This window comes from Aquila chrysaetos, chromosome 15 (genome assembly GCF_900496995.4).
Source record: "Aquila chrysaetos chrysaetos chromosome 15, bAquChr1.4, whole genome shotgun sequence".
In the NCBI taxonomy this organism is placed as follows: domain Eukaryota; kingdom Metazoa; phylum Chordata; class Aves; order Accipitriformes; family Accipitridae; genus Aquila; species Aquila chrysaetos.
In genome coordinates this window covers 26,622,366-26,766,544 of record NC_044018.1, presented here as the reverse complement: position 1 = coordinate 26,766,544, position 144,179 = coordinate 26,622,366, and the positions used below count along the sequence as shown (strand labels likewise).

The 144,179-nt window shown below is 39.4% G+C and overlaps 1 protein-coding gene across 2 annotated transcripts; it reads right to left on the bottom strand.

Annotated features, from left to right (window-relative positions):
- Nucleotides 1-31,848: 31,848 nt before the first annotated feature.
- On the bottom strand, nt 31,849-88,622 carry FAM83B (family with sequence similarity 83 member B). Of its 2 annotated transcripts, XR_003926773.1 has the most exons (6): nt 88,460-88,622; nt 83,155-83,658; nt 50,773-50,937; nt 42,546-42,670; nt 37,155-40,391; nt 31,849-35,337 (listed from the first exon to the last, which is right to left on the bottom strand). XR_003926773.1 is itself a non-coding variant. In XM_030037970.1 (5 exons), exons 2-5 carry the CDS (start codon nt 83,596-83,598, stop codon nt 38,033-38,035), a joined length of 3,093 nt encoding a protein of 1,030 aa, XP_029893830.1. In that variant the 5' UTR covers nt 83,599-83,658; nt 88,460-88,622; the 3' UTR covers nt 35,382-38,032. The 2 variants fall into 2 exon arrangements, 1 of the variants encoding a protein (XP_029893830.1); XM_030037970.1 differs by lacking the exon at nt 31,849-35,337 and having other exon boundaries at nt 35,382-40,391.
- Between the last annotated feature and the right edge of the window lie 55,557 nt (nt 88,623-144,179).

Here is a 144,179-nt window from a genome sequence, read left to right as displayed (position 1 = left end):
TTTGTCTTCCATTCTGTGAGTGCTTGTATACTAATATAACATCATAAAATATATGAGAAATAGCTTAAGAGCCTAATTGGTAAAAGAGTATGCTAATACACCACTTTTTGATAGTAGATGAAGCCCAGAAACAAGAAAAAGAAGCAGAAGGCTGAGCAGGGATTTCATAAGAATAGAATCCATGCTGCCATATCAAAACCAAGAAGTGAAATATGATTTCAGTTCAGTTGCTTTATAAATAAAATAATTGTTGGGATACTGGAGATCTGGGATGTCCAAGTAATTGCATGCCTAAATGAGCAGAAAAAGGGTAGAAGGAATCAGCCAAAATAACGTGTAAGCAGACTCCAGACAAGGAGATGTGGGAGTCTTGCCACCAGCTGGCCAGTTCTGAAGGAGAAGTGATGCCTTTCACAGACCACGCATGTGAGGAGATAAACTGCAGTTGTCTGGAAAATATGAGTAAAACATGCCTGCCCAGAAATCCAAGCATCAGAAGCCCTTGGGGTATTTGGATGCATGGCTAGTGACAAAGTCAGACAAGCATTTTACCCAGTCTGCCCCGGAAATTATCAAAAGAAGTGATGACTACATCATTTCTGCTTATTATTTGACAATCTACTCTGATGAAATGAAAGAAATGACCAAAGATGTCAAATTCAAACGTATAGTGCTTCAAGGCTATTTTTCATTTGTACAAGCCCCCCCCCCCCCCCCAATAGCTTTCTTAAGTGCAGAGGAGATGCAATGGAAGGGTTTTGACAGCTCTAACTAGCTTAAACTGTCACTAGAAAAAGAGTGGGCCTCATTGTTTGACTCCAGACCACTGCTGAAGTGCAGAAATTACCTGTAAAGTTTGCAATGCAGCAAAAGGAATTCAAATGTACATCAATATAAACATATTTTCTCAAAATCCCCCAACTCCCCAGCTTTTAAATTCCCTTTTAATCATTCTAAACTCACTACAAGAAACTAATTTCCTGTAGATCAGAAATCACAAAATAAAACCAGAACATACTAACATGTCTCTGCAGTTGTTTCTGTCTACCTTCCCCAAAGACTAATCAGCCTATGAGTACTACACACGTTCATCCCAGACAAAGATACACTTCATCAATTATGATAAAGATGAAATTCAGTCTGAGATGAAGATATCTAAATTAATAGGTGTCTATAGGCACATCAAGTGTCTCATTTCAGTCAATGGAGGTATTGTCATTGGTGCAGGGAAAGCAATGCAGCTCATTCTTCAGCAGAGACCTACAATGAAATTCAGCTGCCTAGACATTGATGTCAAGCATCATTTCAGTTGGTATAATACCTGGTTTCCAGTTGTCTTTCCAGAAGGATGCAAGTCTCCTGTATAATCCGGGTCCCTCAGTAGGTATCTCGCACATCCCAGTGTGTCTGAACTGGCACTAGGGGACTGCGTAGAGGCAGCTGAATCCTGCCCACAGTACTTGGTCAGCTAACTCACTCCATTGGCTGTAATAGAAACTTCACACACAGCACACCTAGATATCTAAATGGAAGTCCTGAACTGAATCCTGCCTCCAAAAACTGTTATGGAAGCTGCGTAGGTGATAAGAAGCACGTGCTGTACACCAGACTCTTTGCTATTAGTTGACATGGTAGATGAAGTATACAGTTCCATGATTTCAGCAGAAAAATTAAGACTAAGTGCGATGCAATTGTACAAATAAATATGTCTTAGTTGGGATATATCCCATGTTTTATTTTAGGTGTTAGAGGGCTTCAGAAGCTTATAGAATGAATAGAGCTGACGGAGTAGAACAAAGCAGAATAACTCAGGTTGGAGAGATCTCAGGAGTCTGTAGTCTCATCTCCTGCAGGGTCAGCTATGAGGTCTGACCAGGTTGCTCAAGGCCTCATTCCAGTCAGGTCTTGAAAATCTCCAGGGATGGAGACTGCATGACCTCTTTTGGCAATCTGTTCCAAATGAAACAGAACTCCAAATAGAACTCACATACTTTGTGTGCACCTTTGATAATGTTATTTAGAGATTAATTTTCAGAAACATGTAGGCATTGCATATGGTCCTGAAGACACTGAATAGGAGGAAGGAAAGGATTTAATCAGATATCCACAGACAATGGTAAATCACAAGGAGTTTTGCAATAGGTGTTTTTAATAAGATCAGCCTGGATAATACATTTCTGTTTCAGGACAAGAGGTGAGAAAAACCTCACAACAGGTCATGTACAGTGAGCAGTACATGAGGCCTGACTCCCATCTTTACCCTACAGTTAAGACTGCACGGTGTCCCATTCAGCTGCTTTCAAGGAATCAGATGGCAGATACAGAAAAGTAATGTGGGATTAGAAGAATGAAAGAGAGAGGAAACTAAAAACAAAGCAAAAGCTCTTACCAACAATATTTAAAACAAACTGAGTCTTGGACTCTCTCCAGAGCCAACTAAAGCAATACATTTAGCAAAAAAGGAACTATACTATAATTGGGGACCATATGTGGGCTTATAGTGATGTCCACTATAGTGGGAATGTTTATTCTGTCATTACTATATTATATAGTCATTTCTATTCTTATTCAAGGAAAAGAACCTCCAATTTTAGGAAGAAAAACTACTCAGAAAATCAGAACTCCAGATTTACATCTTTTATTTGTCTACCAGTACTTTCATGATGAATATTTAGTCATCTGCAGGTGTATAAGGTCTTTTCTATTCGCAGTGGGTTTTATGAGAGATGTTTGAGATGTGTTTTCAACAAGGACAGTGACACTCAACCACTACCAAAAGGCTTTCTGATAGAGGACCAGGTAGTTCCTATCTCACCATATAGGTGTCATGTTTAAATTTGCTCATTTATAAGGTCAGAGAAGTATATTGAAAAAAGCCCCTAGTACCAAGAAATTATAGTCAGATACATCAGAGAAAACAGTATATCCAGATAATGAATTGTGGAGGCGGGTTCATGACCGAATAACCAGGAACTTTAGAAGTAATTCAGTCAGTTTGAGAAACAAATTGGTTTTGGCACTTTACACCATTATATAATGGAAAATTTAATTAAAAATTAAGAAACTTGTCCAACCTTTGTATTGCCTGGCCCTAATTTAGCTAGGTCTGTTATAAAACCTTTCTTTTATGAGGGCAAATTACATTCTGTCTGTGAACTATGGAAACATTTCATTCCCAGTTCAGTTGTGGAGACAGAAGCACGGTCACCGTCACCTCTGCTTCACTAATGGCTGTGTGCCAAAGGAACATGGAAAACATAAAAAAACTCCAGGCCACGTTCTTTTCTCCTCTGCTATGACACCTTTAAAAATAAAGGAATTCTTTATTTGAAAAAATGGGGAATCTTTTGCATAGAGCATGGAAAATGTCAACATTCATAAGAAATACATTTCTTCTCAGACCCTTAAAATTATTCACAAGATTTTCAGTTCATTAAATCTGATGTTACCACATATGTTCAGATCAGTGTGGAATCAGCAGCAATTAGTTCTTAGAGTAGTAATTAACATTCATACTAGAATCCCCACCAGGAAGAATATTGTTGCTGTTTGCCATTTGGGATCAGTGGATTTTAAGTTAATTTTTACATGAAGTGATACAGTACTTTGCTGCAGGCAATACTGATTCAGTATACCGGAGTTTCTTTAAAACTGTCAATTTTCAGAGCACAGAAAACATACAGCTAATTGAGATACAAGCAAGCATTGATTTTGGAGATTAGTTCTTGACTTCATAGTTTGTTAGCTGAAGTAAATGAGGAAGAGTAAAGAGAAAAGGGGGATAAGAGCTAGGCATATTAATAATACAATACTATCTTTTGAAGTTAAGTTGACTGTTATTATATAAAAACAGCAGCTGGCAAATACAATCAGACCACAGCACAGAATGAGTGTGGAATGGGAAACTGTTCCTCCAAAAGTCACAGCATCTGTTTTCGTTATCATCCGTCCTCAACGACCAGCTGGAGCAGAGAGGTGTTGCAGCTTGCTTCCTATCCCTTTAACTCTTCTGGCATTATAAAAGTGTGCGTACCCCTACAACTCCAGCAACGGGTACCTTCTCATCGCTGCTGCGCTTGCATTTGTCTCCTTCAGGCCGCTTTTTAGCTCACCCTGACCAGGCCTTAGGATCCAACAGAGATGACTGGGAGGAAGGGGGATTAGATTGAAGAACCTGACTCACAGGAGAGATTAAAAAAATAAAGCAATAAAAAATGCTCACCATGTCTTCCAACAAAAGATTAAGAGCTATCGAATAAAACTAGAGGGTGGCTGCCTCCCGCGCCCCCCAAGAAGGTAGCTCTTACCAGTGCAGGTGTAAGCTGTGAAAGTCCCTGTGCGAAAGTGATGAAAACATGCGAATGCTAAATTTCATATAGCTCAAAAAAAGTTATTAGATATGTCCAAGGAAGAAAGATTCAGTGAAGGTTTATTAAACACATATCCACCTCTTAATAAAGAAACTCTTGAGCTGCAGAGTGCTGAAAGTTCAAAGAGTATCCTGATGTCCTTGTACCCCGGGCATCTCCTGACAGCCATCGGGAATGACGTGATGGAGAGCCAAATGGTCTGGTGCAGTCACCCTTTCTGTTCTCCCTCTCTGTATTCCCCTTATGTTTAAAATTGCTAACAGGCTTCAGACTCCCTCTTTAATGCTCAGATAGCTGATCCCTAATAAGTGGCAGAAGATGAAGAGCAAATACACCTCCTGCTTCTAATTTTCCACTGTAGCTGCTGCAGAGGAGGCAGAATATTGCCCAGCATTTCTCCAGTAAGAATAAGGAAATGAACACTTTGACCAGATATGTTCTCCTGCAAGCAGTTCCCTTCAGTGCTTGCATGAGTACTAATGAACACTGAAATGAGTTTCAGCTGCCTTTTCCTGTGGAAAACATCCTGGGCTCTTGTATGGGAATGAAAACAAAGAGATCATGGAAATCATGACTGCATGCAACTAAGTGAAAAACATTGAATTTTGGGAAAGATTAGCTACATAAACATCTGCATAGCACCCTCAAAACCTCTTTGAATGAAATCTGTTTCTTCAAATATTTTGCTGAACATTTTCAGTAAACATTTCAGAGTCATATGATGGAGACAGCTAAACCTTAGCACACACTGTATCAAACAATGATTGAAATGTATTTTGTAAACTCATTTAAGTCTAACAAATGCAAAAAAACCTAGATAGAAAAATATATATGTATGCAAATGTTCCAAAATAAGAAGATTTTGCATAAATGTAACAGATATAAGTATGGTTTTAAATTACTGTAGCCCATTGAAGAAATCTTTATACTTGGTAATTCTGTTCCAGTAAACTGGATCATTTTGAGCATATAGATAGTTAGATGTGAGATCCTACTGTATGAATTTAAAGGTCATGGCATCATCGGAAAAGTGATTTCCCAGCAATGTGTCCTGTGCCCTTGGCTTTATTATGATTTGTCCATTCTTAATCTCTCTGTTTACCAGTTTGGTATCCTTGCTGGCTACATCATGCATTTTTAGGGCAAACATTACAAGTCAAAAGATGATTCTTTAGAAATGGAAATCTGAAAGTTTGAAAGATTTCCCACCTAAGAAAAAAAATCACTAAATATCAGTTGAAAAAGTGAGCTGGCTTTTACTATTTAAATGTGTCTGCACATATTTAACTGTAGGATTAATCCAGCTAGAATTTTTCATTTGGTCTTGACTAATTTTCTGTAACTCTCTCCTTTGTAGAAAAGTATGAGAGCTGTATTGATATAGATAGGTCTAATCTCCTAAACAAACAAGTAAAATGGCAATTTTGAGGAAGAAAAAAAGTGGCTATCTACTCAAAATATAAGAGCATCTTAGTCTTTTGTGTACCTGTCTTTTTAAGGGCACGGATATTAAAAGTGCATAATGTAACTTGTAAAAATGTCAACCTCTGTAGCATGTAAGTCAAAAACCAACAAAAACTTATAATATTTGTACCAGTATTGGAGAAAAAAGCAAATGAGGGAAGACAACGAAGTTATACAGTCATATTTTTAATAACAAGCCATTTTTATTCTCCAGATACTGGTGCACAAAAAATTTTAAAGCGAGGCCCCTACTTACTGGTTTTTGTGAAGAAATCAAATATTTGACATATAAACCAAGAGAGCTAGTTAAATCCCTCCTGCTCCTTTTCTAATTGCAAATTTTGTAATAAATAGCGTACCAGAGCAGTACTTGAACTTTCGTTATAAATTGCTGTGAAGAGGTCTTGTGCAAACACTGATACAAACTTTAATGGTTACAATGAGAAGACATTTAATTATGTGGTTATATGGTGGTGTCTTCACGTTTGTGATTGAAAACAAAACTTAACTGTAGATTTTAGCTGGGTGCTTTCATTCTGCAAAGATGTAGGGTTCTTGTTAAAAAATAATGATAATAAGATGCCTTTGTATATGTTTTAGTAATGAGGAGTTTAACCTGCAGACAACAAATAGGTTGAATAAGTTGCATGCAGAGAGTTTAGAACAGAGGTTTGATCTAAACCCTACAGGATCTTTAAACCTTCATACTCCACATAAATGTAGTGATTAGAGTCCTCTGAAATGTTTCTAAACACACTCACTTTGGCTGCTGCAAAGAACTGAGGCCTGAGGAATCCATGTGCAGTTTATTTAGGCAGTGTATAGGCACTATCAGCCATGTCCTACATATATTGCATTCAAAGCAACAACAGTCTCTAGAATGTAAACTTCTATATTTACAATCATTGTTCCCTAGATGCATACTGTTTAATCTTCTTTTATCTTCTGAAATCTACAAAGAAGAATAATATTAAAAGTCCATTATCCAATGCACTTTTGCTCCCCCAGTGGTATTTATGGTTGTACTGTTAACTCAGCTGTGTCACTGTAAAATCTGGAAGAGCTTCAAGGAAATCAGTGCAATTAGTCCAGATTATTGTTGTTATCACTTATATCCAAATGTTGCTTTTAGTCATGTAAGACGTTTAACTTCCTTGCATGTTCTCATTTCTACATAGTGGTGAAAAGAAGCCGTTATCAAAATAAAGTAATGGCCTGGAGCCTTGGAATGGTTATGAGACAGAGAAGAGATCAGAAATTGAGAGTTCAGTTCTGGTGACCCTGACATCTTTGCTAGTCATAAGTAGCTCCATCAAATTCAGTGAGGTAATTGGTAGCAGAGTAAAGCTATTTAGTGAGAGTATCAAGTGTAGTGGAAGTACTCTGCAGTTGCATGCTCTAACAAACCAAAGTTCAGCAAAGTTTCTTCAGAGCTTCCAAAACATTGTGACTTCAGGGCAGCAGGATGCTTAGAGTATAACTGTAACCATAAGAAAAGGAAAAGCAAGGAGACCATATCAGTTCTTAAAATTAGACAGGTCCTTAAATCCTTTTTTAATTTGGGAATTACATTTTGACTGTGTGTGTATACAGAAGGCATGATATGAAGAATGACAATAAATTAGGTAGGCTTAACTGAACTGCTACACAAAATGCACTAGGCAGCAGGTGGTAACATTCCTATTTCTGCCTCTGTCTGAGTTTAAGGTCAGAAGTCGTGTATTACATTTTATTAAGACATTGGAAAACTGCAGACATGCTCCCAGGCTTGCAGAAAAACATTCTGTAATTTGGATTAGCTCGCCGATATGTGAAAGGAACTGGAGATGCTCTGTGGTCTTTTTTAAAGCTCTGAAAAAAAAGTGCAAAATGAAGGCTTTGCTAAGCAGAAAAATGAATGAAAGATGAAGAATATGTTGTATAAGGAGCAGACAGTATTTGTAGGTAAAAACTGCATATGAAGAAGGGAGCAGGAAGACTACCATAGAAGTGGGAGATCAACAACCATGACTTCATGATACACTGACGAGATCGATAAACTGTCTTGCAAAGAATGAAAACAGGATGTTGATGGTCAGAAAACATTTACATTCCAACAAAACCACTACAACAGGCAGGTAAAAACCTACCATTCCTTTGTACAATAGCAATTCAGCATTGGTCTGGTACAAATGTCAGAATAGAAGTGTGCTGGGCTCTGTGTGTGTGTGTGTTGGGAACCTGACACTACAGAGCTGAAATAAACTTAATAAAAATGGAAAATATAATCTCTTTGTAGGATAGAATTTGCTCTAGGTTTCTCTTCACCCCAGCCTTTGGCATGACAGATTCCTATTAACTGGGAAGGAACGGATTGCCTGCTGGGTAAAGTGGGAGAAGGTGTTTTAGGGGCTGACTCCATCTCTATAGCTGACTTTCTGTGCGGCCTTGAATGAGCCATTCAGGGCCAAATTTACTTCTTATGCTTTACTGACAGTTTCCATTAAATGGGTCTTTCCCCTTCCAATAATGCAATTAGAATTAATTTCCCCCTTTTCAGGGATGAATCCATTTGGTCTGAATAATGTTTCATTTTCTATTAGCTCCATTCATCTTAACTGAGCTATTTACAGTGTAAAGTTAGCTGCTGCTATGCTGGGCAAAATCACGCTCTTTGCATTGCAGAATTTCATGCACAAAAATGATGGTAGAAATGGCAGTGTGACTCAGGCAGATACAGCAAGACTAATTCATTACAGCCTTTAAAATGCAGCTTATAAACGAGAAAAACCTGTGGAATTTGGGTTTAGGTAGATGCAGTAATAGTCTTTTTGCCTCCTAGATGGAGCTAAAGCACTTGTCTGCTCTATCTTGGCTTGTGGGTTGGGGGAAAGCAACGTGACAAAAAATATTGCCTTCTCTTGCATTTCATGATTAGTATTACCTGCAATTTTATCTGTTCTTAAGAACACATTTTACAGAATAATAATGAAAAAAGTTTGGTCTCCATTCTGCAAGGACAATCTTTTCTGAGTGTAAATCAGTCTACAATTTACAGAGCCTTTTTTTACCTCTCTGCAGCCAGGCAGTGCTGCTCACGAGATCGAAGCTTCAGCAAGCACTGCCAGGTATCCAGTTCAGCTTCCTGCAAGATTGATGTTCAGTTTTCTTCCCCCTAGTCCTCATAAAGGATAGCTAAAGGACTTCTGGCCCCAGGATAGAGACTGAACATATAGTCTAGATGAGACCTCTTCAGGTTTGTAGAGGAAGAGATGCCACAACGTTGAAAGCAAGGAATTTGAAAATGAAACCTACAAAACAAGAGACTATCGTGAGCTGAGTGTAGACACAAAAGCAAAGCAAACCTTGCAGCTTTATTTACTTGTGAACAAACTCAATCTAACAAAACCTAGCAAAAAACCTGCAAGAATGAATACAACAATGCCATTCACACATATATATATATTCCCTTTCTGGGAAGGTCGTACAGTGTTAGGAAAAGGATATTCCTCTTTCAGAGCTCTGATGAAACTTCAATTAAGTCATAAGCACATACATAAGTCTGGATCTTTTTATGCAGTTCAGTACCAATCACTATACTAATTCATTTAATTTTCACAACCTCGTAGGTGGTGAACATCAGTATTCAGTGCACTCCGCATGCCCACAGTTTGGGATGAATAGACCAAATGAAGGAATGGAGGAGACCTATCAAAACAACCACAGGGTCAAAGTGGAAAGGAAAGAGCCAAAAGCTCTTCACATTGTACGGAAAGACAAAAGACTTAAACCAGATGTGACCAGAGTCTACGAACATTAAAAAAAATATTAACACCATACCTAAAGGAGGATTTTTCACAGTTTAAGAAGAGAAAGAGGATAAAGAGGTGGCTGATGGCCAGTGCACCAGCTGCAGGTCAGTGTCAACTAGCATCTGGGCAAAAGATGCTGGCTATCTGGAAGATGAAGTAGTAAGTGACACTGCTATAGCAAGTCAGCAAAGTAGAGTCACTGCAGAAGAGAAGGTCAGATCCTTTCCTTTGGGTTACTGGCCTTCTGTCTGTGCTTTTGGACTCATGAAACAAACAGATCTGAAGTGCAGCCAAACAGGTGCTGCTGGATCCTTGTGTCTGGCATCTGGCCTGTCTGCATTGCTTGTGATTTTAATGGCATTAATTTATTGCAATATCATGCGATGGTTTTTAATTATTTAATTTGCTGCTTGAGATGGTTTTTAATTATTTAATTCATGTTTGTTCCCTTATGTTGCTGCATATAATAATCTATGACACTGATCCTACAATGACTTCCTTATTGGTGTGCCTGATTTCCACTGTGGATCTGCATAAAGGGTCTGTGCATATGGTGTGGACTTGCCTCATTTCTTTGAATTAAGCAATAATTATCTGTAAAAACTATGCACTGAAATATATTTTAGTTCAAGTCTATAGGGTTTTTTAACTCTCTCATAGGAATAACCTGCAATATACTTGAACTAATCTACAGAGATCAGTTTAATGCAGCAGAACAGAGTGGAAATTTATTAATGTGAATAGGCAAATGTAGTATATTCACTTGGTAATGAGTAGACCATGTTGGACAAGTCATCTATAAATGAATATGTAGACAAATCTGTGTAGCCAGCAATTCTACCTCCTTGTAGGACTGCAAAAACAATCTTTTTTTTTTTATTATCTTTAAAGCCAATGGTCTTTATTTACTCCATCCTTCTTCCCCCCAGGGTTTTTTTCTCTTATCTCTAACAGAGTCCATGTGTCTCAGAGGAATGAAAACTTTTAAATCACTACTTGATATTGAAAATCAGTTATTTATGTTGTGATGCTAATCATATGCTTTGGAAACGGAAGTATCTGGAAATCAAGCTTCATCTTTAAAAATGGACATATGTGGTCATGTTTTTACTACTTACAGGCTTATACCAAGTTCTCACAAGACAAAATCTTTTGAACAGGTTTGAAATTCTAAAATCTTGGACTGCCATGAATTTTATTCTGTATCATACTCTGAATCTGGAAACCAATGAAAAATAGGTTATTTTAATGTTTTTTGAGCCCTGACTATCATTAGAATCTGGTCCGTACCTTCATATAGGAATTAAATAAGATTTTTAGCTCAGGGCATAATCCCTCCTTGAATTTCCTCATGTGAAGTTGGAGTGACCGTGTGATACTTTGTTTTGATGTCTTACAGCTTGGTTTATAGGCATACATGCATTGACCCTGCTCATTTGGAGTAATGTACTCTACACAGTATGTTTCATAAGCTAATTTTTTTAATCCAGATCAGGTCGGTATCTGGAACCTGAGGCCACAAACCAGAGAATTGCCCTGTAAGAGTCATACCTCAACTCCAGACCTCCTAGTTGAGTGGTATTATGCCACAAAACAGGATCATGTGAAATTCAGGGTCCCTCTCACTATTTCAATTTATTTCCTCCTCCAGGCATGCCTAAATATTGCAAATACACAATCCTGATTAACAGCCAAATTCCATAACAACTCTCTAGTTTATACACTGTGGAGTCCTCTGAAAAATTACTCATCAAAGTTGGAAATATCCCATGCCCTATAAAACATGTTAGTGTTTTGTAACTGTGTCATCTATGTTTTGGCATGGGACACAGTATAAAGCAGACTAAAATAAGAAGCATTACATAAGCCTTTAAAGAATATCTACGTAGGCCATATCTTGTCGTCCTCCTCTGGCAAAATCACTATTAAAGTCTTGGCCAGATTCTCAAACACAGCAAATGCAGTTCATACCATCTTGTAGACCTGGTGACACAGCTGAGAAAACCTCTTCTAAGCTGTACCCTAATGTTTACATCTGTTGTCCTTCAAAAGATCTGTGCTTATGTATGCCCAGATGTTTTCTTTGTTACTTTAATTTAAATGTAATTTAAGTATGTTTTCAGAAAAACATGTGCCCAAAGGATTAGAATTGCATTAGTGCATTGCATTTACTGGAGTTCAAACAATTTACATAAAGAGAGACTTTGTCCCTGCGCTTTGACAGAGCTGCCATGGAACCAGGTTGCACTCAGAAGAGGGAGTGTCAAGGCAGGTTGAAGGTTTAGCGAAGAAACCAAGCCCATAGTCTAATCTATAGCTGAGCACAGCTGAAAATGAATGTTAATTAAACTGCAATTACTTTATGACACGATTTGCATGTCAATTGATGATAGAAGGGAACAAACACAGAACTGATGTCTGGGATTGTTGGATTACCCAGCCATAATGGCCTGTGGATACAGAGCTGACTGGCTTTGGAATAACTGCAGCCTCTATGAACTGGAATGCCGCAGCAAATCCAACGGAGGGAAAAGTAAGAAGGTGTTCAGAGGCTTTTCTTCATGACCATTACTTGAACTGAAGCTGTAGCAAATTGACACTTAAATAAAATACCTGTTTTCATAGGAAAAGGGATTCCTCCTGTGCTATTGACCAGCTGTTAGGCACCAGTCAGTATAGCAAGACCTGCAAAGGAGGAAGAAAGAAAGAAAGTGTGATCCATGGGGAAGCCAGACAGGTATGAGAAGCAGAGCAAATAGACAGCATGCCGGGACTGAGACCACTGGGAATGCTGGTTTTGCAGATTAAAATGCTGCACAATTTTATGAGCTAGAAATCACTTTGGAACACAGATATGCCCACGGAAGAGAGAGATCAGAAAATTAAGTTATGAAAAAGTCAATAATAGCTTTACAGTCTTAAGAATGATGCTCAGAATGCTGTAACAGTGCTAAAAAATGTTTGATGAGAGACTGCAGAGAGATAATTGTGTGGATGTTTTGACTTATCTTTTAAAACTAAAACCAAGAATCAGGGAAGACAGTAGATATGCTGCGAATTTGGGCAATCTGGTATCCACATTAAAAATCAAGGATTAAAAACTTGATAATAAGAGGCTTTGTTATTTTGTGAGGTACATTAGTCCAGTTTCTAGGAGAGTCTGTTGAGAGAAAGTGAGTTTTGCTTCCAAATGTTAAAAAGAATTGGTAGGGAAAGCTCAAAACCATGGTCAAAACTATGATGCTGATAAAATGCAGAAAAAAATTAATAAGGTCGAAAGTGAAAAAAAATCCAGGACTAGGAGACAACAAAACTATATCATATCCAATGAAAAAAATAATAAATGTTTTAGGTCAACCTGAAAATATTTTTTAAATTTTTTTGGCCCCTCCAATTTTTTTTATTTTTTTTTAGTTAAAGAGGGATTTTCTAGCTGTGACAGGCACAGAGTAGAGTTATGCTCTGACAGAAGAAGTGCTTATGACTCTGCTTTTTGGAATAAGACAGTTCCACCAGTTCACAAGGAAGACAGACAACTTCATCGCAAACTACTAAAGGAGAAAAGGAGAAATCTTAAATAACATTTGCTGAATACAAGGAAGTGAATATGAGGCCTACTTCAATACATTATAAGACACTGTGAAAGACATTAATTAATACACTGCATTATATTTTCATCTCTGATGAGCAGTTCCAGGCAACCCAACAAAGATGGGGTACTACAAACAGTAAAATAGTTCAAACTCTAGGGTTGGCTGGAACCTAAGGTGTAAGTATCACATGATGTTACTTTCTTTTACAAGCAAAGTGGTGCACTGTGGATGGACAAGTCCATCTTTAAGAGGATACAGACAGTAATACTAGCAGATTTAAGAGGTGACAAAATTTAATGGATGCATATTTCTTGCCTAGAGACAACATTAGGACTGAAAGGAAACAGACAACCATCTTGTATTTTGTCATGAACATACAGAGAAAAATGCAAAGTCTGTGAACAATACTTTGGTCACCCATAGAAGGAAACTTTTCAGACTTGAAAATTCTATTTTTTAGAAAAGGTTGTGACAGACCTCTGCTGTTTGTAGGTCAAGAACTACATGGTTACAATTACCAGCCTCTAAGAGCTAAATCACGCCAGCAAGAATTGTGATACGGTATTAACAGCAGGTTTTACAAGATGTAGCATGCTGAAGTTTAGCATATGAACTAATGGGTCACAGTACATGCCAGCATATTCGAATGGATTTAGTACCAAATAGTAATCACAAAACAACTTATGACCCCCCTAGGCTCCCTAGCAGCATCAGTAGTCCAAGTCATGCTGTAGATCAGTGTACTGAAAGGTATATGAAGCTTAATGGCTTCTTTCAGGTGCCCATGGTGTGACTAATTCTAGTTAGGTTTGACCCCAGGAAGTAAGAAAATGATGCAGACTGCAATCAAATAAAGGATGGAAAAGATGTAGAAAGACTGGATCCTGGAGGGAGGTACACAGATTGCAGGAAGGAAGAGGCTGGAAGTGCCACTGTGACACCACTTTGTGTGCACAGGGCTGATGGGAACCTACCTGCAGCCACACCGCCTTAATTTAGTTTTATAAGCACTGACTTCTCTGATGTTATTATTCCCTATGCAGCACACAAAACAGGAACCACGCTGCCCACATACAGACAGAGAGAAACCACAAGGAAGTCCAAATAGGATACAAAGATCTGAGACCTGACCCCGATATGGGAACAGAGAACTGCATGTGGACAAAAGCTCTTCTTCTTCATTGTGATGGAAGACAACAGCTTCAGAGGCACAAATATGAGATAAACCAATGGCTAAACAATAAATACAGTGGGGGTCCAGCTCAAATGGTAACGTTTTCATAAGTGCCTAAGTGAATATAATATATAAAAAAATCCCAGATTAGCTCTATGTGTTTTCTATATCAATACTACGCATGTAGGGCAGCAGGGATGTACCAATTATGTCTCAAAAACTACTGTAGCTGCATTTGCTCTACACTGCACCACAGCTAGTAAATATGTTTCAGTAAGGCTGGTGCATATTGCTTTCATGCATCTGTCATTATTCCAGTCCTGGATCTGGCTCAGTCATTGCTAGCTTGAACACTCCAATGTGCTGCACAAGCAGGCACCTAACTCGCTTTCAGGACAAAATTTGCATTTTCAAAATGGTTGTATTTTTTCCTCTAAGAATTACTGGGACAGACTTTCTCATACCTATGTCACATAGGAAACTTCAAAAAATTGTATTTGAGTGAACTAGTAAATGTATCTATTTTTTTCACAAGAAAATTGTATTCTATTATCATGAAAGATGATACGTCAGTCTCCCATGTAGATCCATTATTGAGAAAGAATCTTATTCCTACGTATTGTGCAATGTAGCCATTAGATTTTGGAACATATTTAATGGAAAATATAATAGTAGACTACAGTGATCACAATGATTACGATCTTAGAAAAGGATTTACAAGCTATCTCCAATCTCTAGGCCACAAACAGCCAACCTAACATGAGACTAATTGAGCAAAACCTTTAGAGGTCAACAACAACATCCAAAGCTCTTCATTGCTAGGCAATTTGTAGGACAGGGCAGTGTTACACCATAGAAGTAGTACACTGTATGCACATTCCAACAACAGACCCAAATGACTTATGTTGTAACCAAACGCTGATTGTTAAGTAAGATACCATAAGACAGATAACAAGAAGTAGTCACATGCTAGATGGATTGAACACCTTGATACTTTTAAAGAGACACTATTTTTTATTCTGTCCTACAATTTTCCTCTGGTATAGCAGAGGAATTAAAGTAGTTTTTGATGAATTTCACTGATGAGTATTGACTTACAGGGCTTTTCTCATTACTGCATTCACAGTGAGAGAAAATAGGTAAATAACTTAAGTAAGAGCCACTCACCACATTGGTACATGTGTCTTTTCTGCATCAGTGAGCACCTGACTTTGCAAAATGCAGATATTCAGACTCTTCAGTCTTTGTGGAAACTGGCACATGAATCCAAATTACTAGTTTGAAGAAAATTCACATATCTTTTGTGGCAATGAAGCTGGTGTAAGGAAGGCATGAAATGTCCTTCAAACTCATCAGGTGACTGTTAGATACTTCTGCATTGTTCTTGTACTGAAAACTGGTCTCTAAACTAGAGTAAAAAGAGCACTTGTTCTTTCAATGCATCTTCTAATTTTTTTCTTAAGTTTCTGTTAAGAATCAGTGTTTCCTTTCTGCCCACTCTACACATAGTAGCGCATATATATATATATATGCATATACATTTGCTTTAACTTTGGAAAACAGAGGTTCACAATAAAACCACCTACAGGGCACCTCAATTAATTTATTTTCATGTACCGGAAAAAGCCATATATTATAATCTACAACACTGTCTAAAATCATCATATGGCAGGAGCTTTTCCTTAGGAAAATTATGGCAACAGTCAAATGGAAATAATTAAAATTAAGTCATTAGTACTTCATATCTGAAAACTTTTAATTGATATTTTTCCTCTCCTTTTCTGTATGATTAATTGTGACTTTTAATGACTGTTTTTAGAATAAGAGAATAATAGTTTAGCAACTGTTAATGCTGTTGCTATGAGCAAAGATTTGGCTCCTGAGGATATTGATCTGTGACTCTAAACACTGACTTGAGATCCAGGATTATCAACTTTACTGCAAGTACAAATGCTACAATCTCTAGATGCTTGTTAAGTTGTACTTTTTTATTTTTCCTAAAATGTTCTTCAGGAGGAGGAAGAAGGAACTATTTCTGATGTGTCTGAAAGTACTGCTTGTGCAAAGATGTGGACTTGAGGGTACTGAAGGACAGAAGTCCAGATAAAGGCAAGTGTTTGGTACGTGTCTCCCTGCCCATGGCAGGGAGATTGAACTAGATGATCTTTAAAAGGTCCCTTCCAACCCAAACCATTCTATAGTTCTATGAATCAATGACGTGTGAGAAAAGATCTTTCCAGTGCTGCAGAGTTCATTTCCCAAATTTGCCTTGGCCTCTGAGTCCATGTTAAGATTGAATGTGCACTCAGTTCCTTCAACTGTTGTATTTTAGGATGAGAAAGGCATCCTTTTTCACAGTAGTCTTTGCAGTTTGCCATTTTGGTTATGATGATATACTATGCAAAAGGTGCACTCATTCTTCATTAAGCACCCTAAGCTGAGAATTAGCTTCTGTCTCAAAGTATGCCTCCTAGAACCAGCAACTCCTTTATTCTATCTACAAAAATCTGAACAATATCTAATACAAACAGCTATTAAAAGCATCTCTTGCTTTTACCTAGAACTTTCCTAAAGTTGATGATGGCATGCTATTTGAATGCATCTGTTAGCATATTATGTTATAGAAAGGACCTTGTTTGAGGTGGTAATCAAATTAAACTCTAGCTATTTTTTATTGAAAGGGCATTTCGATTCATCTTGTAGCTACCTTTCTGGAAGAAAGGAAGTATTCAAGAATGGGCAAAGAAGCAGCTTATCTGAGACAAGTATAGTATAACAAAACAAGTAAAGGGGTTTAGGACTTCAGTCTGCTGTAAAAGACTTTCAGTTATCTCTTTTGACTGTGCTAGTATCTGGGGAGTCAGAGTTACACCATAGACATAAAGAGGCACACAGAGATAAAGGATATGTCTGAACACCCAGATAAGCCAGAATTCAACCATTTTCCACTTAGTATCTCCTGACCTCCCACAGTTTTTTGCACACAAATTCATAGGTAGGTACAGAGATTGACTCAAATCCAGAGGTCTCTGGAAAGTGAGAAGCTGAGAACACTTGGCACCCCACCACATAACTAATATGCCCCTCTGTAAATACATGGATCAAGCACAGGCAAGGTCAGCAGCTTTTCTGCCAGCAGCTACTCAAAATCAGCTCTTCACAGGCATAATGGTGGTTCTCTAGCACCAGAAGAGCAGAGGCAGTATTTGCATTCAAAGACTTAAGAAGGATAAAGAAGGAGAAGATACGTGAAGCTGAAAATGCATGCTCACATATGAGTGGCAGGACTACTACTACACAGTGCACATCTCTTTCCAACCCTCCCTTGTTGACCCCCACAACTTCTATAACTGGACAAAGTGGATTTTCTTACAGGGAAATAACATTAAGATTTTTTTTCATGTTAGCTTGCTCATTGTTTAAATTATCTGACAAATGAACAAGTTGTGTAATGGTAAGTAGTCTTCATTATCCTACAGTATTCACCATTTCAGAGATTTTACTTTAAAAGTCACACTTGATTCCATTATCAGTAAGACAAAAAAATGTTACGGCGGCTCTCTTTGTGTTGCCCTCATGACACACCTTGGCTTGAGTTTTATGGGCCTATGGCAATAAATAAAAATGAAGACCTGTTCACTCTCTAGCTGTGTTATTTCAGAAGTCTTGCTGTTGTATGCTCTCTATCTTTCCTTTCTGTTGGCAGAGCTGGAATGAGCTATCATACCAGATGATAGGCAAACCTGTCTCAGATTTTATTTACTACTTAGAGTACAACTTGTGTGAATAACACAGTTTGGGAACTATTTAATTCTAATTAAGGATGATATTTACACTTTCCTTTCTGAGGTAGAACTCAGGATGAACGCACTCAAGAAAACAGTGTCTGCTAAGTCCAAGAAGACCTTTAGTAGGAATGAAACTTTTAATATTCATGAAGGAATATGTGTTTTCCTGTGACATCAGAAAATAAACTCCCTTCTTTAGCAGAGCAGGCCTGCAGGTAGGGGGAGATACAAGTATGCCAAGGAATGATACTTCCTCCATCTGCCATAGAGATGGCATCATGCCCGAGAAGTACTGCAAAGAGGTAACTTAGGTCAGATTTCATACCTCATGACTTAATTGAAGGCCTGTTCTTCATTCTACCCTAATCTTACATCTGTTTCCATGGAGATGCAGGTTTTGAATGCATTCATCCCTGAATGACTTCCACTCCTTTGTTATTAGGCAGGTGTGCAGCATGCAAGACAACCACCCCAGAGAAATTCTGCGTGCTCACATTGCTCCAATGAATATGAGCCTTTCTTGATATTTTGTAAGCTGCACTTTCAGGTGAGTCAACAGGGAGTATCCTTAAATGGATAGCCATGCCCATAAACAAGAGCCTTGACTTACAGACTTCATAGTCCATATGGGGTGCCATCTCTGAGGACAGTCTAAGAAAGTTCAGAAGAGATGAATAAAAAATGTAATTCTAGTGAAAACGCTTTTTAATGTTTTTTGTTGTTGTTCTGCGGGCAAACCTTCGCTGCAACTGTGCCACTGTCATTAATATAGACTTGTTCTTGATTTTTCCCCTCCTTAGAGCTCAATATTTTACACTAAGGAGAGCTCCAGGTCCCACTTTCTGACATGAATATAGAAATCTCCTTGGTCATTTCAGGATAAATTCAGAGAAAAAATTTTAGAGAAGAATTGATCAATTCCACTTTGATATAGTTCGCATTCCCTTAATGGTTTATCTTGCAGATTAGTTATTGATGAGACTTTACTGGCACTTGTAGTTGAGACCTGAACCAGGTGTTTTTAAGAGCAATACTGTGATTCAATATAAATCAGTGCAGCACTTCTTTATAAAAAGATCAAAGCTGAAAATTTAACAGCATGTACTGAATCTGCATTCAGAAACATGAAGATGGCATTACAGAGCACACAAAATTTCCGAAACAGAAGTGATAAAATGAAGACTCCCAGCACACGAGTCATATTTTCTCTAGGGTTGAGATATTCACAACTGAGAAGAAAGCAAGAGGGTAACTAGGTTAGCTATAATTCAAAGAGGATCACGTGAACTAACAGCTGGATCAGAGGAGCTCTGGTCTCTGCTCCCTCCCCAAACATCTGTACTGGAAGGTGATCAAATTGAAACAGAAGCAGGTACCGCTGCAAGTGGAAGGTACACAGAGGCATTCCTCATTTCACCATTTGTAGCCAATTACCTGGACAAAACAGATGTCTAAGGCCTGAAATTTACCCATTTGGCCCTATTGAGTCCTTTGAGGTGGTGGTCAGAGTCACCAGCTGATAGCTCTAAGGCTTCTCAGCTTTAGTCCTATAAAACCATCTCACTAACATACATTTGACAGCTATACCTAGAAAATACTGAGTAGAATTTTAACCGTGGATATTAAATGATTACAACTTCACACAAAATTACAACATTAACAGCAATAAAAGAATATTTATGGATTATGGCTGTGAGTAATGACTTCAGTGTGGGTGATCCTGGCTTACAGAGTGCTATGGCAAATAGGTGACAAACACACATGAGCCTTCTGTCTGATCTCATATCACTGAAATGCAGGAATATCACTGTGAAGGCCAGGGGATTTGTTCATATGTAAAACCAGTGGAAGAAGAAGCAGTTTCCTCCAGATACTGTGATCATCATTAATATGCAATATTCCTAAACACTTAATGCCTAGCAAACTTTGTACAATAGCTGCCCATTTAAGTATAATAAAATACTTTGTGTTCACTATTTGTCTTCTTTCCTGCATGTGGTTTGTGACAGGTTATGAAGGGTTAACTACAGTTAGGAGGCAAGGACATGCTGGGAAACGTAGCCAGCTGTTGAATGAAGCATCAAGACATAAGCAGGACCATTACTTGAGGCAGTTTCCCTGCCTAAAAAACAGGAAGCATCGTCTACTGGATATTAATTTTTAACAGCAGACATTTGAAGTGACTTCAAAGAGATCAGGTGATTAAAACAGATAGAGGAAGCGAAGGGAGAGGCTGACCCTGTGCCACAGGAGGTGCTGGGACACAGGGAGGGATGGGCTGGGGGTTGCAGCCGCTCCAGTCTCCAACTAACACTGTGGGCTAATACAACAGCCTCCCTCTAGGACTGTGCTATTGACTGCTTTCAGGCAATCACTACGTGCTGGTTTGTTTCACAGAGAAAAATGTTCCTAACTGCTGATGATCTCCACCTCGTGAGAGCAGCACCCCCTGACTTGCCCTGCTCTAAGGCCACGGGGTGAAGGAGGGATCCCCCGGGTCTCAGGAGTAGTAGCAGAGCAAATCAGCCTTAGGAGAGGTTGTTCATCCACAGGAACAGCATCTGGGGCTAACTGTGTGTTTTCCGTGAGGGTGTATTGATAAAACTCTAGCTGAGAGCAAAAATAGTCTTTGGGATAAGTACACAACATATCCTTCATATCCCTGAAAACTTATTCTAAGAATTTTTCCACAGAATATTCTTAACCTGCAGTGGAAAGCAAGCAATCATTTCCTTCTATTTCAGAAAAGTTTAATACAGCTGCAGTATCTCAGTTGGCAATTACAGAAACATTAGAGATACAATTAAAGGAATTTTCTGAAGGTTTTAGCCATTATCTCTCAAGCTCATGAAAAATCTCATTATTAGCATAGTTGGCATTAGCAAGATATACTATTGAAAAAAGCAATGCTTAGACATTTTAACTGCCCAGATTGGTACTCTGGTGTGGCTGGAATATTAATAAGGTGCAAAAAACCTTTCAGAACATCTAAAACTAAATCTAAATTAATTTCATTTAACTGATGTGTCAACTAACTTATTTAATTAAAGGACCATCTACTATTTGGAGAGAAAAAGAAAGGACTATCTCATGCAGTTCTAGCACAATGCTATTAATTTCCAACCTAGAACAACAGTGTAAACTTGAAGTACTCATCTCATTTAAGTACTCGTTTGATTTCCCTCATTTTGCTTCATTTTGTGCCTGATTGCATAAGAGGGTTGTTTGCTTTTTTTTTTTTTTTTGGGTGGGGGGGGGGGGTGGTGTCTGCAATCATTTTGTGGCACATCTTTAATGTTCTGTGCAGCAGCAGCAGATCACAGGCTCAATAATGCTAAACTAAATCAGGAAACATTAAATCTGTCAAAGTAAGACCCCAGAGCAAACTTTGTACCCACAGAGAAGGCTTACATAGACATAGTCTGCAGAAGATAAAACAAAGTTATAAAAGGCACCAGTGCAGCTCGCACGTTAAACCCAAAGGTTCCCATAAATAAACACTGTGCATCCCTTGAGGATACTCTCTCAAGGAAGATTGTTGCATGAGAAGAATAGCAACAGCTCCACGTGCAGCAGAAGGTACAGCTTCAGGCTTCATGCAGGAAGGGGAGAACTGAGGTTTCTCTCTCTTCCCCCTGCATAACACCTTTCTGCCTCCTGTGTCACATGCTAGGGACATGCCTGAAGGTGGGGGTTGCAGGCAGGAGCGGGAATGGGACACACCACCCTGGGCTGCTGCATGAACGTCCGACTCCTCAAGCTTCAGCAGAGCAACGAGGATGCTGGAGGGCCATGCAGCGGCCAGCTGTTTGAAAGTGCCCAAAATCACAGTACAATGGGAGAGAGATGGGATTGTAGGAGACAGGCCTAAGTGCTGGTAGGCAGGTGGAAAGGCAGCTCCTTTAGCCTTCCTGATAAACTAGGCTCACAGGATAATTCAGGCTGGAAAGGACCTCAGGAAGTCCCCAGTCCAACCTCATGCCCAAAGCAGGGCCAGTTGTGGTGTCAGGCCAGGTTGCTGAGGGCTTTATCCAGTTGTGTCTTGAAAACCCCCAAGGACGTAGATGGCATCTGGGCAACCTGCTCTGCAGCTGGGCTGTCCTCTTGGAAATGTTCTCCTTATGTCTAGTCCGAACCTCTCTTGTTTCAGTTTACATCCTTTGGCTCTTGTCCTCCTTAGTTCACACATGTTGCTGTGTATCTACTAACCAGCAGTAACACTCTGCTCCTTTGGAAAGCAAAACAAGGAAGGTTTGATAGTAACACTCACGCTAAATCTTCCTTCGTTAATCTGCATGGTTAATAACTACTTTCTATCTTTAACCTGTTCCACAGAGCAACGATACCAGAGCTGGGAACGAAACATGTTTTCCATCTCTGACTGTGTTTTTGAGATTTAGAGGGTAGATTCCAGTTCAAAACCACAGATGAAAAGTGAAATCTTTCTAGTAGAAGAAGTTTCAAAATGATATTTACAAAGTCATTCCAGTCAATCATGTTTGGCTGTTGTTTATGTTTGCCATTTTGTACGTGTAGGCTTATTTGAAAGCCAGTGTTCATTTTGAACTGGATGGGCTGGAATTTCCACTTCCAGAATGACTGAACACGGTGGTCAAGCTGCTTTGGAAAATTTTTTCTAAATCTTTTCAAGTTGAAAAATTCACAGAAATAGCTCACCCTGAAGGGCAAAACGAAAATGAGAAATGAAATGAAAAAGCTTTCATTTCAGGGCATTGGTATCTCCTTACAAAAAATTTTCAGCTAAAAATCCCTGACTAGCTGTAGTCTGTGCAGTTCATATCCAGTCTAGTTATAATCTTTTTTTTCTTTAAGGAGTGATTAGAATTTTTTTTTTTTTTTAAATTACCAAGATGCAAACTTAAGAAGATTCACTTATGCAATGATGTGCTGGTAAAGATATAGATGCATGGCAGTAGTTTAACGGCATGATAAACAATGAAAACATACAAATAGTAAAACTGATAAATAAAAGCCAAAACCAGTTTGATTTTGAGTATTTCTGGTCCTGTATAGCTACTCAGTTCAAAGTGCTTTAAAGAGAGTTATAATCAGAGAGGTGCTTAGCACTTTATAAAAATCTGTCCCTTCCAAAGGGTTTCTTACTGGTTGTCTTAAAATGCATTCCCAGACTTTTGCTGCTTCAGTGAACCATGGGTATAGTATGCAGATCTACAACCAAAGAAATTTGTTACAAAGAAGGAAAAACAAAGCAAAGTGCCTGATTTTGAAATAAGCTTCAGACTGATGGTTGCGTTTATTGGTGCTAGTCCAGCTGTTCGTAAGGGCGTGTAGCACATCGTTCTGTAGTCAAGCTTAGCCTCTGGCTTACAGCAGGTATTTCAATCACTTGTTCAATTAGTGTGGCCGCTCCCTCAGCACGGCTCAACAAAAACCTCCTTAAAACATTGGGAGATACTGGCACAGGCTTGGTGATTAGTTTTACATCTTTTGTGCAAATGTCAGCAAGGAGACAAGCTGTCGCTTCCAGGGGCTGGAGGGGCCGGGGTCCCCAGGAAGGGTTACCGTTACCAGCCCCGGCCCTCCACGCCGTGTGTCCCAGTGAGACGTCTGCACCCAGGTGCAGCTCGGCTCTCCTCACTGCTCAGGTCTCGGTCTCTTCACCAGTTGTTAACAAGGGTACCTTGAATTTGGCCCACCTGGGAGCTATTCCATAGAGGAATCTGCCTCTATCTGTGGCTAGCAAGAGAACACATGGCTGATGAAGGAGTGCAGTGAACCCCTTCCTGACCCTGCAGAAGGTGTGTGTATCTTCTGGGTGGTTTGTCCGGGAGGCCCTGTCATCCTGCTCACTTCCATGGGAGCTATTCCAGCAGCCTGCCTCCTCCCTGCAGCACAGCATTTGCTTTGCTCTCAGTGCTGTGAGGAGAAGCAGCCACATGAATCCCTAGCACTTGTCAGCTCATTTTCCCTTCTTGGCAGAAAATTTTGAGGAAAAAAAAAAATCGAATAGCAGAGTAGAATTAATCCTACAAATGTTAAGCAATGTTGCTTTAAAAAGAAACAAACAAAGAATTACCCTTTTATTGCCACAGTAGATTTCTTAATGCAAAATTAAACACGCTAATTTAAGAGCACCATTGAAACTAATACAATGATTGTGGAACAAGTCACGTAGAAACCTTCTTAGTTAAAATTTCAAAAAGCCAAAGATATTTATTCAGAGCTGCAAGTGCTGTAAATTACAATGACTAATATTAAAAGAGATTTACGCAGCACAGTTGTTCCCATCTTTTTCACAAGGCTATAAAGTTAGACCCAACCTATTCAAATAAACCTAGTTGTAAGTTACAGAAGTATTTCAATCAAATAATGAAGCAGGAGAAACTTATTCAGCACTCTGTCCTGAAGGTTATAATGCATATAACTCAGAAAATTAAAAAATTGAGACATTAAGGGGCAATTTAGGATCTCTTACCGGCTAGACAGAAAGGAAATGAGACGGCAGCAGCCAGCTGTACAATGCGCATAGGGAAAGTATTGCGACTTGTCCCTGGCAGCTGCAGGGAGGTAAATGGAAGATTTTTTAATTTTATTTTTGCAGTGGGGTTACTACGTACTGGGAAGAGCAAAAATGGACCAGAAACCAGATCAGCGAAAGTACCACCTGCACAACACTCATTTTTTTCACATTGATCCAAATTTTTAAGCCTCAAAAGCCAGCCTAGTTTCTGTCTGACTGGGAAGTCACTGGGGCCCAGTCAGCTGTCAGCATTACAGTCTTCTGATCACTTAAGTTCTGCTTTTAGTCACCCCTAAGGGGCCTGAATCTTGCTGGCAGAGAGACAATCATCACCTCTCTCACATCTATGCCTTTAAAGTTTTTGAGTTAAGCTGTCCTCCATTTATAGCCCTGGAGGTACCTGGTGCATCTATGCCTGGTCTGTGTGTGTCCCTGGGTGGTGCAGAAGGTTCACACAAAGCTGAGGGGAAACCAGTAGCTCCTCAAGACTGCCCCTGTAGGAGCACCACTGTTGAAGCTGAGCCATCAGGTAGCAAAACAGATAAGGACAAAAAAAGAGGGGCCTGTTGACTGAGGCATTTATTCAGGGGAAGAAGGAATCCTGCCTTTTGGTCGTTGCATCCAGCTCTGCTTCTTTATTTTAGCTTAGAGGACAAATGGAAGATACAAAAATGCGGTTGCATGGCTTGGTTAGAAATCAAGTCTTAGCTGGCTACAGAAGAAGCCTGTGGAAGAACTGCTGAATCTTAATCTCCCAAGTGCTAGTCCAGTCCTTCATTTAAAAATATTGCCCATCCTGAAAATCAGGATTTGGAACTGCCCTCTCTTGAGTGTAAATCAGCATGGAAATTGCCTCAGTGTTATTTAGATGTAGCAGCTGTAGGCTCTAGTATTAGCTGGAAGTAATGAATACATTATTAACTGTGTATTACAGCAAGCAGGACCCATTCGTTCACACTACTTTTATTTTATGATTCATCTCTAGTTTTTCATCTATACAGGGAATATGCATCATGTACATGAAAAAAAAAAGCAACCAAAAAGATATTTGAAAAAATCTGTCATTGGGTTGCTCTTTTCTATACACTTTCTTCTGCTGATGATCCTTCTATGCCTGCATCATCATCATACTGAAAGCAAATTAATTATATGTTTCCTAAGTATCACTTCATATAATTGATTAGTAGCTAAAGTAAACCTCAAAGAACGCTCCGTTCTTAAGTTTGGAGTTCAGTAAGGAACCATCTGCAAGACCAGAGCTGTTTATAAATATGACCTTTTTTCTGAAGCATTTTAGTACCTTGTCAGGTCAAACACATAAATATTAAATATTTTTTTTAAATTTAGTTCTATAAATATTATATATACACAAAAACCATGGGCTATAATCAGTTATCATATGAAGACTGGTATCAAAATAATACATGGGTACCAAACCTCAGAAACCATGAATGGCTTATATGCCAGTTTTGTCATCTCTTCTATGGTTGTGTCTATACTTTTGCCAACACAAAAGAACAGAGATATCTGAGCAGGCTTTGAACTATGGCACTTCAGATACTTTAGCAATCTCATTATAAATGCAAAATTGGCTGTTGCTTGAACATTCCTCTGGAGTATCATTATGCAGTGATGCTGTTGCTATGCTGTACCCATAAACGCATGGGTAGCAGTGTGGGGAGGAAAGGAATTTCTTTCAGGAAATGAGGAAAAAACTGAAGACCGGGTCTTTTATCATTGTTGCGTGCATGAAATTTTCATCAGATGAGGAACGCTGCAGACCAGACTTGCTTGAGACTTCTCAGAAGTAGAGCTATTATCTCACCATACTGATAAGGTCAGATTCCTGTTTCTTATGGTTCTATGTCATTTTGTGTTTTCCACTGGAGAAATGACAAATCACACCACTGGTCCCTTTTCCTGCCTCCTCAGCACGTCTCCCTGCCACAACAGTCTGCTCCCACCTGAAAAGGGACTTCAGAAGTATCAGTGGGGGGAGACCTTCTCGCTTTTTCCCTTTCTGTGATATTCATGTAGATATTTCAGTTTCACAAACTGCTCACCTGCCAGTAACAGAAATCTCACCAAGACCTGGCGTGGTCATTCATCAACATCAAGAGAAAAGATTTTGGGACTGGATTTTCTAATTATTTAGCCTGACAGTGCATGAGTCAGAACAGGATGCAGGTCTTCTACCTCTAGATTTGAGCTCCACACTTTAAATAAATAAATAGAAACAATTACAGGGACGATAGGGGATACCTACAGAGTGTTTGGTCAGGAGTTCATCCAGTTGCTGGGAAGCACTAAAACCACCAGGTGAGGTTCCCCCTCCACTGCGCACTGGGCGCACTGAGCACCGTGCTGGCACGGCCTCTGCCTCACCTCTGCGGTGCTCTGCGTGGGCAAACTCAGCTCTCTGCTCACGTAAATAACAGAGGGTTGTAGCTTTTGTAATTTTCTGAGATTTGTGTTCAAAGACTAAAGGCGCAGGTAAGCTTGGTGCTCCGTGTGAAATGCTAGCCTGGGCTTTACAATGCTTTTAGTTGTCACCTTATTTTGTTTGTCACTTCAAAGCGCTGCAAAATTGGCTTGCTGCTGGCAGGGAATTAAAATATGCCAATGTTCGTTTTTGCTGCCTCAGGCAGATGGAGGGACTAGTATCTTCTCTCCTCTGATTCTTCTTCCTGTTTAATTAAGAGATTTGTAGGCATGTATTCAAGTATTATGACATAAATGCTTTGACCCACATTTCCTCTCACATTAAAACAATTTCTAAAGAGTTCAAGGGCATAATGGTTCATGCTTCTCAAGTAAGAGGAAAAAAGTATTCAATTACTCGTGAAAGAACACACTAAAATATGCTTCATGGTATACTTCTTGAAACTTGAGGTAGCTAAAGTTTGCAAGGTCATATAATTCTGGAACCCAAGGCAATCGTGGTAATGCAGTTATTTAAAATTCAAAGGAAGAGAATTTATTAATAATAAAAGGTATTTGATCTTGGGGAAGGAAAAATTAAGATTTATTTAGAAGAAGAGAAACAAATACATTATTTCTGTTCTAACATAAAAATTTATTTTTTATTTAATTTATTTATTATTCAGACTTTCTAAGACTTGCCATCTAAAGACATCTATACATTCCTGACGTTCTTCTGAAAATAAGCTCTCCAAGTTGTCCATGTGACCAAAATTCAGTATGTTATTCCCTAGAAAGGTGACCTTTCTGAAGTGCAGACTCACGTGTGAACCCTGGAACTCTCATTACGTGACTGACAGCGTCCTTTCCAAAATTACACAAGTAATTTTCAGGCTTTACAGATTTGAAAAGTATTTATGTCTCTCCCTTAAAAATCAGTAAGAGTTGAGCACAATGAGTCTTTTCAAGATATGCTTGTTTGCAAAATATAAGGCGTAAGTCTTCAATTTCCAAATCCCTGCCATGATTTTTAACATTTTACTTCAAAACTGAGCACGACAGATTTATCACATCTGCTGTTGTTTATTTCTTTTTGTTGCTACTAGGTCAGTAAAAGCAGGTGTGCGTCAGACCTTATGCGAGTGTATATCCAAGTGTAATGCTCACTCTTTTTCATGAGGTTTAATAGTGCTTGCTCAAGGAAATGCAAATTAAGTAAATGTTGATTGAATTCAGACTGTCAGCTATCAACTTCATTTACTATTACTCTCTCAAGGTCATGAGATTAACTTTGTTATAAATAATTGATCTGAAAATAATACAAACAAATTATTGGTTTGTGAACTGAATAAAATATTGCCTGTTAACCTAAAGATTATAGACTGTAAATGTTCATCTACTGAGAAAGTAATCTCTTTTGAATTGTAGATCATCGTTGAATATACCTGATGTCTCTAGAGCCGATCAAGCTGGAAAATAAGAGTGTGTTTGTATGTATATACATATATATATACATATATAACCTTCAAAATATTAGCTCTGTAACAAGGGATACTCCTCAGGAAAAATATATTTCAGTACAGATTTTGTTTTAAAAATCCCGCCAAGGGGTGAATGAAATAATCCGATAAATGGGGGGTTAAACACAAGTCTGTGAAAAGTAGTTTTGAAGACCAATGTAAGAGGTACAACTTGTGCCCAGAGGTTTTCAGCAGAGAGCTAAACCCAATATATAGTGTAGAAGCCCTGCTAGAAGAAAAAGTATGAACATGTATGAGACACAAACGTGTCCTCTGGTTTACTCTCATTTTCATTGCTTTTTGCTCTCTGGCCACATCTGTGGGGTAGGTGGGGAAAAAAAGGACAAAAATGCTTCAGGCAAAACTCATTCTGTTTATAATCTCCTAAAGGTTCAACACTTTATTGTTTGGGCAGTTTTATTGCTTTAAGTCTGCACACTGTGTACAATGAAACCATAAGGAAATTAAGTTTAAAAAAAACTAGTTTGTGGAACATCCGTTCTCGAAATCTGCAGAGGGAGGTACAGTTCTCTCTTGCAGCTCATGTCTTCCCAGCAAGTGAAAAGGATACACTTTTAGATCCATGATTTGTGATTCTGTCTCTGCCCAATCATTTGAAGCATCAAAGGATGATGGCGTGGTCCCTTGAACAATGGCAGAGAGGCTCTGCTGTGAGTTACTTGGCTGAAAAGAGGTTGTGTACAGTGACATTTCTCCAGAATATTCCCACCACCACTAAGACTTTGCAATGCAGGGACCATCTGAGCCAGAGGTGGGTGTCATTGAAATAACTAAAACCCAGCAACATACTTATTTAAGTGTCAAATACCCAGTGACAGATGCTGTCCTCCTAAAGGCTTTTTATGTAGGATGTGAGAGCAAAATCTGCTGACAAACAGGTTTCTGATCTTCCCAGTTTTTTTTCCTCTAGCTCCTTGGTTTTTTCCCAAAGCCCTTGCCCTGCTCAGAAGAGGAGGAACACAGGATATGAATCTTGAGGTGTTCATAACACCTTTACAGCACTTCTCTGGCTGACAGGGTTATCAGCATGAGAATAAGTATAGGGAAGCAACCACCTGCTTCCCTATGGCTTATATTGATCTTTGTAATGCTTTTAATTAGAGAAAACCTCATGAGGAGTTTCTGAGCGCACCGTGACCCCTAGCCCTGGCTGTCTTATTGACTTGTCCACTTAAAGACCAAGTCCTCAGCTTCTCCTGGAAGCAAGTGTCCAGGGACTTCAACAAAGCTGTTACCAAACTGCAAGAGTTGACTCTCTGTTCCACCTTGGAAAGCACTGAGATATTTTTATTATGAAGAGCAAATCAAACAGAACAATTGAGAAGACCATGGCTGATGGGTTGAAACTGGCCTTTCCACATGAAGAGTAATGGTTAATCTTTTTTGTTATTTGTTGATTACATACTGACATTTATCACAGTGTAGTGCCCCAAGTACCACCACTTCAAGATAAAAAATAGCTGGGTGTCTCAAATACAGTGTGAAAGTTGGTAATTTCTGATACATAGGGAAAAGCTGTTTATTATATACAAAGATCTGCAACATCAAAAGTGACAATTTTACAGGCACTTAATAGAAACAAGATTTTCGGTCAGTATGTGCTTGTACTAAACAAGACCCAGTTTACACACCTGGAAACGGACTCTCCAAGTCACTCATATTATTGGTAAATTCAAGGCAGTGGTACTGGACGGAGGTAAAACGAGGAGACGCTCGTGTCTGCACCCAGAGCTGCTCCGGCGAACGAGAGCAGTGCAGCTTTGGGCTTCCCATCTGCCGAAAGAGGATGACAGCTCTAACTCAGCTACAAGGAATCCTTTGAGATTCAAGCAATTCTGCCATAACTCACTCTAATTATTCTAGTTTTCAACAATGTCTTTTCAAAGACTGGCACATTTTAATTTTCAGTAATGAATGCCATGCAAGTATTTTCCTGTCAGAAATCCCCAACTCATACAGTCATCAGTCTGTCCTCATTTGGCTATAGGCATAGCTTCCTACTCAATCTAATCAGTATGTCCAGAAAATGAAAAAGTTCAGTTTTTTAAATATTTACCTAGCGATGCTGCAATGCTGCAGACAGAGTTGCTGGCAGGGTAAGTTTAGGTTGGACCTATGTGAGGAAAACAGGAAGGAAAGGAGAAGAGATGGGAATTGTAATGACTTCTTGTGTGTGGGAACTGAGAAAAGGCTTGAGCTCAATTACCTGAGATGAATTTTACTTATATTACTATGTAAGTAGAAGTTCCTGTACAAGTAGGAGCCTTGGTATTATGCATACAGGTACATGCATGTGTGCGGGCATACATACTGCCACAACCCCAACCATCAAAGTTTTCATAGGTGCTGAGTAACCACCTCACTGTTTTATAACCTTTGCCTTTTTAACTTTTCACTTCCTCTCTTCCTCTTCATTTCCTTCCTCCATTAAGTCTAAATACAGACCCTAAGCTGTTCAGAAAGGCTACTGTGCTTCTTACTGTTTTTTCAAAGGCACCAAGCAAATATTCAGGATTTAAAATCAATTTCTCATTAGCCATTCAGTAGTAGCATGCACTTATGCATGGAGTTGTCTGAAGCTAATTCTCTCAAGCAATGTGATGGAAGTGATTTTTTCCAATAGCATTTACAAGGGAAGAGGTAGGCAAACAGATTTCTGAAGGATGTTTCATGTAAACAGGAAAGAGGAAAATAAGGTGGAGGTGGAAGGAGGACACAGAAGAGACTATTGAACCTGACATCGCTAGCAAGGCCGAATTAACAGGAAGGCAAACGAATCCAAAATGTCAGAGCAAGGAGGTGATACAAGTAAACATGGGATGCTAACATAATTGACCTCACCCTGTTTAATTTTTGATCCAGCTTATCGCTACCTATATTTTATTCCAGAAATTTTACACTGAAGTAATGTCAGCTTTGGTGCTTTCTCTGTTGTTTGGGTGGACTCTTGGCCCCGTAGAAGGTGCAGCAGATGTGCAAACAGTGATGCTGTCACAAAGCAGCTTTGAGACCTCAGTTTATAACACTTCACTCAACACATCTGATGTCAGCATTTTTAAAAAGATGTTCTACATTTTGAAATAAGAAATGTTAATAACATCATGAGCCAGTGGAAACAAGAACACAGGAAAGAGCTGAGCTTTAAAAGAAACATTGTATTTGGTAAAAAATAAAGGAATAAATTATTTCAAGACAACTTTTGGTTTGTATCTGTACATACACAGTATATCCATAACATAGCTGCTATGTAATGCAGGAATTCCACCTTAAGAAAAAGGATTTACATATCAAGTAACAATTTTAAATGAAACCAGCACAGGCTTTTACATCCATCAGTACTGAAACCAACTTGATGGAATTCCCTCCCTGCCCCACCCCCCGAAATTACCCAGTAAAATCTATTCTGGGCCTTGGGTATTTGTAGCACCCCTCATACTTGTTTTACAGCATCTAGAGCAGTGTTTCTCAGCTTTTTTTAATCAAAGAGCACCTGATTATTCTTTTTTTTTTTTTCCTGCAGCATTGGTGTACCAGCTTTCATTTTCAACTGGTAAAAAGTACATTATGAATGTTTACTTACGAGTTTTCTGATTTTACTTGCTTCCTTTGCTGTACACGGAAATATGTGCAAATGCTTTTCTGTTTTGTCTAGTTGTGTTTTTTTAGTCATCTGAATTCACTTCCATGTCACCTTTGAAATCTTATGGATCACCAGGGATCCACAGATCCTGCACTAAGGAAGATTGATCTAAACTCTGAAACCAGAATAATGATATTTTAACACCAGCTAATGTGACATTTGGAAGAAACATGTTAGACATGGTGTTGAAACAGGGTATCACCATGGGTCAAAATTAGACATGGCCCAAGGAAAAGAATGAAACCATATATTCAGCAGTCTTCCAAAATACATCAGCTAGGACTACACTGAGATTTTTTACACCAAAATCTAACAAACATGTATGCTTGGTGTTATGCTTTATCCAGGGACTGCCTAGTTCAAAAAGCTAAGTGTGTGTTTAATGCCTTGTTGGATCGGTTCTTCAGAGTATTATTCAAGGGCTTGGGAAGCTGTAGACAGTCTGAATTTTGAGCACGCTGATTGTTAAATGAGGCAAGAAGAGACAACGTACAAATGACATATGAGTCCTGTGGTTGAATGCTAATAAATGAGTTGCATTCATTTCTCAAACACAAAAAAATATTACCACTGGTGCATAGTCTTTAAAAATATTTCTACTTCAACTGTCATAAATTTTATCTGCTTTGGAGAGAAAAGAAGCATTTTTTATCCCAGCTGTATTTACATATGGAAGCAACACTATCAAAATAAACATGTTTCATGGGTCTCTTATCAGAAGTGATTATTTCCCCCCTCTAACTATTTTTTGCACTTACCCATGGAATTTTTAGTTAGCGTAACACAAGTGGTGGGAAAAAGATGCATAGTCTTCACAGAAGCTTCTTCTGAAGGCATATCCAGTCATTTTTAGTAAATCAGATTCTCTTCCAGAAATATGCAAAGATATTTTCAAGATATACACATATTGATTTGGGAATGTAGGCCCCTGTATCCCCCTGGCTTTTCAGAAATAGGACTTGACCACTTTTTAAAGTGTTACATCTATGACAATTGCTTTTAAATATGACCTGGGGGGATCACTCTAAGCAAGAAGGAGGTTAAGGGGATTAAAACTTAAGTAGTCAACATCACTAAAGTAGAAATCTGCACTACTAGCTTTGCTTATCAGCAAAGCAGCTCTGTTCTGAGCTGTCCAAGAGCAAATGTTTTCTTCCATCCTGTTTCTCAGCACAGAAAACAGTTCTCAGAACATGCAACACATCTTTGGCAACAGTTAAAATGTGAAGAAGAGAGACCTAACTGTAACTCTTAGTTTTGAGTTGAAAATGATGAAAAATTTCAGACCCTATAGAAAGGTACCAAGACATCTGTAAGCACCTGTATGAAATAAAGAATGAAATGGCAAGAGGGCCTTTTGAGCATTGCAGTCTCCTCTCTTGTCACCGGAATGCTAGTGGAATATGTACTCATGCAAGCAAAGACAAAATTGGAGTAACGTCTCAATTACCCATGAATTACTGCAGCTTTATGTTGCTCTAACTCTCCTGCCTTAAATGAAAACTAAAAAAAACCCCAGATACTGTCCTGTGCAGTACAACCTTGGTATGGGGAATAAATCACAGTGAGTACCACAGTAATCTTACTGATCTCTCTGCATTACACAGTTGCAAAGCTACTTGTTGGTTGTACAGCTTATCCCACATAACGCTACAAATTAAAAAATAAAAAATTCTTATACAGCTTAGTGGAGCCATTTTCGATTTTATTTTTACATTGTCTTGCAACAGATTTTGGTATTATTTTTCTTACGACTTTTTTTATAAACAACAACATTTCCTAATACATTTCAGAAAGCTGAAAAATGATCAAACTTTTTTTCTCTGAATAGTACTTTTTCACTTATCGATGCACAAACATCTATTGCCTGATAAGATTTTTTTTTTCCTCTCAAGGTTTGTAACAAATACTACTGCCCTCATGTATTAGACAGCTGGAAATTTAATATTTCTTAATTTTTAACCTTTCATTACATATAGTGCATGTTTGTTAGCATGAATAAAGAGTGCAGTGTAAGCACATCAATAAGAGAACAACCAACATTTTGCAATCTGAGGCGGTAAAAATTGTTTATTACAAGGCTGAAGAAATGAAGCAATTGATTGACTGAGTATTATGACCTTAGGTAGGGGTGGTTTATTTATGACATGAATTGAATGGGCACCGTATGAGGAGCCTGTATGTCCCAGCTGCACTGCCCGCCACTGCCGACGGTGCTCTTGAGGGCCACGCTCAGCATTGCATAACTGATCAGCTTTTGCACGGACACCCTCCTAAATCTATTATGGTGCTAATGGAGTTTTATTTAATGTAGAAATGACACATAATTTTTTATGGGTTTCACAACTCCCAAGTCATTTGGCCAAATGACCGTCACGCACGGCAACAGCTATTACTTCACAGCCTTACAAAACTGGGAGTGCGTTGGGTGTGTGCAGGGTGGAACAAGCTTGCAAGGTGCAGAGCGCATTTAGGACACATTAAACAAAATATATCTCCTTGGAAAAGCAGAAACATCAAGACAAGCTTGAGAAAAGGAAGTGCAAAAATATAAACTTTATTTTTCCCTCCAGAAATGTGCAAATCCTTTTTTTTCACTGATGCAGGTATCTTTCCCTCCCGGCCCCCCCCCCCCCCCCCCCCCCCCCCCAAACTTTTCCTTTCTATTTTGTGAACAGCTGGTTTCCCACAGAGACATGAGGCAAATCAGACAGGACTGGGTGAGCACTGTTTTCCCACCTTTAACACAATTCTGGAGGGAACAATGTCACAGTTGGTCCTTGCACCACCAGTGGAGCTCCCCAGTGTGCTCCCCCACCTTCAAAACCGCAACTGCAGGCAGGGCATTGGGCTCCTCTTCCTGTAGCGTCAGAGCCTCATGCTTCCCAAGCAGCACTGGGTCTTGTAACATCCCTAAAATAGTGGTGTCAGTACATTAAGTGCCTGATCCTACTTCCACTGAGGTCCGTGGTGGTCTTTTGCATTCATTTCAATTAACCTCGGATCAGGCCTTAATGTAGCAACACTCCTAGGCGGGATCTGTGAGGAGAGACCTGAAAATGAAAAAAAGAGCTGGTTCTACTGTGATTCTTTTTGCATTAAGTCTATGAGCAGGCTCTTCACTGAAGGTTCTTAATCTGTGTAGGTACAAACAGCAGTATAAATCTATAAACATAGATTTCTTGGTAAATTAAAATATCTGCCCACTCAGGACTCCCTAATTAGCACTCTGAATAATACAGTAAAATATTTCCAAACTGTATCAAAACAGATATCCCAAAGTTTACAACAAAATGGAAAGCACTGTCACTTCAAAACTTGCCCCAAGACCCTTGTTCTCCCTCTCATTTCCTTCCCAAACATAGTACTGCCTACAAGTGTATGTCAGAGCTTGTAAGTATATGAGGGAAAACTAAAGATCCTCCTAAAACCTACCCCCACCATTTTTAGCACCACCTGTGTCTTGATTAAGTTCCTTTGCTGCACTGTTAATTCAGGCACTATCCTGCATAACTATCTGCCCTGCTGAAATATATTAAGAGTTCTATAAAGTACAGTATTGCATTGCTGTTGGCTGTGTAGCTGTGGAAGTATGTTGGGCCTATATTGAAAATGTGCCTGGAGTACTAAGACGACACTCTTTGTCTTGGGTCTGAAAATGCTACCTCTGTTGGGGCAGAGTATTTAAGTATAGATGTTCATTTGGGAAAAATACTAACTATGGCATTTCAACAAGGAGTGAACAAAGTCACCAGTGTTCGTCAAGAAATTCATAACATCTCTTCTGTGGTCACAGGTAAAGGGGACACCTAAGCTTTCAGCAGAGGATTGAGACGCAAGACTTTGTCACTCTCATAAATAAATACCATCCCCACAGTGAAACAGTTACTGATATGATGCATCAGCCTAATAAGGTTGCCCGAGAAACAGTTTGAATAAAAAGCTGACACTGCTTCACTGAAATCCCTGACAGTAACTATGGTGAGTTCACGGGAGCCAGAGCAGATTCTCAGTGAGAAGTAGGTTTCCATATAAAATCTCTTCCCAGGGCCACAAGTAGAAGAGACAAATGAACTCAATCTAGCTGGTGCATGAAATGCTTTTTTCATTTTTCTTTCTAAAGAATAAAGCCAAGACCTTCACAGTGGGACTCCTCCATAGAACACTGTAGGACCTTTCAGGTCTAAGAGTGAAGTGGTCTCCTAAAACATGTTCTTGAAACATGAAGACCCTGTATAAGAATTACAAGCTTTCAGCAATTGATTTTCCCAAATTTCTGAATTTGGAACAAAACTGTCACAGAGCATCTTGCAGATAAATGGTTACGGCATTCTTCTATGAGACAACCTCCACATCCAGAAGGGCATGAGCCAGCTGGATGTTCTGGCTGCACACTGCAGATGAGAAGTAGATGCCATGCTGCTGCCCAGACACATCAACCTGCCCATGTTTTTTGTAAGCACTAACCTGGCATAGTCACTTAATATAAGGAAATTTTTTATGACTGAGAGGCTCAGATGAACAAAAATGTGTCCCTTAGACTGCAGTTAGGTGCCTAAATACCTTCATTAAGGTTAAACACTTGCTGCTATCACCCTTCACTGATACTTTCTTTGGCTTAGGAGAGGTGCCTTATTGTTTGATGTGGTGACTTTTACAAAGCTCATTTTTAAATGCCCAATTGCTCCCAGCCTTGTAATATTCATCCTGACATAAGGCAGCATTGCAGGGTTGAGTTTGCAATCTTCCTCATATGCCTAGTCTAAGCACTTGCAATGTTATTTAAAAAAATAGGTTATTAAAGCCAAAGTTGCAAATATATCTGGCGACATTTAAAACAGACTGTTGCATGTGAAACTCAAAAACTTACCTGAGAAATGGAAGTCCACAGACAATTTTTTTTGGAAACACCAAATAGAAAAATGTAACAAAAAGCTATTTTTAGAATACATTACAGAATACTGGCATGTTATACAAATGTAATTAACCCATTGAAATTTAAAGTAGTTGTAAGTTACGTTCAAGGCACCTTTTTTATAAATAGCTTTTTTAACGTTCATTCTACATTCACACTAGTTTATCCATGTAAACAAGTCTGTTGAAGCTCAGATTAAGGTCACTTTAAGATCTGTGTGCCAAATACTTCAGAAAAATATCATATTACATGGAAAATTCAATAACGTAAGATAGATCCATCTGCTGCCCAAACAGTTCGATAGATGCTATGGGCTAAATTATTAACAAGATGAAGCCTAAAAGACATTTTCAAAAATTAGTTTAAAGATAAGTAACATGCAATACATTAACATTTGTGTTTATCATTTGTGTACATAAATGCTGAAAAAATGCAAGCCACTATTCCTAGTGCTATCCTACTTTTAAAGGGCAATTCTTTGGAAACAGTATTATTTGAAGTTTAAAAACATCCTCCATCTTTTTTTTTCCACACTTAATCTTACAATATGCTAGCACGTACTTTCTTCACAAGGAAAATGTATAAAATTAATCTTACAATATAAACACTATAAACAACTCCCTTGAGACATCTTCTGGACACAGAATTTCTGTAAAGACTTAAGTATCACAATTCTAGGATAAGTATGTAAAAATATGTACATTCATTTCAATGTCCTAGACCCAGGAAGAAACCCAAGTAAGCTCTACGAAAGTTGCCCGTCAGTCTGGTTCAGTTAAGATTATGCTCAGCTTCGCTACTCTTGCTGTATTTCAACATAATCAACAAAAGTTTTATTTGTTTTTGTGTAGGAAGTTCCCAAACTTTTGCATAAATCCTCTCAGCTTATTTTCATTAGGTTGCAATGGATGGTAAGCAGTTGAGTTGTAGCTGACCATGTGATTACTCCTGCCATAATTATTCCCTAAGGTCTTGCTTTTGATATCTGAGAGATGTGAACTGCTGTTAGGTGCATTTCCTGCAGGTTGGTTAGCATTTTCCATCTTGCAGAATGGCTCAAAGCGGCTATAAACACGCCTTTCACTCAAACGACATCTTAGCTCCTCTTGGCGTTTTGAGCTTGCCAGCTGTGGTGTCATTGAACTTGCTCTTTGAAGAGCAGAAAGAGGGGCACTTTCGGGAGTAGTATTTGTGGTGATTTCCTTTACGTCTTGATACTGAATCTGTTCTGTATTAAATCTTGGGGTAGATGCATCTCCTGCAGTTTCTATGAACTTACTTTCAAGGGGGCACAAGAGAGGACACTTTTTATTGCTTTCATCAGATGGAGGTTTTTGAGGTTTTGGTGACTTTGGAGACTTTGGAGACTTTGTTGGGCTCCCGGTGACATCTTCCTTACTTCTGTTCAAGCTACCTTGAGAATTCGATGATGTGTTTCTCTTTCTCCTTGGGGAAGAATCTGTCTTATTCTCAGAAATCTTTGGTTTCTGATTCTCTTCTTCAGAAACCAATGTGTCAGAACTACTACACATTCTGTAAAAGGCAGGACCTTTGTTTTTTGACAAATTTTCCTTCTTGTCTGGGGTGAGATTAAGAAGTGACCGCAGTTTCTGGGATCCTTTCTTTAGAAAACTTGGGGAATTCTTACTTTCTTTCTTTGATGTGCAATCCTTACAAGACTCTTCTTTGCTAGCTTCAGAGAGAGCAGCCATAGAGATCGCCTTGCTAGCAGTCGGGCTCTTTAGCTCCCCTTTGAGGTTCTTTTCTTCCTGTGGCAAGTGGTTGGTCACACTGTGCAAACTTTTAGAGCTCTTCAGTGTATCTTCTGGAAGTTTTGGACTAACTGGCTCCTTAAGTCTATGCCTAGTCAATGTGCTGTAAACATAACTGGATGCATGTTTGTTGGCACCAGGGTCTAATATGGACTTTGAATTAAACATGGGAAAACTTCTCCTTTTTAGCATATTTTCATTTTGAAGGTTCTTCAAATTTTCTGCATGTTTGTCCGCACACAGTGTTGTGTACAAGTAGAGAGATGAGTCGCCGGTTGCATTTGAATTTACGCTAGGTTTTGTGTTGTCTGCAATATGAATTCTGTGGTTTTTTGGTGCATCTGATTTAAGTGGGACGTTTGTGCTAAGCTCTTCTAAAATATTACCTGTTCCATTTTCCACACTTGGAGCATGATTAGATGTCCCTTTAGGTGTTGCACTTCCCTCTGACCCAATTATAGTTGAATTTGAAGAACTTGCACAGCTGCTTACTTCCTGCTGTTCAGGTAAAGTTGGCTGAAACACCAATGATGATCGTAAGCGAGAATGAGAATACAGCGCATGAGTTTTAATATTTTCAGCTGTGTCATAGCCATCATATCTGTCACCCAAGGCTGAGCCATTAGACTCTACTGGATAATCTGATTGATCATTCAAATATGACTTAATTCGCCAGTTACGTAGGAACGATTTAGTTGTGTGTTCGAGGGTTGGCATCCTCTGCTGCAGATGGCGGATATGATTATCTGTCCCATTAAAAGACCTCCGTACAATTGAGTTTCTTTCTGCAAGATTTACCTTTGGTCGTGAAAACTGATCGGCAAAACTTTGCTGGGGTGTACTGTAGTTATTTGCATATCCTCCTCGTAATGAAGAAACGATACTAAGGCTATCAGATGGCATTTTCCAAGTATGTGATGGATTGTTGGCTCTATTAATAGCTCTGTTGAGCAATAGGTAAGGTGTCCTTTCTGGCTTCTCCCCAGCATAACTATGTCTCTTCCAGTGCTCATTTTTTTCACTAGGTTGATACTGCTGCATTGGATTTTGCATATTAAAACCTTGATGAAACGGTTGTTTATTATAGGCTTGATTTCTCAAGCCATATTTATCTATTTCATTTACTGCATATCTTCCATGAGTTTTCCAACAAACAGGATCTATCTTGTGAAGCTTGTCTTGCCTACCAAGAAGGTTTCTTTGGCTAGAAACTGAAGCCAAGGAAGACACTGAGTGTTGGTATGTATCATTATCCCAGAGTGTCCTGCGACTGTTTACCCGCACTAATTCTGGGGCAAATGAACTAGGAACAGAAGAACGGGCGTACAGTGTCCTGAACTCTTCATCAAAGGATTCAACCAGCTGTCCTGTGATAACTTGAACCATACTGAGGTTGGTTTTTTCAAATGACCACATAAAGCTGAAAGAAGAACAAAATGACCATTAGAAACAGTTCTTTTGAATTAAAGTATTACACTGGTCCTTCTTGATAAGAAAGTTTTCACATAAACCTGGGTTTTGTACAAATACTTTCTAAATAAATAAATAAATTCTGGGCATGATTCATGTAATTTGGATTTGGAAGGTCTAATCTCATACCAGTCAAACTCAGCTGGAGACTTTCTACTACTTTCAGTGGGAGCAGGAATGAGTCTATAACTACATAATTGCCCTTATAAAAAGTGGATATTGCGAAAAAGTATTCACAAATTTGGAACAGTGGAGTACAAATACCTAATGGAGCAAAATTACCTCTACAAAGACTAAGCCAGGATTGACTAGACCCACTGCATTTAGTCCTGAGTCAGAGAATGTTAATGTGTGGTTATGCTGTGAAAAAAATACATTTGAAATAATATGCAGAATTGCTTCAACAGTTCTGAATGCCCTTCACTCTAAACAAATTTTCAAAAAGATGCACCTCAGAATTGTTAAAAAGTTTACATTTTCTACTACGCACACCAGATTCGATATGAACATTTCTTTTCATTCCAATGGTGACATTCTGATGAAGGAAATTTTCTTCTTTTCTACTCTACTTAGAAAGGCTGAACGAACACAGGTTCAAAGCTAAGTAGCTACAGCTACTTTACAGCTACAAAATGAGATAAAATACATTAACGTGTACATTTAGGGATGTTTCAACAAGCCTCATATCATGGTGTTGAAAGCATGCAATTTGTAGATTACAACAAAGAAAAATGTTTTGTAATCCTATTTTCATGGGGAAAAAAAGTGAAAAAATTAAATTAAATCATTGAACTTGTTTTATTTGCATTTGTCTTCTGGATGTTAGAAAATAGGTTAGAAAATTCACGTAAATAGCTTGATGATTTCATTTTATTTATTTCGTTAGTTTTGTATTTTACAGGAAATAATAGTGTGCTGCAATTAAAACAAATCATGCCGTATAAGTTTTTTCTATTAATTTTCACAATTAAGAATAATGTATTTTGTAATATTTGAAAAAACCCTAAACTTTAAATTGAGTTCAGAGAGCAAGAATTCAGAGAGACTCATCTTTCCTGTTATGAATCACTGGATTCTTTTACAAAGCAAGCTTAACTTCTACAGAAATTGATGATTCCAGCCCCTGTGGTGCTAGGTCTTAAACCAGTGTTATTTTTCAAGGTGAAATGAGAAAAACTATCACATTCTCACAGACTCTAACACTGTGTGTAGATATCAAAGCAGGCAGGGTCTCCCTGGACTCTCTTACACTGATTCATTTATGAACTTGTCACTTACTTCACTACCATTTATATACATCAGTCTGAATTTGGGGCTGGCCAAGACTCAGAGGAAATAAAAAGCCAGATTTTTGAAAGCTTACAGTGGTGGTAGTCTATGAAAGTCAGTGGCTGTGGATCTGGCACCTTGGCTCTACGCTGGCAGAAATTAATTCAGTAGGCCAAAGGAGAGAAGTGTAGCATGAAAAGAAGGAAAATATTTAATAATGTGTGAGATAAAACTGTCCCTGCTTTAACTTAGGTTTTTTGCAGCTCTGCAAAGCTCTAAGTTCTTCCAGCCTATGCTTCACACACATACACTGGAAATAAAATGGAAAGTGGAATAAAGAAACTTAGCCAAATATGAAGAGAGACTATGTCAACTTAACTTGGGCAATTCTGAATTTGACCATGATACACTACAGAGTGCCATAGAATAGGTCTAAGTTAGCTTTAGAAGATTATTATGAGAAGGAACTACCCAAGAGAGCTTATGAAATAATTTTGGCAGCCTTTTCTGGAGTGAATGTTAAACAAGAATAATTCAGACAATATAAAACAAACCAGGATTTTTCTCCCTTTTTAGCAAGTCTCCAGCTGTAGCAAAAACTATATCCTTTATTTCTTATTTGTGAAAAACTAACAAAAGATCTCAAAATTTGTCTCTGTGTTAGGCTAGTTAGCAATAAGTATCTATGATAACTTGTTAAATTACAGAAAAGATAATCAAATTTGCCCATGAAGTTCCCTGGAAGAATTTTCAGAAATAGAAAAAAAACAAATATGCAATAGGAGAGGTACTGAGATGACAGGTTTTCTATGGACACCTCGGTGACTGATCTTACCTGTAAGAACCATATATGACTTTCTTACAGTCAGCAAGAATAAATTTTTGTTCCATTTTTCCATGGAATTTTGCTCCTGTTTTAGAATAGTAATCTTGTCCTTTTACTGTCCGTACCCTCATGTTCTGAAAAACACAATTGAAATACTTTAGTTGGTATACTATATTCCATATTTAGCATCTAGGGCTTTAAAAGACAGAGGTACAGTAGAAGAGTTCTATCACTGCATATTAATAAACTCTGCAGGGAAGTAAACTCTGATCAAACTTGTACCCTAGGAACCCAAAATGGTAGGTTATTGCTTTGTCTTCAAGACTGATAAGATTCCCTGGGACGCAGAAAAAATGAAATTCCGCTTTTCCATAGCCACCACTCCCAGAAATGAGGTTCTGGCACAAGAAGTCTTCAACAAGAGAAGGAGGTTTTGTACCGTAAAAAAAAAATAAATCTTTCATCATCTGATGTACAATATTTAGAAGATTTCTAAGCATCTCAGCTAATCAGAGACAACATCTAAAGAGCCAGGATCACTTTTCTTTTAATCAAACACATCTGCTAGATCTACAAACACAGATACCCCACTCTGAGATGATCCATTGAATGATACCACCCGGTGCCAGAATCGCTTGCAGTTTTACCACCCGTAAGATTTCTCAATCAGCTTTGCACCATGGGATCAATCACATTTGTAAATTCAGAGATGCTATCACAACATGCATAGGTAGCACAAACTCTATGCAGCAGTTAAGTTTGAATTCCATTAAGAAGCTTTAAGTTTTACTCATGCAAACTCAGTAAATTGCACTGTGGAAATTTTCCATGATGGATCTCAAAAATGTGGTCAATTTTTTCTCCCAGACTGTGGATGAAATTGATTCAGTTGAGTTAGTGTCTTTTTTTTTTTCTCTCTACCGTCACTTGTTTTTTTAAGCTCCTAGAAATAAAATAATTCAAAAGAAGTGTTACAACACCTTCTGGACTGTACTAATAAGAATTTTCAGGAAGTTCTTACATGGACGTAGGAAAAAAAATGCATTTATCAGAAATTGCTACAGAAAGGTATTTATTTATAGAAAAAATAAAATTTATATTCAACGCAAAGCAACCTACAGCATCTACCTCATGTGGCTGTAAAATACAAAATGCTTCACAAGACATAAAAATAGCTTGGAATATAGCTGTGAATGATCACAATATTTACTGCAGTTTCTAGCCTTGCAATATTTGTTCTAGCAATGCTAATTTGTGCTAATTTACAAGTATTCCAGTGGGAGTGAAATCCATAGTTCAGCATTGGCAGTAGGAAAACAGAATCTATATGATTATTACATAGACTGTATATATGGAAATAGTGGAATATAAGACTTGTGAATACAGAGGAATGTCTTGCTTCATGGGACTGCTACGAGGACAAGCTGAAAATCACAGCAGACATGTGCTCTGTAAAGGCCAGATACAGATGGATTGGGGCTGTTCATGAAGCAAAATGGATAAGACTGTGTACAGGGTAAATTCAGCAAAATCAGGGGGGTAAAATGAATAGAACAGAATAGAATAGAATAGAATAGAATAGAGTAGAATATTTCAGTCGGAAGGGACCTACGATCATCATCTAGTTCAACTGCCTGACCACTTCAGGTCTGATCAAAAGTTCAAGCATGGTATTAAGGGCATTGTCCAAATGCCTCTTAAACACTGACAGGCTTGGGGCATCGACCACCTCTCTAGGAAGCCTGTTCCAGTGTCTGACCAAACTCTCAGTAAATAAATGCTTCCTAATGTCCAGTCTAACCCTCCCCTGGCACAGCCTTGAACCATTCCCATGTGCCCTACTGCTGGATACCAGGGAGAAGACTCCCTCCCCATTTCCCCTCCTCAGGAAGCTGTAGAGATGTTTAAACTTACAAAAGTATTTAAGACTCTAGCCTATAAAGTATGACTGAGTTTGCAATACAGTTACATAAACCTTTATGTCTATGGGAGCACTTACACATTTACCTAACAAATATTAAGTTCTAATAGATCAAGGTTGTAGGAGTTTTAATGACAGTTTCTATGACACTCCAATGAACTTTATCACTCCAAAAAAGAAAATACAAAAAATTAGGAGAAAATCTCCATGAAATGATAGCACACTTCCAAATAACACATGCTTTCGAAATCAGTATATATTTCACTGTTGGTATCTTAAAACTTTTGTCACAAGAAAAACCAAATCAAAGAAGCAAGAGTTACACTTAAAAGCTGCTGAGTTGGCAAATTATGGTTTGACTCAAGTTATCCAAGTTCTTTAAATTTTATTTATTTATTAGGTGAGTTTTTACTTAGCATTTTTGTCAAGATGTGTTTGAACAAAAAATGCAACTCAGTTAAAATGTACAAAGACAGCATTTAAAAATTACTTTTGTTTGTAACTTGTGACCAAAATGTCTTGCAAATGTGCTACAAATATAAAAGGTAAAGTTTATCTCTTAGTTAGGTAAATAGAAGAAGTATTATCTAGAAGTGCTGTAAAATTTTAAAAAGTAAAAATTTTAAAAGTGAAAAGACAGGTGGATGCTTAGGTCTATTTTCAGAGACAGCTAAGAAAGAATCAATAACAATCCAATTTACATTATTGAATGGGAGGTTAACATAATTTTGCATCTCTACCTGCTAATCACCTTTCATAATCTAGCATTGTGTCTTTCAAGTTTTCTGCACTTTGATTAGAAGTTTTCTTATCAATGAAAGTCAATTTTCCTGCTTTTCCAGTGCAGTTTTAGTTGAACTTTGAACAAGCCAATCCCACTGAAGAAAATTACTCTTTCTCCAGCAGCTACTCAAGCTTTAAGTAAAAGTTATTAAATAAAAAGTTTTTATTTGAAAGTTAAATAGTGTGGAAAAAGTAATTCCTGAAAAAGAAAAAAAGAAAATACCGGACTTTACCCATTCTAAAGATTATCACAACAGTAAACCCTTATTTACTATAAAATAAAATTTTGTGAATTAGTCATGAAATTTGCATTTAGTTCAATGATTGTTTTACCCAATTCTATATACCATGTAATTATTTTTGTATGTCAGATTTCTATGTAACTATATTAAATTATATTTATGTCATTATAATTTGAAAAGGGTAACTTGAGAGGCAGCTTATACCTTTTCAAATAACCATAACAAGTAATGCTGGCCTAAAGATATGCCAGTTGAACACATCAAATCTTATTGAGATAAGGCCTGATTGGTATTGGATGGGATATCACTTGGGAATCTGGAATGCTAGAGGCACAAGCAAAGCTAATGGCTTGCAAATTACTGTACTATACAAAAAATCCTTTGCCTTAGGTACTCCTAAATTGAAATATAACTTGAAGTAGGCATATCTAGAAAAGGAATAAAATTTACATTAAATTGCTGGTTTTTAAAAAAAATCGTAGCCACTGCTTCCTCTGTTCTCCTTTTCCTTCTCTTCAGTATTATTCCTCCTGCAGTTTTTCTGTCCTGCTTCCTTAATCCTCCACTCTTTCCCTGTCTTGGTAGGTCATCCACTAACAGACGGGAACATGGCATTAGAAAGGCATGTGCCAGAGATCATGCTCACCTTTCTCACATAACACTCCCTTTTCCTCCACAGTTCGTCTGGCATTCGTCACCTCCTTCAAACCCGCTCTTTAGGAGCCAGGGATGCATACTTTGAATAATCGCCCAAAATACAGACAGTATTTGAGGACATATAGTAACAGTGTGTTCCACTCAGGATTAGAAGCAGTAAATATATACATACTGAATTGCAAGCCCCATTTGGTATCAAATACTGGGCTTCACCTTCCTACTTCATTTCATCCTCAGGCTAGAGGACTCCCCTGCTAACAGTAGCATGTCACTGATCACTGCATCATTGTGGGTAAAGCAATAATTCATTTATGAATCCTGAGAGGAAAATCCTGAGCAAATGAGAAGCCAACAAACCCACACATAATGAAGGAACCAAGCTAGCCCGATGGGACACACAAACGTATGTAAGATCAGCCACAGTGAGTCAAACAGAAAGTCTGTCTGGTCCTGTAACATGTTTATGTCAGTGACTGCTAGTGGATGCATATGGAAGAATACTTTAATCAAGCACTTGATGTTTTAGGAGGTTTCTGAAGGCAGACACAGGATCTTCTCCCTCCTCCAAAAGCAGGTTGTAGGTAGGACACTCAGGGACGTTTGAATCATCCAGAAGCTGCAGTTTAAGGATGGCCATCAGGGCCATCCAGTTAAATGACACCCAAATGATGAACAGGAAACAAGCTCTAACCTCTTTTTATGTACAACTGCACCACTATCTTCCCAGAGAGAGCCACATAAGCATGATTTAAAATTTTGAAGGATAATTCAACATTACACATTTATTTTCATCAGTAAAACCCCTCCAATATGATAGATAAGTACAGTGAATATACTGGTCTCAAACATTTCATTTCAGCACTTTTTATTTGTAGAGTCTGCTTTTATCAGTGTTCAATTACTCACCCTATACTTGCTATCAAGAAAATGCACAAAGAAGAAAATGGATGTCTACTTAATACTTAGCCTAACAGCTTTAAAGGAGAAAAAGACACATTTCTCATATTGTTCATCATTAGCAATATTATTTATTAATCTGGGCCTCTCTTCTTAGTAAGAGATAATAGTTGGTGTACAAATGCTAAGTAGTTTTCAAGTTCGCTTCTATTCTAACCTCGAATCTCATTCAATGACCATTGAAGAAAAAATCCCAATGACTCCACTGGAATCGAGTCCCTTAGCACAGAAGTTTGCTCACAGATACAACACTGTGCTGTGCACTTGTATTTAATAACAAAATTTGACTTAGACTTGGAAGTACTAGAAAACTTTTGATGATTTTGATAATACTGGTGAGAAAAAACAGGCAGCGATCGGGTCTCACAAGCAGCTCCTACTATGCATTTAAGCATGCATATCTAGGAGTAGACTTCACAAAAGGAAAGTAAAATCAATTCATTAGTGGTTCTATTTTCTCATTCCTGCAATTCATTAAAAATACTGAGAGGAGTATCAGGTGATAAACAGTTGCTGCCAGATTGCTTTCAATACCCTCCTGTAGCAAGATGATTCTTCATTATTGCCAGAGAAGTAAAAATAGGTTTCTGCAGAGCATGGAGCCTCTGCCACATGCCTCACCTCATATCCAATAAAACATGAAGATCTGGCATCAGCTGAGGAGCTTGACTGACTTCTTAGGCATTAATCAACATTGCCTACACTGGTACATTCTTTCTAATCCAAAATCAAGTTACTGAAGTTACTGCACTGAGCGTTTTGGTGGTTCTGGGGATTGTTGTCTTGGTGCTGCATTTTGCAGTGCAAATCTATTTCATAGTTAGCTGCAGCACCTGTCATTAGCAGAAAAAAAGCATCTCTCGAAAAATTCAGCTATTAGTTTTTGAAAAATCACTGGAAAAAAGTCAGAATCTGTATTGACTCCTCATCTTTCTATGCAAAGGAATTACTGACTGAACAACAGGTCAGACTGGAGAAAAAGTTAATCAAAAGAAGCTTAGATAGAGACAAGAAAAAAAGAGATATTAATTAATGGGGAAAAATGTAGGACAGTCAGGAAACAGACAAATGAAAGTGGAGAAAGAGAAATGAGAAAGTATAAAAAAGGAATTGTTTATTTGCGTTGAGTTCCACTGGTGATGTTAAGGTGAACATTAAGTAAAAACCAACCCACAAGAAGAAATGCTGTAGGGAAGACTGAAAAAGCTCCTAGCAGACCCCTGATTTCATATTCTCCTATACAGAATCCACATAATAATCACAGAAGATATAGTCACTCCATTTTTTCAGTTATATCTTTCAATGAAGAGGGAAACTTGTCCTGATATGCAGTCAGACTACAGATGAGTAAAAATGTCTGCACAGACATTTAATGTAGATTTATGAATAAAATCCTCTTTTTTTTTCCATACAGACTACTGACTACTTGTAAATCTGAATTCAAAAATGCAGTCTCCCTCATCACTGCATCTCATTTTTTACTGACCCAAAGGAAGAGAAAAAGAGCCAGAAAATATGTTGAGTCAGAAGTTTTATAGACACTCCTCACCAGGAGTGCATGGCATGAGGAGCATCTGCCTTACCCCTGCAAGACTGAACCACATCATGCCAGAGAATAACAAAACCAGTGCTGCTGGTGCTACAGCCTGAGGAAAAGAAACAGATCCACACATCTCTGTTCTCTTCCCGCTTTCACTGAACAGAAGGGGAGGACCAAAAGCCAAAAGCACAAAAAGTTAAAGATGGTTTGGTTTTTGTGAACCTTGAGGCAATGGGAGAAAAAGAAAGGGAGACAACTTCTCCAAAGTACTGACTGTTCTTCCATAGTCACCAGCAGTTTCTCTTCATCCTCAAGAAAGGCACCGGAGAATTACTGTGGGAGTAGTAAGCTTCTATTCCCAGAGCAACAGTCACTGGGAGTAGCACTTGGATGAGAAGACCATTAATTTGAACAGCTTTATTACAAGCTAAACTGGAAACTCAGCACACAACTCTCTTTGGCATATATTTTCCATTTTCTGATAAACTTGAAGTATTCTAAGTAAACCTTGCAGAGTAAAGATGAATTTTTTACTTCTCCCATCATTACAAAACAGAAACACATAATACATAATGTCACTTTGGAGGCCAAGTCTAAATTCTCCAATCCACACTAATCCATACAAAATCCACTCTAATGTATGTACATTAATTCTTTCCACCACAGTATAAATGCCTGTGGGTCTATAAAACCATATTAAAAAGACAACCTTGAACCCACCCAAAAGAAGTTAAGCTTTCGAAACAGCTGTAGATACACGTGCACAGAATTAATCTGAAAATGCATACTATGGAATTTTTTGAGGTATCACTTGAAATACATGCTCCTAATTTATTTTGGGAGGATAAAACTCATGCCATAAAAAGACATATACCATTTTTGGCAACCTCTATGGCATAGTTAACCCAAGTAATCAGTGAATGGTGGTATCTCAAGTTCCAGGGTATGGAAATATTGCCAAATGCTGACTTCATGAAGGCAATCATGACTGGTGTTGACAGACCCACAACACATTTTTAATGTTTTCTTTCCAAAAGTTCCCCTAGCTCTGTTTATTAGGCCACCAGAGGGCAATCCCACACACATACACAAGAAACAGGCACGGAAAGTGGTGTGGGAATACTTCTAAGGACCTAAGTCAATACTCCAGAGCAAAAAGTGGTATAAAATACAGGTTTGCTCCAAAATTCTAACAAAAAGCCTTCTTTATCCTCACAAATACACCACACCTCTATCTGATTTTTGGACTGGGTTCTTAAAATACATGCTGCTAAGAAGAGTTTTCATATTATTTTTGCCAGGAGCAAACACAGCCTAACTAGCTACAGAAACAAGGAATTGCAAATGGAACTATATGGAAAGTTCAGCCAAGGCAATGCTAAGAGCTTTGCAAAGAAACTCTGGCAACATCCTTGGAACTTCTTCAGTGCTATCTACAGTACAGTAAATCTGGAAGTATTTATGAAGCATTTACGAAGCATTTACGTTAGTTGAGTGCAGCTCATGGTTTGTATTCTACTCCCTGTTAAATATTAGGGTGACACAGGACATCTTGTGAAAAATGTAAACATTAGTCTTGTTATCTTTCTTAGAGGATGAAATTACTTATTTCATGTATAAAAATAACACTCTCTAAAACATGATGCAGATATGATAATACATATTTCATGATAATACACGATAATACAGATTTCAGGAAAACAGTAATAAAATAGAATCTTGGGCCTTTTAAAGTATTTTAATAGATAATAACTTTAAAGAAAAAGCTCATAAAATGAAGTATGCTTTATGACTCTATTTGCAGGCTGCTTTAAGAGAAAGCAAAAAGAATTCAAGTTTTTTAAAATGTAGTATTCCTAAATACATAAGAATGGAAAATTATTTTACAAATAACATATGAAAAATTATGTCATTCTATCAAATACTCTTGTTTTGACACATGAAAAACGCAACAATCTTTCTAAAGAGAAAAACATTTGTAGAGAACGTTCTGCTGGGAGTTTACCTAATTTATACCTCTTAGTGAATTTGAAAAAGCAGTATTTGATAATCACTTTTTGAATAATATTCCCTTTCCAGTAGGCTGTGGAAGAATGAGTAGTGAATGTTCATGCACAGGAACACAGGAAGCCTTACCCTGAGCCTCTGAACTTGACAGCCTTGTTTCTCCGTCATTTTCAGAAAGTGACTGAAGTTCGACTCATCAAGCAGGAGATACACTGCAATCCCTCTAGCAGATGCCTCCACAATTTCTCTAAAGATATCCACATCTGTAAACATATCCATAACGATGGCAATAACCTGAATAAAACAGAAAAGACACAAATTATTGTATTGTATAAACATATATTTAAGACTCTTCACTGAAGCTTGGAGTGGGCAGCTAACACACAAATATTTTTTACATGTCAAAAAGGTACAATATTTCCATGTGGTACCACTTAACCTGGAAGGCTTCTCAAGACCACTGGATCTTCTTTTTGAGAAGTCAGGTGATTCCTTGTGTGACCTGTGTCACTGTTTTGGGTTTGTGTGGTGGGGTTTTGGTAGTGGGGGAGGGGCTGCAGGGCCGGCTCCTGTGAGAAGATGCCAGAAGCTTCCCCGGCTCCAAGTCGGACCCGCCGCTGGCCCAGGCCGAGCCCGTCAGCGACGGCGGTAGCGCCTCTGGGAGAACAGATTGAAGAAGGGGAACCTGCAGTGAGTGAGGGCATTAGAATGTGAGAGGAACTCCTGCGCAGATACCGAGGTCAGTGGGGGAGGAGGAGCGGGGGAGGAGGGGATGCCCCTGCAGCCCATGGTGAGACGGCAGGCTGTCCCCCCCTAGCCCATGGAGGTCCACGGTGGAGCAGATCTCCACCTGCAGTCCAGGGAGGACCCCACGCCGGAGCAGGTGGATGCCCGAAGGAGGCTGTGACCCCATGGGAAGCCTGCACTGGAGCAGGTTTGCTGGCAGGACTTGTGACCCTGTGGGGGACCCACGCTGGAGCAGTCTGTGCCTGAAGGACTGCAGCCTGTGGAAGGGACCCACGCTGGAGCAGTTTGTGAAGAACTGCAGCCCATGGGAAGGAGCCACGTTGGAGAAGTTCATAAAGGACTGTCCCCTGTGGGAGGGACCCCATGCTGAAGCAGGGGACGAGTGAGGAGTCCTCCCCTTAAGGAGGAAGGAGCAGCAGAGACAAGGTGTGAGGAACTGACCCCAACCCCCATTCCCCGTCCCCCTGCACCGCTGGTGGGAGGAGGGAGAGAAAACCGGGAGTGGGGTTGAGCTGGGAAGGAGGGAGGTGTGGGGGGAAGGTGTTCCAAGATTTGGTTTTACTTCTCATTATCCTTGTTTTGATTTGATTGGTAGTAAATTAAATTGATTTTGTTTCTTCCCCAAGTTGAGCCTGCCTTTTGCCCGTGACCATAAGTGGTGAGTGATCCCTCCCTGTCCTTGTCTTGACCCATGAGCTTTTCTTTATATTTTCTCCTCCTCATCCCACTGGGGCCAGGGGGGAGGAGTGATCGAGCGGCTTCGTGGTGCTTTGTTACCAGCTGGGCTTAAACCATGACAGTCACAAATACCAAAGTCTGCCAAAAGTTGTGTTGTGGGTGTGCGTAGCAATTGGTTATACGAGGAAAAGGGGAAACAGCAATATGAATACAGTGGAAAAAACTTAAACCATCATAATATAAGTGCAGTGTACATAAAAAGTTTCAGATAACGTTTTTGTACAAGGGGCTTGTTCATCTTTCACCACCTTCTCTAAAGCTAAAGGCTCAAGAGCTTGAAGGAGTCAATAATCAGACATTGAAGAGCTGGAGGAGTTGAGGACTTCAGAATCCCTAATGATTCAGTACTCTTACTGGGATGAAACTTCCTCAGCTGGTGAGAGCTTGGTTCAAGAAGATTAGAGTGCTGAACACCAGCTACTGATGCCCTTCAACCTATGGGGATAAAGTAAGTATTTCTGATTGGGAAAAGCAATGTCCTGCTAATGGTGTTTTGGAGATTATATACTACTGACATATCATTAGCAATTTGGGAAGAACTAGTATTGAAGCGTTAGAGGAAATTAACAGAGGGAGAACACGTATCTGTTTAAGTTTTAAAGATAATATTCTCATCCACTAAAGTCTTCATGAAAAGTTCCAATGAAATGTCTCAGGTACAAAATCAAATCAAATAGAGCCTTTCACAGGTATCAGAGCAGGCTTGATAGTGAGCATGCTTTATGATTTTCACTAAACTTTAAACTACCTGTACCTCAAGTTCAATGGTGTATTTGTTAAGTTACAATCACTCATCTTACTCTGGAACAGAAACATTTACCTCACTCACAAAATTTGGCAAATGCTACTGCACACACCTAGGTAAAAGTTCTGTCTCCAGTTAGTCATCTGAATTAACTTTTTTGAATCCCACCTGCTTAGAACTAAAAGACCCACTTATGCCAAACGTACTTAAAATACTACAAATATTAATAAGAGCTGACATACAAAAAAAACCCCCAACAATGTCATTAGGAAAGGTAAAAAGACAGCTCCTGAAGTAGTAAAAATGAAAGGACTTGGACTTAACATAACGTGTCACTTGGCAATAAAAAGACTTTTTACAAACCCACCAGAGAAGAACTGCATAGCATGAAATAATTCAATTCTTTCAAAAATCTTAGGTAATATGCCCACGTACTACCTCATTCATTTTATTGACTATTTGAAAATAAAACCTAAATGTGATTTTTAACAGTACAAATTTCTTTATCTAAATTTGAAAGGAAAGACTGAAAACCACAAAAGTTTATCTTGATGCTAATGGCCTCATCACTTTCAGACTGCACCTTCTGCTTGGTCTTGTTTCTGAGATACACAACGTTAACTGAACATGGTGACTCTATTTATTCATCTGTCTTGTTTCACTTATGTCTGAGCAGAAATCTGCCAAGACAGATCAAGTGTGTTAAGAAAAAGACCAAAGAAGAAAGTCTGTTCTCAAACAGTTCTGTTTCATTACCTGTGTCCCCCTCCCTCTGAACTCCCTAATTTCTTCTTAACCTTTCCTTTTCTTCAGATCTTTTAGAAATAGGTGCTCATTACATTCAAGGATCTATTTAAATGTAAGAGAGAAATCCTGAATGGGTTCATTAGCGTACACTGACATGAATACATGAAATATTCAAAATCAACAGTACAGCCTGCAAAAATCATTCTAACATTTTCCTATGGCAGATATCTATGATGCTAATTTGTTTGCAGCATCTGTGGTTGCAAAGACTAATATACCGTAAATATACAGAAAAAACAAGAATGAATAATAAAAACTAAAAAACAACACTGACAAGAATGGCCATATCTATCTTTATGAAGAGGGGAGGAGAGTAACAAATACATAGGCAAGGAGGCCAGTAAGTTGGTGGCATGAGAGGGATGCATGTGCACTACTACAGATACATCGTAATGTGGGAATGAACAGGGAAACCCTCTTTGTCTTCACTAGTAGAATTGTTCTTAAACTATTTAGTGTTCCGCAACGCATCAAAGTAGTCTTGCAAGAAAAAGTAGGTTTCACTTCCAGAGCTGGAATAGGGATTACATTTTGAAACCTAAAGCTTGTGCTAGCTGAAAAATCCTCACTGGATTGATTTAAGGACATGTATGCAAAGCCACAGTCGTGATCTGACAACCAACTGGACATCCAGTTTTGGATTCCCTGGTGACCAAAGATGACTCCTATTGTATGCCCTCATTAGCCCGCCCATTCACTCTTAGAAATACTCAATTAATCTAGCCAACACAAACATAATTAGGCTTGATCGCTGGAGGAAGTAGAGTGCCAAATTTGAACAATGCATATGACAAACATGCATAAGTAAAAAGTCATTTATAGTGATAAGGTCATTTCTGTATACTGATTTCTATAAATCAGACTAGTTGTTTGATCATAAACTATACATTTGGATGCAGAAAGAGTGGATTCCACAAAAGTCATAGAATATTCTGGCTTTTAAATGTATTAAACTTTTTTTTTTCGGGGGCTGCGGGGGTACATTTCCCCATACATTTGCCTACTTTGCAGCAGAAGGGAGTATTGAGCTTGGGGAATGAAAAAGCCAATATGGTATTCAGGGTCCCAAGTTTTGATGGATTAAGAAGACCAAGACTAGGAAGTTACTTCAAAAGAGGTATTCTATAATGTGTATCTACCGTTAATTAAAGATGTAACAACAGCTGCAGGATTAGTTAGTTGCTGCATCACCGTGGAAGAAAGATTTCACTACTGTGTTTTTACATTTGTTTTTGCAATTGTAGAACTAATTTCCACCCTGATACTTAGAAGAAGAAGCCACATGACAGTGAAATCCACCAAGGAAGAAAAACTGACGGAATTCAAAGTGCAGAAAATAGGTCAGAAAATTGCCTGTTCCACAAATTCTGGTTTTTTTGAGTATAATAACACTATCCTGTGTCAAAGGCAGAACACTCCAGTGTCGTACAGTAGGCTTCTTTATAAACTGCCATTTTCTTTCCAAAGCGTATTTGTTTTCCAAAATGCAGAGGTCTTTTCAAAAGCAAGCACCAGTGTTTTTATAGGAAATACAAAGGCCATCCAACCATGCAGGGGACACTGGATGGGTGCAGCAGTTTTCTCCTGAGAGCACCAGAATTCTGGAAGAGCTTTCCAAACTTTGAGAAACTGATTATCACTGTGATCAAAAATAACCCTCAGCTGGGAATAATTAAACATTTTACAATTTCAGGGAGGAGAAAATAGTTGGCAGAACAGATACTTGCTGTGCATAATATCGGATAACACTGATACTATGCACAGCAAGACTGAACTACCACCACCTGATTTGGTATTAGATAGAAGATTTCAGTGATCAGCTAAAGTGAAGACAGTGCAGAAAAAAATTTTTATACTAGTCTTGTCCCCCCAAATTAAATTTAAATAATCTTAGATTGTTGCTACGAATCTTTTCATCTTATCTAACAATTCTTTTTTTAAAGTGGTGAATGCTTTTTAAGGTTAAAATTTCGTTTCAGTGGCATCCTTACAGAAGAAGAAAATTTGCTGAAGTCAATAAGAACAAAACTACTCCTAGTAAAGCCGATATAGTTTTATCAATTTAAATGAAGGCACCAGTAGAGCCATATTCTATTATTCTTACTACTATCTTGACACTAAGACTATGGTTTGCAATAGAACAGTAAAGCTTCACACATTACTTTAACATTTTAGAAACATTTAAATATAGGCAGAAAAGTATAATTTTGTTGAATAGCACTATTTTTATGCAAGTATTTTAAAACACGTATTTTTTTTGGTAAGTTGATGTATTTTATTTAATTTGCACAGTATTGAGTAAAGTAACATTTTAAAACTCATTATCTCTAAACTATCAGATCATTTTAATACCAAGTTCTTTTCATTCTTTAAAAGTCTTTAATAATCCCCAAGTTCAGGAAATGACTCACTCCTACATAAAATACTAGTGACAAGATTCATGAAAGACAGACACACACATATTTTGAAGGTTAAAATAAACAGTTATAGCTGAAATACTCTGCAAAATTATGCAGATTCTTGCAAAACAGGAGCTTAAGTACATGGTAACATGACACCACACTGGGTATTACAAGACTAAATGGAGGCTGATGCTCAGTTCTGTTATCTATCATGTTACAGGGCCAGTCCTTGCTCCTAGAAGTCGCTAGTTTGGGCCCATTGACATGCATTGCAACTGCTTAAATGGTTCTTACCTTCAGAAACTAGCTGTTCAAAGGCTTATATAGAAAGGAGTTGCCAATCCCAACGGTACAAATACATCTATCACTAAACATCTCCTGAGCGTGGCCTGGGGGAGGGTCACCAAGATGTTCAGGGCTGGAGCACTTGCCCTGTGAAGAGTATGTGAAAGAGCTGGGTTTGTTCAGTCCACAGCAAAGGTGGCTTGAGGGAATCTTTCAGCAGTCCCAAGTGCCTTACAGGAAAAGTCTCAAGGAGACAAAGCCAGGTTCTTCACAGTGGTGGCAAGACAAGAGACAATGGTCAAACTGAAACAAGAGCAGTTCTGACTGGATATAGGGGAAAACGCTTATTCCCACAAGGACAGCCCAGCAGTAGAGCAGGTTGCCCAGAGAGGTTGTCCAGTCACCATCCTTGGGGGTTTTCAAGACCCAACTGGATAAAGCCCTGAGCAACCTGGTCAGATCCTATCGCTAGCCCTGCTTTTAGCAGGAGGTTGGACTGGAGACCTCCTGAGGTCCCTTCCAACTGACAAAGTCTGCAGTTCAATGATTCAGAGATCTCCACTCCCATCATTGTCAAAATCCAAGCAAATTTTGCCATGTTTGGTAGTAATTATTAACTTTTCTGTGAGGCTTAAAGAAAACAGAGTCTATAAATAAAGAATACTGAGAAGTAAAGGAGTTTTTCTGCTTTACTTCTCCCATTTTTGGTAAGAATTTTGGTAAGAAAAATCAGTGGGTTTTAATCTTCATAGCTCAGTTTTAGGACATCAAAATCAACCTCTTTAATGGGTGTGTACTGAAATTAAGGCATAGATGTAATGAAAGGCCTTTACTGCTAGTGCTCTGTAAATCTATTTTGTGAACTACTGACAGTTTCATTATCCCAGTATCTTCACTCCTTCCACCAGCACTAATTATAATTCTTTAAGGGATATCTTGCAGAGTGTGCCTTTTAACAGCCCCTTTGCTATAAACAGTAAAAAAGCGGAATCCTCTAAGGCAACTGCTTCCTTAGGTCAGGGTTTACTAAAGAGACACCTACCATTATACCAATAACCTAGTAGGGAATAATGCTAAAGACCTACCCTACACTGCAAGAGTATTGATTTCTTGTAACCTACATGAGGCTTATGTTGGGCATGCTATGACAAAAATCCATATTGCTGTGCAGTTGCTTTTGAATGCCCCCACCCCTCCTCACCCCAAGACCAAAGAACCACATTTCAGACAGAAATGTTAACTCTGTTTTTGTTGACCTTTTCCCTGGTACTCCAGTCAAATTCCTTTTCACAGATCTCTGTTTTGGAGAGAATCTCCTTGTGGCAGAGGCTCAGTGCTATCTGAATCTGGTCTTTCTCAGAGAGCAGGTAGCTCATGACACTTGCAACAGTGCAGAAAGAAGATACAGTACTCTATACCTTGCTCTTAGCAACAGGAGGCAGGCAGCAAATTGACTGGATGGGTTTCAGGCACCACAAAAGAAAGAGGGGACAAATTTTGTGATCAACGCAGACAGCCTTCCCACTGGTAAGCTATATAATATGTCCCACTAATTATTGTGGGTTCTTTTAATTACATTATGCTGTTGTTTATGGTTGAGGGTCTAGATCCAGTTTATGCTTGCTGCAATTTGTATTAACAGCATCCTAATATATCATCTGATATCCTTACTATCTGGCACTGTTGCTAACACCAGAGTGCTTCTAAGATAATAGTTCATTAATTTCCTATTAATTTCCAAAATTGAACAAAGCCCTGAAATGCTTTGCACAACACATCCGTCCATTGCAAAACATACTTTGAAACCATCGTGAGTTGCACCTGAATATCTCAGGTAAACTTTGGCCGGGCTGAATTGCTGAGGTCTCACACAGCAAATGTAGCAGATCAGAAGTCTTGAAATAAAGTGCCAAAGAGCAGTATAATGGGGGGAGCCCTCCTCTGTAAATAGAGCCTAGATACAATATTAAAAATAGTAATCAAACATCTGAGTATGATCCATTCTCCCACAATTTCTGTGGCAATGTAATGGAACAAATACTGAGATGATTTACACTTACGCAACTTCCATGAAGTTAATGTCACTACTTGTAGTATATTATCATCAAAATTGGCTCCCTGAGATCATATTTAATTTATTTAACTTGGCGCTGCATTCAGAGAGCAATAGACCATAACCATACAGTGTACTTCGAAATGTTCTTCCATTATTGCATTCTTTAAAAGCAATTTAATTAACTACAGGGTGAACTCTGGCACTTCACTATAACAGGCAGCTACACTACCTCAGAACCAGCTCTCCTAACCCTCACTATCCTCTTTTCCTCCTCCTGCTCCAAAATGTTTCCACCATCAATTCTGAGGATGCAAAAAGTGTGCACCTCAGAACCGAATACATCTTCTGTTCTGATCACCAAGCCTCAGTTTATCATGTCATATAGCACCTACACAACATAAGCATTTGAAAGTGAAAACTAAGTTTAAATGGAATAAAAATTAACTTCAGCATGTACATTAGCAATCTGCAATCACATCAACAGCTTCTCTCTGTAACAGGATGTTAGACATGCTCAACATCAATGAAAATTCATAAGAAAAGAGTCACTGTCCAGAAAACAAAAGGTAAACTAAAATTCTAGAAATCTCCTGCAATACAACATGGAAAACCAATGCAAACTATTCTCAGAAAATTATGAATGCAGGCAACCACATAAAGCACTATATAAATAGTTTAATAGTGTAGCCCACATGGCGAAGCCTCATCTGTTCTGTCCAATAAACATGTAAGAAAGATGTGTGGTAGGGGAACTTTCTAGCTATCAGTAACAGGGAAAAATGTTCCGATTCTGGCAGCAAAGAATGATATGGCAGTAAAAACAGGAGCTCTGAAGAAGAACGTGATTCAACTTTGAAATACACTGGGAAGATCCATTTTTTTACAATGTACCATCTTCTAACAACTACCTGACAATTCTGCCTTTTGCTCAATTTGGCAATTTTTGTGCAGCTTACTGTGTCTCTAAAAAAGCAGATCAGAAGATCAGGATTAGCTCTTCTACAAATGAAACTAAAACCAACACAAAAGAAAAGTTCTCTGGAGTGCAGATAAGATTGTTTTCTCTGAAAAGTGAATGTACAGTAGCCTTCTACATTACCTTTCAGAAAGCTATTGCAGGCTGAGCTAGCAAGTCATACGTATACCATCTTAAAAAGACACCTTCTGTGTCACCTCTTCAAATTCACGCAACTGGGAATTTTACAGGTGAGTATCTTGCAAAACGTATGGGAGTAAGCTACATTAATTCTATAAAGGTGATCTGTATCTGTGGGTTTGGTAGTTGTTATTCTGGCTGAAGGATTAGTAAGAACTCAGCTTGAGCTGACCAAATTAAAGGAGACACCACTTCGATGTGGCCGACAGCAGAGGTGATAATTCCTCTGAAACTTTACTTCCGCACATGAAGAATCCAGTTTCAGCAAGTCACAGAGATGAGAGGAGGGAAGGGGATATTCTGGGGATTCTTCATGGGGACTTTCCAAGAAACACTTGTAAACGTAATCCTTGGAAGAAAGGATCTGCAAAGAAACAGCTGCTGCCCAGCGACTGGCGCACCATAGTCAAGAAAAGGTTTACCTAAATCTGCAAAGAACCATCATGCATGATTAAAGCAACAAGCATTCACAACATTCAATTTTAAAACCTTGCTTTCTGCTTGCAATGCTCCCATCAGTAACTAAACCACTTTCGGTATTTAACAAGCAAGCTGTGTTCTGTCACTGTGAACAGAAGCAGGCAGAGGTCCTACAGAGAAGCACATAACGCAGCACAGAAAATGCTTGGCATGATGGAGGGAACGTGTCTGGGAGCTTACTCTGCCCTTTCTTCTCTTGCCATTGATGTTGTTGCTCTGTTCTCAGTGCCATGTGGGCTGCAGCTGGTTGGGTAGCAGGATTTTAACATTTGTATTTAGCTCTTCAGAATGTTCTTATTCAGTTGTTATTTTGGGAAGCTGCCAAGCTTTTCCTGAGGAAAGCAAACAGAAAGGAAATGCCAGGATTTCTGACAGCCTACGACTCAGCTATACTAGAATGGAAATTCGTTACAAAAATAAAAGGTACTTCTGTAGCCTCTGGCTTTCTCTATGATGAATTTCAAAGACTTGCTGCTTCAGAAATATTTTTTTTTATTTAAAAGAGTATTAACAGCTTTAATATGTGGGTTCTCACTGGATCGCTTAATATTTAGGGAATGTTGACCCTTAATATTTAGGGAATGTTCAGGCTACTTGAATTACTATTATAATGTTTTACTTTTTATTTTAAATTTGTTTGTAAGTAGAAGTACTCATTTATTCATGTGTGCATTACTTAATGACTGCCCAAAACCAAACAATGTGCAATCATGTGATAAGCCTTAATTATTTTTTTTTTCCCAAAGTGCCAATAGTAATTAGAGCTAAACTCTTAATAAATTTTACTTTTTGATGTGCCATGCAGGATTGAAAACCTCATACGACAACCTCAGAGACCAGTCTCAGTTTTGAGACTTCCATCAAATAATTGGAGTAATAGTAAGAGCAGTAGATGCTTCTGGTTAGCTTCTACCTGGCCAAGGGAAGTATGAGTTGACTACTGTACGGTTAAGAACTCTTTCAATACTTGAAACTATGAATGTTTGCCATAAATTACCATACACAGCTAAGAACATGGGAAAAGGCCACCTCAAACTGGGGGGGGGGGGGGGGGGGGGGGGCATGCAAAGGGACAAAAACATTTTTAAAAATGTACTAAAACTATCCATTCAAATTGCTCCTGCTTACAAATATTCTTCATGCCAAGATAAACTAAACTGGATGCCAACACTTCTGAGGGCTCTTTCTGAAATTTCCTTCAAGAAATCTTACAATAATTTGCTGCTTATCAAAGACTCAAAGTAAATTTCTGAGATTTCAGTTAATCTGGGTAACAATTTTTGAAAAGATTTTGGGTTTTTGCCACCTTTAAGAGTACATATTGGTAGGGTTTCTCAGACTGGGAATGGAATGAAGTTCCAAGTCAGTCTGCCTTCCCACTGCTCCACTCAAGTTTCCTCAAGAATCCTGTATAAACACATTATAAACACTGAACCCCACTTTCCAAGAGTTTACATATTTAAAAACACTAGACAATGTTTAGAAAACCACAATATTAATGAACACTTACAGGTTGTAGACTTTAAACTATAAAAACAAGCAAGATTTCTTTAAGGTAGACAACTTTGTTGGCATTTGTTAATTAGACACTTGGAAACAATGAAAAATTCTCTTAGTCAAAGGCAGATTTATAGGAAGAAGAGATGATTCAGACCTACTTTTCTAGACTGGGAAGAATAATTTTGCTTTTAAGTTTGCTTATGCAAGAGCTGTGCACTGTTTGTCATCTTTGAGACCTTAATAGTAAACATATGTTTCTAAAATGAAATGAAATGGGAAGAGCTGAATATCTAATATTCATATTTTAAAAATAAACAACGTATTTAAAATATCCTGCACAGGGTTCAATGTTGCTGCTAGTATATATATATTTCAGGCTAAAAAAAATCCAATAAAACATAACTAGATTGTTCAAAGGTCTAATACTGCCTGAAATCCATTGTTGTTACTTACAGGAAGTAGTATGTGCTACAGGTACATTAAGCACATAAGAAAAGAATCAAAAAAGAAAGGCAGGGACTTAAGACAGAGGTGGAAACACTGCTTCCATAGTAGACCCTGGAAAATAATGGAGGTAGTTGAAGATAAGTGTTTCAAAAGCAGGAAACACGTACTTTCTATGTTTCTAAGCACAGGAAGATTTTGGTGGATCCAAGTCAGGACACAAACCTGATGTGTTTCAGAGTTACTTATGATTCAGAAAGATGGACTTTTGAATGCCTATATGCAGTATGTTAACCACAGTCCACAAGGATGGCCTATCAAATGTTGTTAGTATGTCAAAAAATAAAAACATACAGTTGCAGACTGTTGTACTGGTAAGTCTGTCAGCCTCATACCTGGGTGACCTTGCAGCAAGTAACAGAACTTCATTAGAAGAGTATTATTTTGTAACATAAAAGACATTGCATTCAAGAGAAAACAAATCTATTTCGGATGGCAGGGCCCAATTAAAAAACATACTCAATTGCCAGATTTCAAATTAGTGGAAGCCTACAGACCAATGAGCATGACCTGATGATACTTAATACTGAGAAACAAGCCCTAATTATATCAGTAGTTGTTGGAGATTAGTCCTCTATAGACGCTCAAAACTTCTTCTTCCAAAAGGTAGATTTCATAATCCTAAGCAATACTGCTAGTGAAAGTGTCTCAGAGGTAAATGTAGAAGAAAAAGAGGAATAAAAAATTGGAAGTCCTCATGGAAGACATTGTTAGATGTCCACAGAACCACCCCAACTGAGATCAGAAGCAATTCTGGTTAAAAACCTCCCCTAGTTCATGGTACAGCAAAGGTAACGTGAACATGGAGAAAACAGTCCTCAACAGAGGCTCCTGTTAATCTCTGGAAAGAAGTGGGATAATCTCCTTGTTTTACAAGGTTAAGAAGAAACATTACAGTCCATTGCAATAGAGCAATATTTTTTACAACAACTGCCATTAGCAGACCTGGATAGTTTACACCTAAGACACTGAAGGAATTCCCTGCCCTGATGTTGGTGATTTTTAATTAAACTTTTGAGTATCAGGGAAATAACACTTATGCCCAATATTCAAAAAACAGCTTGATGACAAAGTTGGTTGCTCAGCCTGACTTATGAAGGAAAAAACCAACACAAGAGTCAATGAATACAGAAATAAAGGCTAATCATATATTTAGGGAAGGGTAAGTGGGGGGAAAAAAAAATCTTTTCAAATATTGCTTCTTTCATCCTTTTTCAAGATTACAGCTTTTGTATTCAGCTTCATACATGTGATTAAGAGTCAGTAATAGACACATGAGGTATACACACTTAAGGACTGGTTAATGGTCAGATGTTTAAAGCAGTTGTCTTGTGAAAACATTTTGATTACATGTGAGTATTTCTAGCAGCTTGTAGGACTCAATGATATTAAAGATTTTCATATTGCTGTGACAAAAGTGCAAGCAAAACCACTATAATTTACAAATTACTATGGCCTACTTCTGTTACCCTCCTCTCTCCCTTCTCTCACTGCCTTCCTCTTCCTTCCCCCTTCCCTCCTTTCCCTCTCCCCCTTCACTTCCTTAATTCTTTCTTTCTCCCTTCCTGTCCTTCACTCCCTCTTTCAAGAACTTCAAACTCAGTTAAATTTGAGATTGGAAAAAAAAAATCTGATTTTGGATACTGAATGTGGGCTTAAAATGGGTTCCTACGCATTTTATGCAAACTTTAAAATACATCACTTTTTATTGCACATTTTATGACCATAATGTTATGATATTCACAATAAAGCTTTTGCTTCGTGCTACAGATGCTATTTACTTCACTGCCACTAATTTCAAACCCTCTAGATGTACCTAATTCTGTTTAAGGAGCTCAATTCAAGCAGTAATATGATTAGGGTAAACCAGAAAAATACAGAATCCAGGCTGTTTAAAATTACTGGCCACAGGTCAGTGATGGGTCAGTATGAATGAAAGTCAATGATTCTCCTGTATAAACGGAAGAGGAAGAATAATGAGAAGTTGCCTCAGGGTTTAACTCTGACGAAGTCTCTGCTCATGTCATATATATCTTTAAAATTTTTCCAGTCCAGCTACATGACATAGTAAAATCCATTTATAAGTAAAAACACCATGCCTTTACAAATACCTGTAGTAACATTTATGTTGCTAAAAAAAGCAACAGCAATGATGTCAGATCACTATTCTGCAATATATATTACAGATATAAGATATGCCTGCATAGGTCCATATGGCACATAATTACATCTGAATACAAGGTAAACAACCCAACCAGATGATTTTAACTATTTATTTTTTTAAACATGGTGCCACTTGAGCAGGAACCTTCCCTGACGCTCAGGAGAAGCAGATTACAACACCTGCTTATAGAGCAGCTACAGTTAATGGTGCAACATGTTGCTAATGACTGTGTGCTGGCAGGCTGCATTTCAGTTTCACCTATTTTAAAGACAGGTTGTGAAACTAATTAATTAATTATTGTCTGCAAATCATGTTGAGATCCTCAGGTGAAATCCATTACCCTGGTATGCTAGATTATTTATTACAGATTAGATGAAAAACAAAAAATAATTGCAGACTAGTCTGAAAGCATCAGCAGAATGTCCTAAAGATAAGAAAAGATTAAGCTAGTTAATAAGTAATTATGTGCAGCTTTTCAGGAAGAAAACAAACTAAAATTTTTAGGCACATTACTGTATGGAGCAAGATATCTGAAAGAGTAGGGAAACAATTAAAAAAACCCTGCTCACACCTCTTGTGAAGTAAAGTGAAATGAAACAGATAAGTAATTCTGCAATTCTCGTAGACCCCAGTGGAGTGGATAGTGAATTGGAACTACATAAGGTATTAAACAAAATTTAATTCCTGAATCAAGTGCAGCACTTAAAAAAAAATAAAACGGGAGAGGAATTACAAGTAAAATTATTACTAGTTGAAAGTGTTTTAATTTCAGTAGCAATACTATGCTTTAAAATACTGTATTTAAAAAAAAAAATTCAATTCTGAAACCCTCTAAAAGCTTTTTAAGAGAAACCTGACAGTTCTTGTTCAAAGGTGAATCTTCCACAGATAGTGAGGCATTTGAGGGAGTAGCAAGTCAATGGATAAGAAAGGAAATTAATAGAAATAAGTTTAAAAAATTAAAAGAAACAGTTCTTTCTTATTTCTTTCTGCCAGGTTTTTGCTAAACTGATCTTTTAGTCTCTAAATGAGCTGAATTGTGAATAACCATCTTTGTCAGACAGCAACAAACCATACAGCTTAAGAAATTATCTTGGTGACACTTTATTTTTTTGTACATGCAGTTAGGATCAGCTTTCACTGATCTGCATACAGCTCCTCAACAAGGCCACAGGAGAAGTATTAATTCATCATTTGCAATTTGATACTTCAATTATGCAAAATCACAGGAAAGATTATTTGGTCTTTGCGATAAAGTCAGATCAGATAATCATAATGCTCCATCTTCAATATCTACTAGTCTTTCCATTTAAATGTAAAAGTTTATTTTTAATGTTTAAAAGTTTATTCAGCGTATTCATAATATTTTCCTAGATCAGAGTCCTAGGCCACTTCCAGGACGTGTCTGGGGAGGAGCAGACACACGGCCGGGCTGCAGGACAGCGTTCTGCGATGCAGACCCCATCACCTCAGCCACAGACGGGCACTGTCATCCTATGCTCACAGTCTGCTCCTCTCATTTTTCTCATCCTCACAAGGATAATGTGAAGCACTCATTCATAAATGAATAAAATGAACAGTTATTCAAATAAATGCGTTATCAGTGTGCAAGTAACTGAACCCTTTGTACTCAATTGAGCTAGTGACCAACATGGCAACATAATCGGGTTTTATTAATGGGTCGAAGAGAAACGTGTTATCACAAGTCTTCCATTGTACAACTTCATGTATGTCAGATCCTTCCCCTTTCTAGAAATTCCTCCTGATGTGCATTGCATGCCGGTTCACACATACCCCCCCAATCTGGGTAATGATAATCAGAGATCTAATCATGAAGCATGTTGAACACCTGCAAGACACGCAAAGCTGCTGCTAGGACAAGGGGGTTTCTTCCAAAGCATCCCAGCAGGCACCTGGATTTAAGAATGGAGGAAGAAGAAAATCAGTCTCAGGGGCACCTACTGCAGCCCTTCAGTAGCTTTCTTTGAGAAATTCACTGCCTATTTTGTGTCAGTGAGGCCCTTGCAGCCACAAAACATTCCCGTGCTGAATAGGCGTATACCTCATACACATAGCAAACATGAGGGGTAGAGAGGAAAATTCACTTGTTTTGCATCGAAACAGAACCTGTCTAATCATAAGGAACAAAAGGCAAAAACATCACTGACCAAACCACGCATGGTCTTACATTAAGCCACATTCTGTTGGAAAATTTGCTTTTGAAAATGTGCCAAGCATGCTAATAGCTATGATATACTACATGACTTGAGTTGCTTGCAATAAGAATGGAGATGAAAACCTGCAATACCTCTGTGGAGGAGAGGTGAACATTTTTTTCCAAGAACACTTTGGAAAATAACTGCCTGTTGATGCAAACTAGTGCCTTTCAGATAAACATTTGTTCTTATGAAGTACCTCTCTGATCTCAGGAAAGATTTTCCCTTGAGTAACCTGCCCACTCCAAATTCATGCCAATAAGGCTCTCCGTACCAGACTGCTATGTATCCTGTGCACGTGTGCATACCTCGAAACCATGCTTTCTGTAGCATCGTATGCACGTGTGCATGTAGTGGATTGCATGCACATGCATGCACTCTGACTGAAAAAGAAAGAATATTTGCCTCTTTCCTTTAGATAAAAACTTTCAAACCAGCATTGTATTGTCAACAGTGTGGAAAACAGCAGTCATTTCAGATGTAATAACAGGACAGCTTTTATCCTTTTTTCTTGCTCACTTAAAAATGCGTGTATCTTTTGCTGTTCTTCAGATTCTTTCCTTGTAATTCTGAACCTGCTGGCAGATGTTTGTGCAGTTGGCACTCACTAGAGAGATGAGGTGCAGCTGTCAGGTAGGAATTTTTCAAGGAGTTTATCATTTTTAGTCAACTGTGACCAGTAGTTGGTAATTAAAAGATACTCCAGTCTCTTATCAATCATAAAAAGTACAATATACATCATCTTAATTGACATGGGAACAATTTTTGCAATGAAACGAGTCAGGTATGCCAACAGGTAAGACTTTCATGACATTTACGTGGGTGACTAAGCATTCACTGAAATGCAACCTGAATCAGAAACAGAACTTCAAGTGAAAAACAAAAAAGATATTTTTCTTGTTTCTCACAGCTGCACAGAGGTCTACTGTGAGAAAAAAGTAACAGCAGAACATGGGCAGATAATGGGGACGTGAACAACTCTCTGCTTTGTGTTTGGATATGACTGAAATATTTCTGCTTGAATGCTCTAAAGCAAACAAACAATCTCATGGACAAGAACAAATACACAAAAGGTTGATGCAAAATATAAAGTTTTAAACCATTAGAAGCACCTGAAAATGTCGATTCCAGCTTAAGCTCTTGAAACTGTGTTCATGACCCCTAGTACATGAGTACGCCAAACTATGTATATGTCTTCACAAATCACTCTGAGCTAATATTCACACTTACAGATGAGGAGTCTGTGTTCTGTAAGAAATTTGTATACAAGTCTTGCAAGTCCTAGACCAATGCTTTTAATCACAAGACTTTTATATCCAGCAAAAATAAAAGGATATAAAGAATAACTTTTTTTTTTAAAAGGATGGAAAAGGTCTTTGAATCGATACAAATGCATGGAACTATAAAAGCATGTGAATCACTCCAAAAAAGCATTTTAGCTAGTTCTAGAAGATATTAGCATAGAAATATATTTTTCATAGACTGTTATTTATAGCCTTCCAAATCATCCAGGGCATAACTAAAAAAATTAAAACTTACTGAAGTCTGCTACTTCTCTGTCATAAAAGACTCAGAAAAATTACCAGAAAAAATAAGCAGCTTTTTGAATTCCTCTTAAATTACTTACAATAACACTTAAGTACATACAGAAAGCTTTTAATATGTAAAGTGCAAACCATTTCATAAATGTGGGAATAACATTATTGCGCCTATTTTTATCCGGTAAACTGAAAATATATATGGGGGGGGGGGGGGGGGTATGCGTGTCACACCGCTGTCCTGTGCAGGGACATCTGAGTCAGCCCCATTGCTAATTAGTTTTGTTACTGGAAACAGTCTAGGCACACTAACGTGATGCTCTGAGAAGATGAAAACGCCCTGCTCCTTGTGCATCTCCTCGCTGCACTTTACCATGCTATGCGAACAGATCCTCAGAGGCTAATGGCCTGTATTTAGAGACACTGAGCATCCCAACGTCCCTCCGAAAGCAATCCCTGCAGCTACACAGCATCCTGAGCCTCACCTCACCCTCCAGTCCTGCATTTAAAATTCTCTGCACCTTCTCTTTTGGCTGACTGTCACGTTGAGTGATGAGATACACAAGCAGAAAGCTCAGGCAGGCTTGGTCTGGGCTTGCAAAACGGGTTTCTTCAAGCGAATTCCATCATTTAGAGAAAAGTGATTGTACCAAAAAACGTCTGATCTCCTGAGCAATTATGAATTAGCTATCCAGAAGTGCTGACTGTAAGACTAGCACCCAAGTGTTTTAAGGTCAGATTTATTCTTAGTACCAGCTCTTTGAAGATGCACCACTCTCAGGCTTGTGTTGTGCAGGGAGTCAGATTTCATTATCATAATGGTCCCTTCTGGCATCAAAATCTGTGAATCTCTCAGTTTTATCAACGTCTGCTGATTCTGCAGTCTGGAAATGGCTGCGAAGATGAATAGGGAGGGCCCGAAAACTGGTAACAAACTATGAGTTTTTAAAGGATACAAACGTTGATTACAGGTTCATATTTACCCAGCTCTTTTTCAAAACAACTTCCAATAAAATCAATTCGAAAATCATACCTGAAAAGGAAAGCAATGACCCATGGAGAGGACACGTGAACACAGTACAAGCAGCAGCATAAAATCAAGAAGTAAAGACAACTGATTTCTACAAAAAATCGTATTCATTAAAATATAAGAATCACTACTAGTCTTGGGGGAGGAGAACATGTCTCTATGAACGAGCTCAAAACTAAAGCCTTGCTGGGATTTTGAGGGGAATGAACCTGGAGCATAGGAAGTCTCACTGGATGCAGCACAGAAGACTCATTCCCTTCAAAATCCCAGGCACAAAGCACCCAAAAGCATGCCTGGAAACAACCAAGCAAGCAAAAACTGCAGATGAATGATTCCCTGAAACACTGAGGAATATTTGGCAACTTGAAAACAAAGGAAACATTTAATTTGAGATTTTCTTGGTCTTGTGGTTTTGAGCAAATTTGAGAAAGGAAAGAAAAAGAGGGTATAGTTTATTAACATTAAAATCCTTCCCAGACAACCTGCTGACCTTCAAGAGCCAACCATGACTTTGAAATGAATTAAAATGTCCTAAGCGAAATGCCATTCTCAATTTTTATAATGCGTTAATTTAGTTGAATATGTTAATAATTACCATGAAAGATTTTTCACATACATCATACTCATAGGTGTTCTGCATTTCAGCCTATGTGGTGCAATATTTACTGTGGGAGCTGCTGACAGCAAGCTTTTCAATGAAATTCCAGAGCGTATGTATGCATATTTATTTATAAAAATATTATGTAACCTGTTTATACAGATCATTTGAAAATTATTTAATGTCACTTTTTTCCCTTTTTATAGGCAAAGAGATTTCCCTTATTAGGTTTATATAGGTTATAGCCATAAGAGTGACCAAGCAGGATGCTTTATGTTTTACTGTTTGAGGCTAAAATCCCATCCAGAGCCACAGATAATCAATTTAAAAACAAAACCAAACCAGATCAACGCTTGTTACTTACATTGTAATTGCTATGGGCTTTATTCATAGCTGTTGAAAAATAGATATACTATGATGCAAAAATATAGTTCAGTGTATTTTTACTGTAACTCAGCACTATTGGATTTAGAGTCAATGGAAGACACTAATTCTGAAAAAAAAAGTAGTACTGGATTATTTTTAATTTGTATGTTACAAAGCTTCCCATATTTCTGAAATTCTCTTCACTAGAGAAGTAACTTAAAGTCTGGTCAAAGCAATTTCTTGCGTAATTTCCAAATTTCCAAACAGGAGAATATTTAGCATAATTATCAGTAACATCTCCACTGTTAGGGCAGCAACACCTCCAATAGGCATTGACAAGAAGTTTTTGTACTTCTGTGCCATATCAGGGATTATTTTCCCTAAACTTTGTGACACACATTCAGCCAAGACTGATCAAAGAGTCTGCCCAAATTTGGATCTACTGACCCAGGAAGAATTATGCTTAAACCTATGTCCATTTCTTTTTGCATGCATTATAGTATGGGTCCTCATACAAACTGTATGAAAACAAGCAGCTTTGAGTAAGTTCCATTTGGGTTTTTAAAACTAGAAACTCTATGTGAACATCAGGGTGAACTGAAATGCAGCCAACAATGTTATTGTTACTTCTTTAAAACAAGACAGAGAGATTTCTGTATCTGGAATTAAAATGCTATAACTTTTTGTTTCTCATTCAGTATAGTATTTCCACAACAGATAATGCTATATACCTGTGCTGCTAGAATGTTTCAGTCAACATACATTGCTGAAAATCCCCCAAAATCTTTAAACACCTAGCTTTTTGTGTTCTTTTTAAACTAATTACATTCTATGCAAAAAAGTCTGTTAAATATCATCTTCTAATGCTGATTTCAGATACATTACTCAGCTTGGTAACTTCAATGCCTGCACTTAAGTACTATTACATATTTCAGAAATTAGATCTTTTCCCTTTTCTAAATACCTGTATTTTTGTGATGCGCAGTCTACTACCTTAAAATAGACAGCTGTATTATAAAGTAGAGAGTAACCTATCAAACTGAAATGCTTTCTTCTTTTACTTTGTATCTCAAGAGGGATGATTGTATGATTAAAAGTAGCGAGTCACCTCCTCAGATAGTATAAGCAATGTCTCTCCATAGAATTTAGCAGATTATGAAATTCTGATCCTTAGGATTTTTTGAAACACCACTAACAAAATTAAAAATGTCTATTTGTGTACACACAATTTTGTATCAGCATAGTGTCATAATTTTCGATGAAACTATTTCTCAAGGTGTTTAGGGTTTGTTTGTTTGTTTTTTTAATTTAAGAATATGCAGCATTTAAAAAACAAAATCCATAAACTATTGGACAGTTCTACCATAATAACTAAAATCCAGATGTTCACTTCTTACTGTTTTTTCTTTCATTTTGCTTGCTTGCATGCCAGCATGCATGAAAAAGTGCACGTGTGCTTTTAATATATATGTTGCAATCATTTCAATAGCCTTAGAGTACAAATTGAGAAACTTCTCTACGGAATTTTCCTTGCACTGTATAGGAGCTCAGTAATAAGCATGTGCAATGTGGCAGAAGATAATAAAGCCTCTATCCCCAGTACGAATGCTTAAGGTTTGCTAGCAGAGAAGTCAATCATTTTGGTAGAGGCCATTTATACAAAGTTAAGAGAAAAAAAATGTTCTGTGATAGACATTCTATATTGGCAAAAACTATTCTTGCTCTTTATGCATCAACATGATAAATTAGTCTTGCTCTTGAATTTCTTTTTAAGGGACCAGCCTATCTTCTGTAACATTCATATGTGCATCCATTCGTTTGCGTTAGACTTCTGTGGGACCTGGCCTACATGCGCATACAGGGATCAGTAAGGGAGAACCGAGTGGTGGAATAGCATCTGGGGAAAGGAAAACCTTCCACCAGTTTCAATGCCTTGCTTGGGTTTCAGATATTCAGTTATTCAACACAGTTTTTATTTAGAATAAAAAAATTACAGCAGTCTGCTTGGACACACATTATTCTTTTTTTAGTAACTCACAGTGGATGCAATCAACTGAAGATATATGGTCATTTTGTACTACAAGAGTACTGTGGCATGATTTAAGATAAATAGATTAATTAATTATTTAAAATCAGAATCTTAGTGATACATGGTCATATCCCTAGGTATCAATCCTGCAAACACATGCACATTAGGTTAATGGAACGTCTCATGTACACACATTAAAGTGTTTAAATCCTCTCAGGATTAGGGAATCTAATTTTGTTTAAAGAAGAAAAAAAGTGTCTTCTCTGAGCAGGTGTTATATTTTTCTCTCCCTGCACTTTACTAAATACCGAAAAAAAATTCTTTTCAAGTTTTATTAGATGCATTGTTTCACAAAATGAGATGAAAATCAATTGTGCATACCAGTCATTTTTGTAATTAAATAGTCTATTGTAATTTCTGATACACAAAAGCTCTATCTCTAAACTTCATCCTTGTTGACAAAAACTTCAATTTATTGCAAAATAAAACAGAGGGCAAATAAGACAGCCCTATTCAGAAAATATACCTCCCCGAATATTGAATCTGTTACATCTACAATTGATAATAAATATCAGAAACTTGCCAATAAAATTGAGTGATTTGACTAGAAATACAAAAGCATTGCTCTATTTCTAACATCATGATGGTGTTTTACCACTTTTTCCTGGGAAAGACAGAGCATGGGGAAAAGACTCAAACCCCCTACTGTAAGCACTTGCTTCAGGTGTGCTGACTGGCATCCTCCAAGGCACCCACCTTTCTTTATTGACCTAAAAGGGAGCTCACATTCCCACATGTCACGCCTGGAACTGCATTCAGGAAAGGTGCCAAAAGTACCCAGAGCAGGCAGTAAATGCTCACCTCTGGCTATGGTACACATGAAAGGAGAAAAGGCAGAGGAGAGAGGGCTGTCCAAGGGGAAGAGCTGGAGCAGGGGGCGAAGAGGGCGGGGAAGGAAAGAGGAACTACAACTGAAAATGCGTACGTTTCCTATCGTACTGTAAGTATGGTCACTTTAGGGAGACAGAGCAGAAATGCCTGCATATTACAGACACTATGCACAACTTTCGTGCCTTACTTCCATCCATTTGATACTGATTCTCATGGAGTTACTTCTGATCGACATGTGACAGCACAGAGCGGAGCCCGGCTGAACTGAACATTGGTCCATCTGCATTTGTCTTAAGCTGTCCCCTTCCATATGATGCTGTAAGACTGAAGTAATCCAAAGCTGCCAGCATTTTCACCCTGGGTGCAGGCTCCAGAGTGTTATGGTCCCTCAGGAGGTCTAAACAGCATTTAGATGCTGCACTGGTTTCTAATGGAAGCCTTCCAGCAACTGAAAGGACTACCAGAGATCCCTGCTCCTCTGACATTTCTCTTTCCTAACTCCCAAGAAAAGCACATCTTTTCCTTCCTTTTTGTTCCTCCAGAAAACACTTGGAGCCCTGGCTTTGCAAGGCTCTCTCGTTTACACAGAAGAGGTTCCTGGGCTCCCAAGAGCTCATTGCAAAGGCACTGTTTAACTCCTCGGAACTTCAAGTCCTAGTACCAAGCCTTTACTTGGGTCAGAAATCCTGTAAGGGGAGATTGCAATCCTGTATCACAGCACTTTAGATATGGACTATACTTCCATTATTAAATTTAACTTATGCATAAGAAATCAAATCATCTGACTAATTAAGACTTCTGGCACAAGTGGCTTACTGTCATTCAATAAGCCTAGAATTCATGAACAAAATAGATGATGATATTACCGCAATCATATAGTGCAACATAAAATCTATCATAAAATATAGTGATATTACTGGTGATCATACAGTGCTAAAACATGAAATAAGGTGATAGCAAGTAAATAAACAAATAGAAGAATCAGTCATAATTCCCAGTTTCATCTCTCTGCTCAATTTTCTTATTTCAAAAGTATCTCCTTTGAGCAAAGTAATATAGTTTTTGTTAAATTTTAAAGCAGCTTTCTGTAGACTCTTAACAGTACATACTACTGTAAGAGTTGGATCCATTGACGGTTGGTATTTTTAGGCCCACCCTCAGCAAAGACAGGTTACAGATCTCTATCAAACAGATACTGTGCAGCCACATATACCTGCCTATTATTTGAAAGAAACCCACACCCCTGACAGTGACTTTTCAGGCAATTATTGCATGCCTGTGCTAATCCACCATTAGGCAGTGCCAAGAAATTACCAGAACAGCAGATAGTTTCAGATATTATTGTGCTCTGTCATGCTGGATGGGGACCTGGTTGCTCTGACAGGCGGTAGGTATCCCCCTGGCATTTGAGGGAAATCAGATTTGCTGGCTGACACTGACATTTCTGTTTTCTGCCTCTGATGTCTCTGACCAGGAGGTATAGCCCACTCGCAGTGAATTCTGCACAGCTGAAAAAGGGCTGTCCCTTGGTGGGCATTTCTTGAGAAAGGTCCCCCAGAGAATCAGTAGGCACTTGCTCTTCTTCTGTGCTGGTTATTTCATCTCATCCTCATTATTATTTCTGGCTTATTGAGCATCAAAAGCCTACTAGAAAAACACTAACTACAGTACCTTCTGTGGGCTGATGCCACTCAGATTCACCTGAATTAGAAGGTGATGTCTAGTGCTTTACCTGGTGCTTAAGCCATAGAGAGAGTTTATTGAGCTGAAGTGGAGCCCGCTTGGCACAGAGTGCCTGCAGCTCCAGGAAACAGCATGAAAATAAGGCTGAGATGTTGTATGTGCCGTTTGAACTGAAGGCACGCCCATTTGGCTACCTGAACGCACAATCCTGTGCTACTGTTTGAGCCTGACTGCTAGTGGATGAAGCAGATATCAAAGTTTTCTTTTCATCTCTAAGAGATATAGTGCATAACTTCTCACATTATCCTATCGCCCATCTTCATCTCTTACAGCAGGATTGCTGGCAGAAGTGCAAAAGCCTGAGGAGATCTGGTGCTGCAGCTAGCAAAAACCCCCAGATAAAAGATGCACCACAGAAGTTTTCTGAAGGCAGCTTCATGCCCACACGCCTTGCTGGGGAGAGCAGGGGTCACTGCAGACCCTGGTTTTGAGGAATCTGTTCTTGTTCCCTCCCATCTTACATCTTCTGGGCAGTCAGTGCAAGCACTCCAGACCAAGAGACAGAACTGGTTAAGGTAATCCACTTACTTAGCAAAGGTATGAGAACAGCCTGTGTATGTCTTGAAGATACACCCTCGTTATCTGAAGATAAGAAAGGACTTTATGCTTTTACAAATATTTTTGAAAAGTAAGCACTACAAAGCTACAGTTCTATACTAATGCAAACTTTTTTGGAGAAGTACTGATGTTCCTCAGAAATTAGTTTTCATAACTATAACACTACATGCATGACTATGATTTTTTTTATCAACCAGAACCACAGAGACAAGAAAATAAAAGCTTGTTATCTGACCCCTAGTTGCTCTGAGCACTGTTTGCTGATGTATAATACTCTCAGGCTTTTGGTTTATAATTTTATCTTTTTGAATTGTGATATATATTAATTTAATGCTTTTGTGGCTTAGTATTCTCATCTATAAAACTGCACACACTTTGGTCATGTTCTTTGATGGCTAAGGATAAAGGAGAGCATATAAATTCTTCATCTACTGTTTATACTGCAGTAGTGGTATGTCTGTACTGGCTGGCACCAATCGGGAAGACTAAGATACCAGTAAACTATATGATATACAGACATGCAGTGAAACATAATTATGTCTACAGCTTCAGAAAACAAACACCCAAGATATGGGAAAAGTTGTCAAAGAAATGCAAGGAAAGCAGAGATGGCTAGTTTGGTTGCTTCCACTTCTATATTTATAATGCAAATAACACTACTGTAAATTCAACTGCCTTACTGATCAGTGGACTGTATACTGAAAAATTATTAACTTTGTTGATCAAGCAAGCCATAGCCAGATCTTGCCATTCTTCAGCTTGAACAGCTCTATTCAGGTGAGTCATTTTATGGGTGTCTGTAGATCCTACTAATGTTGCAAGCTCAATGCCAGTTACACCCTGTTACTCTTGCGATGGCCATTGCTTCTTTCTTCCCAAAGGTAAATTACTGTAGGATTTTAAAGAGTAAAGGCCCTGTGAGATCTCAAGCATGCTGACAGGATTTTTGAAAATGTGGACTTTAACTTTTATTGTACAGGAAAGCACATCTTTATTAGAAAATGGTTATAGACATACTTTATCAACAGGCTAAACAGAAAGGCATGATCACACCTGTATCAATGGCAAAGTCTGCCCTTCTTTTAGAAAGGTAAATACTGAAGTGTACTTTGACTCCTCTATCACCTGTGCTGGAACACTTGCAGTACTCCTCAGGGAAAATAACAGAGCATTAAGCAAATTGTTCTGAAATAATTACAAGTGAAGTAGATACTGGTACTCAGATCTGATATATGAGGAAACTTAATACACATAACTCCGTGGCATTCAATCCTGCTCCTTCAAAACAGAAGAATGGGAAATTCTGAACTGGCAGCTCTCTTTGGATTTTTGTGCTTTTTGTTTTGCTCCACATCAGCAGTTCTCCACTTCCCATGTAGTTTCTATCACACTGTATCACATAAATACTGCTGCAGTATTGCAGGTATCTGTATACCAAGCTATGCTCATTTAGAATTCTATCACAGATAGTATAATATTTTAGTTTCCAAATTCTGATACATAACAAACAAATTTAAAGTTTAAAATAACTCAAAATGTGTCCCCTATCCCTCAGAGCATCACTGGCTATGTTGAAAAGCTATCAGAGATCAAAAGCTATGTTAAAACTGCAAGACATCAAAAAAGGCCTATGGCAATATGAATGTGAAGTGATTAAGCCTATAGTTCTTCAGGAAAGATTGTTCCCTGGCTGAAAAAAATTAGAAAAACTCAGACCTCTTGAGGACAGGAATTCAGAAGAACAAAAATAGCACTTCAGCATTATCAGGTTGGTTTTTTTACAAGCAAGAAAAGGAGAGGGACAAAGCCAAATACACTGGACTGGGCATTGAAAGAAGCATTCTGCCTGGGCAAAATTATTTGAAATCAACAGTTTTGTATTTATAGCATATTTTGACCTATAATTGCTTCAGCATATTCTAGTACAAAGTTACTGTTGAATATGATAAAGAACATTTTAAGGTACTGAATGTGCAAAAAGAGTAAATGACTTTTTAATAGCACTTTTGTTTTGACTGACAAAGATTTATGTCAATGAGAATATTTTAATGAAAAAATATTGCTACAAAGCATATGTGTATGCTTACTTCAGATATATATATATGTGAATGAGACAGACATTAATAATGAAATACAGCTGCCTGTGAGATCTGGCCTTTAATTTTCCCTGTTCCATTTTGAAATCCATCATGGAGGTGTGATATTTTGATAACACATTAGCACAGTTGTGACATAAAAATAGCAATACCTATAAATTAGTCAATTACATCTTTTAGTATAAAATAACAGTATCAAAGATGTCAAAATAGCCTTGCAATGCTTTGGCCTGATAGAAATCTATGAGTAAAAAACCACTACAACTGATTAAAAATTATTTTAACAGGAGGGTTACCAGGAAAAATTGTGGGTTTCATGTTTAGAGCAACTGTGTATAAGAAATGCATTTTGCAGAAGTCCCAGGCTGTCCAGATTATAAAAGTGCTTGCAAGTGTGTCCCATTGATGGCAGCCCTCTCTGTCTGCATTATAAGTGCACTGCTGTGACTGCTCTGGGACTACCCTTACATGGAGGGGGTGGGAGGGCAGAAGGAGAAGGGGACAGGCAAGTAAAATAGTGTGAAGACTCCAAAGGCAAACCCAAGCAGCTAAAATATGTGAAATAATTACTTGTTCTGAGCAGATGGCAAAAAATTGATACTGAGTCACACAATAATAGCACCAAGAGCAAGACACGTGTCCTCTTCCAACGCGTGGCACGTGCCCTGAATGATTAGAAAAGCTAGGACATGACCTCACTCTCTCTAATAAATCTATCAAAAGCTAAAAATCATGTTTCACCTGGAAACCATACTCATGAGTGCCATGCTGGTTTTCAACCAACAGGAAGTCATTTAACAGAAGGTGAGTGGAAGTGAATGATGAATGCACCCTTCAGTGTAGCAGCTGAACCAAAAAACACCTGCTGAAATCCTTGTGGGGTAGAATATTTTGGCAGGGAAAATGTTGCCTATACATCTTCAGCTGGGAACTGAGTCTTTCTACCTGTTATTCTCAGCTTAAAAAAGATATCCACTGTTTATCAGACACTCTACAGATAACACAGAAAACTTTTGAGTGGGATGACTATTTCATTTATCTATTCTCTCTCCGTCAATTCAGCAGATTGCTCTAGCTTTTATGAACAAAAAACTGCAGCCCCTCTCTCATCTGGTTGGACTGTTGCAATTAATAAGCTAAGACAAGCATTGCCACAAGCACGATTCATTATCATTGTTCCAGTCTGCGTTCAAATTATTTTTAAAATAGTTGGCAAAGAGTATTGTTGAGAGAGTTAAAAAACATTGCTCAACACACCCATATTCTACAAGTTTCTTTCTGTATAAAAACATCACTCTTCATATAGGCATGTAAAGAATTTGACTTTCTTTCATACTAGACTGCAGCCAGTACTAGACTATTATTATTGTATTATACACACGACCAAATGAGATCAATAGTGAATAACCATTTTTTCTGTAATACACAACCTCTCACTCTTGCCTGAAACAAAACAAAACAAAAAAACCCAACCCCAAACTATAAGAAAATATTTTCCGTTTTATATGATTCTAAAATGAGTCAACTGTTTTTGTTTATTTGACTAGGTCCAGTGCTCTAGAAGACAACACAGGCATTAGATTTTGTACATAACTCACTCTCAGAAGAATTCAAAGAAAGTCCTTTTTGACTTACTAAGGGCCTACCTACAGTGGGTCTGGTAAGACTTAATAACAAGTTGCACTTGTTTACAGTGTAACTCAATTCTTTCCCAAGGGTCCAAGTTTTGCAACCTTTTCTCACATTAAGAAGCCCAATCATGAGTAATTCAGCAAAAACAACCGCCTTTTTTTATTTTCCAAAATGATAACACACATCTAAATTTCTATTTAAGCTTCTAAACAATTAACTTTTAAAAAAAGTCTTACAACTATCACTGATTTTACGAACCCAAGCTTAAGAGTGCTAGTCTATTTGAGTAAAATAAAATCAGTGAAAAGTACTGCATATTTATTGAATAGCATGCAACTTCATACATTCCATCAGAAATCCCAAAAGTATGTCAGGGAAGTCCTTCAGTGTTTTCTGTCTTGTGCTGCAAACCAGCAATCCTTGAGATGTCTAAACAACACGGTTCTTTAAACAACAGGTTTGAATTCTCTCCAGGAAGAGCTGATCCTTATTTGGATATCAATCTAAAAGACTTAGAGCTATACATTCTCTCTAAAACTGTGTAGGAATGTCTCGGTGGTGGAGAGAGGAATCCAGTTAATGAAGTAAGAGAAAAACACACTGCCAGAAGGACCCTTTGGTGCTCTGTCCTGTCCTTTCCCTGTTGCCTCACCCTGTCAATCACGCCTGAGAAGATAGTACGAGCTGTTTCTTGCACACATGTACAACCCTCATAACTGACGGTTTTGAGGCAACTCTTAGGGCAAGTCATACAGGGAGAAGAAGCTTCATTATTGAAGTTTCTGTGTTACTTTATAGCAAGAGAAGGAAGTTTCATGTTAACCTGACACAGATGAGTAATCATCTTGATACCATTTCCCAGATGAATAATCTTCTCAGGAAAAACTACTAAACACTATCAGCTGTGGTTCAGACAGCCCAGCCGGGATGAGTCAGGCTGTAGGAGCACCTCAAGCTTCAGAGAAGCCGGAAACCTGCCAATGATTAAAGGTAGAAGCCTCCAAAACACACGAGAAATAAGGCTACTGGCTTGTTTGCAGAAGTCCATCCATCATTAAGGTCAGACAGACCTTGCAGTGCTTTCTTCCCCACACGGTTATATCAACATCTAAAAAAGACTCGTGTCTCCCCAGTTGACACAGTCACACCAAACAGCTCCTTGTATGAACACAGGTTATATTGACAGAGGAGGGTTGCTGGCAAGCTCTATCATTTGGAGATGAGGTCTAGTTACACCAACAGTAAACCCATTTTGTTGACATGTTAGGTTTGACCTAAGGCACTCTGCTAACATCACACCTGTCCCTCAGAAGTGCTGTAGTATAGACTGCAATGTAAAGCCGTCCTATGTACAATACAGTTCCCCTGCTCTAATATAAGTTCAGAAACATATCACAAGCATGGTTTCATCTCTTTGAAATGGTTAGCTCATTTTTCTAGGATTTAAAAATATTGATCCTTCATGTAAGAAAAACTCCTTTATTATATTGCCTGTACTTACCATGAAGGTGATGTGCATAATTTTTATGCAGATTATGCATTTAAGAAACACGTAAGTGACAAGATTTTCTTACGACACTTTTTCATAGTCACTGTTTTTAGTCTAGTGTTGCATAGCCTTACAAATGATTTTCCTCTTTAGTCAGGAAAAACCACTGTCAGCAAGCAAGTTGCTTAATGTTCTTTACAACATCTCTTCTTAAGGTCAAAATTAACATATGTAATGATCATTTTAAGGAGTGACACTGTGATGCATCAAGCATGAAAGAGGTCAAGAGTAAGTCCACTAATAATGTCATCTTATCCTTATATATCTCCAAATACTCAAAAGAATCTAGGTTGCAACTGGCTCATTCTCCTTCATGAATTTTTGGGCTAGTATATACATATAAATATATAGAATGGGTTCCTTCATGGGGTGAATCAGTGCAGAAACATTCTCTGCCTTGCCCTTGTAGGAGCTGGTTTCCTACTGCACCGAGTGTTCACGTAGCCCAGGGAAATCAGTGCCTGAACTCAGGCACTCCGGTTTGGTGCTTAAAGTTAGGTGGTATGAATACGCCCACCTCCAACAGTCTGTTTATTTTCCCACAGAAGTTTGCTGAAATTCCCATAGATTTTGCTTAGAGCTGTATTGGTTTAATATGATTTGCTGAAAAACTTGTTTATTCTTTACAGGTTTCTGTTTTTCATGTATAACCTTTTCCTATTTCCTTTGAATATTCTTGTAAGACTACACATCACTACTATATAACAAAGAACCCTGTTTAATATAACTATATTTTTATAAGTGGCTTAGGAGAAGTAGGTTAGCCTGTTTACAAAGTGTTTGCCTGCTGTAAGCATGTTTTAAATACCTTACTTTACCTTACTTAGAAATCCTTTAAACTTTTCTATGCCTCTGCAGTCAGAAGAGACTGAACAACACTTTGCCTTTCAGATTTAATTGCTGCTTCCTGAAGCAACCAACTCATATCATTGTATCAAAAGTGTTATGGCTGTTGCTGTTTAGGTTGTGCTGATCAACTGAACAAACCTTTCAGCTGTCAGATTTGACAGTGACATGTACCTAACATCCTCTTTATAAAGTGGAAGCACTACAAACACGTGGGAGAGCCAATATACTATGCACTCAACCTTTTTCCGAAGAGGGGTAAGAATTGCACCTAATTTTTCTCCACAGCTGCATTCAAAGGAGGCATACTCCTTAAAATGGCATTTTATAAGGCAGCACCACCAGCTAAGAGAGCCATCAGAAAGGGACTGGATTGCATGCAGCCAGCCAGCTAGGCACAAAAAGCATGGCAACTAACAGGAAGCAGCCTTTCTTCATGGCATATCAAGACCTTGTAGCAAAACTGAACCAGTCTTGGCGATAGAGTTTCTGTGGTTTCCCATACAGTGGATACATTGGTAGCTCAGGAGCTGCAGTTGAAAAAGATTGGAGAGTATCCTGGGCAAGCCACGGTCAAGCTTCACTACATACAAAAGCAGAAAACACCAAATCTCACTCTGAAAGGGACAAAGAGGTAGAGAAGTAATTAAGTCTCCTCTTCCTTGAGCATACAGTCATTCTAGACTGTAAACTGCAGGATAAAAGGCCTAGTGATAACTCTATTATGGCAACAAATTATATGCTTTACTTAAATAAAGGAGAGACATTGTAAAAAGATGTTGTCCTTCCCTTCCCCGCCTTTTTCAGTCCATTTCTATTGCACAAGTTTACATGCACATTTCAGGCACTGAAGCATTTACGGATGCACTCGAGCTAGAACCCACCCTATCAATTTAAAGCCCATAGAGTCACGCAGAACCCAATTTATTTCATGAGGAAAGAAAGGGGAGTGTGACGTACTTGCTAGGAATACTTCTGAAACCTTGTCACATCTGTTTAAAGAGGTAACGTGGCCCAGGGTCAAACAGACTGCATGCTAATACATTTTTTGGTGTTTTTTTAAAATTGACACTGGAAAGCAAAAGGTGGTTTGTACATACACCACCCCCTACACTGAGGTGTAAGCTGGGTGTGCCTTAGGAAACTCAAGATGCAAGTGCCCCTAAGTGGAGACAAGTACATTTGCAGAAGTGTCCACATTTCTTATAAATTAGTCATTAGTCAGAAATTAAGGTAAGTACCCAACTAAAATCTATTTTCTTGTTGCCTAAGCCTCTTTTTTTTTTTTTTTTTTTTTTATTCTGAGCTCTCTTTAATACTTTCTGACTAATTTCTGCAAGGACAGTTGGCATGCAAAATCACAAAACCTGAGACTGTCAAGGTACACGAGTCGGATGTACACCAAGGTGTTATTTTCTTATAACAGCTGTCTACCGTGCCAAATCGATGCATGTTTCCACTGACACAAAAGAGAAACCTTAGGATATATCTTCAAGTTAGACACAATTGTATCACTTGAGGTATATTCAACTGAGGTCAAAGAAACGGTGTGCTGATTATCTACAAATTTCTCATGGACTGGTCAGCATTACAATAAAATGGTAATTATGCTTCATTAATCCATCCAATTAATTCCTGGTCCCTTGTAAATACGGTTAATAGCATTGGTGCATGTGATATCAATGGACTGATCTCAGTCTGGGAAAACCTTTCCATCTGAATTGCTAGCAGCCAGACTGTTTTTTCCTGCCAGAAGAAAAAAAAAGCCTCTAGTAAAACACCAACTAGACTATTATTGCCACATTTTTTTTTTCAATAATATTTTTCATGTTTACCTTTCTTGCATCTCGTATCATCTTCCGAATAGTTTCCTTTATGGTGTAAGGCTGTGCTCGTGGTGGATGAAAAAGCAGATCAATATTTGTGCCACCAGAAATTCCAGGCATCAGGTAGGGCCAACCTAGGTCAAGATTTGGAGCTTCCACATCTGATTCAATAGGCCAGTATGTTCCCGAGGAAGAGGTGTCATCAATGGCATTGTTAGAGGAATAAATTGTGCTTTGGGGAAGTTTGTGAACGTTGTTCAAAATATAATCAATTTCCTCATCGGCTAGGAATTCTGAGCATCTCTCTTTGGAAAGAAATTCTTTGTAGGCTTCTAAACCTCCTTCAATTAGAGCATCAATAGCTACTCGGTACCATTCCTTGTAGTGAGGTTCAATATAGTTGTCTGATCTGCATTCATCATGTAAGGATGATAGCAAAGATGAAGTTTCCATTTTCACATATATTTTGTATAAAGTCTCTTAAACTTCCATTCGTGAGCTGATGAAATGTATCTGTAAAGAGAGAAAAGTAAAAAAACAATCAATATTTCTAGAGATCTATGACATGCACACAGATTTTATTCAAAATACTTTTCTGGTAATGTTGCTTTAAGTTTTTCTAGCACCTTCCAAGAATTTAAAAATGTTCTGAAAAGGGTCAGGGATTAATATCATCAAATGAATATTAAAGAGCTAGATAAAGAGTTTCTTCTACATATGATAAAAGTAAACACATAATTAAGTGATTTGATGAAGTTCTGATATTAAAAGCTACAGCAGAGCTCATAATACACTGAAGATCTGTACCAATAACACCAATAGATAGCCAATGTATGCTCCAATACGCTACCGTAGGTTGTGTTTAGGAACTCTACAACAACTGACAGAGTGGTGTTCAGAGAAACACTTCAGAAACCCATTAGATTTCCTACTTTTTGATGCATTAATCTTTCTCTGCAGCGCATTCCTTTTCTCCGACTTCTTTGAAACCACAGTCATTCAGGTCCTTCTCCTTATCTATCTGTTCTCCCATGCTGATCTAATCCATTTGTTGCTCCGAAGCAGGACCAGCCTACCTCATTTCAGTGAGTTATGAGGAACTCCAGAAAGATTTCTCCTCCCACATCTGGGATCAAACTCTGAATCAGCAATCTGATGTCTAGTTTCCACCCTGCTCATTCCTTCTGCCAAAAGGAGCGGCTGCTTTAATCTTACCTTTTTTTTTTTTTCCCCCAAAACATTAATAATAAGTTGTTTACTGCTGTCGATTTATAAATTCATTCTTACCATCTTTTTACTTCATTTAATAAGAGCTGAGAGGGTTGGTTTCTGCTGTGACAATTTGGGATTTAAGGTAGAGAGAGGACAAATGGCCAACATTTCTTCCTTCACGTTTGTGCAAGCCTACAGGACTCCAGCAACTCCTCCAGCAACTCTACCATTTGCCTAAAACCTAAACTGCAATGAATTTATGCACTGGGCCAGTAAGCCACCAAAAAAAAAAAAAAGTGGGGAGGGGAGGAGCAGGCAGGATTTTCATGAGAGAAGCATGAGCATGAGATACATGGTAGCACTGTTTCATCTTTCAGGGCTAGGCCATGAAGCTTAAGAGAAAGACAGCAGAAGTAGGAAGGACATCCAATGAAGGCAGAATAGTTACAAAAAGCATATAAAAAGTATAGCTTGAAAGTTAACACTGGGTTTCCCTACAAGCCTAATTAATAGTATAGCAGTATAACAGCAAGGAATAGTCGTGTGGAGTTCTGATTTCATTTACTGGCATATAAACATAACACAATTCTCTCTTCACATCAAGACCTTTCAAATATTTTTGCCAACAGTGCATTTGCTTTCCACTGTCTGCTGGGAACAGTTTAAACCTTCTTGAAAGGAAATGTAAATTATCTACATTAACCTAAAGGAATGAAAATCAGAATCTCCATACACTACTGATACTCCAAAGTCCAATTAAATGTTCAATTAAACCAAGATTTCTGAGGAACTTGGGAAGTCTGAGGTTAAAAAAAGACCAAGAAAGAAAAATCCAGATCTGAGGCTGGCATCAGCATGTCATATGAAATAATTCCATTTGAATCCTGTCTCTCAGCCAAGTAGCAGGGTAGATCTTCCCAGATAGGATTGCTTTCGAGCCTGGGGGAAGGGAGTGTTTCTGGCTGCTTCCAGAGTAGCTCTTTGTGGTGAACTGGAAAGCAGCAAGCGAAAGGGATGTGACTGCTCTCCCCCGACCGAGAATTACATGTATTCCTGTGACAGACATCCAAGGCTTCATTCTACACTGCTGCCACAGGTAGAAATAAAACGTTATAAAATAGGAGTGATACCATTTCACTTTGCCCAGATGCAGATACAGAGTGCAGTGTAAGGTGACGGAGAACCAAGCACGTGGTGCAGACAAGACAGACTGATTCAAAGGGCAAACTCTTACAATCTTGTAAAATTAAAACTTTTGCAGCAGTGTCCCATGGAACCCAATCATCTGGAACAGGTTTTCAAGACATTTTAGATGAAGAACGAAAAAATACCCCGAGTTCAAAATACAGAGTTACTCAGCTGAGTTGGTCTGAAGAGTCTGAACACTAATACAGGTGACTTTACTGAGAATCTAATACAACCCTCTCGTAGGGCCCTCCAGGACAAGTAACTCTCTAAACAGTGTAATAAAACAGTCAGTCTTATTATGTTTATAAAATTCTTATTACTTTGTAATGGATATACTTCTAAAATAGAAATTCTGCCACTGATTTTGTATATACAGTTGAGAAAGACATAAGTGTTTATTTCAAAAGCTTGTCTAAATCCCTTTTTTCTTCTTCTCACTCTTTCCTTTGAAAATAATATAAGGGAACAGGACTATACTTAATATGTTAATTTGTGCAATATAAAATACTGAATGTTATGAACAAATAAAAGGCAAAAAATGATTGCGTGTGTGTGCTGGCTCACGTGTGTTTTTTGTTTGGTTTGGTTCTTTTGATTTGTTTTTTTGTAATAGTAGAGTATATTGTTTGACTTTTCATTGAAAACAATGAATTACTTAATTGTGGCATAGGTCAAATGCAGTAACTTATGCTCAGACTTATGCTGAAAGCAGGGTATAAATATACCATAATCTTGGAAAGGTAAGACTTCTAGTGCAGCGTCTTCCAAACTAGGATAGTTACATCTTTGATGTTGATCTTTGATTTACAAGTGTTGTTTATAAAAGAAGCTTAAAGCAGTGCACATTTATTTAAGAAAGTAAATGTAAAAACTGTCAGCATGGAAATAAATCACAGAACAGATGAGACAAATGAGAAAATTCTAATTCTGTTTTTTGGAATGAAGGACATCAGCATGCCTTCTTCATTCATGAGAAGAAACAGAAGAAAACTCCCAAATCAAAATGATGGCTTCATGTATATTTGACAAAAGCTCTAGATGTCTTGACACAGGTGTTTTCCTCCTTAGAAGGTAAGAGCTATTTTGTAGGAAATGTACCTATGAAACCAATATAATTTTGGATGGAGAGGCAGAGGTTTAGACAAAATTCTAAAATAAACTTTTTGGTGTCTTCTTCAACCATGTATAATGATTTCTGCATAATCAACGTGATTCTTCAAAGATCCTACTCAGGTCAACAGTTCTATTAGCGAGGTTGTGCAGAATGAGGCCCATCTCTGGAGGCTTCCAGAGCTTTATCAGACTTCATGTACATGATTACAAATTTTACCAGTGCCAGGAAAGCTGTTGTTCATCCTCTGAGAAATAACCTTGGCTGTTAATCCCAGCCCAGCGTATCAGCCATCTTCGCTGCTTGGACACAGGTATCAATTATTTAAAACTTTTTTTATTAAGTGCCATTAATAGGCTTAAATTTAATTTAAACTCCAATGCAGCTGCTAAAACTGAATCTTATGCTGCAGAACAAAAATTCTGAATCCTGCACTGATGTGATCATCTTGTCCTTCTGTGAACAACATGCTCGGACGTTTCCAGTGCCATTATCAGGAACCCAGCAAGAAGAGAGCTTTTTCTTTGAAAGAAAAGTAAATGTGCCTTTCTGCAGAAAGATACAGAGAGTATCCCAGCTTCCACAAAAGCAGCAGATGACAAATGCCCACTGAAGAAAATGATGCAACATTCTGCGGTGGTTCCAGGAGCACAGTCCTCCAGGCTAGAGCTAAAGACAAGCAACTTCCCTGCCTTACTAATATTCTCAGGATTTGAAAAATTTCCTATTCAGCAACTTGGGGGAGCAGCTCTAACCTCAGGCTCGTTCAGCTGGTCCTTGGCAAGGCCCTGGCCATGATGCTTTCCTCTCCTCGGGATGTCCTTATCTCTTTCCCAAAGGAAATGTGACTGCTTTGATAGTTTCTGCATGAAGTTTCAACCTCGCCACCTCAGTTAAGGGAAATTTAAACCACGGGAACATCTTGTCGCAAGCCCCTCTCTCAGGTATGGTTTTTGGGGCATCCACCTGAGCACGTCTGACCCGCGGCTCTGCTGAGGAGCCTCCCCACCGCTTAAGGGCCCAGTGTGACGAGCCTTTAACAGAATAAAGAGGCATTTTACGACAGCTGCCTTCCACCAACCTTTGCGTGAAGGAACTGTATCAAGAATAAATGATAATTACCTACATTAAGCAGTGTCAGGCAATTATTTCATTATTAATGAAATTACAGTATTTTCCGTGGATGCAAAAGGCATCGAATTCAAGTGAAAAACAGCACCGCAAGCGCTCCTGCTTCTTTCTCTCTCTTTTTTTTTTTTTTTTTTCCCTTTTCCTTTTTAAACCAGAAAGTTAACTTTTCAGGCGAAACGGCGGGAACCAGCCGGCACCGCCACATGCTGGGACACGCCTCGGCCCTGAGGACACCGCACGTGGGTCACCCCCGGCCACGCCGGGGCCACAGCTCCCCGCGGGACCCCGGCCGCGCGGGGGGGCGGGTTGCGCGACGCGGCCCCGCGAGGGAGCGCGGCGTGGGAGCGCGGCCCGGCGGGCCGCCGACACCCCCCCCCCCCCCCCGCCGCTCGGCGCCCGCTCCCCTCAGGTGCCCGCGGCCGGAGCCGCCGCCGCCGCCGCCTCCGTTTCGCGATCCCCGCGCCCCCGTCTCAAAGGCGCCGCGGCTCCTCACCGAGCGGGCGGTTGGCGGGGCGGGGGGCGGCCGCCCCACCCGCCCGTCGAGAGCGCGGGGCCGCCGGGGGCAGAGCCGGCCCCGGCCCCGGCCGCGGCCCCGTCCCGTCCGGTCCCGTGCCGGGGGAGGCAGAATGGAGACCCACTCACTTGCGCCGGTGCCCCGCGGTGGGGTCTCGCCTCCGGAGCGGCGGGGCGGCTCGACCCGGCTGCTGCGATCGCGGCGGCGAGTCAAGGCGGCGCAGGGCTCATCGCAGGTACTTCCCGTCGCTCTCAGGCGCGGTGGGTGTGGAAACCAGTTACAACATGTCAGGACGGTGTCGCACCAAACCCGCCGCCGCGGGAGCGGGGCGAGGACTTGTCTGAACTGGGGAAGCCCGGCCCTCGCGCGGAGCGAAGGGCAGCGCGTTCCCAGGGGCGCGGCGGGGCGCCCCCGGCCCGGCACGGCGCGGCTCTGCCCGCCCTGCCCTGCCCTGCCCTGCCCGGCCCTGCCCGCCGGGCGGGCCGGCAGCCGCGGGCGCCTGCGGGGCCGCGGGGCCCGGGCCGGCCCGAGCCGCGCACATCGGCGGCCCCGCGGGGGGCCCCCGGCAGCGGGGCGTGCGTGTGCGTGGGAGATGAAACTCAAAGCAAACGTTGGCTTGAAGAAAAAACAAACCCGTCAGCCTCGAGTCACGGTTTCCAGGTTGACTCCGGGGGAGCAAGTCGCGGCGAGGGAGCGATACCCGTTGGAGACCTTTAAATTAGGTTATGTGCATGAGCCCCCTCTCCATAGCTCAGCTGCTTTAAAATGCTCTTCTTTCGCTCGCCATGTCTCAGTTTAGAGGAACAGACCCGAAGGCAGAGCCCCCAGCCAGGCCTTCCTGCAGCCAGCGTCGTCCTCCTCACTTGCGCGCAGGCTGGGCACGCCAGCGTGGCAATCCCGCGCCTGGAAACCTTTGAGAGCCCTCTCCGAAAGGCCCTTCCAAAACACGGTCATCTTTTTAGTAGGACCATGCAACGGCCAACAGATCAGCACGTCACACGTGTGCATGACTTAAGCACACCAAGTTTGCTTTGTCATTTTAAATCAATGGCAATAGATAGAAAACTTTTTGTAGGGTTTGTCCATATCATACCCTGTGGTGCGTAACTTTTTCATTAGCCTTTTAGGACAATGCAGTGTAACCCTGACAAATATGCTTTATCAGCAATAATTCATCCACTCTGGCCTTAAGTACAAACTTTTTTTCTAACATTTACTGCCCAATCGTAAGTGCAGGGTATATCTTATTTCTGAAGCTAAGCATGGTTCTACTCTAACTTTTTGATGACAGTTCTCTGAGGAAAAAAAAAGTAAAAATATGCAGCATCTATACAACAATATACATACATAAATGTATAAGTCAGGTGGCCGCCAGGCAGTGACTTTTTCTGTACAGTTAATTCAGGCAATGGAATGCAAAAGAGGAAATATTTGGTGTCAATATACTCATGGACTACCCTTTAGGATCACCTGGATTAAATGATTAGGCTCTTCTGACAGCCAAAAAAAGAATTTCCCTGGTTTTGATGAAAAATAAAGGGAAAAAACTGCTGTAAAAACAAACAAACTAACTTTTAAAATGTACCTAGTACTTTATAGTTGGTTAGTACACAGCAGTTTTTATCCCATGAAAATGTGTGGTCAGGAAGGAGAACATGTTTCTGTGGAAACTTGTCCATAAAGAGGTGGGGCCATGTAAATTATTGAAAGAGCAGATCTATTTTCTAAAATTATTTTTGAAAGGGTAGCAAGGTAGATGGGTGATCACAAAAGCACTTTTGACCTTGACTGAATTGGTTGGACTTTTATTACATAAAATTTACAAGTATTACTGGGTCTTTCTTTTAGAGAAGTCAGTGGTTGAGTACCAGTTTAGCATAAACAAAAAGCTGTAATGAGACCAGGAATAGCTTTCTAAATAAGGCAATCTGCATGAAAAAAGGACCTAGGGTTTTTTGCTACATTAGTATCTGTACAATCAAAGGGGTTTTTTCTGTGCTTTTACAGTGCCCAGCTCAGTGGGAAACTGATCTAGTACTGAGATCTTAAGCAACACACATGCACTAGAAATGAACAATACAGTATACAACAACAACAATAATATCAGTAATAGTAAAGCATTACTATTGCTGTTTTAATAAGGAGAACCATGTGCTCTCTGAATAGCCAGTACACTGTGCCAACTTTAAAATTAACGGTAAACAAGGCGATGAAAAGAGGTGAAGAAAACTTAAACAGATCTTTTTAAATACTGAGAAAGCCCTTGCATAGAAGACAGAAAAAGGGAATGGCAAATGCTCTTGGAGATCCTTCCAAGCAGTTGGGGGCTGCCTGAGTTTATCAACTGAAGCCCACCAGTAGCTATACCAGACCAGACATTTCATAAAACCTAGCTTGGATCACGTGTTTTGGAAACCAGCTATCCACAGTCAACTGTCAAAATAAAGAACATTTTTACTCTGCAGGTAGTAAACTTCTGGGTCTTGCAGCCACAGGAGAGAGTGGAGGCAGACAGTATGAGCAAGCTCAATAAGCAGAAAGACAATTTCTTAAACAATAGGTATAAAACTGGATTCTAAAAGAATGAGGCAGGGTTCATCCTTCAGCATCCTTACTCCTAGAGTTGTGGAGCTGCAGCAGTTTGAAGGGAATGGACTGCAGAAACTGGCCAGGCTCTCATTTGCCTAAACAGCCTTTCCTTTTGCCATTGGAAATGTAACTTTGGGCAAGACCAGTTGAAGCATCCTATTGATTGGAATCGTTTTACTGGAATCCCACTGATTCATGAAGCCTCAGAACTACAAAAAAAGTTGTTATTGTAGACATAGCTTGTTCATGGGAAAAACAAATCATCTCCATATGTTTGATACCACCATCTTGAGAATGTAATCAGAAAGAACACTGCTTGTCTTAAGTGACCTGGGTACTCAGATGATGGTGCTAATGGATGATCATGTCTGTGACTTCCATCAGTTTCCACTTGTCAGTTCTGAGACCTTTTTTTGCATTGACAGATAATCTTGCCATGTATGGGTCTAGCTGAATGCAAGCAGAAGATAAAAGATTGTTATCACATATACAATGACACCAGTCCATAAGTTTATGATATGAAAAATTATTAAGGATAAATACGTATATGAATGATACTTATATGCCTACTGCTTGCTCACTAAGATTTAATTTAGATTTACTAAAGGGGACATTGATTTGGAAACAGTGGATGTTTATACAATTCATGACATCTATGAGTTGAGCTTTATTAGATTTTAAACAGACGAAGAAAGAGTACAGTCCTGAAGATTCATACTATTTACAAATCAAAGGCCATCTCATTTAAAGCATGAGCACAGAGACTCCACACACTAATCTTAAAATTAGAGGAAATGTGCTATTACAGATGGGGATATAAAAGGAGCTGCACTGCATTTACACAAAGCTTGATGAGTACTGACACAAAACCCCCACCTTTCATAAAGTTGCAGAGACAAAAATGACACGGGAAAGTACAAATTAATAGGGAAAAGCAGTGGTCCTACTTTCAGTACATACTTTTTCAAATTAAATAATCATAACCTACTCTATTTGGTATTGTTTTGGGTTTGTGTGGCGGGGTTTTGGTAGCGGGGAGGGGCCGCAGGGCCGGCTCCTGTGAGAAGCTGCCAGAAGCTTCCCCGGCTCCACGTCGGACCCGCCGCTGGCCCAGGCCGAGCCCGTCAGCGACGGCGGTAGCGCCTCTGGGAGAACAGCCTTGAGAAGGGGAACCTGCAGTGAGTGGGGGGATCGGGATGGGAGAGGAACCCCTGTGCGGATACGAGGGGAGTGAGGAAGGAGGGGAGGAGGAGCGGGGGAGGAGGGGATGCCCCCGCAGCCCGTGGGGAGACCAGACGGCAGGCTGTCCCCCCCCAGCCCACGGAGGGGAGCGGGGGAGCAGATGCCCACCTGCAGCCCGGGGAGAGAGGAGCCCACGCCGGAGCAGGGGGATGGATGCCCCCCAGGATGGCCGGGACTCCAGGGGAAAGCCCGCGCTGGAGCAGGCTGTGCCTGGAGGACTGCAGCCCACGGAAGGGACCCACGCTGGAGCAGTTCGTGAAGAACTGCAGCCCACAGAAAGGACGCATGCCTGAGAAGTTCATGGAGGACTGTCTCCCGTGGGAGGGACCCCACGGTGGAGCAGGGGACGAGTGAGGAGTCCTCCCCCTGAGGAGGAAGGAGCGGCAGAGACAAGGTGTGAGGAACTGACCCCAACCCCCATTCCCCATCCCCCTGCGCTGCTGGGGGGAGGAGGTGGAGAAAATTGGGAGTGGGGTTGAGCTGGGAAGGAGGGAGGGGTGAGGGGAAGGTGTTCCAAGGTTTGGTTTTACTTCTCATTATCCTTGTTTTGATTTGATTGGTAGTAAATTAAATTGATTTTGTTTCTTCCCCAAGTTGAGCCTGTCTTTTGCCCGTGACCATAAGTGGTGAGTGATCCCTCCCTATCCTTGTCTCGACCCACGAGCTTTAATTCGTATTTTCTCCTCCCCATCCCACTGGAGGGGAGGAGTGAGCAAGCATCTTCATGGTGCTTTGTCTCTGGCTGGGCTTAAACCACAACAGGTATCATATTCTTAAATCAGGGATACATTAATTTGGTCACAGTGACATAATGGAATTACTTGGCAATGTCCAAACACCAATTAGTTTACCAACTACCCCCACAGCTTCTATCAAAAAATGGCCAGTAGTTGAAATACAAAGAATTCAAGTCAAGATCTTTTACTGAGAGAGGGTTCCTAACCCATATGTGGTCGCCTGGGTATTTATGCTATATACTATAGGGTAGATTTTTGTCCTAGGTCAGGTCCTGTGTCAAAGCCTTGTGCAAACCTACTGAAATGACTTCAGGAAGTTCAATTGTGAAGAGAATCTGAGGGTCTCCTTTAAGGAATTTATGGCAAGAGATGAATAAAATTATGCAAAACATCTTATTTTTGAGACACAAATAAATAAAAATCCACCAGTCTTTATTTTCTGCCCCCACTATATATAAATAAGAGATAGGGCAAAAAAGCAGGGTGAGAGAAATGATTGAAGGTGAAGAACAGCTGCCATCTGAGGAAGAACCACACAGACTGGGACTGTTCAGGTTGGGAATGGAGTTGGTGACTGAAGCTTCCTGATGTGGTTCGTCACACAACATGTAGCTCCACTGTAAAACAGGGCTGAATATGGAGAAGGAAACTCCTCTGAGATCTGCTCTAATATGAAGACAAACCTCTGGCTCAGCATGCTCTGAGACAAGAAGCTTCAAACTGATGGAGGATGACAATGTATCCTCCACCCCTATGCATCGTTCCTCTCCTTTTCCTCTTTGCCGCATGTTTACGTGTGCTGCTAGTCATTGAAGGGCAGATACAGGCTACTTAGACCTTTGCTGTGACTTCATAGAGCTGTTCTTGAATTCCTTCAGAGCATGCTAAGGCCAATGTATAAAAAAGGGGGAAGAGTACCATTTCCTTACTTCAGATTAACTTCCTTCCCTATGGGTCAGAGAGGTAGCTCCCCTTGAGCTTCTTACAGGCTCCTAGACCTCTGTGTATGCCCTTAGATGTGTTTCCACCCCTGGCCCTTCGGAATGATGGCTGCACAGCTAGCAGCAGGTAGCCCGGTTTGTCTGTTTTTTTCATGGCTTGTTGAGTTTTTTAGTTACCCAGTTAGGTATCTTCTTCAAGCTTACCTAACCTTTAATATTTTCTTAGGTCTTCTGAGACTTTATGTATCCTTGTGATTCAGACTCGGTCTTAGAAATCTTTTTGCTCAGGTATTATCCATGTGGTTGTCATAACTTCCAAAATACATACTTCAGGCTGACTCTTTTAATTGTTTTTTCTTTTCTCACTTGGCCTTACTTTAACATCCACCCTTGCCTTACTTTGGAAATAGGACTCATTGTACTATTATTATTACAAGCAGGCAGTAATACAAAATTGATCAGAAAATAAAAAAATAAAAAACAAAAAAATAAATACATCTGTTTTTCTAGTTGGTTGGAAAGCTCTCTTATATCTTGCTCTCCACCTGCTCACTTTCCCAGGAAACTAAATTTGCTGAAGTGTTTTCCTTACTGGGCTTAACCTGTTCTTCTGATCACATCTTCTGAAGGACTGGTGCCCTGCTGGAGTTTGAATGACAAAATCCTAACCGTCTATTTTGTGATCTGGACTCAGGGCTTAAGGGTTTAGAGGTAAGGGGTGAATATGCTTGTCTCTTGAAGCCAGACATACTTTGGGGTAATGTGGAGATCAATAATGACAATTTTGCATTAATATAGTAAAAGGTAAACTTACAGATAATTTTGTATAATCAACATTTTTAATATTATAGAAACTACTCTATACAACTTTGCATTGTGTATAAATAAGAATCAAATTATTAAAAGCTAGCTTTAGACCCAGTATATCCCAGTTTGACCAAGATTTTGAGTACATCAAGGTCCAATTTACTGTTGATATGTTAGTAATGGAAAATACCTCTTCCTGTTTAAGCTATGTCTTCTCAGTATAGATTCCATGAGTCTACAGCTCCCCATAGGAAGGGAGAATTCCCTTATGGAATGGCAAGCTGTCCACTCTTGTTTGATCTTAATTTTTTTAATGAACTGGAGACCCAAATCCTGCATTAGGGCATGGCCAGGGACCCGAAATAAGTATGCTGGGTTCGTATAGATGCTCGCTACATAGCCATAAGGATCTTCTAGTCAAAAGGAGAATTCACAGTTCCTATGTTGCTTCTGACTGAGAAGAAAAGTGAGCCCTGTAAATAACTGCACAGAAAGAGAAAAATGAAATAGAGCTAGAGGGAACAAATTGTTGCTCGATTTGCACATGGTTTCTTTTCAAAGCTATAACCACTTATAACAGGCCTGTGTTGGCACTTCCAAGGACCTGCTTTTGGCCTAGTATTCAGCTCTCTGCTTGGAGGTGAGGCTGGCAAAAGGATGAAAGGTCTTTGTCTCCTTCCAATCCCAGAAGTGCCTGAAGCTAGTTTTCCTCCCATTGCTGGTTAAGGTGGATGCTTGGAGCCTGCAGTGTTACCTTAGTGTTTGCTTGGGTGCTTATGGTCCTAATGAGCTTTGTAAACCCAAGCCCATCTTTCCTGTAACCTTTTTCTAATGCTAAAATTTGGGAAGGATTAAAGTTTTCACAATGCCTTTGGGAGGTCTCTGCCCATCAATAGTAATACTTAGCAGAAGTAGAAAGGAAAAAGAAACCAGGGAATAGAGCAACCTATATCAAACAATAAAATCACATAAAAGTCTCAGCAGCATAGAAAGTTATATTGATGTTCCAAAGTATCAACAACATTATACTCTGAATGCGGCTTCTAAGAAATGGCAGGCTGATTCTTTTCTGGGTAAATTAATGAACTGTCAATGAAGTTATAACCACAGAATTATAAGCTGTAAATAAGTTCCAAAAATATTCCATGCTCAAAGACAAGGTTTTCTTAACTGTCCACATACCCGTCCAGAAAACACAAATGGCCTATGATTAGGGATCATTCATTGGCTGAGTGGTACAAAGCAGATGCTGGAATTCACACATGAGCTTAGCAAATCCTTTCTCATGAATTTGGTGCTTTACAGTCAGTGTGAAGTTGTTAAACTTATACATAGAATTAATGAAACATTTATCAAGCTGTCTTCAGAATTAATGTAGAAGTAGTGTTACTGTGACCATGATAAAGTAAGGTGTCCTGGTTTCAGCTGGGATAGAGTTAACTGTCTTCCTAGTAGCTGGTACAGTGCTATGTTTTGAGTTCAGTATGAGAAGAATGTTGATAACACTGATGTTTTCAATTGTTGCTAAGTAATGTTTAGTCTAAAGTCAAGGATTTTGCAGCTTCTCATGCCCAGCCAGTGAGAAAGCTGGAGAGGCACAAGTTGGAAGGGGACACGGCCAGGGCAGCTGACCCAAAGTGGGCAATGGGATATTCCATACCATGTGACGTCACGTCTAGTATAGAAACTGGGGGAGGTGGGCGTGGGGGGATCGCCGCTCAGGGACTAACGGGGCGTCAATCGGCAGGTGGTTGTGACGGTCTGACAAATTATAGTCAATGTCTCAAACATTCGTTAAAGAACTTTGGTGGAGAAAACGGCCTCTGTAAAAATGCTGGAGTTTTGTGAACAGGACAATGTGGCCGGAGGAGAGGGGCCCCCGGAGGGTGGGACCGCGCTTCTCCAAAGCCGCAATTCCTTATCTTAAGTGACCAGGAGAAGGAGCACAGCATATGCGCCTGGAGGAGGAGGCCCCACGGAGGATGGGACTGTGCTTCTATCTTAAGCGGTCATGCCAGCAGAAAAAGAGAGGCAACTCTGCAATGAACCCCCCCCAAAGCTCTCCGACCGATTCCAGAGAACCCCGGGAATGGGACTGCGCATGTCGAGACCATCGACTAACACGCTATAAAAGAAGGGAGAACGAGTTCTCAGCGCATGCCCTCCGGAACTGGATCTCTATGCTGGCTGGACCAACGCTGGACCCAGGACTGGTGAAACCCTTTCCTTCTCTCTTTCTTTCTTTCTTTCTTTCTTTCTTTCTTTCTTTCTTTCTTTCTTTCTTTCTTTCTTTCTCTCTTTCTCTCTTTCTCTCTTTCTCTCTCTCCCTCTTTTCCTTCTCTCTTTTCCACGGTCCCTACACCTCATCCTGTTAAACATAAACCGTTGACCAAGTCTGAGACTAGGAGTGGATCTAGACGCCCCTGGGCTCCTCTCTGAGAAGGAGTCCAGAAAGCAAGGGGGTCTGCTCTGAACCTCGTGACTCAACGGGAGGGCTTTCCTTCTGACACAGTTTCATGTTCCTTTTTCCATTTCATTTTTCTATACTTCCCTTCTCTTCTCAAACAGCAGCTTAACGACATGTTGCAAGGTTCATATTGATAAGTTCACTTGTACTTGGGCAAGGTTATCTAGGTTGAATAAATGTTGATTATTGTTTGAACTCCCCTGGTGTCGTTTCACCTTAATTCTGACAAAGGAAATCCACGAACCTGAGTCGCTCCCAATCCTTTTATTATTACTATTGTAATTTTATTAGTGTTATCATTATTAGTTTCTTCATTTCTGTTCTATTAAACCGTTCTTATCTCAACCCACGAGTTTTACTTTTCCCGATTCTCTCCCCCATCCCACTGGGTGGGGGGGAAGTGAGTGAGTGGCTGCGTGGTGCTTAGTTGCTGGCTGGGGTTAAACCACGACATAAGGTTATAGATTATGCAGACTTTTACGAAGAGATAATGTCTTTCATCAAATTACCTAATAGTTGTATAAAGTAGACAAGCTTATGGATGCTCAAGCTTCTCCAGGTCTGAAACAGAGGCAGCAAACTTCAAATCCAACTACAAATTGTGAACAGTTGCTCTGAGTTGAATTAGAGATGTTTGAGGTACAGAAGAACAAATACAGAAGTAGCAAGACTAGATCCATTTAATTCAACATCATGTCTCTGACAGTAAGTGGTTAGAATAAAAGATTTGGGCACATTTGTAGTCTCCCATCTTCAGTTGCCAGGTCTTTCAGAGGCATCTGAAAGGCGAGTTGGAGGTGATGGATAAGGTATGCTGAAAATCCAAACATAACTGAAATCTCAAGTAGAGAAAAGACAGAGGAGTCACTTGTTTCAATTTAAAGTTTTAAAAACTCTTGCTGTAAGGTTGTGGGAGGAAGGAGAGATGTTGTGATGGCACTTAGGCAGTGCTCTCCATGACAATGAGACAACAAGACACAACAATCACAAGTTGCAGCAGGGGAAATTCTAATTGCACACCGGAAAAATTCCTCTCTGTGAGGGTGGTTAAGCACTGGGATGTGCTTCCCGGACAGCCTGTGGGATCCGCCTCCGTGGCGATTTTCAAAACATGACTGGGCAAGGCCTTGGCCATCCTCTTCTAATTTTTCAGTTAGACCAGCTTGAAGCAAGAGGTTGGACTAGATGACTTCCAAAAACCCTTTCCAACCTAATTTTTTCATGATACTGTGATTCTATACTTACTCTCCTTCCTGTAACAGCTGTAATTCTGACAGAGTTTACTCTATCACTAGAACGGTAAAGTCCTCACCAGACTTTCGCTAAAAGGCAATTTTTTCTTTATGTTTCTCTCTCTGTTGTGTGTTAGATTATAGCCCCCAGTCTTTAACTGGAATTACCTGGTGGTAATCAAAATTTTGGTTTTACAAGTTTGTTTTACATTATCAGCACATAAGAGCACTGTAGAAGTTACCTCTCGGAGACTAAAGGGTTTGCCAGTTCATAAGAGAAGCAACTGAGAAACAGTGAGAAGTAATAGCTAGAGATTATGAAATTATGTTATTACCTGGTTATGTTTACTAATATTATCAGCAACAGAATGGCTAATTTCTCTGATACTTAAATTGGCTTTGGAGTTAATACAGCAAGAGTAATGAAGACCGTTCACTCCCAACACTAGAGTCTTCAGTTAGCTCTGTTAATGTCCTTAGGGCCTGTCCTGAAATTCTGAAGCCCAGAAATATGTATTATTTTTAATAGATCTGAAACCATTATATTTTGGTGTTATGTGGATTCCTTGTATATGGACTATACACGATTATCACTCATGAAACTGCAAGTCAAGCAAAACAAATACTGTGAGATTCTACTGGTTATTATTGGACCATCTCATGTCAGAGAGAAATTTTATGTCAAATGTTTACAACAAGCTGAAAAGGTTCTGTACTTTATCAATAACATTGATATGCCTGCAAGAGATTGTGTTGTGCATCAAACCTTGAAATAATTCAAAACTTTGAGCCCTCTATGATAGTTGATGGTTAATCTGAAATAGTCAAGTTCCTGAATAGTATCTTGGGCAAAACATACTCATAAATTCAAACGTTTGTGGATTGTCTCCATTCCCTTCAGCTATCTGAAATGGAAAATTATTAACCTGTGTGATAAAGGCCTAGAGGTGGATTTGAGCTATTATCTTATGTTTACCAATTATGAGACATCATGTGCTTGCAATTCATTTTGATCAAAAAAATACATTAACATTTAAGTGGCAATCCTAATCTGACTTGTACTTAATTAGTAAATGAATAAGGGTAGTTCAACTCAGGACAAAAAATACATAGACTAAGGAGTAATTCAGTAAAAATGGCTGGCTTATGAACATGGAAATTGGCAGTTGCCCTTGCCAAGAATTAAACTTGTTTTAAAATGGAATCATTTATACAGGAAAAAAAAAAGTGTTTTGAAGCTAGAAAATATCTAAAGTTCAGTCATGCTGAACTATAAATATATGTCAAGCTAGAATGAGGCAGACTCTCATAAAAATGTAAGGCAGCATAAAAACCTTCTCCAAATGAAGTAAATGCTATCCTTTCATTTTTTAGCAAAGCCTAAGCAACTTCTGAATGAAGTAGCCAAAATGCTTTCAACTCTAAGAAGGACCTTTGATGACTAACACAAGACCTCAGGCACCTGTGTTGAAAATTGCTCACTAAATAAGCCCTTCTCAACTGTTACTTAAACTGACTCCACAGGGTCTTACTTTTCCATTTTAAAGTTCCAGGGTGCCTGGCATTCTGTGCCTGTGTATACACAGATCTTGGCCCCTCTGGGCAGCTTCACACCTAACTCATAAGCCTGATCAACATCCAGAAGCTTTGAATTCCTCCTCTTGCATCCCACATGATGCTCAGGTCAAAAGGTTTTTAGATACATAGGTCTTCTGTTGGCTCTAGTCTTCTTAGCTATATTTCAGTTTTCATTTACTGTGATTTGCCATGCAATGAAAGAAAATGGTCCCATTTTAATTTTCTTCAATCAGCTTTAGTTCAGGCACTTAACAAACAGCACAAATCTCAGCAGAGACATGAGCAGAGCACGTGAAAAAAGACTGGTGCATAGACTGTAGTGAGTAAGTAAGGCTTCCGGTGACCTCAGAAACATGCAGTGCTGGTGACCTTCTGCATCATGAACCAGCATGCAACATGTCCACACCCACAGGAAGAACAACAAATACAAGGTTATGTCCAGTTGTTATTATGCATATCCTTGTAGTAGGAAGCAATAAAAAAGAATAGTGCAGCTGGAATACAAGTCAACAACAACAATTAGATTTTGATCAATAAATTCCAAATTGGCAGTAACATTAGGCATTTAATTGCTATATTATTCATAGCAGAAACAGGTTTTTTTGTGAGGGAGGGTCATAATGAATCATGGTCTGAATTTGGGAAACTACTGCCTATGTCAAAAGTAACACAGAGAGACAAAAGGATGAGTGAGAAATATCAATACAAGCAATTGCAGATGTGATAAGAACAAAAGTGTTCCTTGAGGGCTATTTTATAGGCAAATGACTTAATAGCCTCCTGTGTAATCTCCCTTATCCCCTTACCTGAATGTGTACATACATACTCTTGTAATATACCTTCTTAGCAATGTAGTTTTCACTGACAGAATTTTGCTCTTTTCCTTGTCGTCATTCAGTTTCCTGATAAAGCCTGCTATTCCTGAAAAAACTAAATTTTCATTCTCCTTTCCCCTGTGGGTTTGTCCATTATTGTTGCAAGACTGTCGTGGTTTGAGCCCAGACAGCAGCAAAGCACCACGAGGCCGCTTGCTCACTCCTCTCCCCCAGTCCCAGTGGGATGAGGAGAAAATATAGAGAAAAGCTCGTGGGTCAAGACAAGGACATGGAGGGATCACTCACCACTTATGATCACGGGCAAAAGACAGGCTCAACTGCATGTTGAGGGGAAGAAACATGATTGGGGAAGAAACAAAATCAATTTACTACCAATCAAAACAAAACAGGGATAATGAGAAGTAAAACCAAACCTTAGAACACCTTCCCCCACCCCTCCCTCCTTCCCAGCTCAACCCCACTCCCTGTTCTCTCTCCCTCCTCCCCCCGGCGGCGCAGGGGGACGGGGAATGGGGGTTGGGGTCAGTTCCTCACACCTTGTCTCTGCCGCTCCTTCCTCCTCAGGGGGAGGACTCCTCACTCGTCCCCTGCTCCACCGCGGGGTCCCTCCCACGGGAGACAGTCCTTCACAAACTGCTCCAACATGGGTCCTTCCCTCGGGCTGCAGTCCTCCAGGCACAGCCTGCTCCAGCGCGGGCTTTCCCCTGGAGTCCCGGCCATCCTGGGGGGCATCCATCCCCCTGCTCCGGCGTGGGCTCCTCTCTCCCCGGGCTGCAGGTGGGCATCTGCTCCCCCGCTCCCCTCCGTGGGCTGGGGGGGACAGCCTGCCGTCTGGTCTCCCCACGGGCTGCGGGGGCATCCCCTCCTCCCCCGCTCCTCCTCCCCTCCTTCCTCACTCCCCTCGTATCCGCACAGGGGTTCCTCTCCCATCCCGATCCCCCCACTCACTGCAGGTTCCCCTTCTCAAGGCTGTTCTCCCAGAGGCGCTACCGCCGTCGCTGACGGGCTCGGCCTGGGCCAGCGGCGGGTCCGACTCGGAGCCGGGGAAGCTTCTGGCAGCTTCTCACAGGAGCCGGCCCTGCGGCCCCTCCCCGCTACCAAAACCCCACCACACAAACCTGAAACAAAGTCATTCCTCCATAGCCTAATAAAGTGCAAAAATGCACAAAGCTCTGAGTCTCCATACCTTCTCTATAAGCTTTGATTTGATTTAATTCCAGATTGGGCATTGCAGAAAGCCAGGTACAACAAACATCAATAATATTTATGGTAAGATGTGCTTGAGTGAATATGTGTTTGACCGAATTCTTCTTACTCCATTGCCAGATAGAAAATAGTACAGTGGAGATCATCATGTTGTCAAGTGACACATAGGAGTCACACTATCCCTAGAAGAAGCCTTGAGAGATCTCTGAAAATGCCTGGCTGTAAGGGTGATCCTGGCCTTTGAGACTGGAAATCCAAAGATAGGGAGAAAGGAGATTCATACAAGTTTTAATTCTGTGTAGTGTAAAATTAAAGTTGTAATTCAGTGTTATAATTCATAACAGCTACTGGAATCTATTTAGTTAGCAAGTACATTCTGGACATGCATTTACCAGAATGCTGAGAAATGTGTAAGAGTGACTGGCAACTTTGAGGAGAGCTCTCACAGTGGATCTGAACAGATTACTCCAATGAATTACTGGCAACATAGAAATGGAAATACAGCGGAAAATACAAATAATCCATATGGAGCTTAAAATATTCAGGGTGGAGCTTAAAATACTCAGATCAGAAAATTTAACACAAAAATGAGGCGCATAGCACATGTATTGAAAAGGAAGGGGGGAAAAAGGAAATTGTATGACAGTGATGGTTTATTTAATGAGAAACACTAATTAATTTATTCGTAGAACTAAATGAACACATTTGTCTAGAATATGCTGGTGCTTATACTTGGAATATAGTTCTTCAAATTGACATCAGTTATTCGGAGGAGAAACAAAGATTGTAATGCAGGTAAGACTGTAGTGAATTAAGGTCAATATTTAGGTGTATTTGTTTACACAGGGCAGCTTTATATTTCAGCTATTGTGCCCTGATTGTAATGGAATTTCTGTGACATTAAATGACATTTAGTGCTAGTAAACATATGGTCTGAATGCATATGTACTACAGTCTGCATTAAGTACTCTTAAATACAGTAAAAAACATATTCTGATCAATACAGATCTTATTTCTTATCCTTCACCATTTTATCCATACCCCACCAAGTTTTGGCTAAGGCTTGCCAATGGTATATGAAATAGCAGATACAGTTCACTCTGTTCCTATTCCCTCAGAAGAAAAGTTGTTTACATTTTATACTGCTTGGTTTTGTAGGATTTTTTGCAGGAAGAGTTGGGGGATTTAAAAAATAAACAAACAGATAAAGCAAACAAAAACCTCATATGTTTTTACTAGAAAATTTAAGACTGAAGAGATGTGCTTTGCATCTGAAGTGCAAATTGCTAAACATGCAATGGTTATTATTTTCTGTCCAAAATAATTTTACGTTTCTTGGAATGACCTACAAAGAATTCCTTCTCTTGGAGAATCACTTTACCCTTAGGCAGAAAGTTGGACTGTTGTGCACTTAAATTCATAAAAGCATTGTATTGAACAACAAATCTCATTACAACTTTTTGATACCAGTTGGATCTTTTTTGAATGAAAGGTGTTATTTTAATAAAATGTCAGGAGTCTATTTTTCCATTAATTTAACTGATTCCACGTACTTCATGCATTATGTAATTTAATGAACTGCTAAACTTCCTGATAAGATTTCAGTAACAATAATGAAAACAATAAATTATTTTGTCATAATATAAAAATACTTACAAAGCAATCAGAAATACATAGTAAAGATAAAAAGGGCAATCAAAATAATTTTAATGACATTGTGTATGAAAACCAGAACTTTCAAACTTTTAAACTGCTTAACTAGTTTATGCAATAAACTCAGTATGTAATTAAAATAGAGTTGCCTACAGGGAGAAACCATACCAAAACAGTGATGAGAATTGCAAAGTCAGGTGCTTAAAATGTGAGGAATGTAAAAATAAAGGCTTTTCATCGTGCCCTTTTTATGTATACACATTATCAGACAGCTTTTAATCACATGATTTTATAGGTATTGTTTTTTCCCTCTTTCGGAAATCCTGCCATATTGGGGTGGTTACTCAATATTTCTTCTTCGTTCAATATTTGGCATCAGCTCTTACTCAACATCCAACAGGCAGATCCTGCATCAAATGTAAAATTATCTGATATCTTCATGTATGATTGTGCTGTGCTTTCAGCATAGCATGTAAGTGCTTCACAATATTAGCTAATCTATGGTTCCCCACAAAATTAAGTGCCACTATTATCCTAATTTTATAACTGAGAAATTGAGACACACAAAGATTAAGGTCAGAATTGTCAGAAGCATCCCTTAATTTTGGATGCCCAACAGGAGATGTCTCATGCTTCATTTTCAAAGTACATAATACTTTTATCACACTTTTTATCTTCAAAGCACAACTTTAATCAACTTGATCGACTTTAAGAACAGTATTGTAGCTGGCTCTCAGTCTGGAGAGACCAAGGTTGGATGTTTAGCAAATGCATTTATAGCTCTGTATCTGAGAGATGAGGTACACTGAGTGTCCCAAATATGCCTTGCCAGAAGAGGAAAGTGGTGCTTCAGTTCTGCTCTAGGCTTTGGAAGGCAGTGTGCTCTGACAGTTTTGGGCACACATTTGTTTGTATGGAGTGGATTACAGAGATACTAAGCTAGTGCCACTTGAGCTGAAATGTTCACATGATGCTATACATATTAGGAAATACAAGCACTAATCCTGTGCTATCAGGTAAGTGGTGTCTTTATATCAGCATGGTGACACACCTCTAGTAACAAGCCCCAATTTTCAGATGGACGAATTAGCCCATACACAGTAACTTAATGGCAATAGTTACCTTGTTTTGGAGCCAGCTCACTTGTCTCGCTCCGCTAACAGGATAGGCTGCCAATAGAAATATCTGTGCCTGCTTTCCCTAATCATGACTTATGCCACTCCATTGTTCCTGTTTTGTTCCAGCAGTGTGTCTGTAGTCCTGCCTCCCAGTTTTCCATTAGTTCCAGAACTCATGCCCCTCTCTACCATTACAGGTGATCAGAGTCCTGTCAAGTTTATTTTCTCTCAGTGTGCCCTATTCTGTTTCTGGTCTCAGTTTTCCACTAATGCTCAGTGGCTTCTTGCTCCAGTCCTGTGGAACATCCAAGTCTAGCCAGCCTCTCTGTCCCCTCCACCTTCTTCCTCTTTCATCCCTTCCTGCCCATTCCTTCTGGCTCCAACAGCAATTCCTTCCCATTGCCATTCTGAAAGAGCTCATGTGCTTCTGCTCAGAACTCTTTCCACTTCACCTTCCAGCTGGCCAGCTGGCATGGGAGTTTGGTTTCATCCTTTAGCTGCAGCCTCCTCAGAGCTGCCTCATCGTGGTGAAGCACAGGGAGGCATCTTTCTCCAGTGGGCAGTGCACGACCAGACATGGGAAGGTAAAAAATGATCAACAAGAGAGATATCTAAGGTAAGAGATTCCAGCCAACCAGTTAACATTTGACCAGGTTGGAAGCAACTGAAATTAGGGTCTTTCCAGGGGAGATGCCGGTCAGCAATGTCTGTACCCAGAGCTGTTTATGAGACCTCTAAGGAAGACTTCAGAATCACACATGTGTTTGAACGATTGATTTGACCATGGTGTCCCATACTTAAGTCTTTCCATTTTGGTGTGGAAAGGATAAGCAGTGTGAACAGAACCTGTCCATGAATCAAAACCAAGTTGTCTTATTTTCTTATGAATGACTCTTTAGAATAATTTTCTTGCAACTCTTATTTTTTTAGTGGATATGTGTCCCATGTAAGGCTCCTTACATATGTCCCATGTAAGCCTCCATCTGATGCAACAACCTCAGATCCCTTCTGAAGGCCCCACGCTTCAAGTTTTTTTATCATACTGTGCAGACTGTCAGGGCAAGATCAGCACATGCTTCCGACTGACTGGCCAGGCCACTCAGGCAGGGAAACAGAGCACACAGGACGTTTTTGCTCAGGAAGAGCATTAATCTGGGCTCCTTTTCCCTCCCCAGAAATCAGTGTTAATGAAATCCACAGCAATTTAATAAGGTGTTACCTGCAGGTTTGTGTGCGGTTGGCCAATGGATTAATAGTACTGTAGGGGTGGAGAGGGAATGAGGACACCAGGTGAACTAACAGACAGAAAAATCACAGACAGACCAGTCCTTACGTAAAATAGGCTCAATAGATACTTCAGATTAAAGCTGGATCACTAAAAGAAAGAAACAAAAGCTTTTAATGAAATTAGTTTTTCAATTATTACGACTAAGTTAACAAGCTTTGAGGAAATACTGCCCAAAGTCTAGGATTTGTGGAAGGTACTTGCTGGCACCTGTGTTTACAGTAGTAAAGTGTAGTCACACTAAGGAATGGGAAATTTGCTAATGAAAGGGCAAAAAAGCCAAAAAGATGTCTCAATCCTTTTTTTAACTTGAAGCAGTGTATCAAGAAATTCCTGCAAAGGAAATAGGTAGGTAAATGGAGAATCCTGTCTGAATAAATTAGTGTGGAGCTTAATAACAATGCCTATGTTCTAATGATTCTGTGGCCTTTAATGGCCTTTAAACCATTAAAGGAAACTGATCTGAAAGAAGATGATCTGTTGATAACTACTGTCCTAACTTGCATCTAGTCTAAAGTTAAGTTGAGACAGACATCCTTAATTAGGTTAGCACCTGAACAATCCCAATTACTTTGAGATGTGAACACCTTACTGCTATGAAAAGACATGCATACCTTTGCAGCTTTTATGATTTGCTTGGAAGCAGTCTTCTGTTTGGCAGATTTATTCACAGAAAAGATGTTACTACAAGGAAAAGTGTTAGAAACACATTCTTGTAACTGAAAACACTACCAAGGAAAAACTTTTTCTCTCTTGAAAGAAGGAATGAATGCAGACTTGAGTTAAAGTATTTTCACTCAGTTATAAGCTTCATTTTCTCTCAAGAGAAAGAGTTTCTTACTAAGTGTTGTCTTACTGTGGTGCTTTAAAAAAATTTATCACCTTCAGGTGTTACCAGTTTTGCTTTCCCTTCTTTTCCTTACATTTCTTTCTCCTGGAGTTCTGTACTTTCCTGCACTAGTAGCCATATTAAACACATGTCTACCATTCTTACGTCTTACCATTCCATATATTTTATGTACATCTTTAAAGCTCTTATAGATGGATGAACATGCATTTTGTATATTTCTTTCTCATTTTTATTTCACTTACATACATTTTCATCAAATTTTACAGATATTTAGCATGTCTATCTTTTAACATAAACTTTTCCTTCAATTTCTCATTCTTTCTGTCCTTGAAGCACAGCATTATGTAGCTACATAAAATAATCGTCCTTTTACTTGTTCCTTCTCCAAAACACCATTGACTACATAGTGCTGTTGGCAGCTCTCCAGGACAGGGGCTATACTGAAGCATACAACCTCAGGAAAAGCAGTGGGAAGGTCTTTGTTGCCTGCTTTCAAGGATTGCTCTTCTTTGAATCCATCCCTACATCCTTTTTTGGAGTACAGCTTGGTTTTCCTTGTGCAAAAAGCTGTCAATATTGCATGATGTTTGGGAGAGATTAAACCAAGCTCTTCTTTACATCTTTCCACATCTCAATTTAAGATCTATGCTCCTAAATTGGATTAATAATAGAGTAGCTCCAATGTGCCCTAAAGTTAACTGCTGTGTTTGTTTGACGTAATGTGAGCCATGCAAGGTTGGTTCCTGTCCCCACCTCCCTGTGCTCCTGCATGCAGATGTGCACAAGGGAAGGGAGGACAATCCATAGGGAAGTTAGGAGTGGTACTTTTTCCACAAATATCCTGTGGTATCCTTCCTTTTGTATGTGTCTAAATAATGCATCCCTAAGCCTGTGTGATGATATGCAATCAACCTTTAGTGCACCCCTCTGCAGAGTCTTATAGGATCACCTTTATCACTGCTATTATTCAGCATGAAGGTAAACCCAGTCTTAGGACTGATAAGACATAGTGACGTTATTAGAATGCTAATGCTCATATCTGAGCTGTTGCACTCAAAGATGTTGGGAGGTGGTTTTTTTTCTCTGCCACTGCTAAGGATTTGGCTGAGCTTGGTTCCAGCTCTAGTTCAGTGTCCAGTGCAGGAAGAGTTAATAAAAAGAAATGTCATACTACATACTACAGAGTTATTTCTTGGATCTTGCTTAAAATACCTGAAGAATTTTTTGTGTTTAGTGACTGTTCCCTATTGAATCTTTTACAACCATCAGAGCTACCTTGATGCTTTGACAGAGTCAGAAACACTAATTGTGTCCAGGGTGTTGACAAATATGACATGCTGGAACTTGGAGTTCATCTCTGGAATACCTGGTTGTTGGAACTTAGCATTGGTCTGTTCTTAATAATTTTGCCCGAGAATGGTAATTTGTAAACAAGGCAGAAGTTGGAAAAATATTTAGAGCCACTAGAGCCACCTCTTTACTATGGATTGTTCTCAACCCTGGAGAACTGGGATCTTTATCTTGATCCAAGCCTTTTGATAGGGCTTTAGTAAAATGATGCGGATTTAATTTCCGTGTGAATGATTCCTTCTCTATGTCAGCTACTTTAAATTCTTGCACTTGGGTCTGTTCTATGAGATATACTGTGTTCTATGAGATATACTGTGTTCTATGAGATATACTGTCGCAGGTTTATGTAATTAAAATAGGCCTGTACAGATCTATAGATGTACAATTCCATTGCATTCTTAATGTGGTGGCAGAAGCTTATTTTACCTCCAACTGCCGAGCATGGGCTTGTAAAAGCATCTTGTGTTGCTGACAGGTTGTGTTGTTCAGTGCTGGTATTCCAGCTTTCTGCCTGGCTGCTTCAAATAACATAATTCATTAGTAGCAACCAGTGATCTCCATCAATGAGTAAACTCTCAGCCTGTATGTCAGTGTCAGCAGATAACAGGTGGTACTATAGTCAGTCATCTAAGGCTTTGTCCATTATCTGTGTACCCTTTTTCCTATTGTCAAATGAACTCTTCAGGAATTCAGGAGTTTTGGAAAATGGTTGAAATTCTCAGTGCACATGAAAAGGAGAGTGACCTTTTATCCTACTTCAGGCAGATACTTTGATTTACACCAGAACTGGTAAAAGCTAAAATAGGGTTGCTATTAAATGGAACTTCAAATGTCATAGAATTGTTTTACATTTATTCAAAACTCTGTTTGTGATAATTTTGCAATGTTGAAAAGCTGATTAGTTGTTATTTTGAAAATACAAAATTTGAGGTCAATTGATTGCTATGACCTTTTTGTTTTCTCAATTCTTACAAGGTCACAAGGAAATAAAGACAGTGTTACCTGCCCAAGCAAGATGATCATTCTTGTTAACTTCAAATGAAGTCAACATGAATAAGGGCTGCTCTTAAGAGTAGAGATTTGTGAAACTTTGTTCTAATTGACTATGATGGCATAGTAATGAACAGACACTAGTATTTGATAAATAGATCAAATGCTGTATGGAATTTAATGTAAATATTCATCCTATGTTATCGTCTGTCTTCCTGTAGCTGGCATCAAGCCGAAATTAAAAACATTAATCTGACCAAATCAGTGCATCATGTCTTGTGGCTGCCTGCCCATTTATCCTCTGAAGTGTGATTGCGTACCCCTGTGTGACCCAGGACAAGTCTGTCTTGTTCAGGGATGTGGTAATGCACGTCTGGTATTAAGAATGGTGAAATCACAACCTCACTTGTTCCCTGGGTTGTGCTCTCTTGTGTAAATACTGAGCAGACTTAAATTTTCCTTTTGCCCAATATTGCAAACTAAGAAACAAAGCTTAATTTAAACTGCAAGAAACATCTCCAAAGTAGCCACATGTCTAAGCTCAAGGATATTAATCAAAGCTTAAAGTATTTGAAGGGCAAATTGTACAAAGGCTGTTAGATGTTTCTAGGAGTTTAGAACCATTTCTATAAGTGGTGATAAAAGTGATAAAAAGTGCAGTTTGCTGACACTTTGATACGATCTGAGAAGCCATACTGTTTTAGATATAATAGATGAGTGAGATTTTGTCTATCTACAAAGGCCAATAGGTGACTTATCCAATGATAGTGTGAGGCTAAAAGACATTGTGTTTCAGTTTTAGATTGGCAGTAACTTACATGGCTTTCACTGCTTGTATGAGGCTGAAATAGTGTTTGGGTGTTGCTAATCCATTAAGAAATAAGTTTATTCTGCAAGTGAAATTTGTATGAAGTAAAGAACAGGGAAAGAATACTGCTGGCAGACAGTGTTTCCCAGTTTATACTGCTGTTTCATAAAATAATGTACAGTTGGCACAGGCAACTATTGGCGTAGCTTTTCTCTGAAATCAGAAAACAACTAGCTACCATTTTCCTTGGGCTCTGAAATGATCATTCATACTTTCTAGGTTTTGTGCTTTCAGTAATGTGAAAAAAAGCTAGAAGAAAAATCTCTATTAAGTATTTTTTAGACAAAAAATGTAATTCACCACACACTCATATTTTTTAATATTAAAGGTAAAGGAGGAGGGTCTGTGCTTGTTGAAGTCACAGAGATACATGGCTGCATGTAATAAGGTTCCTATAAACCATGATGGCAAAAGACTGGCTATGTAAATAGAATACGATTATTCAGAATTGTGTAATTTAATCCACTGATCAAACTAAGGTAATAACTGACTTGGAATACTAGCTGAGGTCTATTGAGAACTACTAGTCTGGGCATCAGTGTCAGATCAATCCCATTGCAGTTAGGGAACCATATAATAGAAATTATTGTTTTGTTTTGTTTTGTTTCTGAGTAAGTAGGGATTTGCAATTTCAGTCCAGCACCTATGAAATGGCCTAATGCCTCCTCTGCTTCTTATTTTTCTGTGAAGCTTAACTGCTGTTTATGAGGCTCCAGTCTCAGGAGTCTCCCGTCACTGTTGCACTGAGAACATCACTGGTTACTTCACCAAGCTCATGGGCATGTTAGTTCCTGAATCATTTTTACTTCCTCTAAAGGTAGACCTGAACTGCACTCTCTGAAGGCTGGCTGCAGGCTCAAAAGACATATCTAAGCTAGTTTTAAATGGATTAGATGGGTATTGGCACTCAGGTAGTAGCAGTGTAGTGCAGCAGCATGAAGCAGTGTGTGTTGATTGACTTCTAAACTATTTATCCGTCTTTCCTGGTGGATTTTGCAGCCTCACTCAGGTATGTCAGCACCATCTGCAGACACAGCAAAACCAGCGGTGTAAATATATCACTAACCTGAAATTCTCTCCTGCAGCCACTAACATCAGGTAGACAGCAGGGTAGCAATTCAAATACAAACAACAGGAGCCTTAACTCAGGTAACATTGCAAACAATAAAGAAATATTCCTAGAGAGAAGAATTGTGTTGTCATCTATTTAGCATGTGGATAACACTGATAAAAGACCCTCCCAGGAGTTGGTACAAAATGGGGATTGGTGGTTGTAGAGAGAAGAGTCAGTGATTAATTGCAATAAAAAATTATGAGAAAGAAAGGAAATGTTTTGGGTCATGGGCCTTTAACACAGAAAAATGAGGAAATTCAGATAAGCTTTACACATTACCTTTTGGTGAGCAGATCATTTCAGTTAAAAATGTCCATCAACCAATTAAACACTAACAATTTCATAGTTGTTAGCAAGGGCTTCCAGGAGGTATTACACTTTTCATGAAACAATGTATAAGTTATTGTGCTTGGGAAAAGAAATTCGTCTTAAAACAAAATGGACACATCAGAGTATTTTAGAGTAGCTGTATAGTCAAATATAGACAAGTAATGAAGATTTAAAATGCCTTCATTGATGCTTTGAAGACCTCACTGCCTCCAGAAACAGGGAATTCTGCTTTGTCTTAAAACGTACAAAATTTTTGGAGGAAAGTTAAATACACTGGTAATAGATTTAAGCTGAAAACTACTATGTTGAAATTATCATCTGTTGACTTAGATATAATCTAGTTTAATACTTTTTCAAATAGTAAATTGTCAAGTATCTACATTTATAACAATTGTTCTGGGTTTGAAAGAGAAGACATGAGATTCTCATATGTTGTTAAAATAGAACCTGGGATAAATAGAAATTGCATATACCAAGTGAATGTATGTTACCTGTCAAGTTCTCTTTTATTTTAAATCCTCTGTATATACAGTTTCTCCCCTGCCAATTGTATTATACAGGCCTGCTTAATATACCCATAACTGCTCTTAAAAACTAAAAGCTGTATAAAGATGCTTTCTTCAGCAAAGTTCAACTGGAAATAAACTTGAGAGTTGCAGAACTGTATGGTAGTTAAAAAAAAAAAAACTAGACCTAGATGCTGTCATACCCATAAGTCTTACTGAACTTTTCATTTATAAACAAAGGTACACAGAATGTAAAAATTACTGAATTCCAATAGTAGGTGAGCTTCACTGAAATAATGGATCTTACGATGTTGGCACATAAACAAGAATATTTTAACAACACGTAAAAGTGAACATTGTTTCACTATGGACAATGTCATTTCATTTATTAGACTTTTCTGCAGCTTTTAATCCACATGCTAATCCAGATACTAACCCAGCAACATGATACTACTTGAGCAAGATGATGCAATATTAGCCAAATCTTCTGACAGAGCACAGAGAAGCGATGGGTAATAGACCGACAAAACACTACTTAAAGAAACCTATAAACTTCCCTCCTCAAGCATTTACATGAAACCTGTTGGACATGCAGGATGACAGTGCAGGCTGCAGTGCCAATGGTTTTCAGATGTATTTGTCATTTTTAGTGGTGTAACCACTACCACTAAAAAGATACCACAAAAAGCCTTCAAGAAATTATTTCCTCGAAGAGTAGCAGCTGCCTGAATCTTAAATTGTCTAGACTCACTTTTGAACTTATAATAAGGAAATTTTTAGGGATGTTATGATAGAAGCACTCTCTTCCTACCTCCTAGTACCAAGCTCTTCACTGTGGTCAGTCATTAGACCAATTTTGCTATTTGTGGAACAAACATCTCATGGTTCTGCATCTCTTACTTGCTTGGACATAAGGTTATCTGCCACATATTTCTTCTTGATTTCCAAATAGATATTCTGGACATATTCAAAACTGCAAAACAAGCAGTGAGGCTGTCCACAAGAGCCAATATCTGACACAGATTACAATAAAAGCCCTTTTGCTCCTGCAGTCGTCCCTCCTAATGTCTGCTGCTGCAGTTCTTACTCTGACCTGTTAAACAGAACTTACCCACCATCACTTCTAAGCATGCCAAACTGCTTGTAAAAATCTGGGATGTGGTGATAGGAGTGAACAAGTATGTGATGTTATCTCCTTTGCCACTGGTGTTGGGGTAACAGAGTTGATGTGCGTAATGAAGGGAAGTGGCAAACTTGACAGTACCTGTAATCAATGTGTTAGGCACATCCCTATAATTGTTAGAAAAGCCCTGAAGCTGTGGAAGACACAGCAACAGTACCTAACACTGGCACCTTTAACATGCTTGTTTTCAGTGCAGGAAAGACACGCACCAGACTGACGACATTTTAAGCCATCTCTGCAGCAAAAACTCTGGAAAGGAGCCCAGAGTCAGTAAGGCTGGAAAGGACTAACCATCTACCCTCACCCGCTCTGTGCAGAGGAGGACCGCAGCCCTCAGGAGCGCTTTGCTGCCAGGCATTCCTGATGTAACTCTTTTCCCAGCACTGCTTTTTCTCCTTTTCCCCTTCCCCACAGCGTAGGCATGGAGTGCAGCCAGCCATCCTAACCAGGCTGTGGCAAAGGCTTCAGCAAATGTTCAGCAAGCATTCAGGGCTCCAGCAAATGTTCAGCAAACATTCAGGGGTTCAGCCAACAGGCAGAAGTTGCCGTACTGAAAGGAGGAGGGATCACCCCTGTGTTCTCCCCACTGCACTTCACACTAAGCGTTCTCCTCTTCCTCATCCGCCACAGAGCTGACCCACTGGTGGTCCAAGGGTCAGACTCATCCAGCAGGACAATTTTATTTGGTAGTGAGTCAGCAGGCCAGTGACATTGAGGATACTGCTGTATTTGTATGGCCAGGAGAGAAGTGCAAACCCAGGTCAAGTGTGACAGGATTTATTAGATTAATTAAACACTATATGTGTTGATCAGACCCATGAAATATGAGTGGCCCTGAGAGGATGACCATCTCTATTTAGACTTTATTTTCCTTACTCTGGGAGCCAGAAAATAAGTATTCTAAATGAGGCAGGAATCTTTTGGGAGGGATATTACCTCTTCATACAATCACATTCTGTATTAGACTGCATGGATACAGTTGGTCAGGATAAACTTTTCCAGTGCAAGATCACCCTGCTGCAAACAATACATGCACTAACAGTAAAAATGGAGGTCTCAGAGCTATAAGCATCTGACGAAATGTTCCTAGGATTAAAATGCGTAGGTGCTTGGTTATGGCTGTCACTCCCCGCTTTAACTATTACATCTACATGTGTGTTTGTCTCTCTGCTTAGAAAACTCTGTACACCCACATGAACGTGTGTCTGTGTTAACATTCACCACACTCATTTATATAAACTTTCAAATCCCTTCTCAGATTTTAATGCACATCCACACAGCCAGAATGATGGGTTCTTGCTCAAGGCATCTTCTTCTAGTAGTTGACTTTCCCCACACTCAGGCTCTGAAACCATTTGTTATGTTACATCCCAAATATGATCTCAAAGCCCACTGTTGTAATTTCTTTCCCATTGGTATCCTGCCACCATTTGGCCCTCGGAGCAAGACGGGTTTGACCACCAAACCAAATGAAACAAAAAGAAAATCCTTGTCCAAACATTAATATCTGCAGCCTTGAGTATACACGAAAGCAGTGCCTCCCAAACACCGCTCCCTGACTTTATCACTGCACTTCTTTCACCACCCAAAGATCTCACATGATGACACTTTCATGTGCTGTGTCACACTGGGTACCATCAGTGTGCTTTTATGTTTTTTTAATGATAGAAAGGTTCTCAGTAATAAGCATAGCAGTAGACTGGAAATAAAGTGGGAAGCATACACATAGAGGTCTCAACCTGTAGCTATTTATGTATCAAGCTTCAGGACAGTCTATAGCCCTACTAAGAATCAAAGTGATGTCTCATGGTAATACGTTCAATGTGTATATAAATCGTTGCTCAGCTGAGGGTGGTATCTGATTTAGACTGGAAGCTAATTGGATGTGGATTTTATTTGCCTTTATATTTGTGAAATGGAGTGCATATCTATGGGACTATCAGGTAGCATAAGAGTGATCTGTGTGTGAAAAGAAGGCATGGGTAAGTTTTGTACGTAGCAGGGTGTGTTTTTAATTTCATACGTCTCTGTGTAGAATTTTGCATATCTCATCACCTCACCCCTGCTTTTATCTTCCTTCTCGTGTTCTTTTTGTTCTTCCCAATCCTGTCATTTTCCTGCTGCTTTTATCTGCTTTGCTTCCTTCCTTCTGTCCTGCTAGAACACCTTTTCTGCTTTCATCTATCAGACCCTCCTCTCTCTCGCTCTGCAGTCTTCCCCCAAACACGCATCTCCACGCTAACTCTCTTCTTTATAAACCACAGTAATAATCTCACACCCTTACTTATTTTGGCCTTTAATCCTATGTTTTGACATGCTACATTAAGGCTGTAGGTTCTTTGGGACAAGGAAAACACCTCACCTGTTAGTGCAGTACTGTACACAATTCGCTACAAATACTTTGGAAAAACTACAATAAAGTGTAAATTAATCTTGCACAATTTTTTTTTGTTTTAATCTGGTACTTGTCTGTTCTGTTTCGTGACATCATATACCCTGAACACAGGTAAGTATTTTTAAAACAAACTGTTACTCAATAAACTACTCAGATGTTAGCTGGTAAGGAAGACAGCTTTGTTTAATATCTGACAAAAATACTGTATTTCTGTTAAAAATAATTATGAGCTTGCTTCTTCCTGAAATCATCTCCTAATGGCATCGTTCACAGAGAAAAAAATGAGTGTGCCCATTATGAGCAGAGTGTATCAGTCTCACCTGTGGCAGGTAATTAAAGACAGTTTATCCGGACTTTTGTGGTTAGATTGTGCGTTGTATGGCAAGAGTGATACAAAACAAATGGTTGGAAAACTATAATCTTTTCTTTGTGTTGATTCGGCAGTCTCTGGGCTATAATCTTCTTCAAAATGTAATAATAAGTGAACATTCAGAGTTACTTCTGGGTTTTTTTAATCCTTTTTAATATGCTCAGGCACTTGACGAATAAACCAGTTGACATATTTTAGCAACACTTCAGACAGGTTATGCTTATCAAGTTGAATATTAGTCAGAAATTACTGACTGGTTCTGAAAGCTAGGATCATTTTTCTGAACATGTATGCCTTATTGTCTTAAGTTAGTTGCTTTATATCCATCTCATCTTAAAAATAGGGGAGAAATAGGAAGTTACAGAACTCCTCCAGTAGTCTAAATCTTTAGTTATATGGCAGAACATACAAAATGATTTATACATGAAGATATTGCAAGTTGTGATCAATAACAACTCTCCTCCAAGAAAAGTAAAGAAAATCCTGACATTTATGGTAGACCTACCTGAAAGACTTTAGTTGAATTTTGAACATATTTTTTTTCAAAAAAGCAATATTATCTACCCGAATGTCACTATTTCAATTTTTTCTCAGAACATGAAAATATTTCAGATGTCAGCAGCTGAAGTCTGACTTTTCTCACCTCTCCCTCCCTTCCAACTTGGGGCTTTAATCTTTCAGCAGAAGCAAATTCTTGAAACAAATTCCCAACAAAAATGTTTTTCCAATTTTTGCCTAGCTTTTTTAACTTTTTTTTTTTTATTATTTCTGCTCAGCTGTGCTGAACAGAAACAAAGAAAATGAAAAATGCCAGGAAAACCATGTTACTATACAGGCAGGTGACATAGTTGTGACTGTAATTGCTGTCAGCTCAATCTGATCTTCAAGTTTCTTTCCTGAACAGACATCCTGGTATCTCCGAGATCAGACTCAGCTGGTAGATGAAGCTTCCTTATCTCCTGTGCCAATGTGAATATAAAACCAAATCCTCCTACTTTCTAATATACGATCTCGTTAACAGATGATATATCCTTTTCTGGGAAAGACTGCAGTGTCACTAAACCTATATATGCTTTTAGACTACAAAGGGGTCCTTTTCAGGCAGTAGACACACACTCTTTTTGCATATTCTACCCAACCTCTATTACTCACACAGGAGGAAATTGCACCATAGGTTAGCCACCTCTCAATCCCCAGGTTTGAATGTGAAATTCGTATCTTCTTTTGCGCTTCTGGCCTCAAGTAGGAAGTCTCCAGAGACCACAGAAATCCTTAAAATGGCTGAAGAGTCCTCACCATCTGAGGAAAGCCGTAGGCAATTGGTGTATTTGAGGTAGGAATGCAAATGCAGAAGAAACCAAGCATGAGGAAAAAATGTTTCAACTTGCCATGTGTTATAATGTAGGATGCCACAAAACTTTGGGCGGGCTCTAATACTTTAATGAGAACTCATCTTTCATTTGTGCTGTATATACAATATTATTATATTCATTTAAGACAATTTAATGTAAATACTGGTGTTTTCTTAGCATACGTAGGAAGAACATGAAATTATCTCTATTTCAGAGAATGAAAAACAATCGGGAAGATTCTGCATGACATCATAAACAGGTTTATTTGCCACCAGCCATCGGCTGCTGTTGAGAGAACAGACTCCTGCTAAAAATGAGAACTGAAAAATGGTCCGCTAGCTCTGACTCCCGTTGGCCATTCATCTGAGGTTGTCTGATTCATAGACTCCTACACTGCCCCTTCGAACAGCCATTTGTAGCAGACTGAGCTTTATTAGGGCAGATTACACCTGTCACTTGCACAGTATCCTTAGGGATAAGAAGTCACCTAAAGACAGTGGAATATAAGGACAGTCAAAGTTATTACTTTCTTTCCCTTCACCACATTTTTACCTGTTTCTTGAAGCCCCATACAGACCTGGTTCATACAGGGTGCGGAAACACATGTGTAGCAGAGTTTCCTAGACATTTACCAACAGCATTAACCTTTTTTTGTTGTTGTGACAAATGTCTGGTTTTGATACAGTGATATGAGCTACCAACTCTTAGCAGCCGTTGTAGCTTTTTAAAAGAAACACCTTCTGTCCAGAAAATAACCAACTGGAAAAATCACACACATAACTCCATCTTAGCAAATGGGTTATCAGAGGGTCAGGTTGTTCAGTTCTGCTCTCACTTGCAGTCTCAGAATGAGCAACAGATTTTGTTGATGTCTAAAAGTGGTGTGAAGTAGCACAAATTAGTGCCAAAGAATGTGCAAGTGGAAAGAAATTACTAGGTCATCTTGTCACCTTCCAGCAGTGTAGGACTGCTCCTTACCAGTGGTTTTATCAGTTAAACCAGCATGACTGATTTGAAACATGCCAAGCAATGTAATTTTTCTGCTCCTCCATAATATTTTTCTATATTTACTTTTGGCTGGATTCTTCTGGCAGAATGTCTAAATTCCCTTTTCCACCATTTTTTCCCTATTTTTCTAGGAAAAGTTGAACATGTTTCTCCATTTTACTTTTGGATGTGAATGCAGTTCATCTGTGGACAGTGAGGCTGATGCCATCTTCCTTACATGCACCTGGCCTACATCTCCCAAGTGACTCATGCACATTGAAACTGGAGCACAGCACTGTGTGGAGGAGGGCAGAGAGACTTTTTCACACAGTAACTGTGTAAGGACGCAGTTGCTTGGCTAAGGTACAGCTTCTCTTTGCCCTCAGTGCTGCCAGCATGTCGGCTGGGAAATAGGTAGCAAGAGCTTAGGAGACCTGGTCTCTTGGGACATCTAACACCATACTGATAAATATGTTCTCTATTCATAACTTCTGAGTATTTGCAGGCTCAATGTCCTTTACTCTCTAACTTCTTCTTTCTCAGTAAAAATAAGTCCCTGCCATTTCTCTGAACCGTTTCTTGCCAAGGAATCTCTTTTTCTAGAGGATGTGAACTTCAGGTGGGCATAACATTACCGTTGTCACCGCTGTTGCAAACACAATTACTAGACTGCACTGATTCAGGCGTCATTCTCTGACATTTCCAGTCTCCAGGAAGCTCAGCTGATGCTAACAGGACTATTCACATGACCAACGCACGTACATTTGTGCAGGCTTCAACTGATTTACATATACAAATTTTACATGTCATCTGCAGCATAGCTGACTCTTTACATGGAATGAAATATTTGTGATTCTTCAACTGTAGAAAAAGTTCCCATGTAAGTATGGTTCCCCGTGGAGTGTTTATGTTTCTCTTGGAAAAAAAAATACTACTTTTTAGAATTCTAAGGAACCACTGGTAGACTGCTGCTTTGAACAAAATCACAACAGGTATCTAAATGGCAAAGGGGAAATTCTTTTTTTCTTCCTTTTTGTCCCTGTTTCATCATTCACCTTTGTTTTATCTCTCCAGACTTATTTCCCAAGGGGATTTCCCATTCTAGCAATGTCTCTGGTGAAGGTTGTGTGACATGTATGACACCAGGAAATAGTGTTTCCTTTGATACGCACCTCATGGCTTTGATGAAGACCTCTAATGAAATATGCATATACCTATTATTAATACAGAATAAAAGAACACCTTGACAATTGACTCTCCAAAAATTTGTATGAACAGACATGAATACTTTATATCACAGTGCCTCCAAGGCCAAAATCTGGTTCAAGTTGTCCAAAAACCTAAGACCTTAAGACTTTGTGTACACTGATCAAAATAATGGCTTACAGTGGTTTGCAATGGCTTCTGAGAATCCCTCTGCACAGTCTTATGTCTGTGGATACCTTGCCAACCCTTCCAAGATTATTTCAGTGAACACGAATAAAAAGCTGTAAATTATCAATGCTCCTTCTGATCTTTAGCTGGCATGGAAATCTCCCCAAGAACAGTGAAAATAAAACTTTCTTGCTGTTCTTACTTACAGGGTTTTGGTATCTACAAATGTGTACTTTGTCCCCTACTATATAGGGCTTGTCTCCCACAGGTTAAAATGGCACTGTTCCCCTCCATGCGTGTTCTGATACATGGCAAGCTGTGTCAGGTGTTTAAAAAAGCATGTGTAAAGAGACATGGCCACACAGCTCAGTCATAGATTTGGCCATTTAATACTATTGTATTTTGGTGGTTTGGATTATAGATACCTAAAAAATCTATCCCTTATTAATTAACCAACACTTATGTAGGATCTGTTTTATTTCTAATTGTAGAATATTTGGTTACCAGGAGGAAAACGTTAAGCAACACAGCAGCAGCTGGTTTTATTGCCAAATGCAAAGTTCGATGTGTGTGATTAGGCTACCAGGACTCCTGACACATTCCAAAGTTCCCATCAACACTGTTGTGTCCAGGCAGTGCTGGCAGGAAGGCAGGCAGAGGTAGAGTGCTAGGTCATCACACCACAGAAGAACCCAGGAGGATTTTGATTATCACAAATGTCTTGATATCAGCACCCCATCACTCCTTGGATAAACACAGTGCTCTAAGTTTGAAGGAGCCACAGATAAGAGGGATGACAAGGAATAGAAACAATACTAAGGACAGCAACTTAAAGCAAGCACATATACTTTGACAACCAGAGCCAATAAAGGTGTCAGGTGTGAGGCAGGTCTTTCTTGGATTAAAACATAAAAATATGCTTAAATGTCACCTAGTTTTATTCAAACATCCTTTGTTATTTTTCTTCTGTTTTACTGCTCAGGAAAAATCTCTACATTAGAGCATCCTGTGTTTGTCAGTGGTTGAGGTGGGAAGCCGATAAAAACCTGTGGTATTTTAGCTTTCAGGTGGAGCATTTGGCCCTCTGGATCCAGGAACATGAAGTAGATCTGTCTGCAGAGATGTATGCTATGGCACTCTGCCAGTCATCACTATCAGGACCAGTATGGAGGCTTGTTATCATGGGGTTCCTCTATGAACTGTGGCTGCTGGCAGTTTATCTGCATCTTCTGGGATATAGAGACCATGGACTGCATTTCTTCCAGTGCTTCCTCAACAGCTTCAGAGAGTGCCAGCATAGGGTGGCAGGGGCAGTATGTTTGCCTTTAGGTACTATAGAGAACGTGCCATGTCCCTGCTTTGAGATTCAGAGAATCCCTTTGATAGTAAAACTTTGCTCATGTTTAGATGAATTTGCCATTATGCTAGTTTACGCATAAGGAAAGGAGTTAAATTTAGACATATTTCAAGCTGCCGTCTTCTTGCAAGTGGAAAAGGAGCAAGTGTACTAATTTACTAATCTATTTCCGGGGTTTTAAGTGACATTGGAATTTTGGGGAAGGGGACAGAAAAAGAAGAATGAATTGTTGTGCAAATGTCAGATTGATTCTGAGGTGAATCACTTAAATAATAACAATTTTAAGACTTGGCCTTTTCATTTTTAGGTTCCTCAAGCTTGCAATCCCCTATAACTAATTAAAGGGGTTTGGAACCAGGTTAGTTTTAAAGCTATCCTTAGCCAAAATTATATATTCACCACTGATTTTCTTGATTTAGCTGACTGAACAGCAGCAAAAGCAGATAGATGTTAGCACCGGAGTCAGCTCAGGAGAAGAGATAAAGGTTTAAGCAGTAGAGTATGCAATGGCCTGGTACAAGAAATACTTAGGAGCAACAAGTGAAAAGTCAGAAGCCCTAGCTTAAAAGCAGCCTTGTATTTCAGTCACTACTATTGTCAATTAATCCCTCTTTATACCAGTACAATGGTAATCACATGAAGATGTTTCGTTTTTCTTTTAAGCTGTTGTGTCTTAGCTTACATAGAAATGTATTTGGAACCAACAGCTTATTGTCAGTCCTTACCAGAATTGCATAGGCTTACACTGTGATCTGTTTAGGTTGAAAGTCACGCAGTTACACTGAGCAGACATGTGAGAAGATACCTGCTAAATTCTAGATTTAGTAGTGAGCCACTCTTTTCATCATGGCTTGTAGCAAAGGGTTTTATTGTGTCACAAAAAACCTGGAAGTACACAGTTTGTGGATCAGCTGTGTTTGAATTGCTATCTAGCATATTTGTACCAGTAGAGTCCACCTTTGCTTATGTGTGGATGGCTTCAGGGGCTATATCTTTGAAGAGGACTGCAATAGTGGGTTTTTGGAACTAGGAGCCTGAGCAATATGAAATTAGTACTAACAGCAATGCAAAATTCAAGCCCTTTTCTGCCAGCTACAGAATTCTGGAGGGATTCTTTCTGATAATGGACCTCAGCGTTAGTTAGAAGCAGCTTTGGACAGCGTGAGAATGAAGCTCATTTCTGTCAAAAAAATTCCATGTTATCATTAAAGCATCAGCTCAGACTATCCATGAGGATTCTGCCATGCCTTTTTACGTGTTGTACGTGTTGCTTCAATTAAAAAAAAATGACGACAACAAAATTATTAGAAATGGTATGTCCTCACAAACAATGCTAACATAGTTGAGCATTTATATAAATGTATATTACCAATATTGCACCCACAATTACGTGGAGCAATTCCTAGTGTATTTTGTAACTGCATGTTATTGAACTCTGCTGACAGTCAGTAAGCTTTTTTTTTTACTGTAGTTTCAACAGAGTGTTGTTTTTCTAAAGCAGAGACCCAACGGCTGTACCAAGTGACGTGAGAAGGATACCCCTAAATGTCACTTAGTGGAATGCTTTAAGTTATTATTTATTAGGAACATAAGGTTAATGTTAATTATGCATTTTTCTAATACTAACTATTGTAAACCATTCATTTTCTTGAACAATATTCACAGATACTAATTCATATTTTTTAAGCTTATATTTTCACTTCAATTAGTCTGAAAGTGTGAAAACCCATTGAAAAATACTGTACAAAACACGGATGTTGCATGCTATGAGTGAGTTGACTTCTAGTGTTATTGCCAGTACAAAATGTTCACATAAGGTATAAATAGTCAGAGTCAGTGCCATAGGATCACAAGATAACTCAGGTGTGAAGGGACCTCAGGAGGTCTCTAGTCAGGCCTCCTGCTCAAACCAGGGGCAGCTGTAGGGTCAGAACAGGTCGCTCAAGGCTTTACCCAGATGGGCCTGAAAACCTCCAAGGAAGGAGACTGCACAACCTCTCTCTGGGCAACACGCTCTTCTGCCGGGCTATGCTTTTCGTGACAGAGTTTCTCCTTATATCCACTCCAAACCTCCCATTTCAGCTTCCAATTTGCTCTCATCCTCCTGTGATACACCACTGTGAAGACCCTGACTCTGTCTCCTCAATAACTTCCCCATAGGTCTCCCCTGGAGCTGTGTCTTCTCCGGGCTGAACAAGCCCAGCTCCCTCAGCCTCTCCTCACAGGGCAAGTGCTCCAGCCCTGACCATCTTGGTGGCCTCTCCCGAAATCACTCCAGTTTAACCATGTTTGTCGTTTTGCGGGGGCGGGGGGGGCACGATACTGGATGCCACGTTGTAGATGTGGTCTAACGAGCGCTAAACAAGGGGGAACAAACCTTTCCCTGGTCCACTGGCCATGCTCCTGTTAACACAGCCCCAGGTGCTGTGGACCGTCCCGGCTGCCAGGCCCCACGGCTGGCTCGGGCTCGCCTCGCTGCCCACCAGGACCTCCCGGGCCTCTTCAGCAGAGCTGCCCCTCAGGCAGCCAGGCCCCGGCCTCCATCGCTGACAGGGGTTATTGGCCTTTGTCTGTCCTTGTTGAATTTCATAATTTGTCCTCAAGGTGTTTGTTAAAGGAGTCGTACACAGGGCTGTGAATCAGACAAACTCACCCGAACCGGGAGACCAGGAACCATTCCCCTTTCTGGTTTTGGCCTTTTATCTCCCTTGGGCAAATCACGTCACTTCTCTCTGTTTTCACTTTGTCATCCACAAAGGCATTTATTGGTGTATTTATTTCCCTTTGCAGAGCACTTCTGGCCAGGTTTATCAGCAATATGTGATTTCTTTCTCCTGAAACCAAAACTATGAGGACAGTTAGGGATTCCACCCAGGTTTTCACCTGCAGGGTCATTTATGAACAGCTGTTTGACAAATAGATAAACTCAGGATATAAATAAAAATAAAAATAAATATAAATATGTCAGGCAGTGAATAAAATTAAAAAATAATTTTGCTTTAAACCTATTTCTCAGAATATCTAAATTTGAACAATGACACAAGCTTAATTTTCATTAAAAGCATCCCAGCAGAGCTCTAAGGGTAGTGCTTACAGGCTAACTCTAGGGTGGCTAAAATAGGATTCTGTATGACTTATAATTAATTTTGTCTTTGCCATTTTTTATGTTTAATGTTTTATCTTTTAGCTCATTTCTCCATCCTCTGCTGTAGATGGTCAGACATCTGTTGATACTCTGCCCTCGACAGAGTGCTTACCAGGCACTTCATGATGTTGCGAAGTTTGTCTTGGGATTTAGTAATTGGAAGAGTGGCATCCCAAAGGCAATGTTTTCTGATAAGCTCAACATTACAGAAACAAGAAATGTCCTCCTTGGGTTGTTCCCAAGTAAAGTTTGCACATAATTTTTTCAACTACTGCGGGATATCTGCACTCTGCAAAAAAAAAACAGGCCAAACTTTCAAACTGTTTCCGTCTCTGATTCATGCTGTAAACCCCATGCAGCAGGGTGTGACTCTACTTGTGAACATGTTCGTACAGATCCTCACTGAATACCTTTAAAACACAGTGCTTACTTCTGACAGAGGAACGAACTTGCTCAGTAAGTAAAAATGCTCCTCAGCTGTCACAGTTTTCATGCTAAGTTTTTTGTTTTATGAGGCCCAGAACTTGCAGACACTTGCAGATAATACTTTGGAGATGTCCACTGAAGACCAGGTGTTCATTTTATCAGAAATACACCAGAAAGTATTGATTCCTTTCACTATTTCATCCTCCAGGCTGCTAGTAGTAAGAAGCTGCTACCCTCTAGAAATTGTTTAAAAGGTTATCTGAAGTGACATTGTTCTTCAACCTGATCTCTTGGCAGTCTGTTATTCCTCCTACAAAACAGACCATGCCACAAGTAGCTCCACTAGAACTTTTTGTCTGTGGACTTAGAAGACACAGTATGTCTTCTTTATGTGATGTCCCCTTTTGAAATTTGTGGGATCTCCTACCAAGACCACATTCCCACCTGAAAAATGTATCAGCACTAGTGTCTGAGAGGAGTCAAAGGGAGTAGTGAGGCCCAGATACCTGTCCAGGTTTTCCCTGTGGACTACAAAAGGCATCTAGATGCAAGCAGTTCCAACTCTATTTTATCCACAAACACCATAATTTCTTTCATATATATAAATACGTAAAGAAAGAAGGACTTGGAATCCTTCCACAAAATTCCTCTGGAGGAGTTGTACACAGCAGCTGGTTTGTAAATGTCATTAGCATGGTAATTCTGATTTGGAAAAAAAAAAAAAAGAGCATTCAAACTCAGTGAACACATACAGCAGGCATAAACCCTGGAAAAGAAGAGCTCTTAAAGCAAACATTGCTTGGCTGTATTTTTCTCTCCCACACCAAGATGTGCTGTACTGGCATTTTATAAGTGCTGTAGGTGTGGTTAGCAGTAAATCATGACTCTTCTGGGGAGTTCACTCCTCTGCACCTTCAGCTGTACTATGCCTTGAGGGCCGCTGTCTCACAGCGTACTCATGCATAACTCAATACTTAGGTAAAGAATCTTCAAATTCGTGTTACAACATGGAAAAAATATTTCTGTAACATCAGTACTTTTCCAATTGAATTTTCTCATACCTGATGATCATCCTTATACTTAAGGGCTCTTGAAAAGAAATGTCTTGGCTGTGTACACAGCTAGAGCCTATAGGGTTTTAGCATTTCTCAGGAAAATGACATTTACCTTTTTGACAGAGTGCCAAGCATTAAAAAACTTCTTCCTGCAGTACTACAGTTAAAGAAGGCAAGTTTAAAGGGGAAAAAAAAAGTAATCAAAGCCAACAAGACAGCCCCCCCTTATCCATTATCACAGTTTGCAAGCTTGGAAGTTGCCAAAATAAAAGCTGACAAGTTATGCATGTTGGTGTTTCAGTTGACAGAAAGAAGTACTTGGGTACCTAATCTCAGTGGTATCTGTATGGTACTATAGCTGTTAGGTCCGACCCAGAAAACATGTAGTCATTATTGTAGAGTACTTGTATGACTAATGCAGCTGAAGTCGGTTTCATTCTTTTTAACGTGCCTTGCTTTGTTAAAGATTAGTGTGCTCTTCCAATTCCCTTTTGTTCTTTGACTAGACTAACATATTCTGCATCATGCAGTGTTGAGCTTAGTTTTAGGAACATAGATTTGAAAGTTGGCTGTATCACATTGATATGCACAGAAAGTATCAGGAATTCATCCAGTAATGAAAATGTAATAGGCCACAATGGCTATTCACCCAGAAACTGTGAGGAATAAAACTATATTAAATACTTGTGTTGAAGATACAGCTCTACCTTTGGTGCTTTTGACTATTAATCAACATTTTTTAAAAGCTGGTTAACCGTTTTCCATCTGCTAATAACATTTTCTACATTTAAAAGCAAAACCACAAACCAAATGGAGCAGTACTGTTATATAAACAATGTGACAGTTAGAAGCTACATGATAAACCTCTTCTTTATACTGTTTAAATCAAACCAAACGTGTTCCTTCATCCGCTGAGTAAAGATTGAAAGATTTTGGTGTCATCAAGTCAATAAAATCCAACTAATTCAGCAGTTAATTTTTAATATTTAGGATTTTTTAAAGATACACAGTAAAATTAATTTCCAAAAGTATTAGAAAAATATGAGATTATGATATGATTATGATATGATTTTAATGTACAATTACCAGTAATAGAATGGGATATTTATAATTTCTGTGATTTTTGGTTAAGGTCAGTCTGTATTGCATCACCCTCAAATACATGGCTGGTTTTTGTTATTCTCCTTCTGATCCTCATTGTTTCTAGAAACAAACAAAAAAGGAGCGAGAACTGCTGGCTATACAAAGTCTCACGTTTGTTCCAGATCTAGGCTGAGGGTTTGGAATTTGTTCAGGTTTCTGCAGAACTCTCCTGCATTAGCTGGTGGTTCTTGTTTGCTCCTTGCTCATTTTCTTTTCGGCTTATATGCCATGAAAGCCCCAAGAGCTTCACCAGCATGCTAGTAAACTCTATAACCAAGCTCAAGTGTAGTAATCCTGCAGTTCTGTGACACAAAAAAAAGAGAAAAACTTGAAAAACTAACCTCTCAAAGTCATGTTTTCTCCCCTCCACTTTCTGTAGGGAAAAAAAGTGAGACACATGCCACCTCCCGGGATTTGCCTTGATGTGATGAGAAAGAAAAATTACTTCAAAGTCAACTATGGAATATAAAATTTGAAAGTGCTCACGACTTTCCAAAATGTTACTTAAAAGGACCAGGGTACTGACTTTGCAATATTTATTATATGCAATCTTTCACATCTGTCTGACTGAATTTGAAAAAAAAAATTCTTGTGATGGGGTTATGAGGAAAAACGTTAGAGTTATGCTTTTGCAGATGAGGGAATCTGTTTTTTTCAAATTTATGCAGTACCTAGCTCACTAGTATAGCCATGATGGAGATTTTTTAGTACTGTTATGACAAAAACAGTAAATAGTAGAATCCAAAAAAACCAGGGTTTTCTTTTGTAGGTTTGGGGTGTTTTTTTTAGTTAATTTAAACATTTTTTTTGCCAGTAAAATGTGAATCAATATTTTGCCTTTAATGTTGCAAAATGATATTGACGTCTTAGTTTGCACAAGAATGAGATTTCACCTTAGATCAGAACATTTTTATTCAGCTAGAGTTGTAGCAGCCTGAATGTTCGACAAAGGTTAATACTCTGTCATTATTTTCAAGTTACATATGGATTAGTCCTAATGTGGTGGACACAACATCTAACGTAAATCACATTGACTCTTATTAGGACCCTGGTAACTTCAGATTTCATGCACTATTCATAAGGAAACCAAGAATGGACCTCTTTTAGACTTCTAAAAGTTGTCTAAGGCAATCACCATAAATTTTCTTTTATACAGTTAATGGAAGAAAAGTTACACTCCCCATGGGCTATACAGCTTATCCTAATGTAAGTGTTTAGGACTTTCACTTAGATGATTAACTCTTAAATGTATTGTATTGTATTGCATTGTATTACAAGAAATGGTAAGCAATTATTTCCCAGTCATCCTGTATAGGCTACCCATGCCAGTTTTCTCAGAAGCCATCTATGCAGTAACCAACCTTATTATCATTGTTGGGAAATCCTGTTGGATCAGATGGACAGACTTTTTTGTGTAATGTTTTTTTGACAAGAATATATGGCATCTTTTTTTCTTCTCTCTGCATTTTGTGGTACCATCTAAGAATCTCAATTGAGGTGTATAAAATTAATGTCTTCCTGGAAATGCATGACAAGGCATCTGTGGAATTGTTCCAGGAGTAGCTCAGCTGTCTGACTGGTGCAGACCCAGCACAGTTTGACACAGAGGGCAGAGGGAAAAAAGAGAGAGCATTGCTCTGCCCACCCACAAGCACTACTTGATGTGGGGAACTTCCCATTATATACGTGTGGGAGGTTATGTTATCATGCAGCCCTCTCCTTACTTTCATCATCAACCTCATTTCAGCTTCAGCTTCAATCTACGTCGGCAATGAATATTCTGAATCATTGCTTCCCACCAAAGTTTCGCATTTCTCGACTTTACTGGGCTCTAGTTGGAACCTTTTGGGTTACCAGGAGAAAGATTTAATAAATTGCCAATAGGAGAATTAAGTATTTCAGCAATGGTGGAGTGCTTTATTTTGTTTTGTTTTGTTTTGTTTGGTTTGGTTTTCTGGAGAAATGTAAGCAAAGAACAAAATGTATCTTATATTTCTTGCATTTCTGTTTAAGCATTTTCCACTTAGAGCAAAAAGCTAAACTGTAGCACAGCAAAATAAACTGGTCTTATATTGTAATGCTTCCTGTGTTAAAAAGACTATTCCACTGCTCCTTCAGCCTTTAATAAGGGAAAAAACTCCTATCTTTCTGTTTGCTTTTCAGTAGAAATATCAGCCTCTCTTTTGATAAAGAATTACAGCAGATGAGCATACAATTCACCTGAGATATCATGTTGCAGCTGTAATCCCTCAAAGAGATGGGTGTAAGGGAGGATGAAGGTGAAATAATACTGATCCTTATGCTGCAATTCTGGTATCCCAGATGTAAAAAAGAAATGGTAAAAGGGACAATAAATATTATTGAAGGTTTTGGTGATTTTTTTATCACTCACTATGAAGTAGGAAACAGCAGAATAAAAAAACCTGTTCTTGCTTTTCAGATAATCCTTCCAAATAGCCTTGGTTATTAGAAATAGAAATCTTCCCTATTTTTCATAGAAATTGAAGTGCAAAAAAAAAAAAAGGAATTATAAAAGGATACCTGTTTACATGTCTAAAATACCTTCCTCAAAACCCAAGTTCTATACATCCTGAAAGAGTTATACTGGAGACTGATAAGAGAAAGATAGTGTTGGAGGTAGGTAATCATTTCATTCAGGGAGAAAACACTTTCAAAAAGAGAGGATGGGGGACTTCGTACTCTTCAGATCCTGGTGCCGTTGGAACAGTAAGTAACAAGGAGATCTCCGTGGCACAGTGGCTTTTCTGGAAGAAGTCAAATAAAAATGAATGCAGTAAGCTGGACTTCTGTGTTGTTCTTTACCTAAAGTCATCCTCACTGGAAAAAAGAAAGCTGAGGTCTCTCAGTGATCTTCCTCTGTTACAGGTTGTACTCAGCCTGTAGGAACATCTGGGCAAGAGCATTGTTTTCCTATCTGACCACAGTGTGTCTGGTATATGCATGTGTCTCAGGCACAGGTTTACTGAAAGCAAAAGGACTTCAACTTTCCCTCTTTTCAGGCAGCATCAGCCAGAAGGGCACTCTGTAGTCACAGAGCCCTCCTCCCCACATCCTTTCTTAGAGATGGACCCAGCCAGTCTGCCTGGGCAAGTATCTTTCTCACAGTGTATTGTGATTAACGTTTCTAAAGACACATTTTGGGGTGTACTGTGGACTAAAGGGCTTCTTCCCAAAGCATAGGAAGCTGTATTTCTTTTCTTCAGAAGTCCTACCTCACCTGGCTCATATCAGCCAAGTTTTTGCCAGAGGTCTCAGCTGAAGCAAGTCATGCCATTAACTACCACAGAAATGGATTATGATTTACTCCAATGAAATCTGAAAACTCTGCAGAAGCTACAGCTTCTTGTTGCTGTTTGGTGACCCAGCTGCTACCATGGATGGGAGAAAATAGGCTGTATCATAATTTGCTGTAAAGTGGCTACTTATGCAACACAGGATGCAATGCAATACCCTAAAATGCCTGTTTGCCTATATAGCCTTCCTGTTCAGCTTCTCCAGCTTGCTCCCTTACACTGGTTTCCTCCTGCAGCTATTGTATTTGATAGTGACACTGGAGTTGATGAAAGCTTCAACTCTGATGGGGTGAAGGCAGAGTTTTTTCAGTGAAGGGTTTCTCCCTGTGGAGCACGCTGCTGCCAGAGATAAACTTGTCCTCAAATCTAAAGGAGCATTCAAAACCAGACCACTTTCTGCCGGTGCCTTACTAATGACAGTTGCTCATGGGATCATGCTGTGGGATACACCGTGCTGTGGATTATTTCCTTTGGAGGAAAAGATGAAAGCAAGCAAGTTCCTCTGTAATGAAGGATTTGCTGTTTGTACTTCATGCAGTGTTGCCTAGATACTGTAATGATTGATGTCTTTAAAACACAAATAACCTTACACACAAAAGAACATTATTAAGGTTGAAGAGTCAAGTACTCAAAAGATAGGAAATGCCAGAATTAAGATTGCCCGGGAAACCTTAATTCAGCCCTCTTTTGCTGAATATACTATGACACTGTAATTACATAGGACCCCTGCTTCATTAAGCACAAAGAATAGACAGTACTTCAACAGTGAGCAGTTGTGTATTTTATTTGCCTCTCACTGTTCACTGTATACCTCATGGCCTTATTTGCCTCACATTATTCAAACAGTGCTGTAAAACAGAATTATTCATTTCCTCTAGGGTGTCGGACTGCTTCACAAGCATTAATTCATTCAGTCTCACAAAACTCAAATTAACTGATTTTTTTCAGTAAGAAAACCAGTACAGAAGTTGTTTAAGGTCAAAGTTTTCCAGCAGTTTGGGGTGTCAGTCTGGGTAATCTAAACCAGGAGCTTTCAGAGTACTTCGAACTAGAGGTTCAGGAACAGTGTCTGTTGACTTTAACTGCAACTTTTACTTTATATGTACTAAAAGTTTGTCTCTAAATACATAGCGTTTGCACATACACATAAATATGATGTACATAACTCTTGACATTAAAATAATGCATATCTGGTCTATTGTGTTCTGAAAGATATTTTGAGCTCATATTTTCTGAGTCGGTGCTCATCATGCGCATTTGTCATTGGAGACTGTAGACCGTAGACCGGCATCACTGATGCCAGAGATGTCTTCAAAATGCCTTGAAAACTGTCCATAATGCAATATTTTGAAGGAGTGGGTTTAGCATAGGGATTTCTCATAAGATACTACTTTTGGATACTGAGTTTAATTGTGGTTATCCATTTGTTTATTTATTTTTAGTAGTTAAGGTCTAAAGGTAAAAAGATTTTTTTTAAATTGTGAGCCACCTTGACAAAAGGGTATGTTCCTCAAGTTCTCATGAGGAGACAATTCTCATAGTTGCACATTTATTAAATACAGGATGTGCAAAGGAACCAATGGAAGGAGCTTCCCTACCAGAAGACATTTAACCCTTTAAAGTTCCTTGAAAATCATGCTGTTTTTTTCCTCTTGCTGAATACCTTCACCATGACTTTATTCATCATCCAAATGAAGAGTGTTTAACCTTTTCTGAATCTCCATTGAAATTAAATGTTCATTAATTACATGTACAGCAATTGAATTGTTTCTATGGAAAAATATGGTTTTATGCTCTCTGTATTTTAAGAAAGGTGCATCCCCCATCTACACTGATAGAGCATAAGCTGCTTTATTACATGAAATCACCTGTTCTACATATGAAGTTCTGCTCTAAAGTTTAGGATGAGAGGAGTTTCCTGGCACTTATAAACCCCACTCTAATATGTATTTGGCTGTTCCCCTGATATTCTGGGAGGTTTTGGCTCTGATTTTTCCATAATATATTCCAGCGTATCTGTGCCCGTGTCAGAAAATTTTAAGAAAACAGAAGAGGAGAGTGCAAAGCCACCTTTAAACAACTGCACAGGTCACAGTATCCTGCCACAAAAATATATTTGCCTTTCAAAGACATGGCAACAGGGCTTTAGATGCTTTCTGAGCAATACAACAGTCTAACCATAGTTGTGACAGGCCTACTGTTAAAAACAAAGATATTTTGCAACAAAAATCTCTGAAGTACTCATGCTAATAACAAAGTTTTATACTTGGATCAGACACTAAACTGAGAGCTGTACAGTTGAGAAAGGACCCTAACAGGACTTTATTATATGTTGAAACTGTGGGGTTTTTTGGGGGTTTTTTTTTTGGTTGGGTTTTTTTTTTTGTGATGAATGACCTATTGGAATAACTGTGTGGAAATATCTCCAGGATGAAGTTGATTCTTTAACAAGGAATGAAAATGTAACTACAGCCATTGGAGTTACATGAGAACGTAAAAGTAAAGCTTAGTCCATTCTGTCTTGCATATTGGCAAAGTTAATTGAAAAAATTAAGTGAAATATAGGGACCTAATTTGAATTCTTTTTTGATATTAATGGAAATTGGATCAGGCACTCTGATCTGCCAGTGATGTATAAACTAGTATAGAGCTTTATTTGCTGCATATCAGTAAAAACTTTCTCTTTGTTTTTTTTTTCTCAGTTATAAACACATGAATTTGAATGCAGCCATTAAGATGTACGTGGCTAGATTCAAAACTTTGTGATACCATCACCTTTTTAAGTATGACTTAGCTTTCTGAAATACTATTGTAATAATTTTTAATTTTATCAGTTACTACAACATCTTTTTCATAACTTCCAGATTTCATTTTTTTCATTTTAGATGTATCATTTGGAGTTCATTTTCTGCAACTTTTCTAGGCAATCCACGTAATCATGCTTTGTCTGATATAACCTTCTGTCGTGGTTTAACCCCAGCCAGCAACTAAGCACCACGCAGCCGCTCACTCACTCCCCCCCCACCCAGTGGGATGGGGGAGAAAATCGGGAAAAAGAAGCAAAACCCACGGGTTGAGATAAGAACAGTTTAATAGAACAGAAAAGAAGAAACGGATAATGATAATGATAACACTAATAAAATGACAACAGCAATAATGAAAGGATTGGAATGTACAAATGATGCGCAGTGCAATTGCTCACCACCCGCTGACCGGCACCCAGCTAGTCCCCCGAGCGGCGATTCCCCGCCCCCACTTCCCAGTTCCTATACTAGATGGGACGTCATATGGTATGGAATACCCTGTTGGCCAGTTTGGGTCAGGTGCCCTGGCTGTGTCCTGTGCCAACTTCTTGTGCCCCTCCAGCTTTCTCGCTGGCTGGGCATGAGAAGCTGAAAAATCCTTGACATTAGTCTAAACACTACTAGCAGCAACTGAAAACATCAGTGTTATCAACATTCTTCTCATACTGAACTCAAAACATAGCACCGTACCAGCTACTAGGAAGACAGTTAACTCTATCCCAGCTGAAACTAGGACACCTTCACATAACTACCCTTTGTTTGGTATATCCTTTCTGATTTATGCTGCTCTAACAGCCTGTTTTTAAAGTGGAAAATGTGTTCTTACTTCTACAACTCAGCTCAGTGCCAGGACTGGGCAATGTGAATCCAAGTCAATGACAACTGTTGTGCACTTGGAGGAGAGTCTTCCTACTTAGAAGCTGCATAACAGTGGCCAACAAGTAATACATACAATGAAACCATCGTGTTTTCATTTTCACTGGCAGGACTCCCCTAGTCACTTCCGTGCTGACGTGACTGCTGGGGTATTAAACTCATTAGCAGGTGATTAAATAATATTTATTAGCTGTGAAGTCTTTGTGTCTGGAATTTTACTCCTGTACTGGGATGCAAGAGGATGGCCCAAATCCTTTATGATCCTGATGATCCTCAAATAACAACATCTTTACATTTGGTATTATTTCTGTTCATCAGGTAAGAGACCTAGAGCAGTGTAAGAGGATCCTAGCACAGCAGTTACAAGTAGTCTGCTAAAGACAAGCATTTATTTATCTGTTCTTTAAATCTGATTATTTAAATCTGCACCTAAGAACGAGGCTGTATCTTTCTTAACTTTGCAGGGATCTTGTTAGTGGTAACTGAGAGAGGTGATTTAGCCAAACTGGAGGTGTGAATTACTCCCATAGCATCGCCGGCACTTGGATTCACTCAGAATCAGAAAACTGTGTATGTCGCTTAAAGACACTTGTTCCCTGTTCTCCTGAGGTAGCTACAAATTCAATGCCACTTCGGTAATGTGGACATGTGAGGAGGGAGAGACAGAGGAGGTGGGAAGAGAAAAGGTAGTCAATGAAAAATAATTAATTAAGAGATGATTGCAGAACAAATATTTTTGCCCTGCAGCTTCAGAGTAGAATCCTGCAGTTTGGTAGAACTGTCCACTGGTGTATTCTCCAGGGTTATGTCAAATATGTTTACTGCAAAAATATTTAATTGTCCTTGTACTGTATTTAACAATAGCAATGAAATGAAATGTCGGTCAAGGCCCTAGCTAGAGAAGTCTGAAAGGAAAAGGGAAAGGGAGTTTTGCACCTCTGAGGTTTAATTCCAAAAATATTATCATGCTTAAGAAATTTTTTTTCCTTGTACCATTTGTTTTTATCTCTAGACAAAACTATCTTTAATATAAAATGGAATATTTCATTGCACAGTACAAGAGTAATTCATTCTTACATTCTGTCTTCATTGTATGCTTCTTTTGAAATAATTGACCATCATTTTACATCACTTCTTTTAAAAGGTGCTGGATATTGTTTCCTTTTGAGTATTCAGGTTTTGTTCTTTCTTTTCCCACATTATTTGTGATCTCTCTGATCCAAGTCTTTAAAATTTATTTTTTAATACTTTGCCAGTGTTTACTTTTCTGAGTTTTATATCCTCCAGTTATGTTTTGGGGTGTCAAGCTATATTGCTGTAAATAGTTTTCTTATTTTTATCATGGATAATGCATTTTGTCAAAATATGCTTTCAAATAAATCCTACATCATACAATGCCTAATTTACTTTGTTAGAATAGATACCAGATTTCAGTAAACATCAGACAACCTGTCCTCACAAACTGGTACTCAGAAGAGCTTATATTATTTGAATTTAAAGGTTTTAAAGTCCAGTTCCCTTCTCTTAGGCTTTAGATTGAATTTGATTTATAGATTCATAACATAAGAACTGAACATAAAAAACCCACCAGGCCTTGACACTTGACATAATTCAGCCTTGAGAAAATATAGCTATAAAAAGGACAACAGCACCAACTAAGAAGAGGCCCACACTGCAGTCAGCTCTAAAATGAGCAGTGGAAAATCTACTTGAATTTAGTAATTTCTAAGGTAGGAGTTTTCAGCCAAACTGAGAATATCTGCAGATATTTGATTGTGCTTTGAAGAACATGGCTCTTCTAGTGCCATCATTCTGTGTTTTTACTTAATTTAGGGCACTCTTTACTGCCTAGCACAAGCATTTATTAAAAAAAAAAGTAAAGCAAAACCAAGGTACCATAAATTTTGCAATGCCCTTGAACTTCCCCCTAGTCTGTTGACTTACACAGATTTGAATACACAAACCTAATTGGTTCATTAATGATTGTTTCTCGTCCCCTCAAATAGGCAGCCAAAATGTACTTTAATAGTGCTTATGAAGTTTGTCAGGAGAATTAGATCTACTGAAGACCTCCATTGTTAGTCAGTGTGAATAAATTCACCAGGTTTTGATTTTGTGGTAGATGTGGTGGAATTTTGGGAGAGAGAGTCATTTTCAAAACAGACACAACTTCAAAAGACCGTGGTTCACAGGGACAAGGAGAGCATTGATCTACAAAAATCAGCCTAAAAGGAACAACTGCCATGTTTCACCTCTGCAGGGTTTCACATTCAATTCATAATATCTTCAGTGGAGCTAGTATGGCAGAGGGAGATACAGCTGTGATTTTTCTCAGCATCTGCCAATGCTGCCGGCAATGCAGAGATCCTCTTGGCTGCTTGGTGGGGCAAAAATTGCACAAAACCATCAGATCATGGAAATGTTGCTTTGAAGTGATGTCTAGACAACATCTAGTCCCACCTCTTGCTCAGAGTGGGACAGTCACTAACACTACATTCATTCAGCTCTGGTTTTGTCGAGTTTTGAAATCCTCCAGGGATGGAATAACCTGTTTCAGTGTTGCATTTTTTTCCTGGTGACTTTTTTTGTGTGTCCTGATTTCCAACATGAACCTCTGAAGGTTCAATGTCTCCTTTGGCCTTCTTGTCATATTTATTGCCACTACCAAGAAGACTTTGGCTCTGTCATCTTTGTAGCTACCCTTGGAGTAGTCGCTGCCTGCTGTGAGAACTTCCTTAGCCTTCACTCTGCTATGCTAAACAAGCTCAGCTGCCTCAGCTTCTTCAGTTAGGCAAGGGTTCGTAAAGTAACAAAGAATGTGGAAAAAGACCATTCATTTTAAAGCACACACAGTAGCCAATGAACAAGCCAGCCTGAAATGTCTGAGAAAACCATTAACTGAATTACTATAAATATACAGTAATCTAAAAAAATTGATTATAACTAATACTATAGTGTCTAAAAGATTCTATTAGCATCAGATACCTGTTGCTTTAAGCACTATGAAAGTTCAAAGTATAAGAATTCCTGAAGCAACAGTTTGTCAGTCAGTCTATTAACCAACCAGTTGTAGTGATCATTTCCAAATAAAATTTTTACAGAAGTTATGGAAAAACATGTCCAGTCCTGTCCTGTTCAGGCCTACAGAGACAACAGATTTCAGTTATGAGGCTCAAAAAGGTCATGAAGCAAAGGGGCTAAACTTCTTTAATCCTTTCTTCATTCTGTAATTCCTCTCCTTTGGTCCCTTTTCAGCTTAGTAAAACTATAGTATGTTACATCAACAGTCCATAGCAGTCACTGTATTACTATAGGTTAAGGTGTTATTCTGATGAAAAGTACGTTAAAATACTCTTCCTGTTTTTTTCTTCTGTTTCAGCTGAAATATTTCCAGGGAATTAGATGAAGTAGGAAAGGTGTTTTGCCCTGATAAAGATAATTCTAAGTGAATTTTCTACATGAAAAGGTATGCAACTATAACTGAAAAGTGGCTTCTGTGACTAAGCTACCCTTTCAAAGCCATTTTACATTTGAGAAGTATATGCCCCAGATTTTTGGTCTTTTAAATAAAGATAGGGTTTTGTGCAGTAAAACTTATCTCTTCAAAGCTGAAACCTGATTAAATGCAAACTTTTTAAATGTTAAGAACACCTAACGTGTAATGAAAGTCTCTGTATACTGGAAGAAATGCTAAAACTGAAACATATCTTAAAATGTGCTAAATGTGACAAATAAACATCAAGGATAGGAATAGATGGTTAAAATGCAGTTTTTTAAGACTGTTGAAAAAAATGAGGAAGAAACAATATTATCCATTCCCATAAGACCTATTGTCAGCAGGTGCAAACACTACTGTCCTTCCCGAATATTTTATTTTTTTCTAAGAGAGTAGAGCTGAGATTTATTTATAGTAAGCATAGCTGAAAAAAATGGAAGAACAGGAATGTCAGGACAGGCAATCATTCTGTTATGGCTGGAAGAAAAAATACAAGCTCTTCATAATTACACTGGCAACCCTCACAATTCAGTGAAGGAGATCAGATAATAAATGGGCAGATAGTAATATGGCAGAGTAAGAAGAGAGAAATAAATGACTGGAGTAAGAATTGGGATAGGACTAGCTGCATAGTCGAATGAAAGACTTATTACTGCTATCATGAAGACTTAAAGTTCAGACTTGAAAAGTCAAGTCTCTCAATAAGAAGCGCTGTAAGAACAGGGTGAAGTGGTAGTCTTTTAAATGGAAATTTCCATTAGGCAGGTGGATATCATATTTAAACATAAATGCTCTCAAACATACCTTGGAAAATTTGTGTAAAGAAGGGGAAATTGGGTGAGAACTATTTTCCACAAATATAAAGATAATGGATCATATGTGCCCTTTATGTTGTGTGTTATGCATATGTGGTGGGTTGACCCTGGCTGGACGCCAGGTGCCCACCAAAGCCACTCTATCACTCCCCTCCTCAGCTGGACAGGGGAGAGAAAATACAACAAGGGCTTGTGGGTCAAGATAAGGACAGGAGAGATCACTCACCAGTTACCATCATGGGCAAAACAGACTCAGCTTGGGGAAAATTAACTCAATTTATTACCAATCAACCAGAGTAGGGTAATGAGAAATAAAACCAAATCTCAGAACACCTTCCCTCCACCCCTCCCTTCTTCCTGGGCACAACTTCACTCCCAGATTCTCTACCTCTATGCCCGCAGTGGCGCAGGGGGACGGGGAATGGGGTTTATGGTCAGTTCGTCACACGTTATTTCTGCTGCTTCATCCTCCTCAGGGGCAGGACTCATCACACTCTTCCCCTACTCCAGCGTGGGGTCCCTCCCATGGGAGACAGTCCTCCACGAACTTCTCCAACGTGGGTCCCTTCCATGGGCTGCAGTCCTTCAGGCACAGACTGCTCCAGCGTGGGTCCCCCAAGGGGTCACAAGTCCTGCCAGCAAACCTGCTCCAGCGTGGGCTCCTCTCTCCACGGGGCCACAGGTCCTGCCAGGAGCCTGCTCCAGCGTGGGCTTCCCACAGGGTCCCAGCCTCCTTCGGGCACCCACCTGCTCCGGCGTGGGGTCCTCCCCGGGCTGCAGGTGGAGATCTGCTCCCCCATGGACCTCCCTGGGCTGCAGGGGGACAGCCTGCCTCACCATGGTCTTCCCCACGGGCTGCAGGGGAATCTCTGCTCCGGCGCCTGGAGCATCTCCTCCCCTCCTTCTGCACTGACCTGGGGGTCTGCAGGGCTGTTTCTCTTACATGTTCTCACTCCTCTCTCTGGCTGCCATTTCTGTGCGTCCCGCAACTTTTTTTCCTTCTTAAATATCACAGAGGCGTTACCACTATCGCTGATGGTCTCGGCCTTGGCCGGCAGCAGGTCCATCTCAGAGCCGGCTGGCGTTGGCTCTGTCAGACACAGGGGAAGCTTCCAGCAGCTTCTTACAGAAGCCACCCCTGTAACCCACCTGCTACCAAACCCTTGCCACACAAAGCCAATACATCATAAATTAATTTCATTATGGCAACTTTGAGACAGAGCGCACAAGTTGCCATAAAATTTGGAGAAAAAGAGGCCTCTTGAATAAATCGTGCATTAGGCATGCTGGTTTTTTGTCTCATCACAAAGTCTTTCCTCTCCTCCAACAGCATCATTCTTGGACATAGAAAGGAAACTGGTAAATATGCACTGATTGACAGCTTTTGCACTTTTCAACTTTGACTAGTGAAATTCCTAGGATGCCTGAGTACACACAGCAGGCTTGCCAATTTTCTCACAAATAACCTAGCAAATTCTCTGCAGTGGACTGGGAAAAGAGGCTGTGAGCAGCTGCATGCTCTGTGCTAAATAGAAGATGCTGCAAAAAGAGACAAACAGGTAAATAATGGAATGGTTGTTTCACAACCCGCCACACTTGGGTATTTTTGTTATACATATAAAGCTATGTCATAGGTAAATTGGGATGTGGTATTTTGGGATAATATAAAAGAACTGACTCAGCTGTCAGCAAACTTTTCCCTTTTTGACCAAAGGTTTTTTCATCAAGGGAACTAATTGGATTGCCATAAGTTGGACCTTGGGAGTGAACTAATATGTATGCTGTGTAAAACGATCATTTGACTTGGCCCTGGAGCAAACAAGAAAGCAAACCAACCTGGCTGTATACCTGTATTCAAGTGTGACAAAAAGTAACTTACTTACATTTAGTTAAAACTGATTTTTCCATTGACAGATGACTCATCACTATCTCTAGTAGTGAAAACCAGTTTTTCTTTATTGAATATATGTTATAAAAACTATACTTCTCTGCTATGCAACATGATAAACATAAAGTTCATGTCATGAGGGCTATTTGTGGCAGAGAGCAGAAGCTATCCAGCTTAGGACACGATAACAAATGCATTTCTAACATATATGATATATGTAATAAATTTTAAAGTGTTCTCCTCTGCATGGTCCAGCAGAGAGGCCACTGGTCTGGAAACCACTGGATGCAGGTCCTGTTCCTACCTGTGCCAGTAGTCAGCTGTTGGAGACATATCTCACATTCTATGGTTCAAGATGATACATTTTGATAACAGAATTCCTATTCCGTAGGAAGATGAGAAATTTTAAAATTCATCCAGTTTATGCATCAACTCTGTAACTTTTGGTTGAAATGGAGACTACTTTTCTTCTGAAAATAAATAATTTTATTTTCTAACTTCATATTAAAAAAAAACTGAACAGAATAATTACATAATTTCTGTTTGTTGTGGTTTAACCCCAGGCAGCAACAGCACCACGCAGCTGCTTGCTCACTTCCACCCCTCTGCCCCAGTGGTATGGGGAGGAGAACTGAAAACAAGTAATCCTCGTGGGCTGAGATAAGAACAGTTTAATAATGGAGATAAAAATAAAACATAATAATAATAATAATAATAATAATAATAATAATGAAAAGGAAGATAACAAAGAGAGAGTGAAATAGAACCCAAGAAAGACAAGTGATACACAATGCAATTCCTCACCACCCACTGACTGATGCTCAGCCAGCTCCTGAGCAGTGATCTGCCCAGCCCCCCCCCCCCCTCACCCCGGCACCCCCCCCAGTTTATATATTGGATGTGACATTCTATGGTATGGAATATCCCTTTGGCTAGTTTGGGTCCGCTGTCCTGGCCATGCTCCCTCCCAGCTTCTTGTGCCCCTCCTCGCTGGCAGAGCATGGGAAACTGAAAAATCCTTGACTTAGGGTAAGCACTACTTAGCAACAACTGAAAACATTGGTGTGTTATCAACATTGTTCTCATACTAAATCCAAAACATAACACTATACCAGTTGACTCTATCCCAGCCAAAACCAGGGCACATTTCTAGTTTACATTAACACAAAGATCTCATTCATTCCATTATTCACTTCCTGTGTTTCATCATGTAGATGGGAAAATAGATTACTTTAAGTTTTTTGGATGAAAAACCTATGCTAATGTCATTGGATGTGCTTTAAAAAGGACTTTTAATCTTTGATGAAATATATTCCAAACAGAATTTTAACAAAATTTATTTGTCAGCACTTTTCTCATTTGTTGAATTTGTAGCCTCAGAAGTTGCAATGCTCTTCCTGATTAACAATCATAGTTTATATTTATTTTCATAGCTACAGGATTATGGGTAGGCAAATCCACATCTCTCCATCTTTTTCTCTCCTGAAACATCCAGTTGCAGAATGGATCATATCCTAAGCAAGAGCCTGAAGCTAGGAGTTATGTCCTCTATGTATTTCTTTGAGTACATCGTAAAATGTACTAGCAAAGGTTGAAGTCTGGTGGCACAACGTGCAATGTGTTGCTGTTTGCAGAAAAGCAGATCAAACTGACCAGAATATATGGAGCACTGGATTAGAGGTTGGGAAGAGTCACAGTGTGGTAATACAAGTTAGGTAAAGCGTGTGTTTGGCTGAAGGCCAGAACAAGACAAGCTCCAATGATCCTAATTTAAACAGTTGCTACTTGACAGTTTGGTGAAGCCCAGATCAGAATCAGCGGCATGAACATGTAAGAAGTTATCATGTTTCTCATGAGGGTCCTCTCTGGGTCCCAAATTCTCAAGCAGATTACTCAGATGACTGTTAACAAACTGATTGGAGTTTTCTCAGAGCATGAGCAACATCCTTCCTAAAGGCATCTTCAGACCCGGTGACACCATCCTGAATCTGATTGCTCCATAAACATTATAATCAACATTATATTCACAAAATATTTGCAGTAAAAGCTATTACCACTATTATCATGACAATCTTCCCCCCCCCCCCCCCCCCCCCCCCCGCCTTTAAATCTGAAAATTCTAAATAGCATGAAACAGGAAATTTTGTAATTATTTGTTCAGGTAGGTGAGATCTATTCAGGGAGGACTCCACACCACACTAATTTGTGGCTACCTTTACCATAACTCACAAGTACCTCAGTTGGTTTAATAAAATGTGTTTCTTCTTCCTTGCCTCATTTAAGAGCACAGCAACTCATTGCAACTGTGTAAGAAAACACAACGACATAGGACACAACAGCCAATTAAAATTAGACCCATAGAACCTAATTACCTGTATTTGAGATGGCTGACAAGTATAGCAGAGGAGAAGTACTGAGCTAGGTAGTATAGCAGGATGAAAACATCCAAATTTCATAAATTGGCCCCATTACTGTCATACTGAAGGGGTCCAGAAAAATATTTTTGTGAGCTAATAGTGAGCAGGATATTCAACAAATACATAAAATAAAAATTTTTATTTCCATAATGAAAAGAAGGTTTGAAGTGTGAGGCTATAGTTACTGGAACATGGTGGAAAAGGCCTTTCCAAAGAGAAATTATGTTTCCGAATGAATGACATGATACAGCATAACTGCTAAAGCCATACAGGCAAAATGACAATTTATATCTAGTTGCTGTTTTGTTTTCTGCATTGTTTTTTTAAATATTTCAAAAGTGGTAAACAGTCCTGGATTCAAACTAGTCTTGCCACTTCATTTCCACCTGTGTTCAAAATGTTAGTATTATCATATTGATTCAAGTGGGGAAAAAATAGTGAGAAAACACCATTTTACTTACAGGGCTTTCTTAGTTTCATCTTAACAGAAGAGAAAAGAATAAGGGCATGAATGTACCCTGTACCAAGTTCCTTCTAGCACAGGTCATCTCCCCAGAAAGACTGCACCCCACTTTGTTCTCATGTGTCCTACAAGGCTCATCCTAGCTAGCTAGCGTGCCTTCCCCAGGAGCTCTAGGCCCTCCTCCAGGAGCTCTCTTGATCCTCTGCCTTCATGCCACAGCTTTAGTGTACTTCTATTTCTGTCCAAGCTCTGCTCAGGTCCTGCTGAATAGAAGTAGGAGACAGGAGGTGTGCATTTGGAGTCCTTCACGCAGAGGAGAGACCTGAGGCCAGACTTAGAATCATAGATTCATGGAATAGTGTGGGTTGGCAGGGACCTTTAAAGGTCATCTAGTCCAACCCCTCTGCAATAAGCAGGGGCATCTTCAGCTAGATCAGGTTGCTCAAAGCCCCATCCAACCTGACCTTGAACGTTTCCAGGGATGGGGCATCTACCACCTCTCTGGGCAACCTGTGCCAGTGTTTCAGCACCCTCACAGTACAAAATTTCTTCCTTATATCTAGTCTAAATCTACCCTCTTTTAGATTAAAACCATTACCCCTTGGCCTATCGCAGCAGGCCCTACTAAAAATTCTGTCCCCATCTTTCCTATAAGCCCCCTTTAAGTACTGAAAGGCTGCAGTAAGGTCTCCACGGAGCCTTCTCTTCTCCAGGCTGAACAACCCCAACTCTCTCAGCCTGTCTTCGCAGGAGAGGTGCTCCAGCCCTCTGATCATTTTTGTGGCCTCCTCTGGACCCACTCCAACAGGTCCGTGTCTTTCCTGGGCTGAGGACCCCAGAGCTGGATGCAGGACCCCAGGTGGGGTCTGACCAGAGCGGGGCAGAGGGACAGAATCCCCTCCCTCAACCTGCTGGTCACCTCCTTTGGATGCAGCCCAGGATATGGTTGGGTCTGGATGAACTGGATGAGCAGTTCAGTTGCCCAGGACCCAGCAAGGGGCAACTCTCTGAGGAAAGACCAGCACAGTTCATCAACTGCAAGAGGGGGAAAGGCACCGTGTCCTGAATGTAGCAAAGTGCCTTTCTGCAACCAAGGATCAGTTGCACCTCCAGGTCCTTGAGGAAGGTGAGCGTTAGCCGGGTGACCGTTTAACTTTGCTAAAGGGCAGTCTGGAGGACTCCGGAACGGGCTCTTTTTTCTGGTTATCAGCCTTGGTAATTCTGCTGTCCCAGAGCCATTCTCTCTCTCTCCCTGTCTCCAGGGATCATTCCCCCACTGCAGCTAGACAACACACATCAGTCCCAAACCTCTGTTCACG

What these genes read in the sequence shown, in the direction of transcription:
- FAM83B (XM_030037970.1), bottom strand. Translation starts at nt 83,598, where the DNA reads ATGGAAACTTCATCTTTGCTATCATCCTTACATGATGAATGCAGATCA. An exon ending in GTCAAGTTCAGAGGCTCAGG is followed by an intron (nt 42,671 to 50,772) that starts GTAAGGCTTCCT and finishes TGTGTTTTTCAG; the next exon opens with AACATGAGGGTACGGACAGT. An exon ending in GTCATATATGGTTCTTACAG is followed by an intron (nt 40,392 to 42,545) that starts GTAAGATCAGTC and finishes TTCTTCTTTCAG; the next exon opens with CTTTATGTGGTCATTTGAAA.